This window comes from Panthera leo, chromosome B2 (assembly GCF_018350215.1).
Source record: "Panthera leo isolate Ple1 chromosome B2, P.leo_Ple1_pat1.1, whole genome shotgun sequence".
Taxonomy (NCBI): Eukaryota; Metazoa; Chordata; class Mammalia; order Carnivora; family Felidae; genus Panthera; species Panthera leo.
Window position 1 is genome coordinate 86,224,438 of NC_056683.1, and position 144,179 is coordinate 86,368,616.

Here is a 144,179-nt window from a genome sequence, read left to right on the forward strand (position 1 = left end):
TTGAACTCCATTAAGCCTTCTATGTAAGCTTTAGATTCTGGTGGGTGTATATGCAGATCTACTCATCCTGTGGACACCCAAGACAAGCCTCATATCCAAGTTTCTTTGCTTATTAAAACTGCCATCTACCAACTGGCAGCGGTCTGCCTTTTTATTTGGTCTCTTCTTGCCTTATGTGTATGAGGGCCAGTTTTGAATTTTACCCTGGGAACTCCCTAGGTTGTGAACTAATATTTACCGAGATTTCTGATCTGTTCACCCTTTAGAACTATTGTTTCCCTCAGGTCATTTAACATATTTATAAAATCAAGTTTAAAGTCTTTGTATGCTAATTTTCATATCTGATTCATTTGCTTTTTTTGTCTTGATTATGGGTAACTTTTTTTGTTGTTTCTCAGCATGTCTGGAAATTTGTTGTATATCAGATATTGTGTTTCATTGTAGAAATGCTGGAATCTATTAGCTTCTCTAGAAAAATGTTGGGTTTTGTTCTGGAAAGGAGTTAAATTCCTGGATGATCACCTAAAATTTGTGGAGGCTTAGTGTTATGCTTTGTGAGGGTGGATGGGTGGGTGGAAAACGCATGGAGTTTACCAAGTTCCCTAATTTGAAAGGACTAAATTCCAAACTCTGACTTCTCTGCTTTGAAAAGCATCTAAAATTTCTATTCAGTTTTCCATCCTTTCAGCTATTACTTTTAATGGACTTCATGGCCTCTCCCCCATGCATACATAGTTCAGAAGTTAGCCAAGGATTTGAAGAGAGTTCATCTTCATATTTTTGGTCTCCCTCTCTATAAATTCCTTCTTTGCAGGAGGTTCTTCTACATTTTTAGTCACTCTGACATCCTGGAACTCCAACCTCGCATTTCTCAAACCAGTAGAATTCTGGCTTTCTGTTTCAGTGTAGACTGTGTTAAAAATAAATTATATAAATGTGAATTTTGCCCAGTGTGTATGGGTGTCTCCTTTTAGGGTTAAGTCCTAAGTTCTGCCTGCTTCTGGTCATTTTCAATGCTTTTAAATTCTATATACACAAACACACGTATGCATAGACACATGTATGTGTATTATAATTATTATCTGTGGAAGGATCAGTCCAGTCCTCTGCAATTCCTGGGATTAGAATTCCCTCTTGGCATTCATTTTCAAGTCATCAGCCTGAATTACAGCAAGAGCCTCTAGTTCCCAAGGGCCTTTAACTCTTCTTTGACTCACAATTTTGTACTGTTCAAATATATTCTCCTGGCAGCAGCCAGAGTTATTTTATTAGAAACCTAAAATCAATCATGCCACTCTCTTTAACATCTTTGTATGGCTTCTCATTACACCTAGAATCAATCCAGAATTCTAACTATGTCCTTTAACAATTTATACAATCTGCCCCTCTGTCTATCTCTTCTACTCCATCTTACCTGCTCTATTTGCCCACTGGGTTTTGGTAACACCTCAAATCTTTAAACACCTGCTCAGGGATTTCAGATATGCTACAACCACTACTAAACCAGTGATTTTTCTACTCCCTGTATAAATCACCTGACTTAACCTTCAGGTTCTCACCTAAATGTCATTTCCACAAAGATGATAAAGCTGATTCCACAGATTGTGTTAGTCAAGTACTACATTATAAAGGGTGAAACCCTAATACCCTTCACTTCTTGGCTTGGAGAAAACTGGAAATCCAGGTTCAATAATCCACAACTCAAAAGCAGGAGATTGGAGGATTTCCTCCTTGGGGTGACCATCCCTAAAGGAAAGACCTAACAGATCCTTTATTACTTGTACTCTTCAATGAAACTGTCCAGCTGGATTATGCTACAGAGAAACCCACCAGTTGATACTTCAATCTACACACATGTGGAGAGGGCTTTCTGTCACCTCTTTGTATCTCACTCTGAAATGTGAGCAGTCAGGGACCACCAGTCTGTTGAGGAAAGGTCCCAGGATGAAGGACAGAGAACAACACACCTGGAAAGAAGGAACTTCCAGGAAACAAAATTTAGATTAGAAAAAAAACTTTTAAAAAAATCTCTACCATTAATGTCCTCACAGAACCAAGTTTTGCTTCTAAAAAGGGACAAAATGGGAAATTTTAACTGAAATACCCAGATAGGATGAACACTAGCTATTAAAATGAGATGAAGGACTGCATCCAGTAGAACTTAAACATTTCAAAGTGATGTTGTCAAAAATTAGACAATTCTAAAGCCTACACTGAGAGTATTAAGGGTTAAACAGTGAGATCGGAGAAAAGATTTAGGGTTCTTGTGGGGAGAGCCACTGGGATGCTGTGAGCAAAGAGGGCTACAGAGGATCTTCAGGAAGAGCAGTCAGAGAACTTGATATGTACTCCAGCATTAGGAGGACCATGTGGACTGGTTACTGACTCCTGCCCAGGAACTATAGAGGGCAAGAGCACACTGGCAGGATGCTTTGGAGAGAAGAAGAGGTGCTACTTACCGCTTTGGGGTTAGTGTGCACAAAAGGTGCATGTGGGCAGATGTGTCCACATATTAGAGAGAACAAGCTTGGGAGTTGTCTTTGGTCCTGTCCAAAATTGTCACCTACAAGGAAAAACAGGCCTCAGCAAAGAAGTTGGAGATGGACATCTAAGCTCCTGGGGACTGGCTGCTCTATTTAAGGGGGTTACTGCTCAAATATAGTACATTAGTCTAAGCCAAGAGAGAGAGCCATGCTGAGGAATTTGATCTCCAAAGAATTCCCTAAATCTCTTCCAGGTCCACCAAAACAAAGTCAGCTTAGGACAGAACCAGTAGTAAAATGACTGCCCAAACGCACAGAGAATACAGCCAACCTGTTGATGTAATTAATGTTAACCTGGTTACATGCCATTCTTCCCTTTCACATAGGTTTCTCCAAAGGATGATTAAAGTTCTCCATGTTACTTTATCAGAAAGGATAGGAGACTAAACACTTATCTAGCACTAATGATATTCCAGACACTTTCTAGGAACTTCAAATTAACTCTTGATTTTCCCAACAACCTTCTTACATAGGTAATATTACTACCACCATTTTAAATTCACATAGCTGCTAAGTGGTGTAGCCACAGTTTAAGCACCTTAGTCCGGCTCCAGGGTCTGTGCTCTTAATCAACATATTTTATGGTTAGCTCTCTCATTCTAGGTGAAAGGATTATTCCCTGGCACACATCCTTGATTATAACACATACAAATAATAATATTCTGACAAGTTTTCGAATTCATTTTAAACCACGTTGTAAGAGAATAGATTTCTATTGTTTACAGCTGTCTTTCTATTCATTATCTTTTTTTCAGAAATAGAAGCAAAAGGAATCTACACTACTCAAGGACTATTGCTATCATGGGATTAGTCTGGAGTTCAGAAACACCAGTTTCCTTATGCTGAATTAAGGCAAGAAGTAGCTTGTTACTTTGATCAAAAGTTTCTTAGCTGAGACAATATTTAGGTTGTATGCATCAAAACTTAGAGTTAAATTTGATAAAGTCTGTTTTAGACAAGCAAGACACATTAAAAACATACATATATAGAAGCTTAAAAAATGGTATCAGTTTTCCACATGGAGGTGAATATTTTGAATATAGTTTGTTTTCAATCTAAGTAGTTGCCAATATTCTCAGTTATAAATTCCACATTTTAGGTCATTCAACACAAAGCTAACAGATTGGGGAAAAAAAGGTGAAACATTTTCCATTCCAATTATTTCCAAAAGACAAGACTGTTAGCATCACAGTTGAGATTTTTCATGTCTCACAGGATATATCACACATCTGGGTAATACAAAAGATCTAGATTTCTTGATCACCCTAACTAACTTTCATTTATTCATTAATTCAACAAATATTTATCGTGCTGCTACTATGTGGTAGGCATATGCTAGGCACTAGAAATCCAAAATTGAGTAAGGTAAATATGGTCTCTGCCCTCATGGAGTTTGCAGGTTAGTGGATTTCTCAGGATTATCTAGATCAACCTATTCCAAGTACCATTTGCAAATGGAAAAAAGTAGATAATCAGGTAGCCTCTGGATGAAGATCTGAGGGGATTTCCTATGAAATAAAGCATTAGGGCCTTATGATTTGAAGTTTAAACACCGATATGATTTCTCTTGGACTCTCTAGTTTTATTTTATACCACTATTTTATTGTATTATTACAAAAAAATAATTTTTATATTTAATACATTTGTATTATTTTACAGATGCTATTACTTTTGTCACATCCATAAATAAAAAACTTACTTCTTTTAGCCATATTTTCTGTGAGCATGTTTCTTTTGATTTTCGGTTACTCCACATTAGATGCCTTCTTTTCTCAAGGCAGAAACAGAAGCAGGGAGTTAGATGGACCGAAGCAGCATGCTATCAAGGGAGTAGCATATAACAACTGGGTGGTTTGGAAATAGTTTTCTTGAGCTTCCTAGGCTAAGTCAAAATAATGAGATGTCTGGAGAGATGTTTCTAGGCCCTGATCATATTTTAGTCAGGCCTAAAATATATCTCATTTTAATTCTCACTGTCTTTCTAAACAAACATCACAATGGTAAAATAATAAAAAGAAAATATTGGCAATTTATGAAATTCTTAGTAGCAAAACTGAATATAGAAACTAAGTTAAACAAGGCTCTATCTTACCTAATGTTCTTCATAAACTCCCTCTGAGGGATACTAAGTTGTTAACAGCCTCCAGAGGAGACTCTCTTGCTAAAGAGCTGTGTGAGATGCCAAGAGCACTGGAATCAGACCAACTCCAACTTCCTTTGACAATGGGCAGTTCCCAAGCCTAGCTCTCTCACCAAACCATTATTGGGGATGCCCTTTCTTCTTGGCCTCTGAATTTCATTTCTATTTTTTTAAGTTTATTTATTATTTATTTTGAGAAAGAGAGAGAGTACAAGCAGGGGAGGGCCAGACAGAGAGGGAGAGAGAGGGAGAATCCCAAGCAGGCACAGCACTGACAGCACAGAGCAGGAATGCAATTCACGAACTGTGAGATCATGACCTGAGCCTAAACCAAGAGTCAGATGCTTAACTGATTGAGTCACCCAGGAGCCCCTGAATTTCACAATTCTTAAAAATTATGTCTTACCTTGTTTACTTTTTCAATTCGTTTTACCTTTTATTGTTTCAGATCCCCTCATTTCTCCTTATTCTTCTCTTATTTCAGGATGTCCTGGAACAAAGTTTTGTTTTTTGTTTTTTGTTTTTTGTTTTTTTCATGTGGAACCTGCTGGGAGTTAAATCAACAAGGATCTCTCATCTATACTTAATTTTCCTCACAGCATGTGCTATGGTACAGCAGTAATTCTAGACAGAAGTGTAGTGAGGTTTTGTTGCTGCTGCCATCCTAGTTACCAGAAAATCAATAAATGATTAGAACACCTAACACAGTGAATGATTCCAGTAGCATTGAAATAATGATGTAGGAAATCACTTAAAATTCATACATGCACTTGTTCTTTGGCTGTCAAGGTTTCAAATTTAACATGCATAGTGTCTAACCGGTTTCTGAATATAGTTTAAAAGTTTTAAGGTTGACTTTTTTGTTCCATGCTTTGCAATACACATTTAGAGAAAGAGAAAAAACTATTTAGAATGTTTGGCAACCAATATAATCAGGTAAAAAGTAAAGAAATTCAGTAAGAGTTATTTGTCCAGTATTTGTTCGTGTAAATAAATTTTCTGGATAGCTAATGTTTACTCTTTCTAGCATAAAAACTTTAAAATTTGTAATCACTTCAACTGCAACAAAATCTCTCAAAGCTCCTAAACATAATCCCTTTCTTCTTAAAATAAAAATATTAAATAGAATTTCATATTTTTCTTGATGCAAGAATTAGTCATTTGCCCTTGCTCTTAATATGCCTTTGGTTGTAACTGTTTTTTACAGCTTTTCCATCTTCCCATACCTGACAGAAAATGCCACACTTCATAAGATGAAAATAGCTCAAATTCTCATGTGCACATCCAGGCACTCAACACTGATCATTATTAGTCCTTCTCTTGTTCATCTTCCTCTCCTCTTTGCAAAATCTAAACTTTTACCCATGTCCTCAAGTTTCCAATTCCAATACTCAATCTCACCTCCTTCAGCTTTCCTATTACATTGATAAAATTGAAACACAAATCAGTCAAGGTCTTCTCCCTGCTTAATTCATATTTCAACCTCAGCTTCATTTCCTCAGGGGATGAATGGGCCCTCTTCCTCCAACTTTTCTCTATTCTTCTGGTTTATTTCCCCTGACTCTCCCATCTAAATCTGTTTTTGATATTGACCTATAAACATAATTAAGTCTAGCCCATCTTAACAAAAAAATGAAATGAAACAAAACAAAAACTCCCACTGATGCTCTACCCAATTTCAGATTCTATTGTTCATACGGATTCTCACTCACAATGGCTTGTTTCTTAAATGTTTTCTAATTCTGAATTGTAAATTCACTTAGTCTAAATCTATGGAAATAATGATGGGATCAGAATTAAATGCAGACTTTTCTGGAGAATAGTTTTATTTGTTTCTGCCAGATACCCATGACCACATTATTCTAATTTCTAGGATTGGGATTACATAAATCTGAATAACAATTCCACAAGTGGTCAGTGTTGTATTCAGGAATTCTTAAGAAATTTGTTCTCTTTTGCCCTCCCTTGCCGGAACCAAGAATGAACAAATGACCTTGTCACATATCTTTGCTGATGGGAAGATTTTTTTTTCTAGATTATCTTTTTTACCAAGAAAATATCCCTTTGAAGGAACTGACTACTGGAATCACTGCACAGGAACAAGGTATTAGCCACGAAAACAGAAGCCTCTTTTATCAGAAAATACCTTTATGAGGCCACAAATCCAATGTTGGCTTACCCCACTAGATTCCTGCTTTTTCTTTATTTTTGGACAATGAGGAATTCCCTTATAAACCTTAAAAGGTTTTAAATTACATCTAGCACATTTTGTAGTAGAGCTCTCCATAGCTCTAGAAGCAAAAATTCCCAAGTTTCTCTAGCAGTAAGATTAAAGTCCTATCCATCAAGGTAATGTCAGACTGAATTACTGTGATTACAGGAAGATCCAAAGTAACAAGTTTTCTATACCTACAAAATAAAACATTTATAACTTATTTATAACTTATAACTTTAATTTAGTCCCAATTTCCTTCCCTTTATATTAACCAAACAGACAAAAACAAAAATCGACCTTGCAGAACCAACTATGAGAATTATATTTAACACGATTTCCATTTCAAAAAGATGAAAGAAAATTAGCCTTAAAAATTTAGGCAAACTGCCTAAGGTCATACCGCCATTAAGAGATAAATCTAGCAGGCAAACCCAGAGCTCTCTTTTTTAAAAACCCACAATAAAGAACAAATTATATCCTCCAATAATGTAGTTACTGAGTAGACACTATAAGATAACTGTATTTAGAATAAAAATAAAAGACATATAAAAGGAATCTAAGGCATACCAAAAGAAGTCTCTATAGAAAAGGACAAACTTTAGAAAGAATAAAATAGAACTTATATAACTGAAAAGGCTAGTAATTCCTCCTGACTTTCATTTCTGGTAATTATAGCAAATTAAAACAGATCAAACCTCATGCTAAGAATAACTATTAAAGCTGGCAAAATATTTTTTTAATCTACTTGATTCTATTTGAAATTTAAAGAGGCAAGGATAAATTATAAGACCAAGATCTAGGGGATAAAATTAAGAAGACAGAAGAGCTTTGTATCTGGGGTCACTTTTCCTTAATGTACATGCTTATACCAGAAGAACCATCTGAGAAAATCAGGAACTTAGTAGGATTTTGAACAGATTCATGGTATCAAGGGACAAGAATTGGAGTTCACTGCATACTCAAAATATGGGTCATGGCAAACACCCTGGACTTAGGTTTGGGTCCACACAGAAATACACCCTAAGAATGTGAGTCCATCATTAAAAGACAGGCTTTTAATCAGCACTGGCTCCCAGATAAGAATCATCACAAACTGTTATTGAATTAAGATGATCTGAAAAAAAAAAAAAAAAGATGATCTGGAATTTGTAGCCATGTACCAGAAGAAAATATGAATCCTCTCTGATGGAAAATAACATCATCATACCCTAAATTAGCCGTATTGCATCGGGTTAAATGTGCTGTTTACATTAAAAAAATAAACAAGATACAGGGAGACAAGACAACATGATCACAACAAAGATAAAAACAGGTAACAAAACCAACAAACCCAAAATCCAAATAACAGAATTATTGGAAATGGATTTTAATATTTTTAAGGAAATAAAATATAAAATTGATAATATTGGCAGATAAGTAGAAATTATAAAAAAGAATCAAATGAGATCACATTAAACTAGAACTATAGAGAGGATTAACAGGGCAGGGTCAAGATGGCAGAGCAGCATGGAAATTCTCCGCTTCTTTCATCCCTGAAATGCAGCTAGATCAGCACCAAAGCATTTTGCACACCAAGAAAATTGATGTGAGGACTAACAAAACAATCTGCATAAGCTGAAACACAGAACTTGGCACAAATTCACCCAAAAAGAAAGAACAGAAAGAAATGACAGCCAGGGACTTTATCAACACAGATATAAGCAAGATGTCTGAACCAGAATTTAGAGTCATGACAACAAGAATCATAGCTGGGGTTGAAAAAAGCTATGGACATAAAAGAAGTAAAATCTGTGGACATAAAAGAAGTAAAATCTAGTCAGGATGAAATTAAAAATGCAGTAACTGAGAAGCAATCTCAAATGGATGCTACAGCAACAAGGATGGATGAAGCATAGCAGTGAATCAGCAATATAGAAAACAAACTTAGGGAGAATAATGAAGCAGGAAAAAAAAAGAGGGAAACTAAGGCAACAGAGCATGACATAAGAATTAGAGAACTCAGTGACTCATTCAAAAGGAACAACATCTGAATCATAAAGGTCCCAGAAGATGAAGAGAGGGAAAAAGGGGTAGAAGGTTATGTGAGCAAATCATAGCAGAAAACTTTACTAACCTGGGGAAAGACACAAACATCAAAATCCAGGAAGCACAGAGAACACCAGTCAGATTCAACGAAAACTGATCATCAACAAGGCATATCACAGTCAAATTCACAAAATACACAGACAAGGAAAGAATTATGAAAGCAGCAAGGGAAAAAAAAGTCCTTAACCTATGAGGGAAGAAAGATCAGGTTCACAGCAGACCTATCCACAGAAACTTGGCACACCAGAAGGGAGTGGCAGGATATATTCAATGTGTTGAATCAGAAAAATATGCAGCCAAGAATTCTTTATCCAGCAAGGCTGTCATTCAAAATGGAAGGAGAGATTAAAAGTTTCCCAGACAAACAAAATTAAAGGAGTTCATAACCACTAAATCAGCCCTGCAAGAAATTTTAAGGGGGACTCTCTGAGGGGAGAAAAGATGAAACAAAACAAAAAAAGAACAAAAGCAACAAAAACTAGGAAGGACCAGAGAAACATCACCAGAAACTCCAGCTCTACAGGCAACATAATGGCAATAAATTCATATCTTTCAGTTTTTGTTCTAAATGTCAATGTCAATGGACTAAACCGTCCAATCAAAAGACATAGGGTAACAAAATGGATAAGAAAACAAGATCCATCTATATGCTGTTTGCAAGAAACCCATTTTAGACCTGAAGACAACTTCAGATTGAAAGTAAGGGGATGGAGAACCATCTACCATGCTAATGGTCAACAAAAGAAAGATGGAGTAGCCATACGTATATCAGACAATCTAGATTTTAAAGTAAAGTCTGTAACAAGAGATGAAGAAGGGCATTATATCATAATTAAGGGGTATATCCACCAAGAAGATGTAACAATTGTAAACGTTTATGCCCCCAACATGAAAGAACCTAAATATATAAATCAATTAATCACAAACATAAAGAATCTCACCTCTAGCAATGGACAGATCATCTAAACAGAATATCAACAAGGAAACAATGGCTTTAAATGACACACTGGACTGGAAGGACTTAACAGATACATTCAGGACATTGCATCCTAAAGCAGCAGATTGCACATTCTTCTCAAGTGTATGTGGAACATTCTCCAGAATAGATTACATACTGGGACACAAATCAGCCCTCAGCAAGTACAAAAAGATCGAGATCACACCATGCATATTTTCAGACCACAATGCTACGAAACTCAAAATCAACCACAAGAAAAATCTGGAAAGGCAACAAATACTTGGAGACTAAAGAACATCCTACTAAAGAATGGATAGGTTAACTAAGAAGTTAAAGAGGAAATTAAAAAGCACATGGACACGAATGAAAATGAGAAGATCACAGCCCCAAACCTCTGGGATGCAGTAAAGGTGGTCATAAGAGGGAAGTATATAGCAATCCAGGCCTTCCTATAGAAGGAAGAAAGGTCTCAAATATACAACCTAACCTTACACCTTCAAGAACTGGTAAAAGAACAACAAATAAAACCCAAAACTAGCAGAAGACAGGAAATAATAAAGATTATAGTGGAAATCAATGCTACTGAATGAAAAAAAAATAGTAGAACAGATCAATGAAACCAAAAGCTGCTTCTTTGAAAGAATTAACAAAATCAATAAACCACTAGCCAGTTTGATCAAAAAGAAAAAGGGAAGGACCCAAATAAATAAAATCAAGAATGAAAGGGGAGAGATCACAACCAACACAGCAGAAATACAAACAATAATAAGGGAATATTATGAGCAATTGTATGCCAATAAATTGGGCAATCTGGAAGAAATGAACAAATTCCTAGAAACATATACACTATCAAAACTGAAACAGGAAGAAATAGAATATTTGAACAGATCCATAACAAGTAAAGAAACTGAATTAATAAAAATCTCCCCAAAAAACAGGAGTCCAGGGTAGGATAGCTTTCCACAGGAATTCTATCAAACATCTAAAGAATAGTTAACACCTATTCTTTTGAAGCTATTTCAAAACATAGAAATGGAAGGAAAACTTCCAAACTCATTCTATGAGGCCAGCGTTATCTTGATTCCAAAACCAAAGACCCCACTAAAAAGGAAAACTACAGACCAATTTCCCTTATAAACATGGATGCAAAAATCCTCAACAAGATATTAGGCAACCAGATCCAACAACACATTAAAAAAATTATTCACCATGACCAATTGGGATTTATACCTGGGATGCAGGGCTGGTTCAATATCCGCAAATCAATCAATGTGATACGTCACATTAGTTAAAGGAAGGACAAGAACTATATGATCTTCTCAATGGATGCAGAGAAAGCATCCAACAAAATACAGCATCCTTTCTTGATAAAAACACTCAAGAAAGTAGAGATAGAAGGATCATACCTCAAGATCATAAAAGCCATATATGAGTAATCCACTGCTAATATCATCATCAATAGGGAAAATGAGTGCTTTCCCCCTAAGTTCAGGAACATGGCAGGGATGTCTACTCTTGACACTAATATTCAAATGAATATTCACTGATATTCAATCCAATACTGATAGTATTGGAAGTCCTAGCCTTAGCACTCAGAAAACACAAAGTAATAAAAGGCATTCAAATCAGCAAGGAAGAAGTCAAACTTTCACTCTTCGTAGACAAAATGATACTCTATATGGAAAACCCAAAATATCCCACCAAAATACTGCTAGAACTGATCCAGGAATTCAGCAGAGTCACAGCATATAAAATCAATGCACAGAAATCGGTTGCATTCCTATACACCAGTAATGAAGCAACAGAAAGAGAAATCAAGGAATCTATCCTATTTATACCTATATCAAAAACCATAAAATACCTAGGAATAAACCTAACCAAAGAGGTGAAAAATCTATACACTGAAAACTATAGAAAGCTTATGAAAGAAATTGAAGAAGACACCAAAAAATGGAAAAAGATTCCATGCTCATGGATTAGAAGAACAAATATTGTTAAAATGTCAATGCTACCCAAAGCAATCTACGTATTTAATGCAATCCCTATCAAGATAACACCAGCATTCTTCACAGAACTAGAAGAAAATATCCTCTAACTTGTATGGAACCAGAAAATATCTCCAATAGTAAAAGCAATTCTGAAAAAGAAAACCAGGGGCGCCTGGGTGGCTCAGTTGGTTAAGTGTCCAACTTCGGCTCAGGTCATGATCTCACAGCTCAGCCTGGAGCCTGCTTTAGATTCTGTGTCTCCCTCTTTCTCTGCCCTTCCCCCACTCATGCTCTGTCTATCTCTGTCTCAAAAATAAATAAACATTAAAAAAATCTAAAAATAAATAAAGAAAAGCAAAGCTGAAGCCATGAAAATCCTGGGCTTCAAGATGTATTACAAAGCTGTAATTGTCACGACAGTATGGTACTGGCACAAGAACTCACAGTCAGATCAATGTAACACCATAGAGAACACAGAAATGGACACACAAACGTATGGCCAACTAATCTTTGACAAAGCAAAAAAGAATATACAATGGGGGGGCACCTGGGTGGCTCAGTCGGTTAAGCATCCGACTTCGGCTCAGGTCATGATCTCGCGGTTCGTGGGTTCGAGCCCCACATCAGTCTCTGTGCTGACAGCTCAGAGCCTGGAGACTGTTTCAGATTTAAAAAAAAAGAATATCCAATGGAATAAAAACAGTATCTTCAGCAAATGGTGTTGGGGAAACTGAACAGCGACATGGAGAAGAATGAACCTGGACCACTTTCTTACACCATACACAAAAATAAACTCAAAATGGATAGGGGGTGCCTGGGTGGCTCAGTAGGTTAAGTGCCCAACTTCAGCTTAGGTCATGATCTTATAGTCAATGAGTTCAAGCCCTGTGTCAGGTTCTGTACTGACAGCTCAGAGCCTGGAGCCTGCTTCAGATTCTCTGTCTCCCTCTCTCTTGTCCCCTCCCCCATTCACACTTCTGTCTCTGTCAAAAGTAAAAAACAAAAAAAATAAAATTAAAGTTAAAAAATGGATAAAAGACCTAAAATTAAGACAGGAAGCCATCAAAATCTGAGAGAAGAAAGTACACAAAAACCTCTTTGACCTCAGCCACAGCAACTTCTTACTCAACAGGTCTCCAGGGGCAAGGGAAACAAAAGCAAAAATTAACTATTGGGACATCAAGATAAAAATCTTCTGCACAGTGAAGGAAACCATCAGCAAAACTAAAAGGCAACCAATGGAATGGGAGAAGATATTTTCAAGTGACATATCAGATAAAGGGTTAGTTTCCAAAATCTATAAAGAACTTATCAAACCCAAAACCCAAAAAGCAAATAATCCAGTGAAGAAATGGGCAAAAGCATGAATAGATGCTTTTGCAAAGAAGACATCCAGATGGCTAACAGACAAATGAAAAAATGCTCAACATCACTCATCATCAGGGAAATACAAATCAAAACCACCATGAGATACCACCTCACACCAGTCAGAATGGCTAACATTAACAACTCAGGCATCAACAGATGTTGGCGAGGATGCAGAGAAAGGGGAACTCTTTTGCATTGCTGGTGGGAATGCAAACTGGTACAGCCACTCTGGAAAACAGTATGGAGGGTCCCCAAAAAATGAAAACTAGAATTACCCTAGGACCCAGCAATTGCACTACTAGGTATCTATCCAAAGGATACTGGTATGCTGTGACAAAGGGATACATTCACCCCAATGTTTATAGTAGCGATATCAACAATAGCCAAAGTATGGAAATAACCCAAATGTCCATTGACAGATAAATGGAAAAGAAGATGTGGTATGTATATATGTATGTATGTGTATACACACATAAATACAATGGAGTATTACTTGGTAATCAAAAAGAATGAAATCTTGCCATTTGCAACAATGTGGATGAAACTAGAGGATATTATGCTAAGCGAAATAAGTCAGAGAAAGAAAAATATCATATGACTTCACTCATATGTGGAATTTAAGATACAAAACAGATGAACAGACACTTGTTGAAATGAGCACTGGGTGTTATACACAGGGATGAATCACTCAATTCTACTCCTGAAATCTTTATTGCACTATATGCTAACTAACTTGGATGTAGATTTAAAAATAAAAATAAATAATAATGAAAAAAGAATCAAATGAAAATTCTAGATATGAAAAATGTAATGACTGAATATAAATAACTCAATATATGGGCTTATAGTAAATTAGTCACAGATAAAAAAAGAATAAGTCACCTGGAAAATATGTAGAAGAAAATGTACAGAATTAAGTAGAGAAACAAAAGGAAGGAAAATAAAGAAAATTACAAAGGAGATTCAAAGGGGATACAGCAAAAGTTTGAACAGATGTGTAACCGAAGTCTCAGAAAAAGAAGAGAGAAAAATGGGGCAGAAAAATAGTTGAAGAGAGTATGGCTATGGATTTTTAAAGACTTACAAAAGAGATCAAGCCATAGATTCAGGTAGCATTAGAAAACCCAAAAGTGATAAATACAAAGAAAGCTACACATAAGCACATCATAGTAAAATCAATGAAAAACAAAGAAAAACAACAAAATCATAAAATTGGTTACAAGAAAGGCAAACAGACTAGGTTGATGGGATCCATAATAAAACTCATCATTGACTTCTCAATAAAAGCAATAGCAGCCAGAACACAATAAATTGTATTTTTTAAAGGGCCAAAAGAAACTAACTGTCATCCTAAAATTCTATAATGGAAATATTAAAAGAATGTAACCTTGATCAGGACAGGAGGCTTCTGGGTACTGACAAAACTTACTGACCTACGTGGTAGTTACAGGGTATGTTTGGTATGTTTATTTTGTAATGATTCATTGAGATTTAGCCTTACAATGTATGCACTTTACATAGATGAGTTAAACAGAAAGGATTCATCAAACTTGATATAGAATTAAGCAAACTACTCAGAGAACAGCATAAGGAAATAAAGAGATGGATACAATGAAGTTTAGAGACAGAGAGGATAGAACATCCAGTTGAAGTTACAAAGGAAAGAACTGAAAAATAAGGAGAAGCCAGAAGCCTCTTCAACATGCTGAAGGAAATAACGGTCAACCTACAATTATATACCATGATAATTTATCTATCAAAAAGAATGAAATAAAAACATTTGCATTCATTCATTCACATATTTTTTTCCAACAATTGTTATTGGGCACTTACATTATCTAGACATGGCAACATAGTACTAATGAAAATAAGGTTCCTGCTCTCATACTTCAGAAGTCTGAAATGAAGTGCATGGGAAAAAATAAGGATGTCAGCAGGTCTAGTTCCTTCTGGAGTCTCAAGGGGAATTCTATGCCTTGCCCCTTTAGCTTTCAGAGGCTGCTGGCATTCATTGACTTATAACAGCATCACTCCACTCTTTGCTCTCTCTCTCCCTAAGTCCTCCTGCAACCCTTTTATAAGGACCCTTGCAATTACATCAGGCCTACTCAGGTAATCAAGGATAGTCTCTTCATCTCAATAGCCTTAACTTAATCACACCTGCCTTTATCATACAAGGTAACACATGTTCTGAGGATTAAGATGTGGCCATCATTATGGGGGCACTATTCAGCTTACCACAATATATATTCATTTCTCCTGGATTTTACCTTGGAGTGAAATTGTTGGTGTATAAGCTATTAAGTATGATAAGGATTAGTAGATAAGCCAATCAGTTCTTCTAAATTGTTGTATCTACTTACACATCCACCAGCTGTGTTTCAATACTTGATACTGTCATTCTTCTTAGTTTTAGCTGTTCTGGGGGATGTATATTGTTATTTCATTATCTTAGTTTTCATTATATTTAGTTTTCATTTAATTTCCCTTCCAATTAATGAAGTTGCACATTTCAAATGTTTAATGGTAATTTAGATACTTTCTTTTGTGAGGCACCTATTAGGTCTTTTGCTCATTTTCCTGTTAGATTGTAGTATTTTTCTTACTTGTTTGTAGAAGTCCTTTATATTTCTTGCATATAAAGTCTGTGTCAGATATATATGTCAAAAAATATTTTCTACCACTCTGCATCTTTAATATCTATTGTGATCTTTTGGTGAAAGTTTTTAATTTTAATATATTTCATGTCACGTTTTTCCTTTTTAGTTAGTATTTTTAGGGGTAATGTATAAAAAAATTTTGGCTACTCCAAAAATGCAAAACATTTCTTTATGTTTTCTCTTACAAACCAACATTTTCAAAATATTCCTCTAGCTGCTATGTGGGCAGTAGTCTTAAATTGTATCAATTAGGAGATTGCTAGTATAGACTCTATTCCTCAAAGATATCAGTACCAAAGTCTCAGTAATCCTCCTGGATTTACTTTAGACTCAGTGGCTGCTGAAATTCTTGCTACCACTTTCACATGACAGGCATTAAAATGCAGGAAGAGGCAATAGGAAATGAGTGTTCTTCCCAGATTTATCAGCTCCTTCAAAAGAGAGCTTTCCTCAAGGCTTTACCCAGAGACAATTCTGACATCCCCTCAACCATTTCATTTGCAAGAGAGGTGAGGAATTGTCATTTTTTAGCTCATTACTATGTCATTCTACTATAATAGGATACGATTTTTAACAAAAGAGAAGAGAATGGATCTTTGGGAGGTAATTAGCAATATTTACTGAGAGGACGAGCAGAAGCAGTGTGATCAGGTAGCAAGCTGTTCCCATCACCTGTTTGAAGAAGACTAGAATGATGGTGGTCGAAGTTGTAAAAGCGGTCAGATTCTGCAGCCATTTTGAAGATCTAATGGGATTTTCTGATGAACAAATAAAGACTATAACAGTTTTACTACCGATACCTATTTGCAGAAAGTATTACAAATGGATCTACTTCATAATGAAGGAATTTGAAACAAGAAAGAAGGAACATATGAAAGGTGAAACTCAGAAGAAAAAAAATGTTATACCTTTGACTAATGTGAAGAATAAAATAATGAAATAAAGTTTAAAAATTATATGTGGAAAAAAATTAAAGCTTTCTAAGGTACTTATATTATTCAAGAAGAGGGCAGATCAAGGATATTAGAGCAGAGAGGAAGGAGAAAATTACATTGCCAGGGATAAAGAGAGGAAAGGGTCTTTCAAAAAGACAAACTATTGGGTGCAAATATTCAGAGATCTGCAGTAATCCTGTGGGTTTTGAGAAGGACAACAATGTGGCATGTTGGTGGATCCCAGCCTTCATTAAGGGTGCTGAGGATATCAGGATACAGCTGGGACAGTAAGTTGGGACAGATTGTGTAGGGTTATTTCAGGAGATTTTTAGGAGTCTGTATGTACTTCATTAGTTTGACGAAATCAGAGCCATTAAGTGTTTTTAAAAGCACGTGTGGCCTGAACTACACTTTTAATATAATTATGTTTTTAATATAAATATGTTGTAGAAATGTAAACTGAAATCAGCAAAACAGATAAGTGACTATTGTAATAATCAACATAGGACAATTTAGTATTTTACCTCAAGGCACCGTGCTATATACACATGTGGGTACAAAAATGAATGACATTGTCACTAAACCCAGGAAACTTATAAAACAGGTTGCTGTTGTTCGTAAAGAGAATTGAAACAGGTGAAGGATTAGAGTCAGAGATTAGAGGCGAAGAATCTTTAGAGTTCATTTATTTGTGGAATTTGAGAAACACAACAGATGAACATAGGGGAAGGGAAGGAAAAATAAGATAATAAACAGAGAGGGAGACAAACCATAAGAGACGCTTAAATACAGAGAGCAAATGGATGGTTGCTGGAGGGAAGGGGAGGTATGGGTTAAATGGGTGATGGGCATTAAGAAGGGCACTTTTTGGGATGAGCACTGAGTGTCATATGTAAGAGATGAATTACCAGGTTCTACTCCTGAAGCCAAGACTGTACTCTATGTTAACTAACTTGAATTTAAATTTAAAAAAAGAAAGAAAGAGAACTTCAACTCAAAAAAAAATTTGGGGGGTTCAAGAAATGCTAGAAGATGCCCCCAGTGGTTGGGTTTTCTGCACCTTCTAGCCTCTCCCCAGCACGTGCGCACACACACACAGTGTCCCTTTCCATTGTTTCATTTGTGTGTTGTTGAACAAATGTCCTTAGGAAGAAAAAAACACTTGGGTTTAGAACATGACTTTATGCTGTATGCTTAGAGAATTTCATATTTGTTTAAGATAACATATCAAATTTCTGAAACAAGCTAAATAAATAATTAGTAATACTTTAAGGACTTCTAAACATGTTTCTTTTTCATGTTGTTTTCTCTACCAAATTACTCAAACAGAAGTAAAATGTGTGAAGCCTCCATATGGTTATTGTGGCTTTTCATGATACAGCTATAGGGTTGAATCTCAATTTTGCCTCTAATGTTGGAATCATGGTCTCAAATAGAACCACTTACTGAATCTTTTTGCTCATATCCTAATCTCTTCTGGCACGTATATTTGCTTGAAAGATGAATGTCTCATATTGCAAGGAGCACAGATGTGCCTCTCTTTCTCAGCCATAATGCTAAAAAACTCCAGTAAGCAACTATTTTGTGAATGGGTTTTATGGGATGCCAATTCATAGGTGCAAAACTAATTCATCCTTCTGCTAACAACAAACATTCACCCAAATTTCCCCCCACCTGCCAGAATAAGTATGATAACACATACAAGATTTTAGATAATGCATTTACCAAGTTCTGAAGCAGTGTTCAATCATAGCAATTTTTATAGATTTTCATGAGGAAAATCCATTAGACTTTGCTATGTTGCAGTATATCACAATCTAGAACACTGTACTATTACAGAATTTCAAAGAAGCAATCTTGCTATGAATGTTGTTTTGACCTCAAGAAAAGCAATTGGAAATTTCTTACTTATGAAACATGCATATCTTGAGGAGGTGGGTATTTCATTACTGAACCTGTATTTACTGTCTGATTTTTTTAATCTATAAGTACTTCATGAAGCAAAATAAGCTTTACTGTTTGTTGGTAAAAGATTTTTTAAAATCTGAATGCTTTCTATTATATTTGGGGTTCAGTCTAAAGTCTGGGGTCTCTACCAAATAAAAACATCAGAAAATCTTGTGAGGCATTATTGCTTACAAAATGGACAGTCTTAGGACGCCTGCGTGGCTCAGTCGATTAAACATCTGACTCTTGATTTCAGCTTAGGTCATGATCCCTCAATTGGTGAGTTCAAGCTTCGTGTTGGACTCTCGGCTGATGGTGCAGAGCCTGCTCAGGATTCTCCCTCTCTCCCTCTCTCTCTGCTCCTTCCCTGTTTGCATTCTCTCTCTTTCTCTCTCTCTCTCTCTCTCTCAAAATAAATAAATAAATAAACTTAAAAAATTTTTAAAAATGGATAGTCTTAATTACTTCACCACCTCCAAGATAATTAATGTATAAACATCCCTACTTTTATACTTCATGTCTAAAAGGAAGACATTTTCCTTAGCCCATCTTTATTAGTTTTCTCTGGCTGCTGTAAGAAATTACCACAAACTTGGTGGCTTAAAACATGAGAAATGTATTCTTTCCTCATCCAGCTTCTGGTGGCTAAGGCATTCTTCAGCTTGAGGTTATATCACATTACCTTCTCCCTTTCTGTGTATGTGTCTCAAAATTCTCTCTGCCTCTCTTATAAGGACACACATGATTATGGTTAGGACACACTCAGATAATTCAAGATAAACTGTTCCTCTCAAGAGACTTAACTTTAGAGGTGCCTGGGTGACTCAGTCAGCTAAGCATCTAACTCTTGATTTTGGCTCAATGATCCTAGGGTCATGGGAGCCCAGGGTCATGGGATCCCAGGGTCATGGTATCGAGCCCAGCATCGGGCTCCATACTCAATGAAGAGAATGTCTCTCTCCCCCCGATCTCTTTCTGTCCCTCCCCTGCCAATTAAAAAAGAAAAAGAGAGAGAGAGAGACTTCACTTTATCACATCTTTTGTCATATAAAGTAATATTCATAGTTTCCAGGAAATTGACATGGATATCTTTGGTGCTATTTTTCAAATCACTACATACCATCTATCTGGATTTTACCACATAGTTTTCTGTCACTCTGGGGATTTTCTCCAGAAAATCCTTCTGCCTCCTTCTCCCTTACTCTCCTATCTTTAATTACTTCTCCTTCAATAGTTCTTCTCTTCATCATATACTCATACTGTTAGTTTTCTAGAGCTGCCATAACAAAGTACCACAGAATGGGTGGCTTCAACAACAGAAATTTACTTTCCCGCAATTCCAGAAGCTAGAAATCTGAGATCAAAGTGTGGGCAGGCTTGGTTTCTATGGCTTCTCTCCTTGGCTTGTAGATGGTTGTCTTCTCTCTCTTCTCATATGATCTTCCCTCCATACATTTCTGTGTCCTAATTTTCTTCCTTATAAGGACTCCAGTCATATTGGATTAAGGCCCACCCTAATGACTTCACTGTACTGTGGTTACCTCTTTTAAAACTCTGTCTCCAAATACAGTCACATTCTGAGGTGCTGGGATTAGGACTTCCACATCTAAATTGGTGGGGGGGTGGAATACAATTCACTCCATAACACAGGCCATTCTTTCCCATTCTAGAAAAAACAAAAACAAAAAACCTTCCATCTAAAGAAATACTCCCTCAGCTGTATAATACAGTTCCAGCTCTATCAGACATTTACTTCCCATCAAATAGTCTGGGTTTCTCCACATTTCTTGGTCCCCTTGCTATAAGGTAGAACCTTGGGACTAATTTTTGGTAGGCAGCACTACAGGTCTAATGGACCAGTAGAGGCTGTACTATGAAAATATGGATCTAAAAAACAAAAGTAATTTCATTTTTTTTTTAATTTTTTTTAACATTTATTTATTTTTGAGACAGAGAGAGACAGAGCATGAGCAGGGGAGGGTCAAAGAGAGAGGGAGACACAGAATCCGAAACAGGCTCCAGGCTCTGAGCTGTCAGCCCAGAGCCCGATGCGGGGCTCAAAATCACAGACCGCGAGATAATGACCTGAGCCGAAGTAGGACGCCCAACCGACTGAGCCACCCAGGAGCCCCTAAAAGTAATTTCATTTTAGAGTCACCATCTTATAAGACTGACAACAAATGGATGATAATGCTTGTTTCAAAGAAAGCAGTTTCTGTGATACTCTGAGTTGCATGTTGTTCTCGTCCTCAGCTTTCGTCAATGGAGGCTATGAACAAACAGCTTTAAAAAGTCCATCGTGGCATTTACTGTAGGCAAACTATTTAGTACATCTCCAAAAATCTTTGCTTTCCCTGAGGGTCCCTCTTTACCTTTTGGTGATAATCCTGTAATTGACATATTTGTTTGTTTCATTTTTGTTTTTGTTTTGCTTAAAAGCCATATTTGGGGTGCAAGTTATACAACTAGACTATGATCTCAGATGAAGGTAACAACTAGAGCTGTCTTAGCCATTTATGTATCCCCTCTGCCCAGAATAGGTGTTCAATAAATAAGCATTGAATAAATGAATGAGCCAACTTTACAGAGCTATGTAGCCTGAAAACCTCATTATTTTTCCCCAGATCTTAACTCTCTATTTTTGCTTGTATTTAGGGGTACACTTTCTCTAAATTATGAATGCAAATATTGTAAAAGTTGTGAAAATGTCTTTAATAAATATTTGGTTGAATGAATTATCTTGGCTGATTATAGTGTTTCCACAGGCCTGATTCTTTTAAATGATGCAATGCCAAGGACAGCCCTAGCAGGAGACTTGATACATTCATTCTACACCAAGTCAGCAGTCATCACAGAAAAGGTTGAAGCATCAGTTCTGAAAGTGTCAGTAAGGAACTTCCGGTGTCCCTAAAATCTTTCAGAGGTTATGATGTCAAACTATTGTCAAAGTGGTATTACATCATTATTTGTCTTTTTCACGCTTATTTTTTTTCATGGGCATACAGTGAAGTTTTCCAGCAATTACATGATGTGTGATATCATAACAAACTGAAAAAGTTTCTATTGACCCTGTTAAAAAGAATCCAAAATGAAGGGCACAATCTGAATATACCCCTGGGACCAAACATTTATAGTCACATAACCAAAGTTTAAAACTGTCCTGATTTCCCTGAAATGCCAACTCTAACCTTAAATAAAACTTACATTTCCTTCAAATAAGCATGACTTTACAGCTTCCTAGCCAACCAAGTAAGAAGATATGCAAACAAATCAGCATATAGAGTGCTACTACCATAAAAGGAATGTAAGCTTCTAGTAACAAATCACAAAACAATGCACTTCCTCATTCATGCTTTATAAACTGAGCTGTAACTACTGAAAGCCATGCTTCCACCAGTTTTAGTTTTGAAGTCTCCCAGGTTATGAATAGTTTGTTTCTCTCTCAATAAAATATATCAAGTGAAATTCTCTGAAATTTCTTTTGACAAGCCAAATGTTAAAAAGACTTGGGAAAACCTAAAGCAAATCCACTCCTCTCACTAAATTTTTTGTTCTACAAGATTAATTTTACAAAAAACATATATTATTTACATTAACACTCATTTTACTGCAGTCATTGTTCATAACTATTTTAATTTATTTCCATTTTAACACAATAAATAGATATAACCCATATACATAAGCTCTTTGAGAGATCCTCAAAATGTTTAACACCACAAAAGTTTCCTGAAACCAAACAGTAAGAACCACTAGGGAAAGAATGAACTCCCACTTTTAAGAAGCTCCTTCCTGTATGTTGTGGAAAAACAAAACTAAAAACATATGTGTCCCCTTTCACTACCTCCTGGATCATTAGCTCCAGGAAACATGTATGACATCACAATTAAGCACCATTGTGCAATACAAAAAACTACTCAGTAGAATAAGGGGAATCTGAGTGGTAGCCACACAGATAGACAATTTAGAGATCTACAGATATACCCCCAAAGTATGTTTTCTCTTTTTGTTTCCATGCAACATTTACTCTAAGTCTAAAACAGAATTCTCTTCTGTCAATTCCTGGCTCCTGAGAAATTAGGATCTATATCTGATTCTCCTGGTACAATTCCTCATTCAGAGAAGTATCTGACATACTTCACTGGTGATCCTTATATTTCTGATGCTACTGCCCAGAGGTCTTTTTACATTAGGATATTTCTCAGAAGTATGGCCTTGCTCTGGAATGGGGAATATATTTCATAGTAAGTGCCAACTTTAATATATTGTTAGCAGTGGCTGGAACATTGTTTGAGAAGGATTCTGAGGCATTTCCAGGCTTAGCAAGACAAATGCTATAATTGATTAGTGGTCTACTCTAGGTCCTAAAAGGAAGAGTGTTAGCTTATGTGCTGTGTATTTGCTGACCAAATGAAATCAATTGGAATTGCTATGGTCAAACAGATATAAGGAAGACATTAAGTGTTTAATCCATGTAAAAATTACACAGGGATATAGTTACTATGATGATTAATAACAGATATCAGCAATAGTATTTGTCTCATAAACACAGTCAATCTGCTTAAAACATGAGCACAGATTTTAAGATTCAAAGAAACAAATCAATTTAAGAGAACACAAGAATTGCCGTAAAGATTTGTAATAACATACACTGTGCATCTATATATCTGAAGACATTTTTACCAACTACTCTTGATTGGAGTACCTTTAGGAGCTTGACCAGAACTTACTTTCTGAAACAATCTCAGAATGGAATTTAAAAGGGTGAATATTAGGTATACCAGCTGTGGCTCTTCACAACTTCCATATGTTATCACTGCTGCTACTATAAAGTCTTCAATCTCTTTACAACATATATCTTGTTGGTGTAACTAATAATTAATACATGGAGGAAGAAGAGGAGGAGGAGAAAATTGAGAGAGGAGAAGGAGCAAGAGATAAAGAAGAAAGATATCAGACAGAGAAAGACACATCCTATGTTATTTCACATACATGTGGAATCTAAAATAAAACAAACTCATAGATATAGACAACACATTCGTCAGTTGCCAGAGGTTAGGTGTTAGATGTGGGTGAAGTAGGTGAAAGTGGTGAAAAGGTACCAAGAAGAAGAAGAAAGACACAAATCATTTCTGGAGATTTGAGCCAGTGTGACTTTTTGTTTGGAGGAAACACAGATACTATACATTTCTTTAGAATGTGTCCCTATGACTATTAGCTCTACATACCATTCTACACACCAGTACCTTAGCAGTGATACAAACTGCCAATATAGTCCTTTACATCATATTTTGTTGATAAAATAGAAGAATTTTAGCTTCTTTGAGAACAACGTCCAAGCACTGACAAGAACACTAACTTGTTCCTTTCCAAATTGGACTTTTTGTCATTTTGCCTGGCAGTTATACTGTGGAGAAGTGTACTCAGCAAAGCAACTGATGCCTGGAGCTAATACGTCTGGCTCTAAATACAGCACTGTGAAGAAATGGCGGGAGAGGGGGGGAACAAAACCAGAAAAGACTAATATAGAATTTGTTCCCTTGGAAACAAAAGACTACTTAGTGTTTTTGGGAATAAATATATATATTTGCAGAACAAGTTTCACAAAAATGTGGCTCTAAAATGAAATTCTGACAATATAGTCACAACACTAGTGAGGAGTAAGGGGAGCATAAATAGATAAGTAATTTTATAGTTTATAAAGTACATGCATTTGACTCCATAGGTCAGACTACAAAGGTTATGTACCAATGATAAAGTGATGTGAAGCAGAAGGGATGCCAGTTATTGCTTTACTGATAAAGATGAAGGGTCACAATGAACAAAAACTTGCTCCCCCATCCAACAAAACCTACAAATATCAAAAAAGAATTTTAAATCTCATTTTGGAAGGAGAATAAAAAGAAAAATATAGGAAAGCAAAAAAATATTCTAAAATAAGTTATTAAATAGCTTTGTAGGATTTTGATAAAGAAAATGGTGATTATTATGGAACAGCAAAAGTTCTTTAAGAGTAAGTCTTGAAAAGTTTTTTCCAAGACTGATAAATTTCAATTCTGGAATTCCATAAACAAGTTGGCATTCCACCATCTTCCCCTAAACAAAAGGGGAAATATGGTATTTAAGACAATCATATTCAAAGGTATGTGTTAACTCTATAAAACTAATGAATCAGACTTTCAGATGTCCCTAAAGTTCCCTCTAGCTCTAAAATTTTTTGAATCTAGAATCCTAACATACCAGTGTCACCAACTTATCACAGACTATATCCTTGTTTCTCTCTTAATCAATTTTGCTATTAACTAGAATAAAAAAACTTAATTATATTTTAAAAACTTATAGATGGCAGGTGATGGCAGAAATAACAATGTTGCAGGACACTTAATTTTGGAAATAATTTCAACTAGTTAGAACAGTTTGCTCTTCTTGGTACACCCATGGTAAAAGACTGGCATATAGTAGATCTCAAATACTATTTGTTGAAATAATAAATGAATGAATGGGTCAAAGCTAACAAGGTGAAATTTATCAAATTAAATTTAATTTTTTCAGATACAGAGTTGACTAAACCTAGTTTGATAGCAATTTAGATACAGTTCATTACCAGCTCAATTTAAGCCAAGAGTCCAATTAACAGAAGTATAATATCTAGGGAAATTAATCTGTCATCTGCTCTATTCAGACTGTGTGTAAAATACTAAATTCCTCTGGGCATCACTTTCAAAAGCTAATACTGGCGAACTAGAGTTCAATAAGAGAAGATGGCCAGGATATCTAGAGGTCTGGAAATTCTTTCAGGAGATCTAATGAAGGATCTTAGATGCTAAACTTAGAGAAAGAAAACAAGAGGGACATACTGAATATCTGAGAGTGGTCATGGGAAAGATATATTAGAGTCATTCTGTTGACTCTAGGAAAGAATACGGAAGTTACAAAGAAATAGATCTTGCTTTAGTATAGGGAAGGAATTTCTGTTAAATCTGTCCCAAAATGAATTAACCTACTTTGCAAAGAAGGGAATACTTCATCACTTCAAGTGGTCACACAAAAAGTACATAATCTGCCAGGGCCTTGCAGAGAAATTATTACTGTGGGTGGATACTAGCATGAATGATCTGAAGAGGCTTTCCTGCCCTAATACGCTGTGATTCTATGGTCCCTGCGTAATTGCTGCCTACCTCTTGAACATTATTGTAATCTCTCTTTTCACTGACTTATCTTCTATTCATTTAATACTTGATCAGTTCTTTGTTCTTGCTCCCATTATTCACATTTGTTCCTGAGGTATCCTACAATCTAACTTCCATTGCTATCATAGCAGGAAAAAAAAAAAATCCCCTCTTAAAAGTCATAACCTCTTTGCTTTAATAGTCAATGGGTTTGCATTTATTTTCATTCTCTTTGACCCCGTAGAGGTATTGTTAACTATTCCACCCTCTATACCTTCTTTGCTTCCCTTATTTCTAGTTCTTCAATTTCATCTTCTTTTTTCTGACCTTTTGGCTTTTCTTTCACCCATAAATCATAGTAGCTTCCAAGGGTATTGATGCTTTCTATGTATAAGATTGAACTGCCATCTTTGATGGTGGTATCAAGGTGCTTGTTAAATCCCTAACTACAATAAGGTAATATCAGTGACAATATTAACACAATGTCTTTGTAATTTCTCTGCAATGACTTGGTTAAGAATACACATTTTGCAGTTGCTTGGGTTTATTTTCCTAGTTGAGTTGGAAAAAGTACTTCACATTTTATTGTTTTATTTTCTAGTAAACAAAGAAAAAGTCTTCAAATTTTATTAAAAGTATGGTTTACCTTGGAGGAATTTTACAGGATCACATCTCATATCATCAAAGAAACCATCAATCCATATTACAAATGTTAGAATATTTTATTAGCCTTTGAATTTAAAATGAATCTGAGGATGGTTTCTCAATCATGTACCTAGTGTAGCATCCGTACACAATCATGTACCTAGTGTAGTGAAGGACCATGAGTCCTTCCCACATAATATACGTGTCAAAAATTTGACGTAAGTCTGTAGACACAAGCTGTTAGAAAGGTTTTTTTAGAGAAATGAAGCTTTATTTTCCAATTCTACATACAGTTTGTTCTTAAGAGGAATCTCTCATCTCTTATTCAGTAGCCACTTGTACTGTTTACCATTATCCTATTCATACATTAGATTACTTAAAGCTCCTCTACTCTTTATCATGATGTTAGCCAACATTGAAATAGTCCCCTTTCATTCTTATTCCCCACTCAAAATAACTGACACTGCAGTTAAGGTATAGTTGTTAGGTGCAGATAGTTGTTTTGAGTCTCATGATTTCAGAGTGAACAAATGTGTGCCTTTATCAAAGATTGAAACCAGGACTGTCCAATAGAGCTCTTGTTGAAGATGAAAATGGTTTTCTATACTGTTCCATAAGATAGCCATGAGCCACATATGGCTATTGCACATTTGAAAAGTGGCTATTGTGAATGAAGGACTAACTTTTATATTTTATTTAAAGTTTTAAACTGTTTTTTAAGGGCAGTTTTAGGTTCATAAGAAAATTGCAAGGAAGGTATAAAGATGTCCCCTAGATTCTCTGCACCCACACATATGTAGCCTCTCCACTATCAAAATCCCCTCACCAAAGTGGAACATTTGTTATAAATGATGAACTTACATTAATACATCATAATAACTCAAAGTTAATTGTTTACATTAGGGCTCACTCTTGGTGTCCTACATCCTATTGGGGTGGACAAATGTATGATAACAACACACATCCATCATTATAATATCGTAGTGTTTTCCCTGCCCTAAAAATCCTCCAGGCTCTGCCTATTCATCCCTCCACCTTCCCCAACCCCTGACAATCAATGGTCTTTTTACTGTCTTTATAGTCTTGCCTTTTCATAATGTCATATAGTTGGAATCACACAGTATGTAGCCTTTTCAGATTGGCTTCTTTTATTTAGCAGTATGCACCTAAGGTTCCTCCATGTCTTTTCAGGACTTGATAGCCCATTTCATTTTAGTGCTGAATAATATTCCATTGCCTGGATGTATCATAGTTCATTTATCCATTCACCTACTGAAGGAAATCTTAGCTGCTTCCAAGTTTTGGCAATTATGAATAATGATGCCTTAAATACCTGTGTGTAGGTTTTTATGTGGACATAAGTTTTCAACTTCTTTGGATAAATACTAAGGAGTGCAAGTGTTCAATTGTAGAGTAAGAGTATTTTTATATTTTGTAAGAAAGCACCAAACTTTCAAAGTGGTTGTACCTTTTTGCATTCCCACTAGCAACAAATATGAGTTCCTATTGCTTCACATCCTCATCAGCATTTGGTATTGTCAATATTCCATATTTTGGTCATTCTGATAGTTGTGTAGTGATATCTTATTTCAATTTGTGTTTCTTTGATGACATGATACAGAGCATCCTTTTATAGGTGGCTCTGCCATCTATACATCTTCTTTGGTGAGATGCCTGTTAAGGTCTTTGGCCCATTTTTTAATTGGGCTCCTTGTTTTCTTACTTTTGAGTTTTAAGACTTCTTCGTATATTTTGATAGCAGTCCTTTATCAGAAATGTCTTTTGTAAAGATTTTCTCCCAGTTTATATCTTGTCTTCCATTCTCTTGACTTTGACTTTAGCAGAGCAGTTCTTAATTTTAATCAAGTCCAGCTTATCAGTTCTTGCTTTCATGCTTCGTGCCTTTGGTATTGTATCTGTAAAGTCAGTGATATATCCAAAGTCATCTAAATTTTCTCCTGTTATCTCTATGGGCTTTATAGTAGCATTTTACTTTTAGATCTATGATCCAAATGTAATTTTCTTTTTGAGAGAGAGAGTGCAAACACAAGCAGGGGAGAGGAGCAGAGGGAGAGAGATAGGATTTCAAGCAGGCTCTGTGCTCAGTGCAGAGCCTGATGCGGGGCTCAATCCCATGACCCTCAGATCATGACCTGAGCTGAAATCACAAGTTGGACAGTCAACCCACTGAGCCACGCAGGCACCCCACTCCAAATGTAATTTTTATGAAGGCTTTAAGTTTTGCATCTATAGTCATTTGTGTGTGTGTGTGTGTGTGTGTGTGTGTGTGACTATCCAATTATTCCAGTAACATTTGTCAAAAAGATTGTATTTTCTCCATTGTATTTCTTTTGTTCCTTTCTCAAAAATTAATTGACTATATTTATATTGGTCTATCTCTGGACTCTCTATTCTATTCCATTGATGTATTTGTCTATTCTTTGACAAATACCACATTATCTTGATTAGTGTAGTTTCATAGTAAGTCTTAAAGTCCAGTAATGTCAGTCCTCCAACTTTGTTCTTCCATATTGTGCTGGCTATTCTAGCTATTTTACTTCTTTATATAAACTTCACAATAAGACTGTTAATATCCACCCAACAATTTGTTGGGAAATTGATTGGGATTGTATTGAATCATAGATCAAGTTGAAGAGAACTGACATCTTGAAAATATAAGATTTCCTGGAGTTTTCCTATCCATGAACATGGAATACCTTTCCATTTATTTAGTTCTTCTTTGATTTCACTCATCAAAGTTTGTCATTTTCTTCATATAGATCTTGTACATATTTTGCTAAATTTATGCCTAAGTATTTCATTTTTGGGGGTGCCAATGTAATTTTGGGCATGCTAGTTGTATTGTGTTTTCAATTTCAAATTCCACTTGTTCATTGTTGGTATAATTTTATTTAATTTTAATTAACTTTACTTTAAATAGCTTCATCTTGCTAGTGGCTACCATTTTAGTCTAGGATCTAAAAAATACAATCAGTAATTATTCCTTTTTTTAGGAATTATTGCTTTTTAGGAGTAAATGTAAATGTTATTACTATACCAAAGTAAAATGCTGCACCAAAACAGTTACACTGACTTGTTCATTTAACCTATACGGAGTATACCAGGGTACTATGTACCCGATGTCATACTAATGCTAAGGAGCACCGAGGAGCTCAGACTTAGAGACGTAGTAAGTAAAAATTGCAATGTAGTTTTGCTTGCTATTAGAGACAATAATAGCATTTAGCTACTAGACACCATATATATAATTCCTACAATAATTGTAGGAATTTAAAAAAAGGCTTCATTGAAGAGTTTTATTTAATCTGGGACATCATGGAAAAATAAGTTACAAAATAAATGGGGGCATGGTGCAGTGAGGAATAGGACAGGCATTCCAGAAAACATACTGAAAGGGTTTGGTGTGTCTAGGCCACAATCCACATGTGGTGTGCAGCAGCTGATGCTGCCAAAAAGTAGACTCCAGGCTGACAGAGTCCTATATAGTAAGTAACAAGTTTGGATGCCAAGTGATCACATGGTATGCTATATTTTCCCTATTGTTCTACTTTTTATAGTTTATATTAAGTACTAAAAAAAATCTGCTTCATTAGACTTATAAGTTGTTTATGGCAAGATCATATCTGCCTTACCAACCAATGTAATCCATGGTATCTGACAGAGAATGAGTACTTCAGAGTAAATTACTTCAGAGTAAATACCCACCTTTTACTGATTTCAATGCAGAGTAAAGCAAAATAAAGGTGCCCTTTGCTTCCTCCGTTTCATCGGTAGCTATATATGCATATTATCATATGTTCCTATTTCATTACTTGATAGAGCCAATATTCCCTATAGGAGAAACGGGAAAGAATGACATTCTAAATCTAGAATAACAGGAAAGCAATTCCCAATCTTTAACGGTACCCAAATTAGTCATCTTTGTGCAAAAAAATAGAGTACCTACCTTCAGTACTGTCTCCCATTTGTCACCCAAAAGGTACAATTGCTCTGTGTCCATATAAAAATTAACATAATTCACTACGGACTGCTCCTTAATAGCCAGCGAAGAAGAGATACTAATCGCAGGCACAGGCACATCTCCTCCCCTTTCCTCCCCCAAAAACAAATGAAGGGCACAAGAAAAATAAAAGTAGTTAATTTGATCAACACTGCTCTTAAACACTATTGACAATACAAAAACCTAAAGTAACACTTTACTAACTTGAGCCCCCCTGCATCCCGCCTGCCATATTCCAGGAACCTAGCCACCTGGCTCCCAAACAAGGCCCTTCCGCCTCACAACAAGCAGGACGCTCCCCGCCACGTGAGGTGGGCGGGGCTGAGGCTGTTCCGGCCCGTCCCTGCCGGAGCGGGGCGCGCGCGTTCGGTATCTGCGTCGGGGGAGGAGTCTCTTGTCCCTCCGCGCGGCCCGTTCCGCCTCGGCTCCCGCTTCCTTTAGGCTGACGTGTCGGCAGTTCTTCGGAACCTCTGCGAGTAGGGCCGGGATGGCGGACGCCTGGGAGGAGATCAGGCGGTTGGCGGCTGACTTTCAGCGGGCGCAGTTCGCCGAGGCCACACAGAGGTGCCTGACCCTCCCTTTTCGTTGCAGAATCCAAAATAGCCCCTGGGTAGTCACGCCGAGATCTGAGGCCGCAGATCCCTGGCTCTGGACCCCGCACCTTCCCAGGCCGTGTCACCGATTTCGCCCTCACCTTCCTCCCCGAGCCTGGATTGCAGTTCCAAGTATAGTTCCCAGCTTTGAAACCCGAAAGCTACTACGCCCCGGACCATCCCCCGCCCCCAGCCATGCCCCAGCCAAGTGCTGCCGCGCCCCGCCCTCTTGATGGCTGAAGCTGTTGATTTCTCACTGTCTTAAGAGTGTCCCTCAGATCCTTATTTACCCAACCCCCTATGGCATCATTGATTAGTATGCACTTCCTGACCTAGAATAAGCTGGAAGGGAGAGGCAACAACAAAATGCAGTACTTTGTAAATGCCGTGTTGACCCTTTAAACATTTTGCCTTTTTTGTCCACCAGGAGAGTGTGCCAGGCCAGACCCATGGTCCCATCCGTCATTTTTAAGAACTCCCGGACACTGACATTTCTTGCAAACCCACCAACCTTGGCGGGATTGTGTCCTGGGCACCCTAACTCTGCTTTTTAATATTACAGAACACATAAACAATGTTGATAGAATCCTTTTTTATCCATTGACTATCTCTTACTTCGATGTTTTTGTTCCCAATGGGGCTTGAAGACCTTAATCCCTTAATACTGTATTTTGTAGTACTGAGGACAAACTAGGGCACATACTTAAGAGCTTGGATAACAGTTGTAGTCATGGTTTTCCTAGGCCATATCCCCTGCCTACAGACCAATAGTAGTAGGCAATTATACACTTAAAGAAAATTCCGGTTTGTTTGGTTTTGGTTTTTTTACTGAACTTAAACTGGGAATTGAAGTAAAAGTAGGGCTACCTAATTTATATGTGCTACCTAAATTATATGTGCTAACTTTTCTATTCAGATTTGAAGGGTACAAGCAGGCCTGTAGGAGAGAGCAGACTTGAAATTCTGTAATAGAATGGTTTGTACCAGTTAGGTACATGATTTAAGTTTATGTAAACCTGCTTACTCCCAAGAGGTGTGTGTGCGTGTGTGTGTGTGTGTGTGTTTTAACACATTGAATCAGTATGGTTATACTAATCAAAGGTACAGATTTTGTAATGTAAATCTTAGTGACTCTTTACCCAAACTTTTTTTAAAAGTTCATAAATTGTTAAGTTTGTTAAGCACCAAATGTATCAAGTGCATTTTAAAACTTCTTGTTTTCCTCAGGTTGTCAGAGCGGAACTGCATTGAGATTGTGAATAAATTGATTGCTCAGAAACAGCTAGATGTAGTTCACACACTTGATGGGAAGGAATATATTACTCCAGCCCAAATTAGTAAAGAAATGAGAGATGAGCTACATGTCCGAGGAGGTAAGTAATTCCTTAGTTTTTTTTCTTCTGGTTATTTGGAAGAGGGAAAAAACTTATAAAACATAACTAATAAATTATTTGAAGGATGTGGGACACTCTTCTCAATTGTTAATATGGAAATCAGCGTTAATGTTTTTAATAGCTTCAGGTAAAGATGATCATATAATTTAAATGAAGTCAAATATCGTCACTTTACAAAATAGCATCTTTTATTATTTTGAGTTATGTGTTCTGTGTGTGAATTAATCAACTGTTCCTATTCACAGTTCATGAATTTATTGCATGACGCAGGGGAGGGTACTTAGCTGTCTATTATCAGGTGGTAATTATGAAATGAGAACAGAGATTTTGAAGGATTATAAATTGTTGAAAATCAGAGCTATACTGCCACTTTTTAAAAAAAAAACTTACCTTTAAGTATTTGCAGATTAGGAAACGATATGGTGCTATACCTGTATATCATGGGAAATGCAATTATAAGCATATGAAAAAGTTTTTTTTTCTTTTTTTTAATTTGAACTACTGAGCAAATTTGAACACTTTGATTAAAATATAAGCAACTATGAAAACAGCTCTTCATTAGATGTTATCAGATATACCCTTGGTGTTGGTTCATCTTCCTCCATATTGCTAAGAAAATATTAGCTATAATTTGGAATACTTGACAGACTTCTTTTGCCAATACATGGAAATCTACTCATTCCAAAAATTTTTTAAATGAGTTCATCTGAATTTAATTGTCAGTATCACTTTGGTACAATAGATAAATTCTGCCAGGGAAGTCCATCTTAAATCCATAGATCTGGCCAAATTGTGTATCAATCAATTGATGTTCGTTATTGGCCTAATGTGACAAATGAAACTTCAAAAATAAATTATTGCCTGTGCCTTCAGCCATGAGGATGTATTCAGCTAATGGTTTGCATTTGAAAACGGTAATTATTGTAGCTTTATGTGCTTTCAAGAAGGGGGCCTTCAACTGTCCAAGATGTAAATCTATTGAAATTTACAGTTTTTGTCTGGTGTATACTTACACATGAATTAAAGTCAATGAATGTCTTTTCTTTAAAGGTCGAGTAAACATTGTTGATCTACAACAGGTACATTTTTAATTTATAAATTTTTTTCCTTTCTCAATTTTTTGATACTATGACTTAAGAATTCACTAATACTGGTATCTTATTTTGTGTATCTGTGAAGAAATAGTTTTATATCCCACACTAATATATTTAATTAATAAGTTCTGACATATTGAATTGATTTAATAAGTTCTTCTTTCTTAGTTATTTGCTTATTCTTTACCGAGTAAACTCATAGTTATGATTTTTCATTGTAACAGGGTTTAAGTATTTAGGGAGAAAAATAATGTTCATGTTTACTTTAGTATATGGAGGGAGTAAAGAAATATTTTAAAAAGAAGAAGATATTTTTATAAAATATAAGAGCACATGTCATCAACAAGTTACACTATATCCAAGAAGCTGGAAAATCTTGTGCAAATCCTGCCTATTGTATGACAGTACAGTTTCTTAATGCAAACTTTGCTAACAAGTGAAAATGTAGTTGTTCAGAAATGAAAGTAAATAAGCAATAAACCTCTCATTTTTATTTGACTGAGACTTTTGACAGTATTTCAAATTAATTTGAAATTCATCTAAGAGAAAGTAAGTTTTTAAAAAGATAGGTTGGGGCACTTGGGTGGCTCTGTCGATTCTTGGTTTCAGCTCAGGTCATGACCTCACCAATCATGGGTTCGAGCCCCACGTCAGGCTCTGTGCAGACAGTGCAGAGCCTGCTTGGAATTCTCTCTCTCCCTCTCTTTGCCCCTATCCCCCTCACACTATCTCTTAAAATAAATAAACTAAAAAAATAAAAATAAAAGTCATAGAAAAAAATGTTCTAATATATAGTTTCAAACTTAAGAAACAATATGAACTTATCACTAATAGAATTTTATTTTTTTTCCAGGTAATTAATGTGGATCTGACTCATATTGAAAGTAGAATTGGTGACATTGTAAAATCAGAAAAGCATGTTCAGCTAGTTCTGGGACAACTGATAGATGAGTAAGTACAATATTTAGGAGCACTTTTTTATGTTTCTTTTTTTTTTTTTTTTTTTTCCATAGTGTTTAAATTTAGAACAATTGTGACCAGTTTGGCATTTTATTTAGAACTCAAGTGCTGATTTTCATTTTTAGGATCATTATATTTAAATTGTAAGTGCTTGGGGCACCAGGGTGGCTCAGTCGGTTAAGCGTCCCACTCTTCATTTTTGGCTCAGGTCACAATATCAAGGTCATGAATTTGAGCCTTGCCTCAGCTCCGTGCTGAGCATGGAACCTGCTTAAGATTCTCTCTCTGCCTCTCCCTCTATCCCTCTCCCACTCACTTTCTTTCTCTTTCTCAAAGAAAAAAAAGTAAGTGCTTAATTGTATGGAGTACTTGGGAATAATAAAAACTTTGATTTTTTTTCTATTAAAGCAGCATAAACATAATTCTTACAATCTTTACTCTATGATCTTAATTCCGAAAGCAGATTTGTTCCAAAAATATTAATGAAAAATGCAGAATTTACATAGTTAAAAAAATCCCAGCATTTATCATTTGGTTAACCTTACATTAATTACATTGATAAGAAAAATAATTTTCAGAATATGAATAATGACTTATGTTTACCTAAACATACCCTATTCATTATTTTGTGAGCATACCTTATTGCACATAAAAGAGGAAAATAATTGTAATTTTTTTTTCTTTAACTATTAGCAACTATTTGGATCGGTTAGCAGAAGAGGTAAATGATAAATTGCAAGAAAGTGGTCAGGTCACCATATCAGAACTATGTAAGACCTATGATCTTCCTGGAAACTTTCTGACACAGGTACTTTTTCTTAAGAGCTTAGTGTCTTTTCAGGTAAATAAAGAATTTTAATTGGAAGAAAAAAACTAGACTTTTGTAGCATTAACTTTTTGCAAGTGTTTATTGATGTAGTTGTATATTTTGGGGATGCTTCCAATACATTGATGGCTCTGATGAGACAGACCATTTAGAAATGATTATTTCTTTGTTCTTAAAATAGTTTGCCATTTTAGAATTATAGACATTCATTTTGTATACTGGAAAGTGCATGTGCTTTGGAGTTAAACAGACTTTGATTTTATTCTGCTTATGCCACTGTTTAGTTACTCAATGTTAGGAAAATTATTTCACCTCTTTTGTACTTGAATTTCCATATCTTTAAAATGGGAATAATTGTCCTTTTCATAGACTTCAATAAGGTTATATATATGGTGTATCAGTGAGATGTCTGGCACAATGGAGGTACTCAATAAATGATGGTTTTGTTTTGTATTTACTGGAATAAATAAGGGAAAAGCCAAATCTCTTTTTAGGTATATATCTCTTTAAGAAAATCCAACTTACAAAAATTTACCAAACCATAATTGCATGAGATTAATTTATAATACAAACATATTTACTAACCTATTTTAAGAGAGTGACTTCCTATAATTGCATCTAAAATACAATTTGAATACAGATCTGTTTTACAGAGCATATCAGGAGCCTAAGTTCTATTTTAAGTGAGCATATATATATGTTGATCACAGAAAGTCAAAAAATAAATTTTTAGAACACTGTTTAAAGATATCAGAACAGCCCCAAATGATTTCATATAAAACGGTGCTGTTGACACATTTTGGAAATACATATGGTTTCTTAACATTTTTCAGTTCTAGTTTTTCTGAATATTACAGGCAGTATTCTAAAAAGTCATTAAGAAATGGTTTGAAATGCATTTTTTTATACCAGAAAACTATCAGCCAGGCTGCCTTGAGTAGTTTTAACTTATCTTGGGATGTGAAATATGTCCAGACTTATTTCAGATGTACCTGACCCCAGTCATAATGTAGCTATGGAGAAATACTCTCTTGGGGTTACCAGGAAATCATGTCTGCTAGTATAGATCTCTGGGCACAAGTAACTTACTGATAATTGCGTCCAAGAAGGTAACTTTTTAGTTATTACGTTTCCCTAGGTTTCAGCATCTTGGAATAACATTTATTTTACTCAGTGTTTGAAGCTCCAGATAGAGTCTTCAAGACCCATGTATATGTCTTACTGTCTATGTTTCAGGCTGCCTATATCTAGAAAAATTGGTTAATCATTCAATTTTATTTTACATTAGAAAAAGCCCTTCTTACCATGTAGCTAAGCCTTTTAACATATCTATTTGACTCATTCGGTTCTTTGCCCGGCTGTGAGATTTTGAAGTTTCCTAGATCCTAAATCTTCATTTTAGCTTATACATCCTATAAATTTGTGCTTGTTGAAATTTCTCAATCATGTGGTTAATACAACAACAGCATGCATTGTACCTTTAATAAGGCTATACAAATGTATATTTAGAATTTTGTTCTTTCAAATTAATAAAAATTCGCATTTTACCCTCAGGCACTAACACAGCGACTAGGTAAAATTATTAATGGACACATTGATCTTGATAACAGAGGAGTAATATTTACTGAAGCTTTTGTAGCTCGACATAAAGCACGCATCCGTGGACTGTTCAGTGCTATTACCCGGTAAGCCTGTTTTAAAGTATGTGTATTTTGGGGCACCCGGGTGGCTTAGTTGGTTTAAGCATCCAAGTTTTGACTTCAGCTCAGATCATGATCTCATGGTTCATGAGTTTGAGCCCCACGGTGGGCTCTGTGCTGACAGCATGGAACCTGCTTCGGATTCTCTCTCTCTCTCTCTCTCTCTCTCTCTGCCCCTTCCCTGCTCATGTTCTCTTTTTCAAAGTAAATAATAATAATAATAAATTATGTATGTTTTTATATTTCATTGATCATGGTTTGCTTTTTCTGTTCTATCAGGTTTTTTTCTTTTCTTTTTTTCTTTTTCTTTTTTTTTTTTTTTTATTAAAATTTCATTCAGGACTCTAGGATTTTAGACATATAGAAGGGTAGGTAGCTTCTGGGAGTGAAGATTCCAGAGCCCCAGAATGTAGCCAAACTCTCTTCAACCCACATCTCCTCCCACTCCCTACCTTAATCATCCTCATGACCCCAGATGCAGGTCTGCAGAATACCCAAATCAGTATATAGACTCATCCTGGGATAAGGAAAGAGCTTGCGGTTTAAAGTAAGAAGTCCTCATTCTATTGCATAATAACCATGTGAGCTGCAGCAGATAAGTCAGTCACATAAGTAAGTCCTTCGAGCCTCAGATGGGGCTAGATGATTTTAGAACCCTTTTTACTAAATATTTAACATTCTACAATTCAAATGAATAACAGTGTTAATTTCAAAATCACTTTAACTTTTCTAAAGTGAGAATTTCTGAAATGTTTGGAGCCTGAGTGACACTCTAATATAGAATTAAGAAAACCTACATTCTTAATTATCTCCTCTCTCCGGTGTCATTAACTTTACCTCAGTGGTTTTTGGATCCCATCAGTATTTAAGTATGTCCAGATTTCTCCCATTTTAAAACAGTCAAACCTCTCTCAACCCCGTATTCTACTCCATCTACCATCTTGTTTTGTTTGTTTCCATAAAGTGAACCTTCTCAAGAGTTGATGTCTACATTTACTATCTCGATTTTCTTCTGTCACTTCTCAACTCGTCCATCTGGCTTCTACCAACTTACAAAGCAATAATGTCAATGTCATGAACTCTAGTGGATACTTTCTGCCCTTGTTTTACTTGACTTTGCAGCACCATTTAATTCCAGTTACCTCTTCCTTCTTTCTTTCTTGAAATGTTGTCATTCCTTTTGTTGTTGTTGTTTTAATACTGCACTTTACTGCTTTCTTCTTACTCCTTTGGTTGTGCCTTATATGGCACGTTTTTCTGTCTCTTTCAAAACCCTTTAAAGTTTTGTTTCAGGCCATGTTTTCTTCTTAGTCCATTACTGTCTTCCTAGGTGACTTTACCTTTCTGTTTTTAAGTTATTTATTTATTTTGAGAGAGAGAGAGAGAGTATCTGTGTGTGGGAGGGGCAGAGAGAAAGGGAGAGACAGAATCCCAAGCAGGCTCTGCACTATCAGAGTAGCATTGGGCTTGAACTCACTAGCCATGAGATCATGACCTGAGTCAAAATCAAGAGTTGGATGCTTAACCTACTGAGCCACCCAGGTGCCCTACCTTTCTTTTAAATTTCAGACTTCTATTACCCACCCTACATCTGTATTGAAATATTTTAGAAGTCCCTCTAATTCAGCATATTTAAAATAACTCACTATCACTGAGCTACCCCACCCCACACCACCTGAATGTATTCTTCCACTTTTGTTTCCATTTTACTAGTAAATGTTATTATCAGTTGGTTTTCCCACAATCCTGGGAGTCCTCCTTTACATCATCCTTTTTTCATCGCCCCCTTTTTCAGAACACAAAGGTTTTTGAATTCTGTATTCTAAATATTTATATACTTTCCCTATTTATGACCATTCCCCCCACTTTAGTCCATTTTTTAACTGGACTATTTTAGTAGCTTTCTAATCAGTCTCCCTTCTTCTCTCATTACCTTCCAGCACATTTTTTGTTACATGGCAGTCACAGTGATTTATTTTTGTCATTCAGCAAATCACAGCATTTTTTGAGTACTTAATACATTTAAGGCACTGGTATAAAAGACTAGGTTAGAGGACAGAGCTTGCAATTTAATGCAACCATTTTTTTTTTTTTAAATCATCTCACAATTACAGAAAAGTTACAAGAGAACCTTTTTTTTCTGTCCTGTTTGACAGGAAGTTCCTGACAGAGTGTCCCAACACCACAAATACTCTAGTCTGTGTGTCCTAAAATAAGGGCATTGTCCTGTACAATCGCATAACTGTAATACAAACATCAAAATATTGATATTGGTACATTACTACCATCCACTCCTTGGATCTCATTCATGTTTTACCAGTTTTCCGATAATAGCCTTTATAGTGAAGGATCCAGTTCAGAATCACACATTGCATTTGATTGTCATGTCTCCTTAGTCACCTTCAATCTGGAACACTTACTTGGTCTTTTTTTTTAACTTTGGTGACCTTGACAATTTGAAGACCACAGGCCACTTATTTTGTAAAATGTTCAGTTTTGTTTGCTATTTTTTCATTCTGATATTCAGGTTATGCATCTTTGACAGGAGTATAACTGAAGTAATTGTGTGTTCTTGTCATTGAATCCTATCAGGTGGTAAACAGTCTAGATTTTGTAGTTACTGATGATGTACATTATAACTTCTTAATAAGCAGATATCTGTTAGGCTTTTCATAAAAATACTTGTTTTTCCCTTATAATTAAGTATTTTTGGGGAGGGCAGTTTGAGATCATGTAAGTTATCCTCTTTTTTATCAAACTTTCAGTTTATTTCTATAAATCACTATGGACTCCTGGCTCCCTGTTTTATTCATTGGATTAAAATTTATAATTATCATTACTTAGATATTTTTTAATGGGCTCTGATTTAGCTATTGGCCCATGCTTCAGGCTGCACTCTGTGTCCTTTAATATGTCTCCATCATTCTTGGAGCATTTCTTTCTGGTACAACAAAAAGTTCTAGGCTCAGTTCATATTTTCCTTGTCCCATCCCTGGAATCAGCCATTTCCCCAAAGAACCCTAGGTCTTTTTAGTGTACTATTTACAGACCGAGATCTGGACACTAAATTGCTTATTGCTGTTTGTTTGTTACTACTCCCAAGCCCTCTCAGCAGACAAGTTAAGGGATGCACATGCACATGTGTATACACCCCTCTCTATATCTATATGTTTATCAAAAACCATGAGTTCACACTGATACTCCCAGTTCCCTTCCAAACCTCCATTAGTTTTGTTCTAGTTGTCTCCTTTTCCATATTTGCAACTCCCTTCTTTGACCATGAAAAATGTAGCTCCCATTATTCTTAATATACAGTCGATCCTTGAACAATGCAGACATTAGGGGCATCTACCCCCCACCCACATTGCAGTTGAAAATCTGCAAATAACTTTTGACCCCCCCCCCAAGCTTAACTATTAACAGCCTACTGTTTACCAGAAACCGTACCAATGCAATGACAAATAGTTGAGTAATGCATCTTTTGTATGTTTTATGTATTATATACCATATTCTTATGGTGAAGTAAGCTAGAGAAAACAAAATATTAAGAAAATCATAAGAGAAAATACACTTATAGTACTGTCATATATATGTGTGTGTGTGTGTATATAAAATCACGTATAAGATGGACCCATGCAGATCAAATCCACATTGTTCAAGGGTCAGATATGTTTACTTATTTAATTAATTCCCCTTTATGTGATTGAGCTCCCACTGCTGCTACACCTCTCTTCCTTATGTGGATGCTCTCCTTTCTCCATACAGGCTATGACAGCTTGCACCAAATCACCCTCCTAACACAAGAAACTGGTAACAGTAGTTGTTTCTGGGAAAAGAACTGGGTAGCTGAGTGATAAAAATGGAGGGGGCTTCAGTTTTGTAACTTTTGTGCTCTTTATATATATTACTTGGTCAGAAAATTAAAAAATTAAAAATATAGGGACACCTGGGTAGCTCAGTTGGTTAAGCGTCTGACTCTTGATTTCAGCTCAGGGTCATGACCTTGTGATTTGTGAGATCAAGACCCACGCTGGGGGAGGGGGCTATGCTGACAACACAGAGCCTCCTTGGGATGCATTCTCTCTCTCTCTCTCTCTCTCTCTCTCTCTCTCCCTCTCCCTCTCCCTCTCCCTCTCCCTCTCTCCCCCCCCGCCCCTCCCCTGCTTGTGTGCATGTGCATGCTCTCTTTCTCTCTCAAATAAATAACTAAACATTTTTAAAAATACTAAAATTATATTTTCTTATTGACAAACATTTATCTTTTTTCTTTGGCTAAGTATTGTGGTGAGTGTAGTTATCATCAGGTTCAGCAAATAATATTTTTTCTGACTCGTACTAGCCCTGAGTTTCTCTGTGTAGAGGCATTATCAAACCATGAGAGAAAAATAAATTCTGAGCCTTAAAAGATGTTGCTAGGCTCTGTGGCTTCCAGATAGTTCCACTTAAGGTACCATATTGTCATATTTGTCTCCCAAATATAAGGAACTACCCCACTTTCCTGGTCTAACTTCAGAGAAAACATCTCCATCTCTGATTTAAAAAAGGTTTTTGTTGTTGTTATAGATAGCCAGAAAGAAGAGTAGGAAATAATTATAAGAGCGAGATATGTAGGTATACCAAACTACATTGTATTCCAAATTGAAATAGAAATTCAACAGCTAAGTTTTAGTGTACAAAAAAAAGCTAGCAATTATGTGAAATTTGATTAAACATTTACTGAACACCCACAATATGTTATGAGCCCAGAAATTTTAAGATAAAGTCCTTCCAGGAGCCCTCTACATTTTTGTAGGGATGTGTTCAGGTGGAAGGGAACAGAAGACACACAAAAAAACAAAACATGAGAAAGTTGTAATGATTATAAACAGAGGAGAGCAAACTTCACTGAGCACCTAAATGGACCTAATTGGTTTAGGGATTCTAGATAATTTAGCTGAAAAAGTAGGGTAAAGCAATTTAATGAAAAACAAATTAGCCTACATAAGAATTTGGTAAAAATAATGATTTAGTCAAAAACTCCCAAACATAGGGGTTTTAAATATCAATTCAATATTCAGACAAATGTTTTTGCTCTCCCAGTTTGTCATAGAGAAAATTTATAACATCTTGAATAATCAACAATAGATGATTGAGTTACTTGGAATAACTTAAAAGTCTCTTAATTATATGCATAAAAATAAAAACATAGACTAAACCCAAACCAGAACACAGGCATAATTGACTTAAACAGGGAAAATATATAAAGTCAGAAAAAGAAAGTCTAGGTCATTTTCTTTATATTTTCCCTTATTTAAAAGGTAATTACTATAAAAGAAAAGGACTCACAGGGACCTACCCAAAAGAAATGAACAGATATGTCCACACAAAGACATGAACACAAACGTTCATAGTGGCATTATTCATAATAGCCCCAAACTGGAAATAATCCAAATGTCCATCAACTGATGGATGGATAAACAAAATGTGGTATCTCCATACAGTGGAATGCTACTCATCATTAAAAAGGAATGAATACTGATTCATGCTCCATAATGTACAAACCTCAAAACCATGCTCAGTGAAAGAAACCAGACATAAAAGACCACATATAGATTCCATCTATGTGAAATTTCTACAAAGGCAAATTTTTAGAGGCCAAAAGCAGATCAGTTTCTCTAAGGCTAGGGGTGAAAGCAGGAATTAACTACAGATATCTATAATGAAACTTTTTGGGTGATGGAAACATTTTAAGACTCGAGAACTATTAGTGATTGTTCCTCAACTTTATAAATTTCTTAAAATGATTTAATTGTGTAAAATTGATGGGATTTATGATACATAAATTATACCTCATTAAATGTTTTTTTTTTCTTTAAAAAGACATATGTAGTCATTATAGAAAATAGTGACAAGCAAAAAGGATCATTTTAAGTGGATCCCTCCTAGTCATCCACCTAATCTAGGAGTATTTCATTCCAAATTCCTTTCATTACATACAAGATTTCATTTTTCTTCAAAAGCAGAATCCTGTAACATTCACTTGACTATTCCCAGGTGGGGAAAGAGCCTCCCAGAGAGAAAGAATAGAATGAAGAAAACAAAGTAAAGGCAGATCAAGTATCACTAAATCAGAGGTGGAAAGTTGGTAAGAAAGTAAATTGATCCTGAATTATGGAGACAGATCAGTTCCCCCTGGAACTTCAGTAGTGTAATTCTGATTAAGGATGTAAAATGTGGTGTTATTTTTGTCTTTCATATTAATCGGGGTGCCTGGGTGGCTCAGTTGGCTAAGCGTCTGACTTCAGCTTAGGTCATGATTTCATGGTTCATGAGTTCAAGCCCTGCGTCAGGCTCGGTGCTGACAGCTTGGAAACTGAAGCCTGCTTTGGATTCTGTGTCTCCCTCTCTCTCTGCCTCTCCCCTGCTCATCCTCTTGTCTCTCTCTCTCAAAAATAAATAAACATTAAAAATATTTATATTAATTGGTGTTATTCATAAACTCGTTATCCTAGTTATTTTTTTAATTCATAAATATGTGTAACTGTATAATGAGTAAGAAGTTCTTTTTCTTTCTTTTCTTAAAGGCCTACAGCAGTGAATTCTCTCATTTCAAAATATGGATTTCAAGAGCAGCTGCTTTACTGTGAGTTTACTTTAAATTATATGTCACTTAATTAGCTGCTTATTAGACTATTATTGTAAAACTTACTGATTTTTCATATTTTTACTTCCACTAATGTTAAAACTTACATAACTGAAATATTTCTAGTTGAAATATACCAATTTTCATGTACATACCTATCTGTTATATCCATCAAACATTTAGTGTTGGCTTACCTCCAGAGGAGTAGAATGAGAAAAAAAAAGTGTGTGTGTGTGTAGAATACTGCTACGCATATACATTCATAGAGATTTAAAATTGTAGGATTAAGAATAATTTTCACTTCGTTTCTTACAGATTTTTACTATATTTTCTAACATGAAAGTAAATAATATTTGTCTAAAAAATTTTTATAGAGGTGCCAGGCTGCCTTAGTCATTAGAACATGTGACTCTTGATCTCAGGGTCATGAGTTCAAGCCCCACATTGGGCATAGAACTTACCAAAAAATGAATGAATGAATGAATGAATGAATGAATTATTTTTAAAATAAAAAGTAAACAATTTTTACAAAGATAATAATACCAATAAAAATAAATTTTTAGCATTCAGACAGCATTGTAATATCTCCAAAATAGTCTTGGTTCATTACCTGTATTATTTGTGTGTTTGTGAAGCTCTTATCAGAAGGGGTGTTTTTAAACCTTTGCTGGAATAATTTTTAAAAACAATGACATAATCTTTCAGCTCAGATATCTGTGCAAATAGAAGAATTAAAATGAAGAATGGAAAAGAAATTCATGTATAAAACCAAAACACAATTTTCATTCACTATGTTTTTCAGCATATGGAGTTAAATATTTTAAGAGAAATTTAAAATGTAACATATATTGGAATCTACTAATTGGAGATTGGTGGGGTTTCATTATCATGTATAGTTCTTCAAATAATTGATAACTTGCTGACTTTGGTCTTTAACACACATTTGTGTTGTATAGTCACAGAATTTAAAATTATGTGTGCAGTCTGTTGAAAAATCTACTTTTCTAATGTACCCTAATTTACTCAGCATTGCAGTCCTGAAATTCATATGTAAACTAATTTTTATTTCTGGGAAAGGCTAATTTTCATAAACATTTCTTTGCCAGACATCTTTTGACTGTGCTTGCTGATTCACTTAGAAGTAACTCCTTATCTGCTTGTTTTTTTTCAGGGGATTTTGATATTTTAACAACATGTTTAGTTAAATATTCTCGTTTAAATAAAAAGCATCTATTTTATGTTAATGGCAGTGCTATCCAGTTCTCAGACTGGCATCAGTCCTTTGATGATGATGATTGATGACAGTGGTGTTTGTGATGATACTTAGTTGACATTTACTGAGTAGTTATTATATGCCAGCTACTGTTCTAAACACTTAATTTGAATACAATAACTCCATGAGCCTGTTATTATATCCCTGTTTCATGGCTGAGAAAATTGAGGCATAACTAAATGACTTGCATGGTTTTTGTCAGTAAGTGACAGAGTTGAGGTTTAGACTTAGGGTGTTTAGATCCAGATTGATCCTCTTAACCATGGCATTATACTTCTACATGTGTTGCTTCAATTTAAACAGTCGAAATGTAATAATTTATAAAAATTGTCATGACTTTATTTCACACAGTTTATTCTAATGTGATCCATGTATCCTGAGTTTTCTAAATATGAGAAAATTAAACTTAGTAACACCAGTGATTGCATATTAATTATTCTCAAAGCATTTAGTCATCCACTTTCAAACATATTATAAGATAAATAATAGCATGATTTTTCCCCAAAATTACTCTAACTAAAAAATTCAACGTTAGTATTAACTAGTTCAAGTTCAGCACCTTTAGCTAGCTGCCAGAATGTCCTGAATTTATGACCTCAGTATATTCTTGTAAATGGCAGGAAAGTTTTGTCTAAAATATAATGTCTTCATTTATGCAATTTAAACTTTAAGTTGCTTTTTTTTTAAGGTAAGAGTAACTAACTTGTGAAATAGTATTTTACTTTTTGACATTTATATCTGCTCTGATTTATTTCTATTTGTTTGGTTTTGTTAAGCTGTGCTTGAGGAACTTGTTAATAGTGGACGTTTACGAGGTACTGTGGTTGGTGGGAGACAGGATAAGGCGGTGTTTGTTCCTGACATTTACTCCAGAACACAGAGTACTTGGGTGGATTCCTTTTTCAGGCAGAATGGCTATCTAGGTAACTGTTTCTTTTTTCCTTTGAAACTAAAACTAATACGACACACATTCTTAGTATTGTATTAGTCCTGGGAGTACACACTTTACTGTTTCCAGCAAATTATAAAGTTTTTCTTTGAATATAAAAGTAGTCACACACAGGTTTTTGTTGATTTTGGAATTGAGTTTAATTTCATAGTTATTGAACAGTTATAACATAGAAAGGCCAAAAGCTTCTATTGATTGCTCCCAATGTTCCAGTGATATAATACTGTTACAACTTCAAATATATTTTATGAAGTTGCCCAGTTGTTTAATTACATAATCTTGGCTATCAGCTTGGCTTATTGGCTATCAACTTTACAGTGTTCATTTTTATTAGACATCCACTCCTTCAGAAAACCTGAAATTATTCTTAATTCTGTTTCTAGGGTTCTGTCATTTGGATAAAGTAGATTGAATTTAGTCATTAAAACAGTTAGCAAATATATATACACACACATATTACACACACTCATACACACACACACACACACACACACATAAATATGTAGCTCACTTATACATAGATAGATGTTGCTCAGTTAGTTTGATCAGTTTCATAGTCCAACTCAAATCATGTAAGAGTTCAGTTCCTTTCTCAGTGAGAAACCTATAAGACATTAATGTTCAAGCGATTTAAATGTATGCTAGAATACTAGGCTGCACTTATGTTTTCTTGGCTTTCTGTAATGTACTTTTGTTTCTTCAACCATGAACTTGGGTTAGAACTTCGTTATAATTAATTTACTGAAATATGATTATTTGGGGATAAAGAGAACAGTAGCTATCTCCAATAACTTTAATGGCTGTAAACTGAAGTCTTTTTTTTTTTTAACTTTTGTTTTATGTGCTAAATCCCTTACTAGTTTAGAATAGAGAATTACTTTGTCCTAAATTGTCTGATTCCTTTAGTTAGTGCAATAAGCAAAATAAATTGCTTTTTTGTTTCTTTACTTAAATTATTACATTTCTCTTAAGCCCCATTTCTACTTTATTGCTCTGTAGTTCTCATGTTTCCTTTTGACCCCTCAGTTGGAGAGGGAGTGACATAGCTGGGATGGAGGAAGTATTTGAACTAATTTTTCTACAGATATGTTTAGTAATAAAAATTTGGGAAGGTAGCCTAACCAGGGAATAGACTGTGGTACATTTCTATGCTTTATTCTTTAAAAAAAGAAAAATAGAATATAGTGCATTCACAAAGAATAGGTGTTGGAAGAACTTAATTCGTTCTAAGATTTCTAAAAGGTGTGAATGACAGTTATATTCCAATGAATTCTTTTCTAATTCTATTTGTGATTTATATCTAGAATTTGATGCTTTGTCCAGACTTGGAATCCCAGATGCTGTGAGCTACATAAAGAAAAGATACAAGACTACACAACTCTTGTTTTTGAAAGCAGCTTGTGTTGGTCAAGGACTTGTAGATCAAGTGGAAGCATCAGTAGAGGAAGCCATCAGCTCTGGAACATGGGTTGATATTGCAGTACGTTTTATCATTTTCTTGTTAATTTTTCTTTAAACCAGGGACAACTGATATTCACTAGTATGTGGCCATTTTAAGTATTAGGATACATAAAAGTAGTCTTGGCTTTATAGCCAAATTCTAGCAATCATTGTTATAGCAAAAACTACCTCAATCTTGCTTAAAGACTTTATAGCTTTTGAGGTAGAATGACCTTTTATATATGGATAGACAACATCCAGAATTCCATAAATCTCAAAACAAACAAGCAAACAATATGACACTCATATCAGTCTTGCCATACAGAAATTGTTGAGATTTCTCACAGTCTTATCTAAGCATTTACAGCTTTACTGGCACCAGGCATTAATGTAGCATTTGTTGTATCTTTTATCCATTCATTAACCTTTGCTCATGTATTAACATGAGCTGCTTTAGCCCTGATACTGTTTTACTTCAGTGTTTAGTATTGACCTGCCTTTATTATGCCAAAAAGATAAGAGTGGGTGAAGAGAAAGAAATGAGGCCAATCCATTATTTACTCGTCAGCGCCCAGATTCTCTTACAAAGCAGAAAATTCCTTGTTTTGAATATACAAGTTTCCAAAGATTCCAGATATAAGTGTTCGTTTATTCATTCAAAAGATTTTCGTAAGTACTATTTATGTACCAGAAACCATTTTACCTGCTGGGAATGTGGTGTCCAGAAAAGTTTCCTAGAGGGAGATAGTTAATGAAAATGATAATTTTAGACCATCAAAGAGCTAAGAAGAAACCTGTTTTGGAGGTAAAGATATCAGGACTTGATGGTGAATTGTTTGTGGGTTTATGAGAGGAGCTGAGTGTGACATGAAAGTTTGGGGCCTGATCACCTGAGTGGAGAACAGTACCATTAATTGAGAGGGGGAGATGATGGAGAAAGGTGGATAGGAGCTGGGAGTCTAAGGGTGGCAGCTGCAATCAGTGTTGTTCTGGATATGTGACATTTGAGATGCCTATTAGACCTATGAGCGGAGAGGTTAGGGAAGTTGTAGGACATAGACCTCCAGAGCTCAGAGGGATGATGAAAGCAGAAATATAATTTGGGAGGTTATCAGCATAGAGATGGTTCTGAAGGCCACTGGACTTGAAGTCACCTAGGGAGAGCATATATGTAACAAATGGTTTATATGTATGATATTATATTTATATTTGTTTTCATTCTTTTTCTTACTCTAGCCTCTGTTACCCAGTTCTCTATCAGTTGAAGATGCTGCAATGTTGCTTCAACAGGTGATGAGAGCATTCAGCAAGCAGGCTTCAGCTGTAGTCTTTAGCGACACTGTTGTAGTCAGCGAAAAATTCATAAATAGCTGCGCAGAACTGTTCAGTGAACTGATGCACCAAAAAGCTGAAAAGGTATGCCAGATTTCCTTTCCCCTGCTAATCTTAATGGTACTTTCACATTAGACTCATCTGACATCTTCTGAAAAATGGGGTAAGCAGTATATACCCAGGAATGAACACTGTTCATTTCCCTTTAATGTATTACTCCTTTGTATCTCTTCTCCTCGATTTGTTTTCCCCTTCTTCATTCCCATCAGGACATGTATGTTGGAACTTAGGGAGCTGATTTTATAAATTGAAATCATCTAAATCATACACTTCACAATTAAGTCACCTAAGGGTATTGATTCAACGTTACAATCCACAAAAATGTTATCTGTGGATTAAATGCGCAAGTATACAGTGTATCCATCAATCACTACACTATATATTTACTAAATCTAGCAGAGCCTTATTAATTTTACCTATTCAGGATGCACAAATGGGGTAACTTACTGAGGAAAGAAATTGTTGCTATCAAAATTGATTAGTTCTTCAGAGCAAGTGCTGTCAAGAAGCAGAGGTCCTGCCAGGTCTGCTTTAACGAATATTCAGGTCGTGTTTCTAGTTAGCAATACCATCAACTTATAAAGCCTGCTCACGGACAGGTAGAACAAGCCCATTTATCTTAGACTGTTAATAGATTCATGAGAGCTTATTAAATATATAAATAATTTGTATTCATCTGTATTCCTTTTAAGCTCTTTAATAGTTTTAATTTTTTTAAATATTTATTTATTTTTGCGAGAGAGAGAGAGAGAGAATGAGTGGGGGAGGGCAGAGAGAGAGGGAGACACAGAATCCAAAGCAGGCTGCAGGCTCTGCGCTGTCAGCACAGAGCCCAACGTGGGGCTCGAACTCACAAACCGTGAGATCATAACCTGAGCTGAAGTCGGACACTTAACCAACTGAGCCACCCAGGCACCCCAGTAGTTGTAAAAAACGATAATTTTCTATGACTTGCCCGCTACTAAAGCAGCATTGAAGAGTAAAAGTACATAGGATTGACAACAGTAAACCTGAATTCCAATCTCAACTTGTTTACTCTCTGTTTGACTTTGGACAAATAGACCTTCTGCTTCCATATCTTCAAAAAAAAGGATGATGGTGGTTCATTTCTTAAAGATAAATGTAAATAAAGGAGGGATGTATACAAAATTTCTGGTATATATTAGCTACCGGTTGCTAGATGGCTACATTATTATTTATGATCTTTTATTAAAATAAAAACAGGGTCATCAGTTTTTCTTTCTTCCTGCTCCTCCCTCCAACTACAAAAATAACTTCAGGAAAAGAAGGTGATTCTGTTGTTTGAACTGTAACATCCTAAACATTTTTCTTCAGGAAACCAAAAGGGAAATACCATTTTTCACATGAAAATAAATGTACTTTTGTCGCTACAAATTTAGAGCCCTGTCCCATAATGAAAAACAGTTTCTGAACTTGGAAATAAATAGTTCATTATTCTGAACATATTTTTTAAAAAAGCAGAGGTAAAGAATGAGTCCAGAGGAAAAAACAGTTTAAATGACTAAATGTGCAACTCATACATGGTCATTATGTTAGGGTTGGGAGTGTAGATTTTGTTAATCTTTGTAGTAAACTTAGGTATCCAAGTGGCATTGGAGTTGGGAAACTCAAAAAGAAAAAGAGCAAGGGCCACCTATGAAGCATTGGTTAAAAAAAATAAAAAAGCGGGGCGCCTGGGTAGCTCAGTCAGTTGAGTGTCTGACTTCGGCTCAGGTCATGATCTCACAGTTTGTGGGTTTGAGCCCCGCATCAGGCTCTGTGCTGATAGCCTGGACTGCTTCGGATTCTGTGTCTCCTTCTCTCTCTGCCCCTCCCCCACTCACGCTTTGTCTCACTCTGTTTCTCAAAAATAAATAAATGTAAAAAAAAATTTTTTTTAAATAAATAAAAATAAAAAAGCCAAATCGGCTGAACAAGCCAAATTGCATCTGATGTTACGAGATCAATTCTTCAGTGACCAGATAGGATTTCTCATTAGCTGATGACACATTCAAAGAGCCAGGAACTGCAAGGGAAGAGACTGATCTTTGGCAAGGAGGGACCACCTCAGAGTGTCAGCTGTTGGACAGAGCTCTATAGTTCTTAGCAATGAAATCAAACAAGAATAATCAGGATGAGTAATAATGATTGACTATATAAATAACTTTTATGTTTTTGGTAATACCATATATTTTTGCTTACCAAGAAAAGCATGTTTTATTTCAGGAAATGAAAAATAATCCTGTTCATTTAATCACTGAAGAAGATCTGAAACAAGTCTCCATTTTAGAAAGCATTAACACAAGTAAAAAGGATAAAAAAGATGAACGAAGGAGAAAAGCAACAGGTAATAAATTATTATTAATCAAGAAGATTCAAAGATGAGTTTTTTACAAGTTGGAGTGAACTCTGCATTTATTAGACCCTTTGAAAGCTCTTTCATTTGGTTGATTTACCTTTAACTGCTAAATTAACCAAATCTTTTGCTAATGAATTAAATTTTGATGATGAAAATGGAAATATTAGTGATTACTTACTCTTTCTTATTTTGTCAGAACTAAATGAATTTCATGACCTGGCCATCTTCCATTGTTCACTCCCTCACCCTTTATGTTCTACCCTGGTAGCCTTTTTTCTTGAATCTCAAAATTTGGCAAGTTTGTGGTTACCACTAGCTCTTCCTTCCACCTGAATGTTCTCTCCCTAATCAGGGAACTGATTTCTCATCATTCAGAACTCCACTTCAAATGTCAGTTCCTCAGAGAGGCCTCCCTAACCACCTGGAATAGTAGACATGGTCACTCTCCATCATATTATCTCCTGGTTTTTTTGCATCACTTTCATCACTGTAATGCGTTTTGTTGTTTGGAAGCCTTGTCCATCTCATATATTGTTATTTCCCTAGTCTTTAGAACACTTGTTGGTGTATTTTAGGTGCTCATAAAATATTGAATGAATAAATTTCCCAAGGAGATACTATTTCTTTCATTTTTTTAATTAAAAGCCAATGGAAATTATTCTAGGTGCACATGTATTTTCTATACTTTATATAGTAGGAATAATTTTACTAGCACTGTATCAAGGTTAATGAAATTAGATATTCAACATGTTTCATTAATAAATACCAACTATAATGAAGATGTGTTATAAAAACTTCAATTTTTATTTGTGAGAACTCACTTCTATTTCTTTGAGATTGTTTCTTTTCAAAAACCTTTTACTATAAAATCTTTCAATTTGATACTTTGAAATTTCTCTGTATTCTTCTGGGGGAAATAGACAAGTAAATTACTCCAATAAATCATAGTAGTATCACAGCCATGCATATTTTATCATATTATTTGAAGATATACTTATAAATTTACCTTAATCAGTTAATTGTACTTATGTCAGAATAGCTAGTCTGTTTTATTTCCTTCTAAAAATTCAGAGTTATCTGATCTTCATCTCAGTGATAGTACTATCCTGTTGTAATAGTTTAGGTATAGTGCATGGAACAATGTCAAATATATAAGTCTTCCCTAATAAGAAATTTATTACCAAATGTAAAAATTACATTCACCTTAGACTTGTGTTTTGAAAATTATATTTTTCTATCCCAAAAGCAAGGGAAAATAATAGAACTTACAATTAGAGGACTTGATGAAATTTAAAGGAATTCTACTTAGGATTTAGAAAAAGATCTGTAGTTTATATGTCATTTTACTTTATTGAAAAATCAATCTTTTATGAAGAAACATATTTTCAATATTTTTCAGTATTTCAATCCCATTATTAGAAAGTATTCTATTTTTTTGAATAAATACTTTAAATGTAAATATGTAATGGTAGAGAAATACCTCACTAAGATTACTTTTATTTACAGTGTTTTGGTTTGTCTCATAATTTGTATTTTTTAGTCTTTATTTGGCCAATGGGTGATGGATAACTCTGTTTTTCCACTTACCCAATTTAATATTCATGGTCAAAATTTATCAAGCACCTGTTAATGTGTCAAGCATTGCTTTAACCCCAAGGATACAAACATTAGTGAGACATGCTTCCTATCTGAAGGAGTTCATTGTCTCGTTCAGTGGTGGAAGACTCAGGATGTCTCCTATAAACATGAGTAATAATCTTTCGACCAAGAAGACAAAACCAAGGGTAATTAAATTTGTGAAATACTGTAATGGAGATATTAATGAGGCTGTGGTAACAGAAATGAGCAAATGAGGGCACATTTCTTTTGGGGAAGGTAGAAGACGAGGTAAAGGAATGGGTTTGGTCAAGAAAAAGCCAGACAAAGCTACAGAAAAGAGATGTCTTTGGAGAAGGAAGGAGAGACTGTATTTAGAGCAGGTAAGCTCTCTGAATTGCTCAAGTTCAACAGATTTCGTACTTTATTAATTTTTTATTGACTGAATTACAAAACTTCGTAATAAAGAAACTCTAACCTTAAGTAGCACCTAAAAGTTAATTACTTGGCTTTTCTTGTTCTGCTGTAAAGTTAAATATGACAATGTAGTGTCATCATTCTAAAAATGGTAATTCAGTTAGGGAAGACTAATGAGTATCCTCTTCCACCAGAGGGCAGTGGAAGTGTGAGAGGAGGTGGTGGTGGCAATGCCAGAGAGTACAAAATTAAAAAAATCAAGAAGAAAGGAAGAAAAGAAGAGGATAGTGATGATGAGTCATCTCATACTGGTATGTAGCTTTATTACTCTTCCTTTGTGCATGATTTTAAACATTTTCTTACGATGCGTACTGTTACGTGTATACGCTTATACAAGAAGTCCTCGCTTTGCATAGTTTCTGTGGACACAGATTTCAGTTACACAGTTTAGTTGATGACACCAGCCCCCCAACAACATGGTTCATGTTTTGAGTTACCAGCGTGTATCAGCTGTGAGTAATCGCATAAAGTACAAATTTGCTGCTGGCTCCTCAGTCCACAGATGAGCACATAAATAACCCAGGTACATCATGAGCTGTGATAGTCACATCACTGATTTCAGAGTTTGTCAGTGATGGATCCCTGTGCCTCTCTTCCTCACTTTATGCTCAGACAACACCCCACGTAGTTGTGTTGCTTCCTTGTCTCCCAGTGATGAATCCATACATTTTAAAAAATGGATAATCGGGCGCCTGGGTGGCTCAGTCGGTTGAGCGTCCGATTTCGGCTCAGGTCATGATCTCACAGCTCGTGAGTTCGAGCCCCACGTCGGGCTCTGTGCTGACAGCTCAGAGCCTGGAGCCTGCTTCTGCTTCTGTGTCTCCTTCTCTCTCTGCCCTAAGCCACTCACAGTCTGTCTCTGTCAAAAATAAATAAACATTAAAAAAAAATTAAAAAAAAAAATGGATAATCAAAAGGGAACCGGCCAACACAGACAAAAATGCAGCAAAGAAATAAAAAGTGATAACATTGGAAATAAAATATGAATCAGGAATAAATGGAGTTAAGGAAGAAGTAGCTGACTGTGGGAACGTTGGTATTGCCCTGTTCAAGAGACCAAGTATGCAGCCTGAGGAGCTTGGTAGAAGCGCACTTAACTGACGTAAATGGGGAAAGTGATCATGACAGAAAGGATGAAAATGTTTTAGAGGGGGTGAGGTTGGCAGAAAACCTCCAATAAAGGAATTCTCACGAGATGTTTCACAACATTGAAAGGGCAAAGGATAAAATGCAGTAAGCTGATCCGGAGTTAAAAAAGGAGTATGACAACTTGCCGAGCCACAGAAAAATGCTTGCTCTGGAATATAAGTCACAGGATGAGAAGAAGCAAGCACCACTGAGATTATTTTTGATAAGTTTTTTACAAAGAAATCAAACACTTTCATGCTCAGGGTTTCTAATGAGCTAAATTATAGTATGCTAAATTATTAGTTTTCTTTTTCATTTCCCTTTATATTCATAACCAGCAGAACTTCTAATGTTTTCACAAACATTTTTTAAAGGGTCACAGAACAATCAAATTTTCCCATTGTTTATTAAGAACACCTTGCACAGTTGCAGCTTGCATAGTCACTTTTATGGTTTCCCGCTGCCATGCAAAACAAATTATAATATTTTACAAAAGTGGATTTCTGCATATTCAAGTAGGAAACACTAATATTATGCATGTTTAAGTTTTATGGTAACACTTAAGTGATTGGTTGCTTCTATTTAAGGAAGAGAATTAGTATATGCATCTTCCTTTTCCAAGACTTGTTATTATTCAGTATTGTTAAGTTAGCAAGAGACGTGTTAGTTTTTCTAAGTAAAGTTATGATTCTTCTATGTTTGTGTTGTAAATAAATTTACTTAATGCAAATGTGATACCTCCCTCTTCCTTTTCCCCAGTAAACACAGAAAAAACATTGAAATGATAATAATCTGAAATTTTTATTTTACTTCTTCCACAGAGCTCATTTTGTATGGGCTAGAGCCAGGAGGCGTAGAAATCAGTTGACATGGGCTTCAGTTATTAGTGTGCCACTACTAGTGATAATGTATTTGCCTAAGATCTGTCTTTAAAGTATTCTAAGATAGATAAAAATAGCTACTGTTCTCAGCATGCATAAAACAATATTAATTAAAACTGTCTTCATAAAGGAGCGCCTGGGTGGCTCGGTCGGTTAAGCATCCGACTTCAGCTCAGGTCATGATCTCATGGCTCGTGGGTTCGAGCCCTGCATCATGCTCTGTGCTCACAGCTCAGAGCCTGGAGCCTGCTTCAGATTCTGTCTCCGTCTCTCTCTCTGCCCTTGCCCAACTTGTGTTCGTTCTCTCTCTCTCTCTCTCTCTCTCTAATATAACATTTAAAAAACTTTTTAAAAAACCTATCTTCATAGAAACTAGTAGCCCTGTTCCTATTTTAACTAGTATTAAGACTGACCTATGTGGGTTTTAATTTTTCATTAGTAAATGAATTTCTCTATTCCCCAGATGTACTAGGGGTGGGAGAGAAGGGATATTTAATAAAATATTTTTCTATTATCTGTAGCCTTAAGTAATTATTAAATGAGGCATGTGTTACTTCTTTTGTGCACAGGTTATAGAGAGGGGCTATAAAGGTAGCAAAACCATTCTACCTAAAAAAATATAATTTCAGTGCTTTTGAAAAGGGGTTGTGTTATAATCTCGCAATGGGGGATGGAATCAGGTTCTCAGCTAAAATACAGCATCAACTCAGTGTGAAAGATTACTATATGGAAATATAATGTAATAACTTATAACATGCATGCAGAAAGCAAACAAAGCAGAAACTATTTGATGTGGAAGATCAGGAATGGATAGCAAATCACAAAAAGAAAGGATAGTCTATCTCTTCTAATGGGTGTATCTGTTCTAAAGCTATAATGTCAACTACTTAGATTGTGATGCATAGTGAAGATTGATTTTTGAGCTATTATTTATTTTATTATTTTTTATTTTTATTTCTAAGGTTTTACAATAACCAAATTTAGCTGGAAATAATCACTTTTATATTTTTACAATTAATAACGGAAATATTGTTAGCTTTCTTTTGTCTGCAACCTGTACTTCTCCAAGTCGGTGAGTAGGCATGCACAGTTAACAATTATTTCCATTACACTAGCTGCATACAAGCTTTCCTTGGTATGGAATTATTTTTGTAAGAAGAAGAATAAATTATGAGTGTAAAATTACAAGGATTCTTTTCATCTGTGCCTTTCCCAAAGACAATTTTTAGCTTAATTCTACCAGAGTTGTAGTTCACATGATTATAAAGACTTTTCCTGAAGATCCTGTGTAGCTTACAAGGATGATTTGATTTTTAGTGCCTATTCATTTTTATAAAGACAGAAATTCTGCTCATTATATATTGTTCAACAGCGAAGTTATCTTTTCTTAAAAGATTTTTTTCCTTGATTTTCAACTATTTGTACCATCCAAGTTAGACTGGGGAGAAAACATCTTTATGATTTTCTAATTGACTCAGAAAACAGTCACAAAATGAAGTTAGGAAATTATTACTCAAAAGAGATGCCACTATCTCTTATTTTTAAAATTATTTTCATTGGTTATTGCTATTTGACATTGGCAATATCAGAGTCTTTGTGGTATGAAGTGAATGAATTACCATCTTATTAAATATGTTGAACCTTATTTGCTTTTAGGTTGCTTTATGGTTTTGTTGTTTTTCACATTGCTCATTTCTACTATAGGAAAGAAGAAGCCAGAGATCACTTTTATGTTCCAGGATGAGATTGAAGATTTTTTAAGAAAACACGTACAAGATGCCCCTGAGGAGTTTATTTCTGAACTTGCCGAGTACTTAATAAAGTAAGTATAAAAACATATTTTTTTCTGTTTTATGATAGAGATTCAGAGGTTTTAAATAAAAATTTTTACCAAGATCATAGAAAACATATACTCTAGGTCTTTTCTTTTCAAAGCTTAGAACTTAATCTAGCCACCAAATTGCAGATTTTGTTTGCCTGTAGAGGCTGTTCAATTCAACAAACATGTAAGTGCTCTGGGGAAGGCAATATAGGAAAGAAAAGGCGAGAGTGTGGAGGCATCCTCATTCACTGATGTTACAGTACTAGTTGGGAGAAAAACACCAACATAATAGCTGGCTGCTCTCTAACATAGCGTGAAAAGGAACATCTAAAAGAAAGAAAAGACCATTTTCTATCTGGACTTGACAGAGAGTAAACAGTGCACTTTTAAAAAAAGGGGAGAAATAAAGTAACGAACTGTCTTCAAAGAGAATAAATTTAGACAGCACTAGCTTGTAATTGAGCCAAGCTAAATTTATTTTACAGAAGTGAAAAACATTGTGTATAACTTGACCATTACTAACTAACATGATTTTCCCTCAAGGTAGTTCCAGTGTGTAAGCTATAAATGCAGTCCAGGAGCCCAGTGCATCTAACACTGAATTTAGAATATAGCTTTTGTAGTGAGATTTTTTCATTTCACTGAATGTTTTTGTACATGAATATATTAAATAATCATATTTTTCATATGTAAACAGATGGAGTAGTTACTTCTAATCATTTGCCATTACTTTGTAAAAAATCTTTTCTGGGGGTGCCTGAGTGGCTCAGTCAGTTGAGCGTCCAACTTCGGCTCAGGTCATGATCTCGTGGTTCATGAGTTCAAGCTCCATGTCAGGCTCTGTGCTGACAGCTCAGAGCCTGGAACCTGCTTCAGATTCTGTGCCTTCCTCTCCTTCTCTCTGCCCCTCCCCTGCTCATATTCTGTCTCTCTCTCAAAAATAACCATTAAAAAAATTTTTTTATAAAAATAAAATAATCTATTCTGAGTTGTTGAGCATAAAGTTTTTAATGTGTTATCTTTTATAGTATTTAGAAATTGAAAATTTGTTATTCCCAAGGATGGGAAACAGATTTATAGTCTATTCTCCAAATTAACTTTTAAAAACTACTTTGAATTGAATTTGAATTTGAATTGAAACTTCTGTTACTGCTATTCTTACTGTCTTTAGTGCAATAATTTTGAGTACTGTAAGACGGAGAAAAGTAAATGTATTTAAGTGATAAGTCCTAGGCTTAGAGGACAAATTCTTGGGAACTAGTCTCCAAATTAATCTTGTTTGTTTAAAAAATATAGAGGTCTTCCCTTAAGGCCTATTTCCATAGAAGCAAAATTTCTTAGATGCATAAATCCAGTACTTTTTAATAAACTAAATATATTTATCTTATGCACAGACCTCTTAATAAAACTTACCTCGAGGTGGTGCGTTCAGTGTTCATGTCTTCAACTTCTTCTGCCTCTGGAACTGGTCGAAAGCGCACTATCAAGGACTTGCAAGAAGAGGTTTCAAACCTGTATAATAACATTCGGCTTTTTGAAAAGGGGGTGAAGTTCTTCACAGGTATACTTGGTGCTGTTTTTTTCATTGATTCTCATAATTGTTCTTGGACATTCATTTTAATAAAACACCTTTATTTTCCAGATGATACGCAAGCTACTCTTACAAAGCATTTGCTGAAGACAGTGTGTACGGATATCACTAACCTCATTTTCAACTTCTTAGCTTCGGATTTAATGATGGCAGTAGACGATCCTGCAACCATCACAAATGAAGTATGATAGTGATTTGTTTGCCATTCTTGATGTGTTTAGTTTTAAAATAAAAGCATGCTTTATTTTCTCACACCAGGAATAGTCTAAAGGAGAGTAAAATATAAGAAAGGGTTTTTAGGGAAAACATCCGTCAGATTTTTAGTTCAAATTGGTAATATAACCGGTCTTTTGAAAGTAATGATGGTTAATTACTTTAGAATCAACACTTCTTTTTTTTCCTAATTATTATGGTGTCACATCCCTTTCTCCTGCTGAGTTGCAAATCCCTTAACAGTGCTATGGCCTGATTGCATAACTCTGCAGTCATTTTCACTTACTGGCACCATCTCTGTTCAATATTTAAATAAATTGCAGTTTATTTGTTAAAATTCTAATCTCAAACTAAATTCAAAGTTAATTCCTTCCCTTCTTGAAATGTAAGGTATGGCAGTGGCTCCTAGTTGCCTATAGAAGGAAAAGTGTGATCTGTCCCTAACTCTCCTCCTCTACTTCTTCTCTGTCCTTCTTCTCTGATCCACTTAATGTTTGAGATTTAGAAAAAATGAAAGAGTCAAAAAGTGCCTCATAAGAATGACTGCATATCACTGATTATGACCTAGGTCCAATGCTGTGGTCTCTCGTGATGTGGCCATTGCCACATAGATGGCATAGGTTGTTTGGGGGAAGTTTTTTAGCATGTGACACCCTCTCATGGCAAGGACCACCCCCTAAACTTCCAAACGGGTTATTTCTCCTGTCTACCCCAGCAAAGTACTGTCCCCCTTCCTCCTTTAGCTTGACAGTGAATCTCCAGATGCTTGGGCAGTTCATGTATCCTGCCTCTGTGCCAACTTCTGCTGTGAGAAATACATGGGGTCCTGTCCTGTGCCCTTTGGGGGCTACGGAAGGATTTAGTGTGCCATGTGACGGGGAGTCAGTAGGTTGCCCTAGTCTTCCAAGACTCACTGTAACTTTCAGGGCCTACTGGCCAAGCCATTCCAGTAGGCCTCCACCAGAAATTTCATACTAGGTAGGGCCATCAGATGGGTCAAGAATGCCACCAAATTTCTTGAGACACATCTGTGTGGACGGGGTGCTGAAAAGACCACACACCCCATAACAACTGTCCATCCATAGAGCAAGTTCTCTAGTTTATAGGCATTCTTAAACTTTATTCAAGAGTGAGACCCCCTTCACTTGGCATTAGGAAGAATATTCTTCCCACCCCAATGAAAAAGAGAGGGAGTATCCTCTTGCCCCAAATTCTCTTTTACCCACAAGGTAAATGGTTCTCTCTCCCTCCTCCCTCGGCCCACCCCCTGCCACTCCCCTGCCCCATCTTCCTCTTACATTGCTGGGCCAGAAGGGAGGAGCAGAGCTATATCTAGCTTCATTGGCTGACTGGTTGTTAGCTAGCTTTCAGATATTAGAATGCTTTTGGCATGTTTTTATCCCTAGTTTGAGAGCTAAAACTCAAAAACAAAGATAAATTCTATTCAGTATTCTATTATAGCAACAAATATACTTTGTTTTGTTTTGTTTGATCTTATATCCACCACATGTTAAAGTCACAATCCCAAAAGAATTTTTTTCCCCTTATAGGTAAGAAAAAAAATTTTAAGTAAATTATCAGAAGAAACCAAAGTAGCTCTCACAAAACTACATAGCTCTCTGAATGAAAAGGTAAGTTGGATTCTGTTTAGATAATGGGGCTAGAATTTATGACCTTTGAGTACATTTTTATAAGAATAATTGTAAACTAAATCTCTTTGGGAGGTGAAGGGGGAGAACAGGCTGGGGACATTTTATCCTCTTTAGTCCTAAATCACAATGTCAAGTTTAATAACAAAATGACCTTTTTAAAAATTGTATTTAGGGTGTAATATTATAGAACAGTATTAAATGACTGTATTTCTTTAGGAAACCTGTTAATAAAAGTAAATTATGGCATTAAATACCTTTTCAGAGCATAGAAGACTTTCTTTCTTGTCTGGATTCTGCAGCAGAGGCTTGTGATATTATGGTGAAAAGGGGAGACAAAAAAAGGGAAAGGTAACAACATTCAATTAATCTACATTATTAACAGATTCTTCGATGTATGATATTTCATGTCTGAAGTTGATGACTGTGTGGATCTTGCACAGAGAACTCTTGGATCCAAATGGCTGCATACCTTTAATCGTATTCAATACATAGGTCTCCCTCTCTGACCCATTTTGATAGGGTAGCAAGGTTCCCTAATCCCCTAGTAGATCAAGCCTGGGAACTTTATGTTGGCTTTGAGACCTGCTATAGAAAGCTTAAGTGCATTAGTGCACTTCTGTCTGATTCCCAACAACTTAAAATAAAAGTATACCTTGAGTATCCCTGCTATCTAGTTTTCTGTATCATTCTCTAGCATATTAGTTTATCCATACCATTTAGGGTCAAGTGTATCTATACTTCCTATTTAAAATATCCCTTAAGTTGTTTATGGAGCTAGATAACTAAACTGGAGAAGCTAAAAATGAATACAGAAGGGAAGAAGTGAAATTGGTGAGAGCTGGTGAAAATATGATAATGTGTTTTGTGATTTTATTTTTGTTTAGGCAGATATTGTTCCAGCATCGACAAGCACTGGCTGAACAGCTAAAAGTCACAGAAGACCCTGCTCTTATTCTGCACCTCACATCAGTCCTTCTGTTTCAGTTCTCAACCCACAGCATGCTCCATGCACCTGGAAGATGTGTCCCACAGATCATCGCCTTTCTCAGTAGTAAAATTCCAGAGGTATCATCTTGTCAGTGCACTCGAAACTTTTAAAGCTTTTAGATTCTGAAGATTTTGAATGGATAGGTTTGAATCATCATAAACAGTAAGACACAAAACATGTTAATATGATTTCCCGTTGAAGAATGTGAACAGTGATAGAAGATTGATTTTAAAAACTCAGCATAGCTCAAGAATCTTTTGGGATCCTACAGGATCTATAGTAAAAAAAAATATTCTGAATTTGGAAATTTAAGCTTTCACAAAAGATGTAATAATGTCCAGTCTTCCAATTCAGCTTATGTAAATTTAACCTATTGTTCAAGGACCAGTTCAAAAAGTCTTACCCTGCACAGATTCTTCTGAGAAACTTCTCAGCTAAAAGTAATTGGGCTTCTTTGAACTTCCATATAACTTTGACTAAATGTCTGGTGATAGAACCTAGCCAAGTCGGTTTGCATTAAATTGATCTGTATTCATGTTTTATCACCCCTAACCTGTCAACTTGCCAACAAGGACCTTACTTGATTCAGTTTTCTACTTAGGATCATTATACTGATTTATAAAGATCGGTGTTGGTTGAACAAATCATGCTTGTTCCACAGAAAATTAATTTAATGTTTGTTAACTTTTCTTCTCCTTTCTCTTTTCACAGGATCAGCATACTCTTTTGGTAAAGTATCAAGGTTTAGTTGTAAAGCATTTAGTTAGTCAAAATAAGAAGACTGGCCAGGGAGATGATCCTTTGAGTGATGAATTAGACAAAGAACAAGAAGATATCACCAATACTACTCGTAAAGAGCTTCAAGAACTTTCTTCATCCATTAAAGACCTTGTTCTCAAATCCAGGAAGTCATCTATGACAGAAGAGTAATGATCTTAATTTACTTTTATCATATAGTATACATTTTTCCCAAAGTTTAATATGGTGAGTGGTTACCACAAAGTGTTCATTTCACAGTCCTCAGTTCCTCCCAGTAATGCCCCCATGCATACACCCACACACACGCAATTCAGTCTAAACAGTAGTGTTGTATTCAATGTAAACCTTATAAAAATGTGAATTTTATAAATTGGGTTCAACCATGGAAGATTTCTTTTTCACAATATAATTCTAAAAATTAACCATTTCAGTTTTATTTTCAGATGCTAAATGAAGAATAAATTTTCTATATCTTTCATCTCTAGAAAAGGACTCATTCGTTGTGTTAGATTTCAAGTGACATTATTATATTTATACCCATATTAGGTGGAAACTTAAAATGTGGCCATGTGTTTTTTAAAAAGGAAAAAAAAAACCCTTTGGTGTCAACAATAAAAATCGTGTATTTGAAAATTAATAGACAATGCTTCAAACCTAAAATACAGAAATTTGCAGAAGAACTTTTTATTACTAAGCCCCTGCTTTTATTTCTGGCAGATAGAGGGCCTCCCATTGCCCCCACAGGAGTGAACTTTTATGTGGTTGACAGTTTCAGGGATGCCTTTACAGCTGCAGAAAAACACCAGAGGGGCCCATTTATTGCTATGGTCTATTGTAAAACAAGACACTAACAAGAGTGAGAGAAAAAATAAAAATTACTTCTTAATAGATATAAATCACATTAGAATAACTAAAAATGTAATACAAGTATTTTTTCTTTAACCCAATTTGCATTTCTAAATGTTATTTTTTATATCAGTAGTCACTCTGGCTCCTAATGCTTTGTTGTAGGAGGATCTATAAGTGCATTGAAGTCATTGAAACTTTTTTTTTTCCAAAAATGGAAATCCATGTAAGAAAATAGGTATTCTTGTTTTCTAAAGACTACTAGTAGTTAAAAGTAACTAAAATAGTTCCTTGGTGTAATAATTTCAAGCAAGTGAGTCTTAAGCAACAATTTATTATTATCAAAAAGAAACTTATTTTGAATATAATAGTAAGTTAAATTTCAAATATTAAAATACTATTTTATATAATTCCTCATATGGCATTTAAAACTTCCTGTTTCAAAATGTTTGAATACAAATATCAGTCTACCTCTACTCTAATTCAGACAGAGTGTTAATATTGAGTGAAAGAAATTGATACAATTGCTAACTAAACATTATTATTAAAGTTGATAGGAATGTAACCTAAATTTAAAAATGTTTTTCCACTGGTAATTTTCTATTAATGTATTTTCATATGGGCAAAGGAAGAAAATGACAAATCCTCTGTGACCACAAACTCCAGGTAGTTTTTTTTATTCAGCTTTCAAAATATTAAAAACCAAACCTAAGGTTTTATCCAGTCTTTAAGAACTTATCATTTATGTTTCAGCAGATACCAGAGTAATCCACATTTGATTCAAACTAGGTCATAAACAATGAAGCAAATAAAATCATTCTGGCCTTCCTAATTTGTAGGAATAAAAATAGGAGAGACGACCAAGCAAATAAAAAGAAAAGGATTGTCTTGATTACATTAATTTTTTTTCATTTATCAAAATGGTTCATATTTTTCACAGTAAATAAGAACAATTTTTATTGTTTTTGAAAACAAAGTGGTATAGCTGATTTTGTATGTAAAAATCTAATCTCACTGATAAATAAAAATTCTTAAATGGTTATCTACTATGATCTTGATGGGAAGATTTAAGAGTGTTATTAAAAATAAAGTTGCCTATTTCTGTTAAATTTTGTGGTACTTTGGAGCTTCCATTATTTTAATTACTACTAGGATTAATTGATGCATATGTTACATGTAACGTATTCACATTTTAAAATTCTTTTCCTGAATATATTTAAAGATTTTATTATATTTTCTTGCACAAAAATAGTTCTATAGTCCTCAGTGTTTCATTCCATGAAAGTTTGCCAGTCATGAACCATTTTACCTGAGTAAATCATCTTCAGTTAGCTACATGTCAGCAAATGTACAGCTATACTCTTATCTGCCACTTCCTACTATTGCAGATACAATAAAGCTTTCTGAATAATGTGTTCGTGTGTTCCATTCTCCAGACCACATGTTTCTGAAGAGTCAAGGGAAACCCACTTCTAGCCATCAGAATGATTCAGTGAACCATGGCCTATCTTATCAAAATCAGTGAATTTTCAGAAAAGATACTGATATGAAATCAGAATAATAAATGTATAAGTTGCTTAATTTGAATATAGAACCATCTTGAACTTTTTAGGGAGTGTGTTTTAGTCAGACCATAAAGCACCAAAGATGAGGTCAGAGTGCAACAGTGATTGTTCGTGAAGAAGGAGCATGGGGCAAGCAGAGGGCAAAATGCAAGCTGGCACCACCCCCCTGTTTGAATATGAGTGATACTCCTTGGACACTTCTGGCTACCCAAGAACAAAGGAAAAGAGTTTAAGTGCTTGCCATGGTAATGTGGGAATCTAAGGCAAATGAAAAATTAAATTCCCTTACTGCCTACAGCCCATTGACAAGTCCTTGAAACAGGCAGAGTGACCTCCTTCTAGGAGCTTAGCTGTCTCAAGGATGACTCTTTAGGGCAAAAGGAGAACCTTAGCTTAACATTATCCCGACCTCCAGGATCCTGTAAGTTTACTTCCTTTATCTTAACTGCCCCAAGATACATGCTGGCAATCATACTCCAAGCTTATGGCCCCTCAGTATACATCTAAAGGCTCTTATGACTAAGGTTTTATTAAATGGTAATAAATGTTTCCTTAGCAACAGCTAGCCCCTCAAGTTACTGGAAACCTTGCTTCCAAAATTCCTTAGAGACATACTATATCCTTGATCCTCTCGCAACCTGAAGGTATGTAAGGAGTTACCCATCATGACCCCATGCAGTTCTTCCTGCCTACGGGTCTTGCCCTGTACTTTAATAAATCACCTTTTGCACCAAAGATGTCAAGAATTCTTTGGCCTTTGGCTCCGGACCACCCCACCATCACACCAAAACTTCATCCCTGCAGCGTATGAGAACAAAGAGTTCATTGCTTCCCCAGAAATGCTACTCATCCCAGGGCCAACGGGACATTTTTTTTCTATCAAGAATTAACATGTTAGTTGGGTAGAGGTTGGAGACCATGGAAGGTTTGCTTTCTTTGACTAATACCAATGAAGCCTTTACCCCAGTATATATGGGAGATGAAGGAAAAACATAAACTCAGATGCACATTTTCCACAGAAATCTAGGACCACATTAAAGTGGCCATTAAAATGGCCTAGATTCACACAAGTTGCTCTACTTTGAAGACGACACTGAACAAAAAATTAAATAGAACCTGGGAAAAATTTGTTCCAAACCATCTGACAAAGAAACCTTGACTTTCAGGCTTTTAGAAACAGAATACACAGAAACACAAATAAAAAGTGTTTATTCAATTTACATCACCAAAAAAGAAGGAATAACTACTTTGAATATGTATTAAATTTTTATAAGTTCCCAGTGTTTTATTATTTGTTTTACCAGGTTTGCCTCTATTTGCACCTCTATTTCTCTTCAGTGATTAGTAATATGACTAATCCACATCGTGGATGTGTGTTTACAGAGCAGGAGGAAAGAGATTGTGTTGTGGTGCGATGAAGAAAGGGAGACATGGTGAATTTCAATCCTGAGCTCAACAATCTCCTGGATCCCGTATGACTACGAAGAACTAGGAATACAAATGTAAATCTTAAAAATACACTTTGACTTAGCATAATACACTCTAGTTACATCCACGTTGTTGCAAATGGCAACATTTCCTTCTTCTTGATCACTGAGTAGTCAGAGAAAGACAAATAAATAGATGACTTCACTTACATGTGGAATTTAAGAAGACAACAGATGAACATGGTGCGGGGGGAGGAAAAATAAGATAAAAACAGAAGTAAACCATAAGAGACTCTTAAATACAGAGAACATACTGAGTGTTGCTAGATGGGGGAGGTAGGGGAGGTATGGGCTAAATGGGTGATGGGCATTAAGAAGGGCACTTGTTGGGCACTGGGTTCTATCCCGAAACCAATACTACACTGTATGTTAACCAACTTGAATTTAAATAAATAATTTAAAAATACATATGTTAGTTGAATATGTAAAAGTATGAAAAATAAATACACCTTGTTTCAAGGAGATGGCAAGAATCAACGAGCAGAGGATGCTATGGGGGAAGAAATGAAAGTCCACTGTCTTGCACAGTGGGGAGGGGAACTGAACAGGCTGGAGATGACCTCCTGAACTGAGTCCTGACAGAAAAGTAGGACAAGCCCAGTGAAATCAGGCATTTCTGAGAGAGAGGAGGAGATCGGGAAGTACTAAGACATGAACTAATATGAAATAATGAGACATTTGGGAAACCCTAAGTATGAGAAATGTGAAAAATGATCTGGGGAAGCATTGTAAGCTGAAGCTGGAGAGACCAGAGGGAGATCATGAACTACCTTATATGTACACTAAGCGAAAAAGTTTAGCCATCATCCTGAAAACGGGGAGTTTTACAAGGTTAACCAGGAAAATAAGGTAATTAGATTTGTCTCTTAGAAAGACTGCCCATTCTAAAAGGCAGTTTGAGAACATATCAAAATCCTTTAAAATTACTATTATTTATGAAATCAATGTCTCTCCTGTCTGAAAAGTAAAATGTGGACTTGATATGTACAAGTCTTTTTCCCCAGCTTCTAGTCGAAGAGGAGCATGGACAGACTGCCTTGCCCAGAAAGGAGGCAGTCTCCTTGGCTCTGAAGTACTCTTTTTTATTCAGATGCTAGTCTGCCCCCCAAAAAACCTATATCTGACTAGTCAAGCTAAGACAAAGGTTCTATGGGGTTTCTCATATGTTTCTTGTCATTCAATGTGAAGAAGAAAAAGCACTTGATCAAATTGCTTTCCTACTGATCTTGTCTACTCACCTAAAATATACCTTTCACCTAACTCTACCATGCAGACTTACAGACTGGGTTAATTGCTTGAAGACATGACACATGGTAAGTATAGAAAATACAGTTGTTTAAATAGTATCTAATAAATGTAAATGAACTTAAAGTGAGTGTTTTATATTTTTCTCCTTCCCCCCTTTCTCACCAAAATCTAAGTCCTTGTGACTCATACATGATAAACGCTCAGGGTAAGTTTTGGTGTTGAAGAAAACAAATCAGAAAGCAAGAGAGACAGAAAGAAGAGAGACCACTAGTCCATAATATACTTCGTGTGTTTCATTATATTGCAGCCTTTATTCACAACCACCTTAAAGATACTCTATTTGGAAAATTGTTCATGGTATATTAGGTTAAAAAAAAAGGATGCAGAACTCTATATAATGTGGTCTTGGTTTTCTAATTAAATATACCGTATAAACATTTGTATAAATGTCCTTGTATAGTTTTCTGCATGTACATACCTAATATTCTAAAGAGATTTGGGCTAAGATTTGACTTGTGGCTGTCTCTTCGATTGCAAGTCATTTTAAATTTTCTTTATTTTTTTCAATTCTTATTCCACGTTTTCTGCAAGAAGCATGTATTTTCTTTTTCTTTTTTCTTTTTAACATTTATTTATTTTTTGAGAGACACAGCACAAGCAGGGAAGGGGCAGAGAGACAGAGACAGAGACACAGAATCTGAAGCAGGCTCCAGGCTCTGAACTGTCAGCACAGAGCCCAACATGGGGCTTGAACCCACGAACTGTGAGATCATTACCTGAGCCGAAGCTGGGGGGTCAACCGACTAAGCCACCCAGGTGCTCCAGAAGCAGGTATTTTCTAATTTGATAAACTGATTTTAAAATACTGTTTTATAGTGATGTAGAGAAATGATAGAAGGGGACTGGACTGAGGCAGCTACTGGTCGTTCTACGACTGATCGAGTAATCCAAGTGGGAAAGGTGAGAACCAGAGTGCAGGGAGGATGACAAATTTGAGGGAGAGCTAACAAAGTAGAACCAGCAGAAGTTGGTGATGGGGATGACTGATGGGGATGGTGGAGAATAAGTGAGGACAGTCTAAGGTGACGGCTTGGATGATTGTGCCCATGCCCTTAGAGAGGATTTGAAGTGAGGAGAAGATGAGGAGCTTTATTAGGGACCGTTCAGTTTGAGATGCCTGGGGACCTGTAGAAAAAGATGGCCAACAGGCAACAGGTAACAGGTCTGGAGGCTCAGAGAGTGATAACAATTGAAAACACAGGTTTGGTAGTCGTATAATTGCTAATGGTTTCCATAGCTCTAGGGAAGGCTGAGATGAATAACGGGAGAGGAGGCTGATGGTGCTAAAAAAGGAGGAAATCAAGAGAATGTAACTTAGTGAAACCAAATTTAATGAAAGCAAATTTCAAAAAGAAATAGACATGGAAAGAGATGAGAAATCTCAAGTAAGGTTAAAGACGGTGCCCTTTGGAGGGCTAATTAAGACCTTTTATGAGTTTACTGAAGCTTTTTTGGTGGAGTGGTTCAAGTGGAAGACAGATTGCAACTGTGGGAGGATAAAGCAGGAGGGTCAGAAGCTGTATCAGAGAATGTAGACTACCCTCTCAGGAAGCATGGGTGTAAACAAAGACGGTGATGGCCCCATAATTAGAGGGGAACATATGCAATTTATATCTCCGAGACTCTACGTCCTCACCTATAAAAGGATAAAAATAATGCCTGGCTAGCAGTAGGGTCATGCGGATTACAATCTATTACTAGTTGAATGTACTTGTGTCCTTTCACTGAATCGATTTGTTGCTGCTGCTCACCATGTTTTCATTTTCATATCTATCTTTTAAGTTTATTTATTTTAAGGCAGATAGAGAGAGCATGAGCAGGGAAGGGGGCAGAGAGAGAGGGAGAGAAAAGTTCAAGCAGGCTCTGCTCTGTCAGTGCAGAACCTGACCCAGGCTCAGTCTCATGAACCTTGAGATCATGACGTGAGCCAAAATCAAGAGTCGGACACTAAACCATCTGAACCACCCAAGTGCCCCTCATTCTCATCTTAAATCATCAAATTCAGGTGAATAGCAATGCACACATTTCCCCAACTCAACTTTTTTTGGGTTTTTTTGTTTGTTGTGTGTGTGTGTGTGTGTGTGTGTGTGTGTACCTGAGTTCAATCTCAGAAAATATTAACATATAATTTCTTTAGCACTTAGAACAAGAACAGTTTTTGTCTGGGAACAAATGAAGTTCAGAGAGAACATTTCTTCTCTCGCCCCACTTTATAAAGTGAAGAAATGGCCTCAAGTAGAAATTCTAGGAGCAAATGTCCCCTAGTCCATCTGGTCCACGGAGAATTCCTGTTCTGGATTACGATATTCAAATACAGTTTTAGATCCAACTCTCGAAATCTCTACCCACTTTTCATTTTTGAATTGAAGATTTCAAAAGACCAGATGAGTCTATGTTTAAGTGAAGTCATATAGCCAGGACTGTGACATAACAATTGATGCCAGCTCATAGGGCAACAGGCAGAAAGAAGCAGGGAGTGGTAAGTCCTCAGTGCGCGTGCAGGAAGCAGGTAGCTACCTGGAGTTATTCTAGTCAAATCCAAGGCTCAAAGTTCCCAAGTTTCCCAAGAAGGCAGTGATAGAAGCCACAACCCAGGGTTTATCTCTCAAGCTACCAAAAATTCTTCAGGTAAGAACATGGGGCTTCATCTCTTTCCAGATAGTTCGACAGAAAAGCTCTGTAGTGCAGCCATCTCTAACCTAAGAGACAGGTTCAGATAGTCACCAGAAAGCAAGAAAACGAAACAAAATCAAACAAACAAAACAGATTAATCAAGGAAAAGGAAAATACATCATCCTTTTAGAGATTGTTAAAAATTTAAATATGCCCTTAATTTAGCCTAGGCAGTGGAAATTTCTTGAGTGTGCATGTGAGTTGTCTGTGTATACACATTGTACTTTAAAATTCTGGAGCTTATCCAGATATTTCAAATACTAATTTTGGCAGAATTTCCCTTTAAGGATATCCTGCAGACAATTTGTTACTCCCAATTTTAAGTAAAAATTGACAAGGAGTGCTTTTTCAGCCCAGTAGGAGTCAGCTACGTACACATCACAAGACTTGGAGGAAACCCACTCACCCTCCTATTTTCTTCTACAAAGTTGAAAAAGCTGCAATTGGGGGGACCCTCAGATAGCTCTGGTGGTTCATTCTATTCCTCTTGGAGTTGACATTTGGATGTGTTGGAGGAAAAAAAATCATCATATATTCTTCTTTCCTACTCTTTAAATCACAGGAAGAAGCAACTTAAGAAAAAGTAAGTTCTGTTTTCTTTTCCATGTTTCCTTTGTGGTTTTTATGTGGTATTTCGGCGTTCATTTCTTTTTAAGTATAAGCGATTCTTATAAAATTTCTAGTAACCTCTTATGAGAACACTTTTACTTGGCAAGTAAGTGTATATCTTGAAGTTTCTTAGAAACTTTAAAAAGCTATTTGAGCCAAAAGTTATCAAATGTTATAAGCTGAGATTTTCAGATTTCTCACTTCAATAATATGTGTGCGGGGGCCACATAGTGGACAGATAACTCTTCAGAGTTGCCTCCTGAGTTGTGAAAATGGCTTTTATACACGTTATAGCTTCATTGCCATAAAACAACAGCAACAACAACAAAAAAAAGGTGGCAGGATTCTGGGGATTTATTTGGCTTCGTTTATTTGAATGACTAACTTTATCACTGCGGTTATTTTATGGCTGGGTTTATGTATCCGGAGCACAATTTGAAGTCATTTACAGATTTGAAGTGAGTTAGTGAGATTCCTGCTATTTTCAAGGAAAATCTGCCTGCTTGTTCCAGAAGCAGGCTTAGAGACCATTCCTTTAATTTTTTAAAAATTTTTTAACGTTTATTCATTTTTGAGAGACAGAGTGCAAGCGGGAGAGGGGCAGAGAGAGAGGGAGTCAGAGAATCTGAACCAGGTTCCAGGCTCTGAGCTGCCAGCACAGGGCCCGATGGGGCTCGAACCCATGAACCACAAGATCATGACCTGAGCCAAAGTCGGATGCTTAACTGACTGAGCCACCCAGTCGCCCCAAGATCATTCCTAGTGTTAGGTTTTCTGAGATTGAATTGAAATGTCTGTATGTCTGGCCCACACAAATATATAATCTATTACAGGAATCTTAAGCATTGCTTCTTGAAACAAACAGCGTTTCTTAAGCAAAAGCATACATTCCATATGTGTTTACACTTTCTCCCTCACTAGTTTAGTCAGACCCTCTGTGGTATCTGTCAGCCATTTGAAAACTAAGCTGTTAGTTTGGGTTTCAAACATGTGGAAACTGAAAAGAATCATGAATAAAACGTGTAATCCTTATAAATAAAATGTAAGAAAGTCCTCACATCATTTTAACTGTCATTTCACATTCACAATATCATCATGTATAAATTCTAGCATTTTCATCAGCAAAGCCTATAGATTAATATTTAATGCAAATATTGCAAGCATGTATCATACAAGATATTTCTTAACATATTTGTTATGATACATGCCTGAAGCCATAATCCAAATTGTTTGATGGGGAAGGTAAACTCTGATGTCTGTTTTCTACACTTCCTTGATTTCCACATGTTACCATTAGTTGCCAATTCTAAGCAAGAGCAGCAGATTTGTGTTTTAATGTCATATCACCTCACTGACAAGTTTACCTCTGATTTTTATTATACTTGCCAACAACATTTTGAATAAAGGTAGATTCATTTGGGTTCCTTAGGCAAGCCTAGTAACTTTCAACTATAATATTGAAAATAAATGTTCATCTAGAACATGTTGGAAAAGCTTTGATTTGTTTTTAATGTTTTCAATCTAGGAAACATGATTTCTTTAGAATTGAAAACCAAATACTTGGGTTCACATGGGAAATTCTGAGTCAGATGACAGTTAAACAAACTTGTATTTCCATGTTCTTATAATTGTCTTTTTTCCTCTCTGATTGTCATCATTAGTATTGGTTACTTTTTGGTACCCTGGAAATTATCAGCTTGAGCATTTATCTATCTCCACAGACTACAGATGCCCTTAAGACTCTGATAGAATCAATGGATCCTCTTCTCAAAAAAAAAAAAAAAAGCCCATTGCAAATAGATTTTTCAATTACATATCTGGGGTTGATAGATACCTGAAATCTGCCCTTGAGTATTCTCTGGGGTCCTGATTACGAGCCACTGGTTTCTGTGAAACCAGAGACCTCAGCTTCAGACATATTTTGGTACCAGTGGGTTCACCAAATCTTTAAAGGGTTTTGGACAGAAGTATGCCTAAACTGTCTCTCTAAACTGTCCTCACCTGAAGACAGGTAAGGCTAAGGCAAGGATTTTAGTTTAAGGGTTAATTTTTTTTTTTTTTTAGAGAGAGAGCAAGAGCACACACAGGTTGGGGAGGAACAGAGGGGGAAAGAGTGAAAGAGAGAGGGAGGGAGAATCCCAAGCAGGCTCCACACTCAGCACAGAGCCCAATACAGGTCTTGATTGCACAACTCTGGGATCATAACCTGAGCAGAAATCAAGAATCAGATGTTCAACTTGACTGAGCCACCCAGGGGCCCCAAGTTTAAAGTTTAAATTTTAAAGCAGGTGCTTAGTTAATTCATGGCCATACTTGTCCTGAGCAGTGTGTAATGGAAATAAAAGTGGAGTTTTCAAGGAGCAGAACAGTTCCTTTTGTGGAGAGCAAGGCTTAGGATGGAATGCTGGTAGGATTAACTCACTAAAGACCCCAGAATGTGGAACAGATGACTCTTCCACTCCAGCAGAGGAGTCTTCCCATTTCTCTGACCATCCTCCCATATCTCCATACCTACCTACTGGTACACTGGAACATAAAAGGAAGAGCTATACAAGTGTCCATTACCCTTTCAAGCATCACAGTCTTTAATCTTCCCTTCTTTATGGGCTCCTTTTATCAGCACTCAAACATGCTCAAATTTCCCATCTTAAAACGTTTCTCCTTCATTACTGAGCTCCTCCAGTTCCCCTCTTCCTCAGCTTCATAGATCAATCTCTTGAAAAGTTGTCTACACTCTATTAATCTCCGCTTCCCGAGCCCCACTTCTCAGTCTATTGTAATCTGGCTTTAGTCCTCATCAGGTTTTCCCAGCTCTCATGGAGGTTGTCAATCACTAGTGTATTGCTAAATCCAGCAGACATTTCTCATTATCTATTCAGTGTCTAGAATCAATTTTACCCTATTCTCCATTTCCCCCACTTTGAGACACGCTTTACCCAGGGCTTCCATGATATCAAACTCTTACTTCTCTCCCACAAAGACCACTCTTTTTGGTCTGCTTTGCAGATTTCTCTTCTTCTCCCCTGTATCCTGGACTCCTTTTCTCTTTCTGGGAAATCTCACTGCCTCAGTTATCATCTGTTCTATAGGCTTATGAATCCAAAATCTGTATCTCTAGCTTAAGTATCTTTTCTGAGCCATAGACCTGTATGTTTAATTGTCTGCTGAATACAAAACTGCTCGGAGTAGGCTTGGACCCCAATGAATTAAATGGTAGAGGAGGAAGGGATATCAGGGACAAACCAGGACTTGCACAAAGACCCCTTCCAACATACCCAAGTAATTTATATGATTTCCCTGCCATTTATACGTGGTTTCCGGGGCTTTCTTTGGCCCTGGCTAAACAGCTATACTTGGCTGCCCCAAAGTCTTCCCAAATCTCATCATTTAATCTAAAAGCAAATTATCGTTTCCGACTCCCCACCCAATTTCTCTCAGGTATACTCTTACATAGTAAATGACACCATGGTGAAAGCAGTTGCTCAAGCCATAAACTTGGGGGAACTAACTCCTCCCCTCCCTCAATTCAAATACCCAAAGAATCTCTAAGTTCTGGCAAGGTTGTCCTGTGCATTCGCCTACACCTCTCCTTTGTTACTGCCACCACCCAATTTCAGGCTGCCATCTTCTTGTACTTGGCGAACAGTAGGCCTTTCACTGGTCTCTCTGCCTACAGGATTGCCCTCTGCTACTGCAGGCTCCATACTGAAGCCAGAGCGATTGACCTAAAACAATTGGTGTAAAAACACATTTGACTTTGCCAACCTCTTACTTCAAACTTTTCCTTTTCCACTGGCCTTAAGGTAATGTCCAGATTCCTTCTCAAAGTTAAAGAGAAACAATAATAGATTATAAGGGATTACAACAGATCTCTTCAAACTTTGAAGTGCTCAGGTAGGACCTGGTCTTTGTTAAAATGCAGATTCTGGTTCTGTAGGTCTGGGTTGATTTTACATTTCTAACAAGCTTCCAGGTGAAGCTGATAATACTAGTCCAAGGACCATGCTTCTCATGCTAGATTGGCTGGAACTCAAGTTCCAGTTGTGTTGCTCCCTAGGTCTGGAAACCTGAAGTTGTCACTCAACTTCTGTGTGTCTCCTTTTCCTTGTATATAAAATGGAGATCATGATGGTGTACCTTTTTCTTGGGTTTTTTATGACAAATAAACATGTGATATTAAAATTACTTGCAAGAGTGCCTGGCCCAGAGTAAGTGTTAAATGGCCTTATTATTATCACCAGTCAATAGTTTGAATAACTTAGCCTCTACATTCTTCTACTGTGGCACTGGTGGGCACACATGCACACACACGCACACACACTACTGCTCAGACATGCCGAATGACCTTCAGCACATTAAGAACAGAGCAAATGCCTGCTTTCTGCCAAACTTCCAAAGGCACTTCTTGGCAGAGCCTCTGCCTACAAAGTTAACTCAACTCAGTCACCCTCATATTTTGGATCTCAGCTCAGGTTTGCATCCTCTGGGAAGTATTTACAGAATACCCTCCACCCAAGTCCACATTTCATACCACTTTGAGTATTCTCATATTACCAATGTGCCTTCTGGTCTCACATAATAATCTCATTTATTTATCTGTATCGCCTATAAGACTATCTGCCCCTTTAGAGTGAAGGACTGTGGCAATACTAAATTTCTAATACCTCAAACACTCTTTTGCAGATTGCAGGTGATCAGTAAAGAGTGAATGCATTTTATAGACACATTTCCAAAGACCTGTAAAATGAGAAATGGAGACAGGGAACAGAAAGCTTTAAGATCTGGTTTGAGTAAAAGGAAATATTAGATGTAGTCCTCCAAATGCTGCTTCTGAGTTGGACTGTTAACACACTAGAAAGGGACAAAGATCTTCAAATTCATTAAATAAATAAACAAGGCTAAAAAGTCAATGCAATGGTGATAGTGTGACACAGAGAAGAGAATCAAGGCTTTGAAGTCTGGTCCATGTTGAGTCTTCTGCAACCTCAGGCAAATTAGTTTGCCTCCCTGTCTTAAAGATGGAATAAAAATACCCATTTTGTAGAATTTTGTATTAGCGTAATAGTAACATTTCTATTTTTATTTTTATTTCTTTTGTTTCAAATTTTTATTTAAATTCTAGTTGGTTAACATACACTACACTATTGGTTTCAGGAGTAGAATTTAGTGATTCATCACTTACCTATAACACGCAGTGCTCATCATAGCAAGTGCCGTCCTTAATACCCATCACTCATCTAGCCTATCACCCACCCACCTCCCTCCATCAACCCTTAGTTTGTTCTCTATTGCTGAGTCTCTTATGGTTATTTTTATTTCTTCTCAAATTCTTCTGTTATAATACTGTTGCTGCTAACATAGATTTGAGATATTCTTTTGTTTGTTCATTTTGCCAGAGCAGTAACCACCAAATGGATTCTGAGTTTTACTTTTCAGTAGATCATTTTGATACATCAGATTCTCCCCTCACATTATTTAAGAATACACCTTTTTGTTTTATTCACAATTTAATCACAATTACAGCACTGAAGACAGTGGGGAATGGGCTTCTGGGCTCCTTGTATCCCAGCTTGATTTTATTCTCTTCAATGATTTCTCACAACTCTTCATAAGACAATTTAATTAATGTGGTCATGTTATCCCTAATATGTTTTAAGAGTATTAAGAGTTGTCCTGATCAAGATATCAAACTATGTATTTTTTCCAGAGCCAGAAAGTCATACAAGGTAATTTATTCATTTATATATTCATTCAAATGTTCACCAAGTAGATAAAGCCAGTATAGTAGCTACAGAAAAAAAATGGTCAAATTGTTTAATTTTCTTTACATCATGAATCTATGCATTATGTTGATGACCATTTCATGAGTCTCCTATGAACAAGGAATAATCTATCATAAATTTTGACCAAATGCCTCTCAGTATAGAACTAACAATGCTTCAGTTTTGTGGAAAATTGTTTCTTAACACAAAGATCAACATTTCTTTAGCAGATTCATGGATATAAATTTGCATTCAGGAAAGAAAAGAAAAAGCATCTGATACCAAGCTGTCATGCTACCTAAATGAAGTAAAATTTAATTTTTCAAAATGATTTCTGGTCCTATAATTACATTCAGTCTATCAACTCATTCTCTTGAACATATTTATAGTTATACTACCACAGAAGATTCTAATCTTTGAGAGTTTAACTGAACAACTGTACTCTAATTTAGTTCAATATTTTGTTTTTCCTTATTGTCAAAGAGATACATTGTATAATATATGAAGTCCTGAATAGTAAACATGTTTTTAAAAATCCATAACTTCAATCAAGAGGTCTATCATTTGAGCATATTTTCTTCTAAACTTGATTTCTACTCTTTAATAGTATTTATGTAGTTGAGATCACACTGATTGTTCACTTCAGACTCCTTTTTTCCCTTAAAGCAATATCAGAACCATTTTGCCATGCCCTTATATTCCAAATACCACATTAATGATTTCTAGCATTATTTTACAAGTCATTTAGTCAATAATTTTATATTCTTTTAAGCAGTGTGTAGAGGTCCCTTTCAAATCCTAAACTTAAGCATAATTAAACAAATACTCAACATAATATAACTAAAAACCATAAAATATACTCTGAAACTTTAGATCAGGGATCAGTAAACATTTTTTGTAAAGGGCCAGATAGTAAATATTTTAGGCCTGGAAACTACTCAACTCTGCCATGATAGTTCAAAGGCAGCCACAAGGGCACCTAGCTGGCTCAGGCAGTGGAGCATGTGATTCTTGATCTCAGGGTTGTGAGTTTGAGTCCCATGTTGGATGTAGCGCCTACTTAAAAATAAATTGTTTAAAAAAAAAAAAAGCAGCCACAGACCATATGTAAATTAAAGAGTATGGCCATGTTCCAATAAAACTTTATTTAAGGACACGAAATTTAAATTTTATATCATTTCACATGTTGAAATATTGTATTCTTCATTTGTGTGTGTGTGTGTGTGTGTGTGTGTGTGTGTGTTTTGATCATTTAAAAATGTAAAACCTATGTTTAGGTCTCAGGCCAAATAGGCTGTGGCTAGGTTTTGGCCCTTGGGCTAGAGTTGGCAACCTCTAATCTAAAGCCTGGTTCCAAGAATCCTGGTTTCCTTAGTTTTGAGAAGTATCTGTGAACACATGCATATGTATATATTCTTAAGTGATAGTTTTCATTAGATGCTAAATAAATTCTTAAACTAAAATGTTTAAAAATCACTGTTTCAGATAATATACATGAAAGTACTTTGTAAACCATAAATCATTATTAAAACACATATTGGTACTTTACTTTTGATGTTAGTTAAACCGCAAATGATCTGAAACAAATTAATAGAAATGAACGTATGCCATTATGAAAATTGCACCTGGGAAACTAATATTTGAAATCCAAAAACCTTACACGCTATAACCTAAAGAGAAAACAGTTAAGTCAAATTCCAAAAATCTTTAAAATAAGAATTAACAGCTATTGTGATCAAGATAATTAGAATATTTATTGTTTTGCTTGTTTTCTAAGAGCTTACAAATAATGCTATTCACTCCTTCATTTTGTTTTTAATGTTAAACTACAAAGCTAGCATAATCAGAGAATCCTAATTTAACATCCTGGTTAATAAAAGCTGGTATGTATATTACTCACTCACCTCCTCTTTCCCCACATATCCATTCACATAATACAACAAACAATACCTAAGAATAAACCACCTTTATTGTAACATATGTATGGATTAGAAAGTTCCACTTAATCACGTATCTCTACTTTCAGAGTTCTAAGAATTGCAAAGTAGACGCAGGTGTCATATGTGAATCAACTTATTTTCAATTTTATTATTACTGAAACGGAATTGGAAAACAAGGTTTTTCAAAAGACTGCCCCTTCCAGCCTGAATTGAGTTCACTCCCAGAAGAGAGAGAATGTGGGCCCTGCAGGTGACAGTGCTCCTTCCTGAGGCTAGGTGGCTGCAGTGAATTCCCTCGAGGGAGAGGAGCAGAGTTGCAGCCTGTGAGCATGCAATTTCCACCTGAGTGTTGAGGGAGAATGGGTTACACTAGAGAGGACCCTTTTGCCCAGTTATTTATCGGTTAAGTCATCCCACAAGTATAAGAGAATCAAAGAGCCAAGGGAGGAACGTTTTATCCCCAATAATTTCAAAAGAGAAATGACAAGTATAGAAACTTGGGGAAATGAGAGCTTCTCTTATATGATTTTTAATTCAAGAAACCATTCCTGGTTTCTTATAAATTTAAGTCATCGATGTAAATTGCAGAAATGTCAATTAAGATTTTTAGTTAACAGCGTATGTCAGCGTATGTCACACGTATGACCTGCTTTTATAGTGTGGTCTTCCATTGACCAAGAAGCAAACAGTAGGCTAAATATATTTGCAGCAATGTATAGCTGGGTTTTTAAAGCTCTGACATGTAAAAATATTTAGTTTCATAAGTGACGTTTCTTTTGCTCAACTATGGATGAAATGCTGCCTTCCAGGTCTGGTCCTTCGAGCAGCTCTTATTGTGCTCACTGGCTTGTCGTCCACATCCCTTGGCATGCTAGGTCACCACCTCCACAACCATGTGGACTCCCCACTGCTTAGGAACTTTCCCCTGCTTTTCCTACAGACTAGCTTTATTCAAACTTTAGGACACTGCTCTAGAAGAGGCTTCACTTGAAGCTTTCTAGAAACTTCCTGAAATCTCCAGAGGGCCCCACACATTTATCCCAAGTATCTCCGCATGTCCTCTCTCCTTTCTGCCCTCATTCCTTCCATCCACAATGTTTACTGAGTACTCAACATATGCTGGTGATACTGCTAGACATCAGAATTCTGGTGGGAATGTAGCGTCTGTCCCACCACAAGCTTACTGTTGAGCAGTAAACATGACTAACTAGAGCCAAGATGAACTGTGTGTGGGGAAGTACCGAGAGCTGTGCATGAGAACTTAGAGCCAAAGTCCTCATCTGGTAGAAGAGTTATGGAGTAAAGAATTATTTGTGAGTCTCTCTCCCAGCATGGAAGCTTTTCAAAGGAGAAACCTGGTTTCACCTTCACTGCCAAGCACTGTGGATGGCCCGGAGTTGGCACTCCAGAGCTCTTTGTGAAACCCATAGAACTAAAAGTACACTGTTGGATAATGTTGGGTTGAAAGAGCCAGATCATGAAAGGTCTGAAATGCTATGCTAAAGAGCTTAGATTATGAAGGTCGCAGAAAGTGTGATTCAAACACAAGTCATCTAAAGACTCTGGGTTGGCTTCTATTTATAAAACGGGAGAAGAGTGTCTATTTGGCTCTAAACCTTTAAGATTCTGTGGCCAAACATCTGACTTCTTTCTTCCTGCATTCATTTAACACATATTTGTGCCAAGTTCTGCTTTAGGTGCCAGGGACACAGCCCTGAGCAAGGCAAGGAGAGATCTCTGCTCCTGTGTGTGTGACACATCCGCATGACTTAAAAATTCACACACTGAGTGATGCTTCGGGTAAAAATGAAAACAACACTAGCTCGTAACCAGTATTTGTCAGCTAATACTGTGAACATTTGGTTTCCAAGGGAATGAACACAGATTTTGCCGTTTACTCTCAAAATTAGCATGAACAACCTGAGATCAACACATTGTGTTTCCAAAGGTGTAAACCACAACTGATGAGTGAGGCTGTGAGCACTTTGACCACAAGCATTTTCCTTCAACAGATGCTGAGAACCAACCTTGTCTACAACTCAAAGACCAAGAATAGATAAAAATTAAAATAAAGCTGGTTTTCAATATCACCATGCAGCCATTCAAATGGTCACCCCCTCCATCACCAAGAAATTTTAAAGTGTCAAGGGAATTATTGAATTTATTGATTAATGCTATCACCAAAGCACAGGATACAGTCCTGCCTGGTATCTTTGTAAATCACATTCGGGTAGGAAGATTATTTTGCTTCAGGCAGAAATACTGGAAAAACTAGTTAACATCAACTTCCAGCACTCACCACACATCCCCAGCCCCAACACCCCCCACCCCCACCCCCCCCACACACACCACAGCACACATATTCACATGCACACAAACATACAAACCACATATACACACATGCATCACTTCCTCATATTTTTGGTGAGGATTCAGAAAATCAAACCGAATGTGATTTGGGTTTTTCTTCCCAACCAGTAACAACTATAATAAATGAAAACCAATAGAAATTGAATTGGCCTTGAATGTTGGAGGGGACATGTACTTGCTGTTGAAGATAATTGGTTTGTTTTGTATAGCTAGTGGTGGCTTGGCTTCAGCTCCAGGATGAACCTCTCTATGCATGTGAGGTTGTTACCTGGTCAGTAATTCAAACCTGGAGAGCCAGGTACAAATACGTTTTTTTCTCTTTTGGAAAAAAATCACAGCAGTAACCAAAGCTGTCACTCCATACAAGCTTTTTGCCCATCTATATATGAAAACAATGACAAATGGCTTCCATGAGAAGTTGGAGATCTGGACTCTGGTGGAAACCTTTGCACTAACCACTTTTTCAGCTTTAAAAAACAATTTGCCTTCCTGGCCTTCAGTTTTTCTCATTTGTTAGATGAGAGGCACAAACTAGAGAATTTCAAAAATCCCTCCCTGCTCCTAGATTTAGTGGTTCCATAAAAATGGAATTGGATCAGAAGCATGCTTTTATAGGGAAGGAAAAACATCAAAATGACTGCAGCACTAAGAGGCTTTATCTCTAAATATCTTACTATTCCCAGAGGGGTTCCTCTTCCTGAGTTTCCGAAATTTCTCTTCTGGGTTTCCTCTCCTCCCTACTTCCTCCTTCTCCTTATTTCTCTTCCTCCTCACCCTCCTAGATCTAATGGTAGACATTTTTTTTTAAACTATTGCAGAAAACTATTGCAGAGAAGACTGGTTGTGCAGCTAATTTGTTGGAAAATGGAAGTTAATTCTTTCTTTCTCTTTGAGAAAACAAGGTCACACAGAGCAGAGCTGAGAAACAAATTGTGAAAAATTACCAAAATTGTGGTAAATGTAAGATTCTTTAAGTGGGTCACTAACTTGGCATCCAGTTTTGGACAATCTTAAAGAAAATCATTCATGCTTGTTTAACAACCTGGTCACTCATTACAAAGTAGTAATCTAGTCTAAAAAGAAGCTTGTTAAAATTCATGCAAATGACAGATGTGGTAATAAAGCAAAGTAATGAGTGATATTTTAAAATTTCATGTTGATTAGCAATTTGGGTATTTTCTATTAAGTGTTTACACAGTTTTATTTGGAAGATATATTCCATTTTTCCTAATCTTTCTGGAAAGTAACTATGAATACTATCTTCAGAATTTAGTTTTCATATCTGTAAAATGAGTTGAAACTGATCTATCTCGTCTAGTTCTTACATTTTATGATCAGGAACAAGAGAGTCAAGTGAAATAAACTTAATCTTTTGATTTGTGTTAAGATTTTATTTAAGATAGTCCATGCATGCATTTGGAACAAAATTCAAAAAGTACAAAAGGCTACCCAGTGAAAAGTAAATCCCTCTACCTTCCCTGTCTATTCCATCACATTGTATCTTGTGGTTTCCTCAAGGGTTACTCTAAGTATTTTTAAGTGAAATGTCAGTTGATGAGATGCCAAGATTGGTTTTGATCAGTATCAAGTATTACAACACTATTAGCATAACAAGTTGTAAATGTTCTTAAAATTTTGTCATTTTCCATCTATAATTACTCTAATTCCTACATACTTTCCTTCTCAGCAATGTTTATACTTGCATAACTCATAATTTTTAAGGTATTTTGATACATATTATCTCATTTGCTCTAAAGCACCACTTACGGATACCATTTACAATTTTCTACCTTGCAAGGAAGAATATAAATGCCATTTTTTTAAACCACATAAATATTTAGGTGTTGACAAAATGCCAAATAGGATACTGATAACTGAGTGGTTTTATAAATAATACTACTGTTACCTGTCCCAAAAAATCAACTGAAAGTTAAGAATTTGGTGATAGATTGTAAATGTCATGTATATGACAAGGGGTACATATGCCTTATGACCAGCCCTTAGTAGCAGGCTGCTGGGCTTCAACAAGTGCCTGGCATTGCATCCTCCCCATGTCTGTGAAGGGCCAGGAAGAGCTCCTCCCATCAAAGGTCCAGCCCTTCCCTCCCCACCCAGCCTTCAACAGGCTTAATAATAGCCTAAAGCTGCAGGAACCACCACCTTTGAAAACAGAATAGAAAGATCCAAAGAGCAAATACCTGCTCGATGCATACAATCATCTGGAAAACTGCTGGTAGACTTGCAAAGATATAGGACACTTTGTTATCCTCTGATTAGGCCTATTAGTTCAGAGGAAGAGAAAGAGTATCTGGAGCCTCCGCCCCAGAAATCAAGAAGAGAATGCTGCTTGAAGAGTGCTTCTAGTCACTAGGGAATCATATGATGCCCCAGCAGAAAATTCCAAGACTGGAGGAGCCACAGCTTATTTTCCTGGTCTTGAGCCATCATCACTTTTAATGAAATAGAAATCATTTTTAATTACCAACAGTTTTATCCAAGACATTTTTGAAGATCACCCACAAAATATGCGGCACTGCTCATCTTCCAGTAGAGCACAGAAATGAGTAAGACACGGTAGCTGCTCTCAGTGAGTCTACATGATGGTTATAAGAAATACAACAAAGCTCCAAATCATTTATAATACAGGGTAGAATATAAATAATATCTAAGAAAAACACAAAGGGCATTCATTAAACATATCACAATACATAATACATAATATCATAATACAATTTATAAATGTGCCTTCATAACCTTAAAATTCAGTAATGGCTGAAGCTTTAAGTCCAAGGTGAAGTAGAACTTGTTGACAGGCTCTCCTAATTTCAGAAGGTCCAAAACTGGACTCTTCTTCCATCATTGTGTTTTATGAATTTGAAGATCATAAACCAACAGAAGCTGTAATACACATTAATGCCAGGATATATGAAAGCCAATATATTGTATGGTTAGACTTGGCATATTCTCAGGAAGGAATTATGTGATCAATGGTGAAATCTTATTTATTGCTCTTAGTTGAATGGCTGAAAGTTCTTCCTAACTAATTTGTTTGACTGGAGTTGTCATTTAGGTAAGTCGGGGATTTAAAAAATTACCTTGTAGGATCTATTAGTTAAAGAATACATCTATCATTTTATATTGGCCACCTTCCAAATGAAGAGCAATTCATTTTCTTGGACAGTTTCTAATACTATTTTATCAGAATAGAAATGGTTTATTTCTTATACTTAAAAACATATTTGTTTAAAAGAAAATCATAGAAAGTATTTTTTGCTTGATTCTCCTATATTATAAAGGAGCATGTACTTTTAGTTTTTCAAGATTGTATAGGGTTCAGATGAACCGACTGTCTTGTGATTGGACCACTTGGCATAGTGCCTGGATCCACAATTATTAACCTGACCTGCTCTCAAGCCATTGTTTAAATTGAATATGTTTGTCGCCCTTTAAAGGTGAGTTAATTGAGCAAGGTTTGAGCTTTCTCATCACTAGTTATGGAAGGATATTAGAATTTATTTAAAAACATTCAGGAAAATAAAATAGCCATCTTGGCTTTACAGTGATCAGTTCACAATCTCTTTATAACACATGATATTGAACTCAAAAATGGAAAGATGAAAAAGGTACAAAAGATATTGTATTTCCTCTCTGGTTCAGTATATTCCCCAGATCATAGCAAATTTTTCATGCAATCTTGTGCAAATACCTGGCCCTGTGGGGGTGATGGAGCTGATTAGTGTGTGTTACACACATGGTCATGGTTACAGATTCAGTCTTTCCTCAGTGGACTTAGGTAGACTTCGTTTTTACAACGACACGTCATGCTTATTGCCAAGTAAGTTTGTATTTGTCATGAGATGCAAGGGGAAGCAGGTAGAAAGTGTTAAATAGATGAATCAATGGAGCTCCCTCCTCAGTGCTCAGAAAACAGCTACTAGTGTTTACATACTGTTAGTAATTAATGAGTGTGATGAAGGCGATCTTGAAATAAAAGGAAGACCAACAAAACAAAACAAAACAAACTGATACAATTACTACCCTTAAGGAATTCCATAGAAGATTTGTTGAGTTTTCCAAAAAGCATAGAGAGGAAGCAGGAAAAATACTTTCTAATATTTACATTAGATCTGCAGTGTCCTCATAGATTCCATGTGTAGGAAATAAGGTTGATCCAGGGGAATTCATATACAAGAAACACTCACTCTGCCCCTCTACCACGTGTTGGCCCTATGCTAAATACTTTTAGATAAATCGTCTCTTTTAATTCAGTATTTACGTTTATTAAACCCTGCACTTAATCAGCACTTCAAAACAAGGCTTGCAAGAGAGACCCTAAGTCAACCCAGGAACCAGATCTGTTCTTCCAGAAGACTTTTTACAGAAATAGCAGCAATTTTGCAGGAAGGAGAAGAGAAAACTCAACTTATACATAATTTGAATGCTTGTGGTTCCTTTGTGATCAAAATTGTACAGGCAAACTTAATGACAAATTTAAAAGCAGAAAAGTGGGATCCGAATAGACAGAGATTTAGATAATACAGTTTCATCTTTTGGTCTTGAAAATTTCCCAGTGAGAAAAATCTCAAGGATGGTATTAAACCTACATATTTTATAAGAGTTCTACTTCTTTTATTTTTAAAGAATATAATGTTTGATAAAATATAGTTGTGTATTACCATGATATATTTTACCATTTCAATAATAGCTGCTATAATTACATGATTCTGTAAATCTCCAAGAAAATCATCACTTTTTTTTTCTTTGTTAGTATCCACAGAACAAATTAACCAGATGGAAAGCTCTAGTCAGCTGTTTTGTTTCATGGGAGAGTAGTTCATCAGCTCTCAGGAGAATTACTATTTGACCTCTCTACACAAGACATTCAGCTTCCAACAAACTGGACTTGCAAATATGTCCCTAGAGACTAATATCAAACATTCCACCACCATTCTATGATGCTTGTTTTAGGTTATTTTTGATTGATGGCCTGAAGTTATGGCTTTAGTTATTTTTAAATTGTTTGTTGAGTTTTTAAAAAGTAGTGCATGAGGGGGGAAGAAAATAGCCTCCTTCTTCAAAATGGGAGCTACAGTTATAACTGCACATTTTCCACCAAGTCAAGTACACCTACAGATGACTTAGCCATGACTTTTCCACTCCTACATCCCACTCGATTCTTGAGTGGGATCATGGATAGCTATTACTGTTCTCATTTACAGCTAAGGAACGTAAGGGCCAGAAAGGTTAAATGGTTTCCACAACAGCGGATAAGTTATATGCTAGTGCTAAAGCAACAGGTGCCACAATCTCCAGCTTCTGATTTCTAACCTAATTCTTCTCAATATGCCTTGTCTTGGGTGACAAGCAAAAACAGATAAGGAAGTACACACAGGCCTGCTGAACTCAACCCTCAGAACCAAGAAAAGAAAAAAAAAAAACTAAAAGAACTTTTTTTTACTAGTTATCCTAACTCCTTCATATTTTTAAATATGTACATTTTAATTTCTTCTGCTGCAGAACATATATTTATCCCATCTGGCCTAGTTTACCCAGACTTTGGAAGATTTATTTTTTCATATAGCTCATTTAACTCCCCTAAACTTCGTCAAATTCAGTCACTTGATCAAACAACATTTCAGCTAACATCATAGATCTCAGAAGACAAAGATCTTATGAACTGGTTAAGGACATGGTTCATCTCAAAATGTTATGTGCACATATCCAAAAAGTCTGGTGTAACGTCCAACAGAGAATTGAAGAATCTGAGCCAACACCTCCAAAACTGTTAATAGAAGCATATCAGTCCCCCTAGTTGAGAGGAAAAAAAAAGCCTTTATTAATATCCACGGATAAACCACCTACTTCTGCTGCTTCTCTGACACATTCCTCAGTTGGTAATGAAGGAACCCACCAGGTGTCTTCCTCAGCTGCCCTCACAGGGAAAGTGAAAGAACTCTCCTTGCCACAGACAGGTCCTTAGGGCTTTACCTTCTGTTCCCTAACCTTCATTTTCAGTCCTTGGACATATTTGCCACAGATGTAATAGATACAATTAATTCACTAGTCAAGTGGATATACAAATTCTTAACTCTTTACTAATTGAAACTTTATCCCTTATTCTGTTGATAGAAGCCTCTTTGCATATATGTTTTCATCAATACTTGCCTTGGACTCCACGCCCTTAGAGAACAGGAAGTTTCCCAGTCATTTCTTTAGTCATAAACGATGTTCTGAGGTCCTGCTATACTCGGACTTGATATACACAAATGAAGTAAGCAACATTCTTCCTCTCTGAGGAGCTCACAAGTGAGACACACATGGACAGAAAAAACTGTTACAAAATGTGGCAAAAGAAAAATAGACATATGTATGAACTAATGAGAGCAGCTACTCTTTCCTGAGGGATATGAGAAAGCTACTGAGAAAAGGAGTTTTAACTGGACCTTGATGGATGAGGAGAATCATCAGGCAGACAAGGTCAGTGAGACGAGAAAGAGGGTATTAGATTTAGAAGAAAAGCCACAGGTGAAGACTCAATGCCATTAAAGGATGTAGCATGTGTGAAGAATAGGCAGTCACTGGAAGTGGCTAAAAGCATACGTGGGAGATGTGTGTATGTTGGGCGGTGCTGAGTCTGGAAAGGGCTAGAGGAGGGGAAAGCAGACAGGATAGTAAAGGGTCTCTATGCTAATGCAGTTTAGACTTTCTTTCAGAGTCAAAAATAAGCTGTTGGAGATTTTTCCAGTGAAGGGAGATGATCAGATGAGTCTGAGAAAAGATTCTTCTTGAGCACATGGAGGATATTCTGGAACTTCCTGGGGGAAATTGAGCTTATGATTACAGAACAAAAGTCATGTAGTAGCAATGTGTTTGGTTCCACTCAATAGAGGAAGAAATCTTGAATAATATCCCCAGATAGATGTAAACCACTATGGCCCATCAGAGATAGGAAGAGGGCCTAAAATAAGATTTAAGGGATGCTTCTGAAATAGAATCAATGGGATATAGTACCCAATAAACATATGTAGGGAGTGCATGCAGGGAGGGAGGAGAGAATGATGGAAACAGTTGCCTCAAGAGACTAGGTGATTATACAACTATGCACTATAGATTGTTTCTATAACCATAGAGCACAGAGAAATATACTTTGTTCGGTGAGGTTTCCAAAATGCTCCTGCCTGGCCATCAGAGAAACAATTCAAAATAAAATCCTAAATGGAAAAAGGACCACAGGTAAATTAAGTTAAATATAGTGTGAATTAGGATTCTTCATCCAGTTTCTGTTTCCATTCAAGTCTGGTATATCAATCACACACTTCAAAGACTTAAACATTTTGCACTAACACTTCCCAAGAGGATTTTAATATTCCTTACACCATTTAGATTTGAATTCTCCCCAAGTTCTTCCCTAAAAAAAAGCAGAAACAAATCTACTTTACTGAATCAATGAAAGCCTGAACGGGCAGTCGAAATAGTCCTGCAGGACTCTCATAAGAACACAGATATATTTACACAGGCTGAGTGAAGGTGCTTTGAATAACCAGATGGAAATTAGGCCAGGTATCCCAGCAAACTTTGAATTAAAGAACAGTGCACTTTGACTTATGTGCAAAAGTAGTGGGTATGGCATTATTTGCATCTATTTAGAAAAATTTACACATCATGTATTAGAGACAGAAGTAACCATATATACCATTTATTGTATGTCCTCTACTTTAGGAAACATAATGTGTTGATTTATATAGTATTACCTGTCTCTATGGGGAACAAAAAGCTGTAATCAAAACTATGTAAGTTATAATTGCTATTTAGAATAAAATATTGACAGTAATTCAACTGCCTCAAGTAAGTAAAATTCCTCAAAAACACATCGGCAATAGAGACATTATTGGAAACCAGAAGGCTCAAATTGTATCCTTGTATATTTCAAGTCCACCATAAGAAGGAAAAGCCCTCTCAGTTTTCAAAAGTGTAATCCATGACAGGAAAGTAATAAGACATAGACAGGTTGTCCTTGATTTGCACAATGTTCATGCACAAAGCTCATGCATATTGCAACCATGTTCCCACTTTGCACACTTCCATGGTACTGTGAGAGAGACAGAGAGAGAGAGAGAGAGAGAGAGAGAGAGAGAGAGAGAGAGAGAGATTTATTGCTTCCCTCTCCTCTCTTGCATCTAAAATGGTCCTGCTCAGTTCCCTTTGATTCAGCCCACATGCATCCCAGATCTTCCCAGTTTGGACAACTTCCATGACCATCATTAGCAGTCAAACCCTTCTTAGATATTGCTACCCCCATCTAGATTATATCTAGATTATGAATCTAGATTATGTCTCTTTTGACAAACATAAGAAAAAATAATTTAATACATACCACTCTACTTATCATCTACTCATTTTTTGAAATCTTTAAAAAATAAAGCATTTCATATATAGGAAAGAATATTTCTAATATATCTGCAAAGTAAAGAAATAGCAATTTAGTAAAGAAATCAAAACATTCCCTAAATACTTTTTTTGTAGTTTCAAGTTTTTATTTAAATTGCAGTTAGTTAATATACAATGTAATATTAATTTCATGAGTAGAATTCAGTGATTCATCACTTACACATAACACTCAGTGCTCATCACAAGTGCCCTCCTTAATACCCATCATCCACTTAACCCATCTCCCTGCCCACCTTCCCTCCAGCAACCCTCAGTTTTTTCTCTATAGTTGAGTCTGTTTCTTGGTTTGCCTCTCTCCTTTTCCTCCCCAAGTTCATTGTTTCATAAATTCTGCATATGAGTGAAATCATATGGTATTTGTCTCTCTCTGACTGGCTAATTTCACTTGTCATACACTCAAGTTCCATCCATGTCATTACAAATGGTAAAATTTCATTCTTTTTAATGGCCGAGTAATATTCCATTGTATATATATACCACATCTTCTTTATCCATTCATCAGTTGATAGACATTTGGGCTCTTTCCAAAATTTGGCTATTGTTGATAATGCTGCTATAAACATCAGGGTGCATGTATCCCTTTGGATTAGTATTTTTGTATCATTTGGGTAAATACCTAGATCCTATATATTTGAAATCCTCTTTGCAACTTCTCAATACCCCGTCTAATTCCAGAAGTTAGGTAACTTTAATTGCATCCTGATTTTTGTGTTTATAATCATCATTTTTAAAATAGCTTGACTAAAATTTATTGTGTTTAATAACATGTTAACTAACATACTAACATATTTTAACATGTTAATAACCTATCTATTATAATTCATAATAATCCATTTTGAATGTTTTTGAACTTTATAAAAGTGTATTTACTTTTACAGCCTAATTGCTTCATTCAATATTGTGAAGTTCATCTATACTGAGGATGAATTACCTGTAATTCATCTGTTTTTATTGCCATATGTTAGTATGTTGTATGACCACACACCTACTTATGTATCCATTTTTCCCTTCGAGAGATATTCAGTTTCCTATTATGGCTACTATAAACTATGCTGCTGTGAGCGTTCTTGCACATGATCTCTGCAAGATTTTCTGACTTACACACTTAACGGGTGCAATTGCTGAGTCATACAAAAGGTTCTTGTTCAACTTTACAATATTATGAAATATTGTTTTTCAGAGCAGTTTTATCCTTTGCATCTTTTACTTTTATTTTTAGTGAGTGAGTTTCCATTGGTCCTTATCCTCAACAATATTTGATATTGTCAGACTTGTTCATTTTTTCTGACTCTGTGAATGTAAATATATAGTTTATTATGGTTTGCTAAACAGATCAATTCAAATTCCATGGAATAGATTGAGCTTTCTTTAAAATATCTGTCATTTAGAAAAGAAACATGTGTTTGTATCTTTTTCCCATTTTTCTGTTAATTTTTAATTCTTATTTACTCATGGGAGTGTTTTATATATTCTGTACTCTAATCCTTTGTCAGTTATATGTGTGGCAAATATCATCTGTTAACCTGTTATTCTGTGATTGTCTTTTCATTTAATAGTGTCTTTCAATGACCAATTTTTTTGATTGCCAATCTGCTCATTTATGGTTTGTGTTTTGCATATTTTCAAAAAACTTTTACTAACATGAAAGCATAGACATTTACTCCTATATTTCAAATTTTGCTTTTCATATTGATGATTGAATTATTTTGAGTATAGTATAAGGTAGGGATCCAACTTAGTTTTTTGCCATGTAAGTAACCAATTATTCCAGGACCACTTATTGAATAATTTCTTACTCTTTCTAAACTTAAATTTCATTCTTTATATAATAGATCAATATTTATAATGTAAATATATCAAAAATAGATATATAATTTCTGTCTGATATTATTTGGTTCTGATTTGATTCATACTTGATTTGGTGTTCTCCATGCTGTTCCACTGGTCTCTTAGTTTATCCAGTTCTAATACTATATTTCCTTAATGACTTTAAGTTTTGAGATTTCATATGACAAGGCTTCCCAATATCATAAGGTTTAGATATACTGTGTTACATTTAATACAAGTATTATTTTTATTGCTTTCAAACATGATAGTTTTTAACATTATATTTCTGTTGTATAGGAATTCTGTTGATTTTTGTATATTGATTTTGTATCAAGAAACTTGCTAACCTCTCTTTGACTGATAATGAGCTTGAGCACAATCTCATGTTTATTAGTATTTGGACATCCTCTTTTGTGTAATGTCTATTCAAGCCCTTTGTCCCTTTATTGTATTGTCCATTTTTTTCTTATTGACTTTTAGAATTTCTTTATGTATTCTGGATATGATTCCTTTGTTGGTTCATGAGTTACAATATTTTCTTTGACTCTGTGGTTTTTATTTTCATGCTCTTATCTAGAATCTTTTGATAAATCTTTTGATAAATTGGACTACATTAAAATTAAGGCCACTGTTTTAAAAACAGTGGCCTTAATTTTAATGTAGTCCAATTTATCAAATTCTCCCTATATGGCTGCATTGCTTAAGAAATTTTTCCCTATTACAAGTTAATGAAGACATTTTCTTATATTCTAAAAGGATTAGAAGAGAAATAGCACCTTCAAAATAGTGAGTCTCCAAGTCTATGAACATGGTCTATCTTTCTACTTATGTATTTGTGTTTTCTTTATATTCTTTCAAAGTGTTCTGTGTAGGGGTTTCATACATGCTTATTATATTTATTACAAGGTATATGAGGGTTTGGTAAGGGTATACAGCTTTTATTTCATTTTGTTTGCTGTTATGTAAGAATACAATAGATTTTTGTATATAAACATTTTATCTAGCAACTCTGTTAACTCACTTACAAATTCTAATTGTTTATTATAGAATCATTTAGATTCTCTTCACACAAAATCAGCCATCAGAAAATAATGACAGTTATTTGTTCTCTTTTAATTCTGATATTTTTCTTTTTCTCATCTTAGTGCACAGGCTATGACTTCTGGTATAGAACTGAATAAACGTGATCACGGGCATTCTTTTTCTGTTTCTGATCTCAGCGTAAAAGCTATCAGCATTCACCATTATATATGTTTGCTATATATTTTTAAATTACATTGAGGAAATTCCTTTTATTCTTAGTTTGCTAAGTTTTTGATTTTGAATTGAAGTCAAATTTCATCAAAAGTCTTTTCTGCATCTGCTGAGATAATTATATGGCTTTCTCTTTTATTTGATAAATGTGGTGAAATACAGTGATTCTCTTTTTAATTTTAAACCAAAACTGCATTCTTGGGATAAATGCAATTTATCATGACATGATTAACATTTTTATATATTACTAGAGATAATTGGTTATTATTTGAGTAAAGATTGTATGTACTGCAAAATGTATTATTTATTATAAGTGTAATTGGCCTATAAATTTTTTCTCTAATGTTTTCAGATTTTGGTATCAGCTTAATGGGTTCAAAACTAACATGTTTCCTGCTTATAATATTTGGCATAATTTATTAAGATTAGTATTATCTCTTGAGGCTTGGTAAGATTCACAAGTGAAGCCATTTTGGGCTTGCATTTTACTGTGTAAATAGGCTTTTAATAATAAATTTAGTTTCTCTGATAGTTACCAACTAGTTGAAATGTTATATTCTTGTACCAGTTTTAATATTTACTTATTTTAGAAGTTTCCTGTTTTATCCAATTTTTCTAATTCCTTAGCTAAAGTTATTCCATATAGTCAATATTTATTTAGATACACCTATTTATAGTTTTTATTGTTTTTCACTACTTGCTTCCTCTCTGAGCTTCAATCTGAGATCAATGCTTTTTTCCCTGAAAAACAGTCTTTGGTATTTATTTTAATGAGTGTGCTATTGATATATTCAGTTTCTGATTGTCTGAAAAATATCTTTTTTCGCCTTCATTATTGAAAGCTATTTTATCTGAGTATAGATTTCTAGGTTGGCTTCTAATTTCTTTCAGCAATTTTACCTTGTCTTTCTATTGTCCAGCTTCCATTTTTTTCTGTTGAGAAGTAGGTAACTTCTTTATTTGTTGTTACACCAAAAGTAATACTTTTACCCCATGTGTTAGATGTCATTTGTCTTTGGTTTTTAGTGGTTTTACCCCGAGATGACTCAGTGGGTGTGTTTTTAGGCTGGTTGAGGTTCTTGGTTTTTGCTTTCTTTTTTTAAATTTGTAGCATGATGTCATTTGTCAGTTTTGGAGGACTTGCCATTATTTTTTCAATAAGAATTCTCCTCATATTCCCCCATAAAACGTGTAAAACACACTTTTTTACATAGGAAGAAAAATAATATTTCTTGACCAAATGGCATATTGAAAAATGGAATCCAGGGGCACCTGGGTGGCTCAGTCAGTTGGGTGTCCGACTTCAGCTCAGGTCATGATCTCACAGTCTGTGAGTTCGAGCCCCACTTCAGGCTCTGTGCTTACAGCTCAGAGCCTGGAGCCTGCTTCAGATTCTGTATCTCCCTCTCTTTCTCTGCCCCTCCCACACTCATGCTCTGTCTCTCTCTGTCTCAGAAATAAATAAACATTAAAAAATTTAAAAAAAAGAAAAATGGAATCCTAATTGATTTGCCTATTTGTGGTATGTCTATCATGCAATCCTTTCTATCGTTATTTTTAAATTAATTTTTATAAGTCTCAGCTCAAAACATTTCACGTACCTATTTCCAGTCATCAGTGGTCATTTCCTTTTCTATAGAAAAAAAAATATATATGTTCAACTCCTGCTTGAAACTTAAACCACTGATGATCTCTCCCAGTCTACCTTTCTAATTTGCCCTCCAATATTTGCCTCCTTGTGCCCTGAAAGCCACTGAATAAATTACTTGCTGCTTCCCGTGCCTACCTCGCATATCCAAGTATGAATGTCTATCCTAATTCTGCTGCTCTATCTTAATGCCCTTCCCCACATCTCCAGGGAAAGAGAGGTCTGCACAGGCTAAGATCCTAGGCTTCAGTTTCTGACAAGTGTCGTTTTGAATCTAGCATTGATCTTGCATTTTTATGAGTCAGGTGATCTTGGCCTCACTAAGCTTTGGTTTCTTCTTTAAGGGGATAATATTATTCATGAGGATAATAATAGACTTCACCTAGAGGGCCATTGTGAGGACTAGAGGAAACAGTCCACATAAAGTGGTTAATACAGTACTTGACGCTCAGAAACAGGAATATGAGAGATCACTGGTAGTATTTTTCTTATAAAAGACCAAGGGATAGGAGAGACTGCTCTTTTCCCACCTCTACATCGATTCTGCTCTGTAATACAGAGCCTGCTGCAGCTGCCACAATGATATGATTACCACAATATCTCATAGACAAAAATCTAGTCACTGAACCCTGGACAACCTGAGCCCAGGCATTTCAAAATAGTAGAAAGCACCCACATAGGTCTGACACAGTCTGCCAGCAGCAGCAGCAGCAGCAGGAACATGTCTTCCGTTTCCCTTCCATCTTCCAGTTTATACACATGGTTTGTGTTAGCAGAGCCAAATCTGCATCCTGAACACTTCTGTAGAGGGGCCAGGAATTATTTTTAGCTTCCTGACCTCTCCAATTAGAAGGGTAAAGCCAAGGTTGAGAGAAGAAATCCATAACATCTTCTGCATGATTCATTTAAAGGCCACCTTCTCCAACTTGTTCCCAGATTTTTCCTAGCTAAAAGTAACTGTGTGTCCGCTTCCTATGAATTGGTAGTTTTCAAACCTCACTGGACATTAGAACCACCCAGGAAATGAAAAATACTTATTCTTATCCGTTATTTCCAGAAATTTCTGATTTAATTGGTTTGGGGTAGGGGTGCACTTTGGAAAATTTTAAACTCTAATGTGCACTCTGTGTTTAGGACTGCTCTAAATTCTTAAAACCTTTCATTTCTCCTCATCACTTCTTAACTTTTGTTTATTTATAAAATATCCTTACTTTTCCTACTATATTATAAATTCTCTGAGGATAGGATTTGAATCTACTATTTTATGTCTTTTACAACTTCTGGCAGATTACTTTGGAAGTAGAAAGATACTTTATGTTTATTGACTGCATGATTAAATGAATGATGTATTATGCCTTGCAAACAAAAGCATATTAATGATACCAGGCATGGTATCAGGTCCCTGCCTTGCTCTTGTTTGACATTCTCTCAAGTACGCTTCTTGTGAATCTATTAATTGTGCTCAGCATAGTAAAAATATAAGTGGATATATTGCACACAGCATTAGCCATCTAATCAATAATTCACCATAAAATATAACTTGACACAAAATTATTCCTGGTTTAAAAAATAACATCTAAGAGACCTCATTCTCAGCTATGGAAACTATTGCCAATGAACACACATCCTTTTAGGTAGAAATCTAAAATAAAGGTGGGAACTGGAAAATGAAAGCCAAGTCCATTCAAGGCATTGGATTTCTGAGGTATTTATTTTTATAGGTTCTTTGATATATCAGTGTATCTCTAAATCAATCTTCTAAAACCCCCAGTATGCAATGATAAAAATTCTTCACTTAAACTATTGTATAATTGCAGAATGACTTTGAAATAAGTTTGATTAGAATATATTTAATTGATATATACAACCTCTTTGAAAGAAGTTTGACAAGAATGTGTAATTGATATTGATACTAGCATTTCTGAGTTTGTATCTAAAAAAGTCAAATGCTATCTAATTGGGTCACATTGTTAGTATTAAGATTTCTTATGCTTCATAATTATAGATGAGCTTTGCTCAATGATTTTAAATATTTATTTGAAAGAAAAACTTTTCCCAATATCTCTGCCAAATTAATCCTCAGATGAGGGCTCCTGAAGTAAGAATCGCATGGTTCTCATCCTCTTTCCTACAGCTTTACCTATTCGGGAATGATTAAAAAAGCAAGTTGTTTGGTCTGCTCTCCTAGACACAGAGTTATTCCCCGAGTATTTAAAAATATTAATGTTAGGGATAAAGAAAAGGAAAAGGACAGAATGATGTTTAGAATGGAATAATGTTAGATAAAAGGTGATATGACTGGAGAATTTTTTTGCCTCTTTTGCCTGCCCCCACCCCATCTAGCACTGCTTCTATTAAAAGTAAAAATAGTTTTAGGGTCACCTGGGCGGCTCAGTCGGTTAAGCGTCTGACTTTGGCTCAGGTCATGATCTCGGGGTCTGTGAGTTCAGGCCTCACATAAGGCTCTGTGCTGACAGCTTGGAGCCTGCTTTGGATTCTGTGTCTCCCTCCCTCTCTCTCTCTGCCCCTCCCCTGCTTGTGCTCTGCCTCTCTCTCTCTCTCTCCCTCTCTCCCTCTCTCTCTTCTCTATCTGTCTCTCAAAAATAAATAAACATTAAACAATTAAAAAAAATTCAAATAGCTTTAAAAAGCTTTAGCTTCAAAGTCTTCTTTAATCCTGAATGTACCAAGGTGAAAATCTGTTCACAAGACTCACCATTTCCCAACATCAGAAGAGAACCCATACCATTCCCCCATTTGTCTTTCCCTCTTACTTTCCTGCCAAATTGAGATCAATCCTCCCTCCCTCCCTTCCTTCCCTCCTTCCTTCTTTTCTGTGTTCCAACAGCTTAACTTCCTTAAAGTCTTTCTGAGAAGGTTTCCTGATACTATAGCTCCTCACCCTCTTTCTATTAGTTCCCTAAGAACTCCGTGGTTCTAGTAGAATATGCATCATTTATATGGTTATAACACCTGTATTTAAGAAACTCTATTTGGATGTGTTCATACATCCATAGTTAAATGAGAGACTTCATGAAAATGAGGGCTGAATTTCTCAGTGTATCTTTCCCAACCAAGAATAAGAAAGTGAACATTTAGTTTGTTCTCTTACCTCAAATTATATTCACCATTACCAAGTAAGAGTTAAGCTAGAAGAATCCAGACTTCAGGAGGACAGGGAGTTCAAATGTTACTGAGTATATATTCAATACATATTGACCTAGACTAAATCTCACTGTATAGTTCTATAAAATGCAAAATCACAAGGTTTTGAGGTGTTGAAATGACTGTTCTCACCCTACCCAACCCTCTGATGTCGCCATAAAGAAAAGATGAGGTAAGAAGTAAGTTTTCTTCTTTAAAAAAAATTTTAAGTATGGTTCATTTTGTTAAGAATTCTCTATGGAGTAAGGCCTATTATGTGGTTAGGATGGGGATACTTATTTAGAGAAATATTTATATTTATTGATATACATGGTGGTATCAATATTTATATATTTATAAAATATATAAAATGATATTGTGATGAAAGTTAAAGGTATATAACTTATTTCACTATTAAGAGATAAACACATGATCATTGTAAATGTGATTAAAACTCGCATTTGAAAATCTTCCAAGGGAATCACATCTATTTTCCTCCTGTTTCCAAGTCCTCACTAACTCTCTGAGTGTGTTTGTACTCACTTGGAAGGGACAGTTCTGTGGAATTAATCAAATAGGGAATTCAATGTTCCTTGCAGATAATTTTGGCATGTTCCATTGGGAACTTTCTAGTAGGAGTTTTCAGCTTTCCTGGGAAAAACTCCACATGTTCCAAATCCTCAGTCTCTTCTCTGTTAGTGAGGAACAATATAACAAAACTGCTACATATAGAATTAATGACAATATATATTCAGCAAGACAGTCTGCTGGAAAAAACCATTAAAATAGAAGAAGGCAAAAACGTATGGGAATACAATTTAAATGTATTAAATAAAAACTAGCATTAAAAATGCTGTAAAAAGCATCACACTAACTAATTTTCTGATTTTGCTAAAATTAAAAAAACACATTTCTGAGGTGGAGAATTAGAAAATATTCATAGCTCCTAATATATTCTAGTAAATCCAGAGGTAACGAGTCTCATTTTCCAAGAAAATCAGTGGTACTACCTTGGGGGACAATGAAACATTCGTGTTCAATGCCCAGTTAAACTTTTTGAAATCCATATGTTTTGTTCTTTCATGCTTTCCTATTATAGAATAACTCAAGTTCTTATCCTTGCTTTGGCTTTATGTTTCACACCAGGTTTTTGTTCTGTAAGATGCTGCTATTATTAACCATTCTATATCCATATTAGTTTAGTCCTAAACCTTGAAGAAGCCTGGAGTTCTTTTCTACCACTGATGGTTTGGCTGCACTTTTACATCTGGGCAATGGCTCAACAACAGTCATAAAGACCTAGCACTTGGACCAAATCCTACTGGCTCAGAAATTTTATTTGTCAACTTAGTGTGGGCCATCTAAATGGAGATGCCCAGGAGGCAAGTGTAGCTTTAGCTACAGATTTTGGAGTCAACATCATATTTGGGGAGGTTGAAGCCACAAGTAACGAGGATGTCCCAACAGAAAGCATGTAGCACGGAATATCTTAGGACTAACGCGCAGAAACCTCAGTAGGTGCCCAATAAAGATTTGAGAAATAAAAGAATGGCCCAGAAAATGACAATGTACTTGATTATCAACTTCCATTGCAGTTAGAGTAAAAGAGCCTGTTGTGATTTCCAAGGAACTCTCCTCCAGAACTCTCCAGCAAGTTAGTAAGTGATGGCAGTTAGTGAAAGCCCTATCAACAGTTCATATTTATATCCTTGGGGTGAAACCATCCTCTTTCAACACCTATCACATTCTTATTGAAGTTCACATTAGTGAATGATGAATAAAAGATGTTTTTCACAATCTGGCTGCAGGCTCAATGCATTTTGTTAACAAAACACACAGGAACTGCCAAAATAGGAGAGTAGCCTTTCCTAAATCACTCCCAAATGTCATCATGACTACAGCATATTTTCCTAATTGGTGGGGTTTTTTTGTTTGTTTGTTTGTTTGTTTTGTGTAAGACACAAATCCATTCAAGTGCTTGACTCCTATTGAGGCTTTATAATTTATCTTAGAAAAAAATTGTTTTTATGAACATGAATCATTTTCTTATTCACAGGACTGAACCAAAATGACAACTGGTCAATTCGATTGTCAATACTGCGCAGCATCACTTCTTGGGAAGAAGTACATACTGAAGAATGACAATCCATACTGTGTTTCCTGTTACGATCGTATTTTTTCTAACTATTGTGAGGAATGCAAAGAACCAATTGAATCAGATTCCAAGGTAGGTCTCACTTCAATTCCCAGAATTATTGCATGCAAACAAGGAGACAAATGCTTTGGAATGCCTTGTTTCCTTTAGTACTGACTATTAATACCACATTGCTCTATTGCTGGGTATAAGCATCTTCAAAGTTACCATCGGTCGCCAGATGCTATGCTCAGCACTATGAAATATGACATATACTTTAATCTTCACAGTGATCTTAGAAGATAGTTTAAGATGCTAAAGATTAAAGAGGTTCAGTTATTTGCCCAAAGCTACACAGCTAAAATGTTGATTTATTTCTGGAATGACAAGAGTATAAATGAATAAATACATAAATAATTGAAAATTTAAAGTTTCAAAAAACTATATCTTCTGACTTCAAATCAGCCTCATCTCCACTAAGTCCATTGTGCCCTGACACGGTCCATTCCTCTCACAATGCACATTATTGTATTTTTTTCCTTTTTCTTTTTTGTCTTTGTTGTGGTGTTGGCATTTTGTTTAATCTCAGACAATAATAGAATATCACAACGTAAAAATAAGAATCATTCCATGAAAAGCCCCTCTTATAGCTTATGAAAAGGAGTGAGAGGAAATTTGAAGAAATAGGAAAAGGTTCACTTATTTTCTATCTGTCTTTACTGACCAACTAAGAAAGCCCAGGCTCTAGCTCTTAATTGCCCCAGAGAGTCTCCTCTCTATGGGTAATACTATCAATGACAACTTTTCCTCAAGCTACCAGCACAAACTACGGGTACCAGAGTCCCAGGAGTGTTCAGTTTAGTCTTATAAAATGACCTGTTTTGTCACAAGCACATTTAATTAACTCGTATTTACTGTCTCGAAGGATCTTTGTTACAAAGGCCGACACTGGCATGAACGATGCTTCAGTTGCGCCAAATGCAATCACTCTCTGGTGGAAAAGCCTTTTGCTGCCAAGGATGAGCGACTGCTGTGCTCAGAATGTTATTCTAACGAGTGCTCCTCCAAGTGCTTCCACTGCAAGAAGACCATCATGCCTGGTGAGATCACAAGGGAGTTCAGGTCTCTAATGGAAGCTGTAACACTTTGAATTATGCCCAAGTATAGGAAGAGTATAGTCGCTAATAAAACCCTACTTTTGAGAAAGACATCTATCTTGCTATCTCTTGATTTCACTTAGTGTATTTTAGAAATAAAAAGACCATTTCGTTCTGTTTTGAATGGGTAAAATACAGCATTCTATGTATTTTTGTAAAGCTAATTCATACAGGCATTTTCAACCACAACCTGAGCCATAAAGATGAAATCTAAACCAATAACACTAACAGTGCATTAAGCACCGGTTCCTAGGCATAAACAATGGCATCAGGAAGCATAATCCATCATAGGAGAATGGGGCCAACCATCATTTTGTAGCAGGACAAAATATAGTTTGAGGGTCAGTCATCTTTATTCCTTCTAGGGAAGACAAGGATTCATGTACATGATTATACTTTCAGGCAAGCACTTTTGCTGTTTTGATTCTCTACTAAATCCCTCTGGACATCAGCATAACAACACAGTTCTCTCTCATTTTCTTATTATGAATTCAAAAGAGTTTCTAGAAGACCATAACTGCACAACATCCTTCTTGAGAGTTGGTGCCCCAGGCATTCCTAATATCCCAATACTGATAATTATGGCCCAATCTATCTAACCCACATGCAGCCTTTCAGAGTCTCCACTAGTTGTACTTTCAAATCTCAAAATTGTAGCTTACACAGCATAAGAGTTTTCAGTAAAAGAGCGATTCATCATCATCATGGCTGAACTCTACCTTTTCTTTTTCTTTTTCAGATAAATGTTTTAGAAACCAACAAAACACTATTTTTCTATAAAGACAATTAGCTTATCATCTTAACATTAAAATATATATTCTAAATAACTTGACATATCTTTACTTAAAAAGATGATGTTTCATTTGTACTAACAGGTTCTTATTTGTGGGGTACAGGTTCCCGCAAAATGGAATTTAAGGGAAACTACTGGCATGAAACCTGCTTTGTGTGTGAGCATTGCCGACAGCCAATAGGAACTAAACCTTTGATTTCCAAAGAGAGTGGCAATTACTGTGTACCGTGTTTTGAGAAGGAGTTTGCTCACTACTGCAGCTTTTGTAAGAAGGTAATTATCTACAGGGGATGAAGCTTGTGGATCCTTCCGGACCATTGCTTTTTAACTTCATTCTATATTTGGAATGAACTGATACTATCATATTATGTCTGTCTTTACACATTCATGTTACTTTTAAATTCCAGCATGTCCAAGAGCACACTGCCTGCCACAGTGAAGATGGCCACCTATTTTTATCATCATAAAATTCTACCCAGAACATGACTTTAGTTCCAAAAGCTATAGATAGTCCAATTCCATTTGCTGCTGTTACATAAGATTTCATGTATTCTGGTAGAGGACACACATCTCTTGTTGAATACAAGATACTTCTTAGAAAATAATTTTTGATCCCTTTCCTTTCAGAGGAATATGAATTTGTCTCACAGAATCATTAAGGGAACCAATTTAAACAGAATGTTTAACTTCTCACATTATGTCCCAGCAACACAAATGTCTTCTTGGCTTGAAGCTTTTATATTTCTAATGAGTAGACAGGTAGACTCAAGAGAGTGACAAGACCACTAGAGAAATTCATTAGACATACAGACAGAAAAAGGAATAAGGGTAGCAAGTGGTTTCCTTTGCTTCCAGTTCCAGAGTGTCATTTACAGCCTTTTGACTTGGATACCCATTGAAAACATATCATCCAATAAGAAAAAAAGTCGAGCTTTTCAAGTAAACTTTCTCCAATTCTTTTTTTTATGTGAAAAAGTCACTCCTCTCTATCACTTTGATAAAACCTGTTTGTATTTCATAAAATAGATATTGATGTACTTGAAGAAATCCTTGACCCATGAGACATCATAAGTTTAAAATAACACTATAAATTGTGATGAGCATGCAGCGTTGTCTAAACATTTTTGATCTATGAGCTGCTTTGGCAGATCTCAAGACTATTTGTATAATTGCATCTGGACAGCTAGAAGTCTCATTACCTCTTTCTATGGGAACATATGCACACAGTAACTTTTTACATATGTTTAAAATACGAGTACCGCATTTGCAGAGGCATCAATAAACTCCTAAATTATAATCATCGGATTATAATCTTGATTATACTATGATGATGGCCGAAATTACAATTGATAGTAACATAATGTAAAACCATCTTAAACCCGGAGACTTCCATCACTCTACCAGAAACACTGACTTTAAAAATGGCTTTATAAGCAACCCTCAGATGCTATGAACCTGCGATATATGAAACTCAGAAGACTCACCAGAGTCAATGGCAAGCATTTTAGGAACAGATTCTTGTAATAAAATGGTAGGTTGATCTCACTGTTTTGAGGGACAATAAATTGGCCATGTTCAGGTTATTTTTCTTAAATACTTAAGCTGAAATATTAGTGCAACCTGTTGGAATTACCTCAAAACCATTTATTGGGAATGCAATATAAACTTTCTTTCAATTGTATAAAGATTCAGAGGGGAATTTCTCCAGTACATCAGTGCTAAGTACTATTAGAGAGTAAAGCACTGGCATTTCCCAGGTTATAGGAGCCTGTCCTATATTTAGGACATGATCTGAAGTCATGAAAACTTTGTGAAATATTTATATTGGGTAGTAGACAGACCACAACATGCCAGATTGTTTTCTATTTAATTTTTAAAACCACAAGCCATTCAAGGAAAGCTGGATATAAATGTTTCTGATCAAGATGACCCAAGCTGAAGAAAAACAATTTGTTTCAACTCAAACCAGAGACCAAATATAAAACAAACAAAATAGGCAAAAAATACTTAAAAATCAGGCCCTTAGAACTTTTTTCATAGATTTTATTTTGTGAAACTAAAACTTGTTTTCTACCAAAAACAAGTAACCTCAAACTACAAGTGTTTTAAATTCAAACTCCTCGAGCTTCCCAGAGTGTCCTGTGATTCATTGGCTCTTGTCTACTGAGCACAAAACCAATACTGCGTCCACTTTGCCAGAGAAGAAACTTGTTCCAAATCCTGGGATCAATCAGTGGCAAACACCAAACCTAGATGTTAGACTTCATCTTAGCCCGCATGCCTCTTCAAAAGGAACATAATCACAAGCAAACTATTTTTAATGTTCCAGAGTTTCTTCTTCCTAATTAAATAGTCTATATATCAAGTTTTATTTTGCTGTGAATACATTTTTCAAGTGTTGAGTCTTTTAAGCATTGCCTGCTAATAATTTGACTGAACAAATGAAAGGAATCTTCAATTCTGCTGTGCCTGCGGTAAGGCATTTGAAATCAGTAGGGGGTATTTTAAATTGCTTCAGTTCACACATGCCATTATGTTTCCCATTTACTTATTTAGAATAGTATACATTTTTTTCCTTTAGGAAAAATAACTTTTCTATTAAATATCTTTAATTTTTAAGAGATTTGTTGTAAGGCTTAAAATATCTTTAGCATAATCTTTTCTTTTTTTAAATATTTTTTAACCTTTATTTAATATTGAAAGATAGAGAGAGACAGAGTGTAAGCAGGGGAGGGGCAGAGAGAGAGGGAGACAGAATCTGAAGCAGGCTCCAGGCTCTGAGCTGTCAGCACAGAGCCCGACGCAGGGCCCGAACTCACAAACCGCGAGATCATGACCTGAGCCGAAGCTGGACGCTTAACCGACTGAGCCACCCAGGCGCCCCTAGAATAATCTTTTCAAAAGCTTGTGTCATAGACAACATTTTTAAATTTTTTCAGCAATGAGATGGTTTTGCATAGGTTCCACATTTTCTATATCTAGTGAATTTGGATACAACGATCACAGGAATCATTTCAGATACCACATGAGCACATTCCAGTTTCCACAGCTACTCCAGGAGCTCAATAGCCATGGATTCAAAAGATGCTAGGACTACAAAACTGCTATCCAAGAAGAGTTGTTCAATATTTACCCATCTGATTCTGAATAAAGATATCTCAGCCTTTTAAAAAGTACTATTTGTGGATTAAAAAGACTTATATAAGCCAGTTTAATCCATGGGGATATATATACATACACACACACACACACACACACACACACGCGCGCGCGTGTGTGTGTATGTATGTATGTATGTTATAGAGGAATAATAAGCTTCTCTGACACAACCCTAGCACATCACACATTAAGGTTCAACATACAAGCTGTGTTCATTACTTAGAATTCTAAAGCTGAAAACCCACGCAGTTGCCACAGCACCCCATTTGTACTAGAGATAATACTGGAACTGCTATCCAAATGTTTTTCCCTTTGGTGTTTATTCATTAATTCAGCAAGGACTAACCAACTGCCATTAGTGGAAAGTAACCTTGTCTCAATATTATATTACTGGTTAAGTATACAGGCTATGGAGTCAGCTTAGGTTTGCATGCTAGTTGTGTGTGACCTGGCAAGTGACCTGACCACTGTAACCCTCAATAGTTTCTCACCTTTTAAAGGAGGAAAAAATAAGAGTCTTGGTTATGTCGGGATGTTAGGAACATAAGAAAAGGCCATCCCTTTTCTTTCTTTTAAAATAAATAAATATTTTAAAAATAAATAAATAAACGTAATGGTAATGACTTTAAGTAATAGTTCAGGGAAAGAGGAGAACAGGATACGCTGAGAGGTCAGAGAAGAACTTCACAAGGAGGCCTGACAGTTAAAGGCCTGACAGGACTAAGGACTGAAAACACACTTCAGAAATATTAATCATTATTAGTGGATGATGGTGCTTATCAATAATAGTCAGGGTTGCTTCTGCTGGAAGAAAGGTTTCAGGGAAAAGTAGCTTTTTTCAATATCCTTTAAAGCTAGACATGGAAGTAAGAACACAGTATAGAAAACATCTTCGTTCTAATGGTAGACCTTTGAAGACCAACATGAAAGTTAAAGATGAGAAAAGGAATCAGGGCTCTACTTCTTTTTCATTTTCCTGAGTCTGTTATGGCCCTAATTCTTTTCTATTCCACAATAGGAGAAAAATTAGGAGATATATATACATATATATATATATTTTTTTTTTTGCCAGTTCTACTTAATCCTTATAGCCTTTTGATTCTCATATTGATTCAAAAAAAAAAAAAAAAAAACCACAGGGAAAGGACATCCTGACACAAGGGGATGGAGTAACCCAAAGTACACTCATGGGCACAGAAGAGGATCATGACAGGTCTGAACTGTAATAGCTTCCATGGTCACTGCCTTTGTGGTCCTTTGGCAGGTGGTGACTTCAGGTGGGATAACATTTCGTGACCAGCCATGGCATAAAGAGTGTTTTCTGTGCAGTGGCTGTAGGAAAGAGCTCTGTGAAGAGGAGTTTATGTCCAGAGATGATTATCCATTCTGTGTGGACTGCTACAATCATCTTTATGCCAAAAGGTGTGAAGCCTGCACCAAACCCATTACTGGTGAGTTCTTCAGTTTAATATGGTCTGTTAATGGGACAGCTGTGGCTATCTAGATACTTTATAGTTAATTTAGAAAAGGCAAGTAAAAAATATATATAATCTTATATATATATATATATATATATATATAATCTTTCATATATATATATAATCTTTCCCTTATATATATTATCTTTAATATATATATATATATATACACATACATATATATATGTGTATATATATATATATAATCTTTCCCTTATGTTTCTTTTTGATACACACACACATGGATATCCATATATAAATAGAAACATTACACAGACCCCTCAAGACAAATGTATAGCATAATTAGGGTAGCCATGTTCTATAGAGGGTAATTAATACTAAACCTTATGGAGGAGCGCCTGGGTGGCTCAATCAGTTAAGCATCTGACTTTGGTTCAGATTATGATCTCAAAGTTAGTGCCTTCGAGCCCTGGTTAATGAGTTCAAGCATCAGGCTCTCTGCTGTCAGCACAGAGCCTGCTTGGACACTCTGTCTCCCTCTCTCTGCCTCTCCCCTACTCACTCCCTCTCTCTCTCTCTCTCTCTTTCTCAAAAATAAATAAATATTTTAAAAATAAATAAATAAACATAATGGTAATGACTTTAAGTAATAGTTCAGTGAAAGAGGAGAACAGGATACGCTGAGAGGTCAGAGAAGAACTTCACAAGGAGGCCTGACATTTAAAGATTTGAATGGGAGGAAGGGATGCTTATAAATACAAATCCTACTTAATTTCCAACAAGGGCAAAGGAACCCTAAAATAGAAAAGGTTTTAATTAAATGCAAGGATTGTACAAATCTGAAGCTGTAATAATTAGGGTAGCCAAGGTCAGGAATTAATTAAACTTCATTTTAAGATGCTTCTAACAAGTGTATCATTCTGTTTTCTCTCTATTCACTTGTGAGACATTTCAATTATGAATAGATGAAATAAAACAAGATAGCATTCTGATGAAAGAACAGAACACATGTGACATGATTTGAAAATATCACAAATGATAAATTGATCCAATTACATAGATTTTTCAAGGTAAAATAGTGCATTATATTTTCCTCAGAGATACTTCTGAAGAATGCTAATCCTATAGTAAAATTTGAAGTTGGCATAACCTGAGAAAACCAGCAGCTTTTCTTTTAGGCATTTATAGTCACCTAATAATGTGGCAGAACTGTACTTCTCTTCCCCATTCCTTGTATTCTTAGATCATATTTCATTTCTTTTAGTTCAGTTTGTGTAACACAGTATTAAAGATTATTTTATCCTTTTCCTCCTCCTCCATCTTCAAATATATCACAAAATAAAAGTTAACTCTTCAAAGAAAGAAAAAGTGTTTCACTGCAAACCCAGCTTGGCAGGTTTTCACTGACTTACAAGGGGAAGGAGAGAGTTACCCAGACAAACAGACAAGGTCCCGTTTGCCTGCACAAGGCACCATGTTTTCCAGAATCTCACATGGTTCATGGCTATATCTGGCTGGCAGGTGTGTTTTGTTTGGCCTGCACATGTTTGGAAACAACTCATGTAAAACTCCTCTCTGAGGTTAAAAGTAAATGAAGAGCCTGCCAGGGATGAGCAGACTACCCTCCCATTCCCCTGCCAGGTCTCTGTCATAGGCTCAGCGGCTGCCCCATTGCTCTGTTCCTCACACCTTGTCCCCATCACTCAGCCATGTCACCTTCCCAGTCCTTGCATTGGATTGCATTGGCAATCCCAGACTATCAGGCTCTAAAGCTTGAACTCTTAACCACTCTGCTCTCCTGCCTCTACACATCTGGCAATCCCTTAGTCAAAAGACTAAGCCACTATATCCACCAGTTTTGGTTAGAAAATGGGGCTTCCAGAAATGTATCAGTACTGAGAGCTCAAAAACCTCCTTAGTAGAATCTGCGATTACTGCCCAATGGATGCATTTGATTTATTCCATGACACTTTTCTTGAACTACCCAGAAAAAAGGGGGGACTTCCATGAGGAAATGAGAAAATTAAATAATTCAAAATGGGTTGAAATTTTCCTGGGTACTCAGTGGCTAATGCTGACCTGCAAAGAGCCTACCATGAGCCCTGAACTTGAGTTTCAATTCTGATCTATCACAGATTCACGTATCTAAGTGATTTTTTTTCTGTTGGATTGTTTCATATCAGTATCTGAGCCTAGCTCTTTCAGGCTCAGACCAAAAAAAAAACCACATTGCTCTGCATGTAACATAAGGATGATCAGGAACCACAGATTTGACCCAAAAGTAATCCAAATACAGGATTATGTATTTAATTTAGAATAATCAGTCTTATGATAATTATCTTAATCATAAGCTTTGCAATAAGTAGTGTTTCTTGAAAATTGAGCATTTGAATTAATGTACCATAGGGAGTTCTTATACGGCCATAAATTTATCTGTTGGAAGTTGCACATTCATGCAAACAATGTGCCAACCTAAGAAACTGTATTAGAATATTTCAAAATACATTTTTTTCAAAATACTTTTTTATATTAACTAAATCTATCTGTGAGTCTCCAGATGTGATTTTTTTTAAATCCCATCAGAATAAATTCAATTCATTTGAACAAACCCAAGGTATAACTACAAACCTTTCTTTTTTTTTCTCTCGCCCTCTAAGATAGGATTAACCTTTCAAAGTTTCTGGGTTAAGTGAAGCAGTTTGATGTAGTGGGAAGTGCTCTGGACTAGGGAGTAAAAGACTTGGTCCTGCCTCTGGCCCTGACTACTGTGTGGCCATGGGTAAGTGACTCACCACTGAGGTTCTCATTTGCCTTACTTGCAAATGAGGAGTTGAAGAGGATCATGTCTTACCCTTCTTCCATGTTTATTTTGAGTAAAAGGAGTTTCAAATGTTATTTCTTGAGAAAAGAATGCTAATGTTCCTGGTTATGGTCTTTACAATAGATAAATTCAGACTTAATCTGGTGAAGTTAAGAGCATAGGCTCTGAAGCCAGATGGCCTAGGATTGAATCCCAGATCGGCCATATACCAGCTGGCTGATTTGGGCAAGTGCTTGAACCTTTCTGTTCATCAATTTTTCTCTGCCAAATAGGGTTGATGATAATATCTTTTCATAAAGGTAAGGTCAGAGTTGTGAAGCAATATAAGTAAAGGGCTTAGAATAGTGACTGACTCGTGGGGCACCTGGGTGGCTCAGTCGGTTGAGCTTCTGACTTCGGCTCAGGTCGTGATCTCACGGTCTGTGAGTTCAAGCCCTGCGTCAGGCTCTGTGCTGACAGCTCAGAGCATGGAGCCTGCTTCCAGTTCTGTGTCTCCCTCTCTCTCTGCCCCTCCCCCACTCATGCTCTGTCTCTCTCTGTCTCAGAAATAAACATTAAAGAAAAAAAAACAATAGTGACTGACTCGTTTTCAAGTGTTCAACAAATGCTAGCTCTTATTCTACAAAATCTTCAGTAATAAATGAAGTCAAATAAAACAGGTGCCAGAGACTTATTTCCTGGGGGACTTCCTTACTGCAAATGACCCTCATGACCTGAGGGAGTAAATGCATCCAAAGTTGAAACAGTTTGTAAACATCTTACATACTGAGTCAGGCCTTCCTTAAATTCCTACTACCAGACGCTTCTATTTCTCTCTTTGTAAAATTCTAGAAGAATTATTTTTACATTTACCACTTGTACAGGCTTACCTAATAAAATCAAGAAAAACTCATGAGCATCAAAATTCAAGACGTGTAATAATTAGTTTCATGAACAAAGATGATTCATGCATATATAGAACATGATTCTTGCAGTCAGCTTATTAATGTTTTGAATAATATTCAGGGAATTAATTGGTTCATTACTGATTTACTCTTATTAGCAAGTAATGATAGCATCATAAATAAGTGAGCAATAAATTTAATCAAGGAAAGTAGAGAAATTTGATGTACGTTTATTTATGAACTAGTAAATTATATGTAAAGACATCAAATAACACTTCTAGTATGAAAATAAAAGTTCGTTATCATATTTAAGGAGAGTTTATCTGAAATAGAATGCTTATTCACCTTTTTTGCTTCCCCAAATGTAATATTTGGAAACTGTATGTGCATAAACACATGAACTATTTTAGCCTCACTCTATGGGTAAGGAGCAAATCACAGGAAGTTCATAGCACTATGATCACTTGGAAAAACCTTGGCAAATAAAGAAAGGCCCAAGGCATCCCAACTCCTTCCCAATCCCTACACCTTTTCTCCTTTTCAACGCCTCAAAATCAATTCTTTAAATTGTAACCTGGATCCATATTAGGGGTATACAAAGAGATTCTCACTGAAGACTCAAATTCTTCTACCTCTCGTAGAAATGTTACAGCTAAAGTGAAGCCCAGATTGAAATGGTGGAGGCTGATAAAGTACTTCTTAGAGACTAACCATTGGATAGCATGGCCTCAGTGGCCAGAGTGATCAGATTCACAGATCTTTGTTGCAAGCCTGGGCTAAAGTTGTCTCTGGGCAAGGTAGTAAGGTTGTCATGTTAGGTTAACTCCATGATAGTCTGGATGAAATTTTCTATTTGGGGCTTTTGGAAAATTGTGCCCCACACCACAATATGACCATGGAACTTTATCTGAAGCAAAACTGAGCATAGGAATAGAGGTAACAGAACTAAAAGTCATTGAAACATCAGGCACTAGGCTAGAAAGTATACATTTATTTTATTTTATCTTCACTTTGCTTCTAAGAAAGCAGAAAGAAGATATTCATACTTAGGTATCTCTGACTTCGAAATCCATTCCCTCTTCCCATGGCATTCTACTGTGTTTCCTTATCTGTCTTAGGCAATCTTCATCTGTTTCCAAAAATACCTGGTTTGTATATTCAGATTCTACCTACTTGTGTAGATTACAGAAAAATTTGGGAATCAGGCTGGATCTCAAGGGGGACCTTGCCCACGGCGACATTCCCAGATGGACACAGGGTCATGGGAAGCAGCATTCTCTTCTAGGTTACTTGCCTCTACATAGACTTGCTCACTGCTGTTATCTCCAGTTCCTAGAAGAGTACCTGATGGAATGCTTAATCTCTTCATTGAAAGAATATTCTTTTCCGCAATTCCTTTACAGGTCTCAAAGGTGCCAAGTTTATCTGCTTTCAAGACCGGCAGTGGCACAGCGAATGCTTCAACTGTGGGAAGTGCTCAGTCTCCTTGGTGGGGGAAGGCTTCCTGACCCAGAACAAGGAAATCTTTTGCCGCAAGTGTGGTTCTGGAATGGACACTGACATCTAGAGGGAGACAGTCTGTCCTCACCTGAAATCCACCTTGCTTTTGTTCTCACTAAATCCAGAACTTGCTTGAAGTTGCATTTATGACTTATGTTTTACCAATATTAACATACAGTTTATAGCAGAAGGGGTTTTGCACACATTCTGATTGAACTGTGTCATAAAAGCTCAGAAAAAGCATAGTCTAACAGAAATGAATATATCTATCCTAACTCACAAAGGCATCTCTCCTTGCAAAATACTGCACTCTGCTGTTAAAAACATAAGAAAATATCTCTTTATTGTAGCCAACAATATGACCTATACCTAGAAGTCATGGATGTTATTACTGAAGACTGCTGTTTTTAAAACCGCAGGGGGAAAAAGGAAATTGAGATCAAAGTGAAAGGCATACATGAGGCTAATGTTTGCATTCTTAGATAGCTAGCTATAAATAATATGATAGCTTGGCTATTAATGGTGGAAGAACAAAACTGATCAGGGAAAACTGATTAACAATCATCCTACTTGAGAACTGTGTCATTTTATCATTCTTTTATTCACACACACTGACTTTGGAGTTGCAAAGCTGCAAATTTGCCCTCATCCACACTGCTTCCACAGCTGGTTGGTTTCATGCTTAACAAATGGAATTGAGAATTTGGACACTATGGCTCTCATACTCTGCATGGATATAAAGGGGTCCCCTCTCCCTAGGGATAGTCAAAGCATAGGTTTCAACACATTTTGTATCAATTGCATTTTCAAAGCTCCCAATGATTTTTCTAAATACTTACAGATTCCATGAAAGAGAAGTCTATTCTTTCAAATGAGCTAACCAGGAAAATCATTGTCCCCCAAAGGCAAACCTTTAAAGTAAATAGATCATTAAGTCATCACTCGTGGAAATGAGTTTTAGGGAAGGGATTGAGCGTCGGAACATGACTTTCATCCAGATATCTAAAGGCATAATAGAATGCATAATTAGCTCTGAGCTTCATGCATTTTGCCTTCCAAAATTACATAGATGACTAATGGGAAGACATAAAAGTGGGCTTTAACAAAATCTAGTAATAATAAGAACTGAAAAAGATTAATTCACTGCTGATAATTCAGGACCTGCAAAGCAGTACAATAGAGTAATATGGGTTGTAGATGAGCCCTCCTCACCGTTCCTCCACACCTATGCCATCCACCTCACCCCATGCCAACCATGCCCCAGAGTTCCAATCTTCTGCATGGCCCAGAGGTACACTCCCAACCTTAGCGGCCATTCTACAAATAAGTCAGTGTTTATCGGTCACAAGAGAAGCAACAGCCTTAGTGAAAAGCCTGTCACTATATGTGTATCTTTCTACTAGACATCGACTGATCATGGCCCTACCTACCTGTTCCTGGGCAATATTTTCCACATTATGTGGGACAAATGGAAAGCAAACTTTTTTCTCCATGGTCAATTGTTATAGTGCCACATGGTTGGGGTAGGAGGAGGTCAGGAGAAGAAACCCACACAGACATAACATTTTTATAAGTGTCTACTCTCAGATTACTGTTAAAGGTCCTGATTAAAATCTAATTATATGATGTGGCTGATTACAATGATTAAAATAGTTTCACAGGAGATTCCATTAAAATTTTAATGGAAACACAATTTTGAAATAGCTTAAAATGCAAGGACATTTGGAGATGCTAACAATTTAGAGCCACTAATAAAAGGTCAGGCTACAAAGGCTATTTGAAAGATATAATTGTCTTTGTTTTGTAGTAACAATGCCAAGATAACCGATTATAGATAAGCATGCAAAATGTACTGCTTTCTGACTCAAACAATTAGTAATGTTTAAGCATTTTGCCTTGTGTGTGGGCTGAGCTTGCATATGATCAGGCTTGCATTGTATCTGTACAACTAAAATTCACAGAATCATTTCTGAGACAGAGATTCTGTTATCCTTTGATACGTATACTTAAGTATATATTTTTCACATATAAATAATTCCATATATAGAATAAAGCTTCGTTATCACATATGTATTAAACACATACTGTGCTCAGTTAAGAGTTTGAGCTGTTGTGGTTCTGGGGTGGTGGGTGGGTAGACCAGGGTATGGAAATGAAAAATTGCCAGATGTAGAGATCTTTCCCCAAAGCTGATAAACAGCGCCACTGTGGACATAATATACATATACAAAACAATTAAGAAAGAAGACCTCATTAGACTGCCATACACACAAAGATAAAAATGAAAACCTTATACTGTATACTGTAATTGATTTGGGGTCAGTAAAGAGAAAAGCTCTCTAACTGACCTATCCAAAGATAGAACGGACTGCCTCAGTTAGCAGTGGGCACCCAGTGATTCAAGGAGTGACATCTGCACAGGCAGGAAAGCAGTTAGAAGCAAATCCTGTGTGCTAATAACAACCAGATGGCTTGGAAGTAGCAGAGAGACTGTGCCAAAGAGCAAGAAGAAATGAGATAGCTCAAAGAGAAAAGGTCAGATGAAGACAGATATTAACTCTTAGCATAAAAGCTTTATATTTGATATAACAGGCAATAGAAAGTTACTAACTGCTCTTAAATAGAGGGAGAAAAGCATTATGACAGTGTTTGAGGAACATTATACTAATGATTCTGTGTGGCCTAGAACTGAAGAGGGCAAGGTTCCAAAGGCTAAGTCTCTTAATGCAGTAACACATTTGGTTCCTGGCTACAGAAAAGAGAGAAGAAGCAATAGCTAATGGAGGCAAAGAGCTATATTTGTTGATACAGCTGAAAATACAAGTCAACAAATCAAAATGTTTTATGTTGTCATGTTAGGATTAAACATGACAAAGAAAAAGGCAGAAAGGAATTTCTGTTTCTATAACAGATGGGGTGGCCAAGGTTTCAATTTTCACTTAACAAAATCATAAACATGTTATATTGGAAAAATCTAGGTCCATTGGTTACCTAAAATATGATAGGGGTACCATGATAGATTCAAAACTTACAGTCACTATAACTTTAAAAGAAACATTAAGAAAAAAAAGAAACATTAAGTTGTACATTGGAGTGAAAGATTGGTCAACCATTGTGAAAATGTATAACATTGTCACAAATGGCCTTGGTTAAAAATCGTTGCAAAATATAGAACCACAAATGAAAAATTAACTCAAAAACATTTGCCTGATGTTAGTAATACCACTTTTGAATTTAATAAAAAAGTATTTTTAATCTGTTTGATGTATTGATAATTCATATTTTAAATAAAATGATTGTTACACTATGTTTTAGATCTAGTTATTGAGCACATAAATTATTATCATATACATTTATAGATAGATGTTTGTTATTGGGATAATACAGTTTTTACTTGTTTTACAAATTGTCATTTTCAGAAGTTTCTTATACTGAATAAATTTGCATAGTACAAATTTCTCAAATTGTTTTTAGAGACTTATTTTTTACATTAACTGTACCAATATGGAGTAGCTTTGTGGTGCTTCTACTTCTATTACATAAGGTAGCATGATGACTTTTACCTTCTTGTCCCAACCATTTTTACAACACTCAAATTAACTATATAGTGATATCATTTCAGGGCATTAATATAAAAATAGCATAACTGAATTCTGTCTGATCCAAACAGTAATGCCTCTCCTGTTAAACTAAGGGAAACACATCTGTGCTCTTTTTTACAGTGATAAAATTTTCAAATATTTAAACTAAGAGTTATTTTATTTCTAATTATCATTTCTGTGATTCTAAAAATATTCTATCAGAAAAAGTTCATTTTAATTTGATTTTCCTGTTTTGACTAAGATACTCTTTAGCTAATTTCTTATTATTTTTATATTGGAGGAAATGCTGGTATTCTTAGTAGTTTTAAAACTCCTAGGTACCCAAAGGATACAAAACTACTGGTCCCAAGGGAAACATGCACTCTGATGTTTGTAGCAGCATTATCTACAATAGTTAAATTATGGAAAGAGCCCAAGTGCCCATCAACTGATGAATGGATAAAGAGAAAGGGGTGTGTGTGTGTGTGTGTGTGTGTGTGTGTATACATATATATATACATATATATATACATATATATATACATATACATATATGTACACATATACATATATACATATACATATGTATATATATATATACACACACACACACACACACACACACACACACATTGGAATATTATTTGGCCATGAAAAAGAATGAAATCTTGTCAATTGCAATGACATGGATGGAGTTAAAGAGTATAATGCTAAGTGAAATAAGTCTGTCAGAGAAAGACAAATACCATATTATTTCACTCATATGTGGAATTTAAGAAACAAAACAAATTTGTGGAGGGAGAAAAAAGAGAGGCAAACCAAGAAACAGACTCTTAACTATAGTGAACAAACTGAAGGTTACTGGAAGGGAGGAGGTGGGGGAAGGAGTTAAATAGGTGATGGGTATTAAGTAGAGCACTTGTGATGAGCACTGGGTGTTGTATATAAGTGATGAATTACTAAATCTTATAGGTGAAACTAATATTACACTGTATGTTAACTTACTGGAACTTAAATAAAAATTTGGAGAAGAAAAATTAATAAAGTTCATGGGTACAAAGAACAGACTGCTTGTTGCCAGGGATGGGGGTGGGGGAGTGTAAAATTGGTGAAGGGGGTCAAAGGTACAAACTTCCAGTTACAAATAAGTCCTGGGATGTAATGTACAGAACGATGACTATAGTTAAATATATAGTATTGCATATTTGAAGTATATAGTTAAATATATAGTATTGCATATTTGAAAGTTGCTAAGAGCAGATCTTAAGTCTCATCCCATAACTATGCGTGATGACTTGTGGGTGATCATTTTGCAATACATACAAATACTGAATCGTTATGTTATACACCCAAAACTAATATAATATTATATGTCAATTAGACTTCAAAAAAAATCATAGTGGTTTCAAACTCTTATTTTATCTAAAGCAAAGTTTGTGTCTATAACACAAGCCCTTAAGAAACTAGCTAATTCACACTATTAGCATTAGTTAGGTTCTCTTCAGAATTTTGTCAGATTATGAGTTCTTCTAATGTCAAAGTGTGTTCCACAAAGAAATATTTGGAAAAACATCTCTTACCAAACATTTTTTTAAAATTCAAGTTAGTTAACATATAGTGTAGTATTGGTTTCAGGAGTAGAATGTAGTGATTCATCACTTAATGTAAAACACCCAGTGCTCATCCCAACAAGTGCCGTCCTTAATGCCCATTACCCATTTAGCCCATCCCCCTACCCTTCCAGGAACCCTCAGTTTGCTCTCTATATTTAAGAGTTTCTTATTCTTACCAAACATTTCTAATTCATTTTTGAAAATCACGTGGCCTTCAAATATAATGAACTTTGGATGGGTACACAAAAGACAAACTGTATGCCTTAGAATAGTGTTTCTTCAACAAAAGAGTCAAAATATCACTAGAAATTATAATTGGTAGGATATTACTTTTATCCTGAACCTCTTTCCCCAAAGCATCAAACCTTTAGATCTTCATTATTTGACCAGAAACATTTTAAGAGTTAGCTGGGATAACTGTAAAGAAATGATTGGGGAATGTGATGACCTCTTTTTAGAGAGAGGCAAAGAATATCTATCAAAACTTGGGAAAATATGTCATAATATAGTTTGACCTTCCAACTTCTCAGAAATTACTGTATCTGGATTTTTTCTTTATGCCAACATAACAAAGGGACACCAAGGAGCAAGGATACCAAAAGTCTTCCCTTAAACCACTCAACTCAAGAGGAATTAGAAATGAGTCCATTCACTGAGACATCTGCATAGCTTCCCAGATGGTACTAAATATGAATCATCCAGAGAGAATCAGAGAAGTTCTTTTCAGAATTCTGACCATTCTGAATTTTCCCAAATGACCAGCTTTAGGACCAGCTACCTTGTTGAATATGAAGGTGGGGGAGATATTTCTCAAACTGGGAACCAGAAAGGAGTGAAAAATGAGATTTGTGCTCAAGATTGAGTCTATAAAAGAAATAACAGGATTTATGTGTATCTGGAATGACTGGATTGTATATCTCTGGGTTGGAAAGGAAACAGCTCACTGTGATAGAATTATGATCCATGTCACAGAGGAGCACAGAGTATTTGGGTCAAATATTTTCCCACAAATGGTAATAAACTTATGGAGTGGATGTCCATAAAGGGTTCTCTGAACAAGAAACAGTGATGAGCTCAACAGACATCCATTCAATGACTCAAACAGTGACATTAAATGCTATTCCCATACACACAAAAGCAAAAATCAAGTTTGATATTTATGGTAGTCCACATACTGAATCCCAAGGGCTTATTCTTTCTTTATACAAATGACAGCCTCTCCCTGGTTTGTCTCTTCATGGATGAAGCTGTTGATCTGAGAATCCCAACCCAAGTCCTCAAAGAGGAAATTGATGGAATACGGATAAAGGAAAAAATGGAGAAAAAAGAGTGGTGATAAAAGTTGACAGTCCTGAAAAAATAGAAAATTAATTTGAATTTTTAAACTGTTTTTCCCTATCATATAATAAAAAATTTCCAAAACTACAAGGCATTCATAGGAAACAAAATTAATGGACCAAAAATTGCAATAAAATTTTGTTCTTGAGAACTGCAATATGGTGTGTGTCTCCTCCCTGCAAGGGAAATTACTCTCTCAGATGCCACCAATGGTTATGTAGTCGCCAAAGTCAATAATCATTTTCTCTTCAGCTTTCTATGCTGTTGTGAGGTATTTGCTATTGTTGGCCTTTCCTTGTTTTTTTCAAAATCTGATTATAGTCCTCACTTCACAATGTATATGTATAACAAATGATCATGGTGTATGTGTTAAATATATATAATTTTTATTTTTAAAAAATTAAATAATTTCAAAAACTTTAAAAAAACCCACAAATGCTCGGAGGCAGTCCCATCAGTAGATGCTCATAGCAGTCTTGGAAACAGATCTTCTAAAATTATAATGATATTAAATATTCTCCTTACATTTATGAGATATTTTTTCACGTTCAATACATTTGTCTCATTACTTTCATACACTGCTGAGGAGAGAAAAACACTTTTGGAAAACAATTTGGCAATGCATCTAAAAAAGAGCCTTTAAAATGTTTTCAATAAGCTTTGACCAGGATATTCTGAAACCTAGGAACTTATGCTGGGGAAGTCACATAAGAGCCATAGAAATATTTCTACACTAGAATGTTTATTGCAGCGTTGTTAAAATAGCCTCCCCTCCCAAGAAAACAAACTAAAAGTCCAAATAAAGGGGATTTTTAAATATGTACTATAAAAGGGAAAAATTAATTATGGTACATAACTGCAATGAAATGCTTTTAAAACAGCGATTAAAAAATAACTTTAAGACTACTTAATGACATGGGAAAATGTTCATGACGTAGGGTTAGGTGGAAAAAGAATGTTATAACAGGTATGATATGATCCAATGTTATTTATTTATGTGTGAAGGAAAAGTCTGCAAAGAAGAAAAATAAAATGTTAATATTAGCAAAAAACACTTTTATTCCAATGGCATTTATGGCACCAGTTTTCCTATGTCTCCTAAAACTTTGCACACCATTCATCTCTTCCTTAAAAACAGATATTTCTACATATTCTCTCCTCAAGCTCCTTGAGCTCATTTTCTATGCTGATGAACTCCTCTGAACTCCTCATGATGAACTCCTCATGATTTCAACTGCCTTTTCTGTGCAGCTGAGTCCCAAGTCTATGTCCTTGGCCTTAAATTCTGAGTTCCACTCAAATTTTTCGCTGTCTTCTGGGATAGATGGAACTCAGTGTTGTGCAGATAGTTCACTACAACTCTATTATCCTTCCTGCAAATTCCACCTAACCTTATATCATGAGACAGTGTGCCTCTCTCAATTGGCATTCATTTGGGTGTCTTGAGACACTTATTTTTCAGGTGCTCTGAAGAAGAACTGCATCTGAAGTTTTCCTTTATGGCATCTGAAGTAGATTCTGTATACACTGCACAGCTTCAGGTTAAGCCAGACCATCCCATGCCTGCCAACTTTGGAGTCAATCTGTCCCCCAAGTTTTGTATCATGTACTTACAGACAGAAATGTAATTGCACTTGCTTCGCTTAAACTGCAAAATGCATTCTCTGTGTCTCTCAAAAGTACAGAGGATTTTACTTTAACTGATTGCTGACTATGTGTAGCTTTGGGCATTTGAAATTCTCTTATCATGCCAGAACAGCATGCATGGGCTGCCTCAGTCCTATCAGGGTACAGCATTCCTCTTGTTTCTCCTTATTAAGCTTCCCCTTTTCTTGACAGATTCACTTCCCCTGTTTCAGTGTCCTCTTTCTCTTAATGTGCATTAATTCCCTCCAGACTTAGATTCCAACTATTCACAGAATTATTTTGGGTGGAAACCCAGAAAATAAGCACCTAGGCACTTTTGGGATCTGCATTGCCTGGTCTTTTTTTTTAACCTTCTTTTTAATGTTTATTTATTTTTGAGAGACAGAGCATGAGTGGGGGAGGGGCAGAGAGAGAGAGGGAGAGAGAAAGCAGCAGAGGGGCAGTGAGAGAGGGAGATACAGAATCCTAGCAGGCTCCAGGCTCTGAGCTGTCAGCACAGAGCCCAACGCAGGGCTTGAACTCACCAACTGCGAGATCATGACCTGAGCTGAAGTTGGCACCCAACTGACTGAGCCACCCAGGCACCCCTGTATTGCCTGATCTTTAACCAGCACCCACACTTCTGCTGCCTCATGCTTCTATATTAAGCTTTGTGTGTAGCTTCGAAGGATGGGATAATAGAGGTCTGCAGCCAACAAGTGTTCAGAGACAGGCCCTGAGGTTGGGGAGAAGAAAACATTCTGGGGATTGAAACTTTAGTCTCATTCTCACTCAGATTTTTCATGAAATATCTATTTGTCCCTCATGTTTACAGCTACTGAAATGAGCAGAATAATATCAAAACTCACAACTATTTTGATTCCCAAAGGCAAAATAAGATCCTTTGATTTGTGGTTCATTTTCTAATGTGGAGTAATTGTGAAAAATTTTCAGCTAATTATCTTCTTTGTGAATAACTGTAATATCAAGGTGAGAGCAAATACCCCTTCAAATACATCTGATGCCAATGCAAGCAGGTGTAGGTGGCTCTGTGTTACTTCTTTACTCCCCCAGTTCCAGACTCCAGGGTCAAGTGTTCACCGTATCCCCAGTAATGTGGAAGTAGTTGTCGTTGTTTTCCACAACGATCTGATAAAATGATACTTTTAATTATTCCTACTGTACAGATGAGGACACTGAGGTTTAAATAGATAAAATAATTTCCTTGACTGATTGCAACACAGGCAGGTCTGCCTCCAGAGTCTACACTGCCAGATCTGCAAATGGTACACTGGATACATGGTTTAGGCTGCCTCCCCTCTGCAACAAACCTAGAATCGTCATTTCACGTCATTGAGCACATGCCCACTTCCTGCTGGTACCAATCTTCCACCTGCCGGATATCTTTGTAGTTTGTCCTTTTCACTTCAGTGGTGCACAGCTTCTTTAAATCTCACCTGGACTCTTCAAATTGCCTCCTATTGAGTTATCTTTCTGGGGCACCTGGGTGGCTCAGGAGATTAAGCATCTGACTTTGGCTCAGGTAATGATTTCACAGCTCGTGAGTTTTTGACCCACATAGGGTTCTCTGCTGTCATCTCAGATCCTGCTTGGGAACCTCTGTCACCCTCTCTTTCTGCCCTACCCCCACTCACGTGCACTCTCCCTCAAAAATAAATAAACATTTAAAAAAAAAGAAATATGTTTCCGTGCCTTGATGGCCTCATTCTTTTGTCTATCTTACACATTGCCTCCAACAGATAAATATTTCTTAAGTAATGCTTGATCATGGTTTCATCTTGCTTAGTAGCCTTTGTTGGCTCTCCATTAGATCCCCTCCAAAATCTAGCCCCCCCACCTCTTCTCAGGTTTCTGTCCCAGTATATCTTCCACACTAGAATACACATGCTTGAAGATGGAGTCTTTTTCTATTCTATTCACAAACATATATGTACCATTTAGAACAGAGCCTGGCAGAGTAGGAGCTCAAATAAGAATGAAGAAATCTTGCGGTTTAGCCAGATCATATTACTCATTGCTCCCAAAATAAATAAATCCTAGATTTTTTCCAACTTGGTTCCTTTGCTTAAAATAGTCTCCTACCTAGGGAGTCTTCCCTACCATTCCTATTTACACAATTTAATTTCCATTACAATTTACCCATTACTTAAGTTATAGCTCATAAGTCAAGTTCTCCAGCTGGAAACATCCTCCCTCTCCCCCATACTTTGGTTATGATAACTCTGGTCTCACACTCACTGCATTTGCTTTGAATTATAGTTAAGTCTCCTCCATTAGCTTATGAAAACATTGACTCACGAACAGGGCAATGTCTTATTCAGCTTTGCATCCCCCATAATGTTGAATATAATATAAGCCTAAACAAATGTTTGTTGATTATTTAAATTGAATTGAGTCTCAGTACAAGCCAGTTCTGAACTTCTTCCTCATATTAGTAAATATGGGTACACATGTAAACAAATAACAATGGTAAAAACAGTAATGACATTGAACACTAAGCGCTTTGCATGGATTTAATCCCTCTAGCAGCCCTATGAGTCAGGTACTATCATTATCAGATAGGAAAGCTGGGGAACAAATAGATTAAGTTCTCCAAATTCCCATAGTTAGGCCAAGGGAGATCCTCAATTTTAAATCAGGAGGTTTGACTTTAGAGCACATGCTTTTAACCTTGGATATGACTGCCTCTTCCAATATTGGAGAAAGGAGAAATTTTAAGAGTCAAATATAGGTATTTTTTAAAAGAGCCAAATATGGAGCCACATTTATCTATGCCACAGGCCTGTAACTATTCAAACACTTAGAAATTCAGCATACAGTAGCCACCATCCCCCCTTATCTGCAGAGGACACATCCAAGACCCCCAGTGGAGGCCGCAGATAATACCAAACCCTGTATATACTATGTTTTTCTCCTTTACATAAATACCTGTGATAAAGTTTAATTTATAAATTAGTCGAACTAAGAGGTTAACAATGATATTAATAATATCATAGAATAATTGTGACAATATACTGCAATAATAGTTATGTGGATGTGGTGCATCTCTCAAAATATCTAACCGTACTGTATTCACCCTTACTCTTGTAAGGTATGATAAAATGGGATCATACCTTATGATCCACAATTATGTTTAGCAACAGTAAAAGAAGTAACAAGACATCATGCATTTTTTACATTAAAAAAAAGAAGTCAACAAATCAATAAAAATGCAAGAATAGATTTGAGGTGAAATTTGTGGAGAACTGTTTTTGTTGACACGAAAATATTCCTTTCCAGCATCAGGAGGCTTGGAATTCATAGCTTTGTGATCTTAAAATAAAGACATACTTTATTCTTTGAACTATCCACTAGATGGCAGAAAACTGTCACTGTCTAAAGCAACTTTACTGGCTGAGTCCCAACTCCTTTCTTAGCTTCAGATTTATGCCAAATGCTTTTACCTCTACCCCTAGCAATGCTGGCCTTTTCACATATGGCATTTTAAAGCAAACAACTATTTTTAAGCTGGGAAAAATCAGAGGTTTTCACAGGAATAAATATTAGGCATGAGCATGCTAATTATATGTTTGTGTTGCTCTGCTTTAACATAGTATGAACAGATGCAGAGACTTGTGGAAAAAAGGCTGGTATCCCACATAAAATGTTCCATCCAGATGTTAGATATTAAAGTTGAGCAGAAAGCCTCCAGTAGGATGGTTTTCTGTAACTTTCAAGCCCAAGTTCTCATCCCTGTTACATGGTAGACTCACCCTAGGGGCCCTATCCCAGACCCCAAATCTCTGATGATGGAGCCTGGGCATTGGTATTTTTTACAGCCTCCTCATATACAATAAGAGGATACAAGTAGACATTCCAGTCTTTTTTCCAGCATTAAATTCTAGAATTGATGCCTAACAACACACTCCATGAGTGCGAGAGCTACTTCTGCTCTAGATCCTTCACGATTATTAACTTGGTCGATTCACACAACTATGACAAAGCTGGGGAAAAGTGAGACAGAAAAGTTTCACAATGTGCCCAACACCACATGAGATATGACCAGGCAGCCTGGTTCTAGAGTCTGATCATATAATGTCATGTCATAATTCCCTCATAAATAGTTGATTAATGAATAAACTATATCCATCTCTATTTTTCTACCTATTGTACCTGCACTAACAATTATGGTTCCTACATTGTTATTTAAGCCATAACTGCCATAATATACCTGGGAACTGTGCATGGCAAAGGCCAACTGTAAAAAAAATCAGTATATTTGAAAGTGTTGTTTTTCTGGATTAAATTGTAACTGAACTCAGTAATCTCTGGCATTTTGCAAAAGATGAGCATTTGAAATGCACTTATTGAAATTTTCTAGAAAATTCTACTTAAATTAATCATATAAACATTTATTGACAGGGGTTTCACTCCAGGACTCATAAGAGATTAATAAAACTAAATTCTGTCCACATTCTGTGCTCCTTTTTTAGAATCTCACTTTTTTGGAGCATTGAACATGTAAGTCTCTTGACCCAGCAGGGAGAACTTCCTTAGAAGCACAAGTGAACGTGGTATAGATTCTTCCCCACTTGACTTAACAAGGTGAATTCCCTGGAGCCTTGAAAAGAAAATACGTTTTGTCAACATTGCTTGCTAAATGAAGACCTAGGAGACAGAGGTAAGTAGTAAATATGATGTACAGTTGCTATGAACTTTTGGATGATCTTTGAGGAGAATAATGATGTTCACAAGAACTAAATGGTCCTAAGTGTGACCATCATGTGATATTATTTTTTTTTACTTTTTATAATGGAAAAAATATGAAAAAGTAGAATGAGTGATGTAATAAATACTCATGTACCCATCACCTAAATTCAACAATTATTAACACCCTGTCAATTCCTTATCTGTACCTCTATTCCCTTGCCCTCACACATGGGTTATTTTGAAGCCAACCCCAGACATGATATTATTTCATCTGTAAGAATTTTAGGATCACATTCCAAAAGAAAAGGGCTCTTCTTAAGAGACCATAATCATTACATGATACTTAAATTAATAATTACATTTTTAGGGGCGCCTGGGTGGCTCAGTCAGTTAAACATCCAACTTTGGCTCAGGTCATGATCTCGTGGTTTGTGGGTTGGAGCCCTATGTCAGGCTTGTGCTGACAGCTCAGAGCCTGGAGCCTGCTTCAGATTCTGTGTCTCCCTCTCTCTCTGCCCCTTCCCCACTCATGCTCTGCCTCTCCTTCAAAAATAAATAAACATTTTTAAAAATTTAAACAAAAAATAATAATTACATTTTTAGAACCCATTTATCTAGATCCCATTCATTATTGGAGGCCCTGGCCCTGAGGAATGTAGGTTAGCATTGAGTATCTGATTTTTAATTTCAGTAAGTGTTTTATCTGATGAGTTTTAACCAGGAAGAATATAAACTTCCTCAGTACTGCACCAAAGTTTACCTTATTCTCTCCTACCACTTTGTTTAAACTTTAGACTATGTCTGATTCTTGCTAAGTAGTCGTAATCTCCGTAGTAACCATTTCGCTATAGAAAAAAATTTTAATTTTTTAATTTTATTTAAATCCAAGTTATTTAACAGATAGTATTATAATGATTTCAGGAGTAGAATTTAATGATTCATCACTTACATGTAACACCCAGTGCTCATCCCAATGAGTGCCCTCCTTAATGTCCACTATCCATTTAGCCCATCCCCCCACCCAACACCCTTTTAGCAACCCTCAGTTTGTTATCTATATTTAAAAGTCTCTTATATTTTGCCTCCCTCTCTCTTTTTATCTTATTTTTCCTTCCCTTCCCTATGTTCATCTGTTCTGTTTCTTAAATTCCACATGAGCGAGGTCGTATATTTATTTTCCTCTAGCTGACTTATTTCGTTTAGCATAATACACTTTAGTTCCATCCACATTGTTGCAAATGGCAAGATTTCATTCTTTTTATGGCTGAGTAATATTCCATTACCACATCTTCTTTATCCATTTGTCAGTCAGTAGACATTTGGGCTCCTTCTATAATTTGGCTATTGTTGATAGTGCTGCTATAAACAATGGGGTGTATGTGACCCTTCAAATTAGCATTTTTGTATCCTTTGGATAAACTGAGGAACCTCCACACTGTTTTCCAGAGTGGTAGCATAAGTTTGTATTCGCACCAGCCGTGCAAAGTGTTCCCCTGTCTCCACATCTTCACCAAAATCTGTGTTTTCTGAGTTAATTTTAGCTATTCTAACAGGTGTGAGGTGGTATCTCATTGTGGTTTTGATTTGTATTTCCCTGATGATGAGTGATGCTGAGCATCTTTTCATGTGTCTGTTAGCAATCTGGGTGTCATGTTTCTTCTGGGTTAAATATCAGTGGCATACATTGTGCTAGATACTGGAACACAGTGATTTAACATATCACAGAAGTCTACTATACATCCCCCAAACTGTAGATTGGGTGATAATTTTTAAGTCATGAAGAGACTTTCATTGCAATCAGACAGTGCAATGAGGGATGCTGACTTTGGAGGAAGGACTCTCAACAAGGAGATGACCTTGACAACAGCCTTTTGGGCTCAGAATTTCTCTCTTGAAGACATAGGATTAACATGGAGGCTGTCTCCCCAGGCAGAGCTCCCTTGTGTGCAGTTAGTTACTTGGTCCATTAAGTCCCGGAGGTGTGGACCACAGCAAGGGGTATTTCTCCCTTGTTTTGTGCAAATTCCCCAAGGTCAACGAGAGGCTTTTTCTAAACCATTGTCCCAGTCAGGTCTGGCAGCCACCCAAGATTTATCTGGGAAAGCCAGGCATTAATTCTGGCTTCATAAAGTGAAGAGGTGTGGAAAGGAAAGGAGACAATTTATAACTGAAGACTATCTTTGAGGTTCCCAAAAGGCCATGATGGCCAATTTTAGAGTTGGAATGGGACTTGGCACGGTGTTATGGCTCTGGTCCCTGAGTGCACTTTCAGTGGCAGAAACCCAAACATGAGAAGTGAGATACAGCAGGCTACATGAAAGTGATGTTTCTATCAGCCTAAAACTAACTGAAGATTATGCATGGATATAATTCAGCACAGTGAACCATCCTATCTTAAACAGTTATACAAAAACACATCTGATAGTTCCTTTCAAAGACCTATTTCAATTTTCTCAAGCTGTCATTGAACTGATTCATAGTCAACTCTCTCTTTCCTCCTCTGTTTCTCTAGGAGTCTGCTTTTCTTAATCTTCATTCTGGCACTGTTCTTTTCTTTCCAAGTATGCTATTTAAACAAGTTCAGCCATTCTAATCATCTTAATCACCTTCCACATATACTTTACATCACCAGCCTCTCCCTTTCTGTCATGTAGCCACTCCTCGTATCTTCCTCATTCTCTATCTGGACAAGATCCTAACACACCTAGCAGAACCAGGCAATAGAAGTATCTCTCTTTTTCCCTTCTCTCTCTCTCTCTCTCTCTCTCATTAACCAAGATACCTCTACTACAAATTACCCCTAGTAAGAGTCGCAACCATGTCTTTCACCCCAATGCAGAACCTCAAACCCTTTGTTCTTTTTTCTCACATTCAATTTTTTTTACATAATGGTTTTCATTATTTCTATCAAGAATGCATTTCCTTCATGATGACCCAAGCATTTATGATAACCCAGGCACTTCACATACAGACTACTCTAATCTGGTCAGTGTATTACCCATTTCTCACCTTTCTCCAGATGAAGTCTTCAGGAGATGTGTTACGTGTCATTTGTCAAGGCATCACCTCTATTTTCCGAAAGTTCATGCAATAACCCCTCTGTTGGATAAGCAGAACAGCAAAGAGCATACACTTTGGTGTCAGAAACATTTGAATTTAAATCCTTGTTCCATCCCATATAGCTAGATGACATTGGGAAAGTTGTTTACCCCACTTAGCTTTATTTTACTCATCCATAAAATGGGTATGACAATAAAAAACAACTTTCTTCATAGCACTGTTACAAGAATTAGGTTAACTAATGTTTAAAGTACTTACATGGTGACCAGCATGTAAGTGTTTAATATATGTGGGCTTTTGGGATGGAAAGTGAATTGAGAAATGACTAGAAACCCAAAAACTAAACTGTAGGATATGCCATTTCTCCTTATCCCTTACTCCCCTTTCACCTAATACACACACACACACACACACACACACACACACACACACACCACGCATAACAAGAGATAAAGTTGAATCAATGAAGTAGGCAGATGAAATCGACACTGATCAAGAGTTGGGAAGTTTTGTGACCCAACAGGCAGAGCCAACAAAAGAGAGTTTCTAGGATGTTAATATCAAATGAAGAAAAAGAGGATGGAAAAAATTAATTTAAATTAGATAAGAGTTCACAAGTATGTTTATTTCTCATATTTCTTACTACATTCTATGTTACCACTCAAATTCCAGCTTTATTTAATCCATTCTCCATGTTCTGAATTTTGTTCAACTAGATTTGTCCTCTTGGCAAATCTTCTCACATTTATAAACCAGTTAGCAAGCATTAAACAAATTGTTACATAACTAGTTGCATGGAGACCTGTGCAGGTCTGTGTCAAAAGAATATCTATATAGATAGATGATAGATGATAGATAGATAGATAGATAGCCTACCTGAGATTATCACCTAAAACAGAAACATACACAAATTGGAAAATTAAAAGAGTATAAATGAAGTCTCCTTTCTATTCTTGTCCCCATTTCCCCTCCCTCCCTTCCTCCATTGGTGACAAGATTTTTAAGGTTCTTAGTGGGTCTTTCTAGCATTCCATTATTCACTTAAAACAAAATGAGTACAGATTGTTCCTCCCAATTTTTACATATAATGTAGCATATCAGACAGATTATTCTGCATATTGACTTTTTTAAATTACACTTTTTATTTTGAGATAATTCACATGCAGTTGTAAGAAATAATGCAGAGCAAACCCTGCATCCTTTACCCATTTTCCCCAAATGGTAACATCCTTCAAAACTATAGTACAATATCACAATCCAGATACTGAGATTGATGCAGTCTAGACACAGAACAGTTCCGTCATCACAAAGATCCTTCCCCCGTCCTTTGGATAGCCACACCCACTTCCTACCACAAATCAGTTCTTCATTTCTATAATTTTTTCATTTCAAGAACATTATATAAATGAGGGGCACCAGGGTGGCTCAGTGGGTTAGGCGCATCCAACTCTTGGTTTCAGCTCAGGTCATGATCTCACCATTTCGTGGGTTCGAGCCCTGCTTTGGGCTCTGCACTGACAGCATGGAGCCTACTTGGGATTCTCTCTCTCCCTCTCTTTGCCCCTCCCCGGCTCACACTGTCTCTGTGTCTCTCAAAAATAAATAAAATTTTAAAAAAGAACATTATATAAATGAAATTATGTAGTATGTAACCTCTAGGAATTTAATTTCTTCATGCAACACAATTCTGTAAAGATTCTTTCAGGTTGTTGCATATATCAATAGTTCATTCCTTTTTCTCACAGAGTAGTATTCCATGGTAAAGGTAAACCACAGTTTCTTTAAGTTTTCACTCATTGGGATATTTCTAACTTTTGTCTGTTATAAATAAAACCAATATAAGCATTCATGTACAGGTTTCTGTGTGAACATAAGTTTGCATTTCTTTAAAATTTTTTAATGTTTTATTTTTTATTTTTGAGAAAGAGACACAGCACAAGTAGGGGAGGGCCAGAGAGAGAGGGAGACACAGAATCTGAAGCAGGCTCCATGCTCTGAGCTGTCAGCACAGAGCCTGATGCAGGGTTCAAACTCAGGAACTGTGAGATTATGACCTGAGCCGAAGTCAGATGTTCAACCAGCTGAGTAACCCAGGTGCCCTGAATTTTAATTTCTTTGGAATAAATTCCCAGGAGTAAAACTTAGGGATGACAAAGTAATTGCATGTTTAGTTTTATGAGAGACTATCAAACTGTTTTCCAGAATGGCTGTACCATTTAACATTCCCTCCAGCAAAACATGAGTGATCCAGTTTCTCCAAATCCTCACCAGCATTTGGTATTGTCACTAGTTTTTATTTTGGTAATTTTGGAAGGTGGGTAGTAACATCTCATTATGGCTTTAATTTGCATTGCCCTGGTGGCTAATGATGTTGAACATATTTTTATGTGTTTATTTGCCATATGTATATCCTCTTCAGTAAAAGGATTCACGTTTTGCCTGTTTTGTATTTGAAATTTTTTTTACTGTTGAGTTTTAAGAGTTCTTCATATATTTTACTTATTAGTCCTTTGTTGGATATGTGGTTTGCAAATATTTTCTCCCAATCTAGGCTTGTCTTTTCATCCTCCAATGGTGTCATTCAAAAACAAATTTAATTTTTTATTAAGTCAAATTTATCCCCAGCATAGATGAAAGTTCAGGCTCCCTGCTTGCTACACATTCTCTGACACCACCCTGACAAAAGGGGTGTGAAGAAAGTGGGATGGAAATCTTGTTTCCCTACTCAGCCTTTGCTTGTATGTCTGGGGGTGGGGCCATAGTTTTTTTCTGTGGGGTTTGACTGGAGTAGTTATTCTTTAAAAGTTTTCTGTTCTGCTAGCCTTCCCATTTCCTAATCTTTTGGCTAGAGAGAGTAAGCTTTTTTTGAGGCATTTTTGTCTTCTCCCATTAGCATTTCCAAGTTGCCACTTTTTCAGCAGCAAGTCTGGAATATATGAGGCAAAAAGGAAACCCAGGGCACTCACCACCGTGGTTTTCTTGGGTTCTGAGATTCCTATCTCTTGTGCCTTCTCTCCATCTTTCAGAGTTTTCTTATGTTTTTGTTTCTTTGTTTACACATATAATGTCCAGAATTTTTATTTGTGCTTAGGGAAAGGAAAAGGGAAGATTGCATCCACTCTATCTTCCTGGAAAGTGTAACTTGTCATTTCACTTCATTATTAAGAGTTATCTGTACCAGAACATAAAGACTGTCTCATTTTTATGGCTACACATATTTCATTGCATGGATAAGCCATACATAACTCACTTAGCCAGTCCCCTATTTTGGAACATTTGAACCATCATCTGAAATTATTAACAATTCTACAAGTAATGTGTTATACATATGTTATTTTTCATGAATGCAATTATACCTGTTGGACAAGTTCCCCCAAAATGAAATGATTGGTTCAAAAGTTATATGCACTCACAATTTTGTGAGTTAATGCCAAACTACCCTCCATAGGAATGGTACCAATCTATACTTCAACCAGTTAAGTATGAGAGTGTCTATTTTTCTGCACTGTGTGTTTGCTATCAATAATTTCCCCCAAACTTACAGGTGAAAAAGAATATTTCATGTTATTTTCATTTGTTTTTCCTTTGAGAGGATTATAGCCTCAACATATACTTTCCAATTTGTATTTCCTTTTCTGTGAATTGATAGCTCATATACTTTGAAGAACATTCTATCAGTTAGTCTGGCTTTACATTAACGTCTAAAATTGCTTTATAAACTAGAAGCAAGGTATGATTTAAATACATTAAAATTCATCCACTTTCAATATGTAGTTTGATGTGTTTTGACAAATGTATTCACTCATGTAGCCACAAGCACAATCAACATGGGACATTTCCATCATCCAAAAAGTTCCCTTGGGCGCACTTGTAATCAATTACCCCTCCCCAAAACATTCTCAAATATCTTCTACTGAACCAACAGCTGACTTAATTAAGAATGTCTAGAGAAGGTATTGTTTCACTCACAGACTAATTGCTACTCTCCTTTGGAACTAATGGGTAAGTAAGGCAGAAGGGTGAATATATGACTATCTTATTATCTTAGATAATGAGCCGTTAGATGACAGGAAACATGGCTTTCATATGTTTTATGCTACATTTAGTACTGGCAAGCATTTAATAAATATTATCATCAATCAACATTTGCTTCTAACTTGCAACTAGTCATCAGTTGGTCATAAAAATGAGGAAATAATCAACTCACAGTCTAAAATATAAAAACAGTCCCCCACTTAACTGACTAAATGATGGTAAATACATTCTTGTAAGAAAAAGGAAAACAGCAATAGCATACAGGCAAAGGCCCTCTCATTAAAATGAGTGTGAGCAATACTCTGTTGAATTTGGGTGGATTCATCACCCTCATGTTGAAGCTCTCTGCTGCAGAGCTGATGTGCAATCACTGAGCCGCAGCCAGCTTTGCAAGGCTGAACTGGAAAGCCACTGTGCACCCACACAATAGAGTGGCAGCGTTCAGTCTCTGCAACTGGACTTATTTTTTAGGTTGTTTGAATCAGTGTGGGAAGAATGGAAGCCGTACCATCTGGAGATAGATAGAGGTCATCTGAACTCATTTTCTATATACTACTGCAGGCAGCATGGAGATATTTAACTTTTTTATCATCTATTCCAGCAAATAAATGTAAACCTACTATAGAGTGCTGTGTTTCCAGCACCAACAACATTTCAGAGAGGTTGAGTTGAGGCCATTGTGAAACACATAGCATTTCCCTAAAATTAAATGCAAACAAACAGAAACTCTTTCTCCATGAAAGTATCTAAATATGATTAAGAGTAGGCGCCACTTAAGACCATATTTATGGTGAAGTTTTACATCAGTGTGGTTTTCACCTTGTAAAATAACAACTTGCAAACTCAAGTAAACCTCCCTCTAATGGAGAACCAAGGCTGTTTTCTAAAAATACCACAGAACATAATAAGGACTTAGAGTATCTTAGGGAAAATACTTCCCCAAGCAACAGAATGCCTTATTTGGGCTGGGCACAAAACCAGCACAAGCCCTAAATAACCTGCCGAATGGATGGTCAATCTTATTTCAATGCCTTTGCCCCAGTAGATTCCTTCCTTCACTCCTAATAACCCCACCTGTTTTCCTAAGTCCAAAAAGAGGCCTGTCAAAAAGGCACAATATGTATGTTTTCCTTACTTCTGATCTATATTTGAAATCTTTCCAAACTAATTTTCCTCCAAGAAATTTTCCCCTAGGAAGTTTCACAATTCATAGATTCCTTGTTCTTTAGCCTTTGAACTACCATACAGAGTTTTGTGGGTACAATATCAATGAAATATATCCATGCCTCCCTTGTTCAATGACAATATGAAAAGCAATGGTAATCAATAGGTTCACACTGAAGTTTATTCCCACAGTTTTACTTTGGGGTCCAAGACTATAGATTTATATCTAGGCAAATAAAGTCCAATTATGGAAACACTACTATGTAGGGTTTTCAAAGAGAAAGTGACCAGAAGGTATCCCAAACAAAACAGACCTATTAAAAGCCAGAATGAATAACACTTACTGAATTAAACCACACAGAAGAAATGAATCAATAATAATTAAATAATTAGGAGCAATTATTTATTATTAATATATTTCAATCCATTCCTGACCTTTGTTCTTTGAGGTGATGAGGGTGTACAAGTAAACAGGAAAAACTTACAGGAGGTTTGATTAATGTGACTGTACAAGCACCTAAAATCTAAAAGATAAAATCATGCCACTGATGGTTGTGAGCCTCATACCATATTTTTTTTAAAAAAAAGAAATAGTAGATTATTAAGGAAGTTGCAGGCTAATTAAAACAAAACTAGCACTCTTCAAAATCATTAATTATTGTATATATTAAGTAAAGTCAAATTCCATGGTCTGAGAATGTACTTTTCCAGCTTTACTGATGTATCATTGACAAATAAAATTGTAAGATATCTAAAGTGTATGTGGTGATTTCACACACATGTACATTGTGAAGGGGTTTCCCCCATGGAGTTCCTTAATACATCCATTACCTCACATAATGATAATAAAATATTGTACCCTTTGACTACAATAAAAATCCACAAATCCAAATTATGAAAATAAATACATAAATAAATACATAATGGGAGAGAAAAAGTTCTTTGATATAGAAGGAGTTAGAAAAATTACCATTTTGCAACATCATGGTAGTAAATGATTCAGATAAAAATCATCAATGAATGCCACCTTAAGCTATTTATTAATTACAAAGAAAAAAATGGTTACTTTACAGAGGAGAATCTCGGTAGAAGCACTTAAACTGACTGGTGAAAGTTAAGATCACTAGTAATGGGAGTAAGCTAATCTTTGTGCTACCTGCTATGAAGCACCAAGGAGGATACATCATCATTCCTTTGTATTCTCACGAAAGATACATGATCTAATGTCTAATCATGAGTTAATATCAAACACACCCAAACGGAGGGGCATTCTGTCAAATAACAAGCCTGTACATTTTTAAAATGTCAAGATCATGAATGACCAAAGAAAGACAGGAATAGTTCCAGAATAAAGAGACATGATAACTACATCAAAGCACACACTTGGGTTAAAACTTGGACTAGAAAAAAAAAATAACTATAAAAAACACCCTGAAAAATTGATAAAATTTGACTATGAACCATGGATTACATAATAGTAATATATCAATGTTAAGTTTGTTTTTTTTATGCTTGCAGTTATGCAGATTATGTAAGAGAATATCTTTTGTTCCTAGTAAATACACACTGAAGTCATCAAGACAAAGGGGAATGATGTCTAAGACTTACACTCAAGTGTTTCAGAAAAAAAACACAAATAAATATTTAGCAAGAGTAAAGAAAATGATAGAGCAATGGGGTGAAATGTAAGCAAATGTTGTGTCTGGGTAAGGGTTGTACTTTGTACTATTCGTCTCACATCACTATACGTTTAAAATAACATAACAATAACAAGCAAGAAATAAAGGAGCACAAGGTAATACTTTCTTTTTTTTTTTTTTTTTAATTTTTTTTTTTTTTCAACGTTTTTTATTTATTTTTGGGACAGAGAGAGACAGAGCATGAATGGGGGAGGGGCAGAGAGAGAGGGAGACACAGAATCGGAAACAGGCTCCAGGCTCCGAGCCATCAGCCCAGAGCCTGACGCGGGGCTCGAACTCACGGACCGCGAGATCGTGACCTGGCTGAAGTCGGTCGCTTAACCGACTGCGCCACCCAGGCGCCCCCAAGGTAATACTTTCTTAGGAGACTACAGGAAACTTACAAAAATATTCTATAACAGATTTGTGACTATGGAAACATAGAAAGAATCATACACATCTATGCTAGATGACCCTTAGAGGGCATGATATTGTGTGCCACTAGGCTATACATAATCCCAGGCCCAATCTGGTTCAGTCCTCTTGGTGGAGAGTGGCTCCATCTCTAGTGGCCACCATGTGCCATGATACTCAATTTACAACAAGTCCATATCTTAGCTACATGATGTGAAGCATTCAGATCCCCATGTGTGCAGCTAGTTAGAAAGTGTCCTTATTTGGAAGATAATCATGTATATTGTTTAATAATATACAACTATTCTTTACCCAGTGTCCACAGCAGGACCCCTTTCAAACTGAGCTGTAGACATTTAGAAGAGAAAGAGAGAGAGAGAAAAGAAGAAGAAGAAGAAGAAGAAGAAGAAGAAGAAGAAGAAGAAGAAGAAAGAAAGAAAGAAAGAAAGAAAGAAAGAAAGAAAGAAAGAAAAGAAAAGAAAAGAATGAGGGAAGAAAAGAATGAGGGAAGAAATAAAGGAAAAGAAAAGAGGGAGAGAGGGAGGGAGGGATGAAGGAAGGAAGGAAGGAAAAGGAAAGATAAAAGAAAAGAAAAGAAAAAGAAAGAAATAGGGAGAAAGGGAAGGAAGGAAGGAAAAGATAAAAGAAAAGAGAAAGAGGGAGAAAGAGAGGTAAGGAAGAGAAAGAAAGAAAGAAAGAAAGGAAGGAAGAAAGAAAGAAAGAAACTCATAATTTTTGAGGAGTACACCAATTCCATAAAATAAGGGACCCTGAAAAGTAGCAATAGATTTTAGTCATATAACATATATGAACACAGGACTGAATATACCAATCAGAAGAATAGGACTTTGCAGAGTTTTTCAGGTAAGCTGAAAATTTCTTAGGGCTCCAGGGTGACTCAGATAAGCATCAGACTTCAGCTCAGGTCATGATCTGAGTTCATGAGTTTAAGCCCCGCCTCGGGCTCTCTGCCATTAGCACAGAGCCCACTTTGGATCCTCTGTCCCCCTTCTCTCCACCCTTTCCCCACTTACGTGGCTCTCTCTCTCTCTCTCTCTCTCTCTCTCTCTCTCTCTCCCTCCCTCCCTCTCAAAAATAAATAAACATTAAAAAGAAAAGGAAAAGTTCTTAGACATAAAGACTCTCTTTTGATAAATGGCTGGTGCCCCTAAATAAGGATAATGTCTTCATATCTTAGTTGTATAGCCCCAAAAATACTACTGCTGGGAAGACTGGCCTCCCTGCTAATAGCTTTAAATCTCACACACCAAATCTCAAACTGTAGGAAAGTCTTTTGAGTCTCAAATTCATCTTCTGCTACATTAGGTACTACTGGTGTTTATGACCTAGGATTGTAATTAGTACAATTTTTAATTGCTTTTCAAGTATGTAGCACAGTGCCTGGCAAACAATCAGGCCTCACACGAGGAACACAAATCACGGTATTTTTGCCTAGAAGGACATGTGCGTGGCAATCATGAAGGCCATTTCTTATGGAACTTTCATCAGCTCTCTCAAAATGATACGTGTAAATAACCTTTCCCTTACAAGTCAAGCAGCATATGCATTGAAAGCCTAGTCAGAATAGCAAACATCCAGTTCTTCAACTTTAAGAGTAGTTCATTTCCTGGGTCAATCCAATGCTTGTGCAGAAGAGTTTACCTATTCCTGTTTATGGCGACTCTAAAACAGCTGCGGGAGCACAGAGCTCAGCACCGGAGCCACCCTCCAGAGGCTGCATGCATGTACTGCTTGTTACCGGAAATGCGTTTGTCACACCCTGAGATCAAATACATTTTATTCTGTTTGTCATTGTTTTCATTGAACGGTTTAAAAATATCTCTTTAATTATATTAAGAGTTCTATTTCAACTCCGAAGTCTCTTTTAAATACACACACACACACAAACACACACACACACACACACACACACACACACACACACACATACCTGCTACCATTATAGACAGATCAGTCAGTTACCTTTTTGGAGAAGTTGAAAGAGAAAAGTTTAGGCACAGAGATAATCCCTAGACATGTGACGTCATTTAGGATTGATTCCCCTCTCAGTGTTCCTTTGCATATATTGTTATTTATTTTAAGAAAACATACAGAGAAAGGATATACAACAGGAAAAACACACTCTCCCATGAGGGCTTTAAAACAGCTCTTATGTAAGAAAGTTCCAAGAACAATAATTCATCTTTTTTGTATTTACAAATCTCACTTATCTAAGAAGGCAAAATAGAAAAATCAGAAGAGAACAGATCCTCAGGGACCCTACCACTCATGTGCAGTCTTTCTCCTGTTTTCTCTCTCCCTTGTTCTGAAGTCTTAACCTTCATGTGTAAACATCCTCAAATCTCTCCCGGTTCTCTATTTCCCAGACAGACTTCTAGAAATAACAGTCCTCAACCAGGGGCTCCATTTGGTTCTCTCATGTTTGCAGCACCTCTGCCCTCTGGCTCCTGTGCTCCATGGACCACCAAGTTTGGCATCAGTCCCTTAGGTGCTGAGCCAATGGACATGTCTAACAACCTCATCATGTTTAAAAACTCCAAGGCACTCTGAAATCATTTCTCATTGTTCCCCACTAGTCCTCCACCCATATCTCTGATTTCTCATTCTTCATTTCTTTGAAGTCTCCCTTTCCCTTCAGTGTTGGTGCTCCTGCTATCTTCCTCCCCTCCTCGCTCTTCGATGCAGAACTAATTTTTCCCAGAGCTGCAAATTCCACCCAGATACCCGTGACTCCTATGTAAGCCTAACTTCTCTCCTATAAATCCTCTTTACCGGATGAGTCGCTTGGATATCTAGTACCTCAAACCCCACATTCCAGAATAGAGTTTAAAGTCTTCCCACTCTGTGGTCTGAACCTTCTGCTGTACTTCTCTCCATGGATGTATCAACTATAGGAGTTAACATATACTATGTATGTTATATTACTATATAAAATATAACATATAACTCTAGCAGTTAACATATACTTAGTGCTCAGTCTGCACTAAGCAGTTTGCTAGGTTTCTCATCTGCACACTTGCATGTCATGTTCACCACAACCCTAAGAAGGATACCACTATTATACCCATTTTACAGATGAGGAAAGGGAAGCACAGCATCATTACAGAAGCTTGCCCAACCAAACAGGGAGTGACCGACTGAGACAGAAGGACTTCAGAGACAGGGGCTTCACTATTTGTACAACCCCTTCTCTTTCCCCACCTTCTTCTCATGGTTGATAATGTAGCTCTGTCAATTCTAGCTCTCTCTGATATTGCTTGACCTGGCCCCCTCTACAGTAGCCTTGGTTTAATCTGGATGATGTCACGCAGTTATATAAAAACTTCTTTCTTTATTGTTTAGTATAGCTACCGACTCTTGCCCCTTCAGCTCTATTCTCCGTATTACTTGCGGGAGTCATCAATCTGATGACTCCCAAAACACCAGTCCGATCACATCCAAACTGCAGACTGCTTACCATGATATACAAGATTAGACTCCTGTCTATTTTCCCAGACTCATCTTTCTGTTTCTGTGCTTACAAGTGTTTTTATTATACCAGCACATGCACCTGGCTTTCAAAAAAAATCTATTGGATTGAACTGATTTTTAAAGTAGTATTCTGGGTTTTTTTAATAGCTGTAACATATTCTTGCTCATCTTAAAATATGAGAGTCATAAAATTTTATTTGGGAGAAGTTAATTCTGACATTTGTATTGTTTCTGTTTCTTCTGGGTATTTTTTTCTGAATGTTTATTTTGTCTCTCTTTCCCTTGGGGCTTTTGCCTAGGCATAATCTCTTATACCTAGAGATATTTGGTTGATAATATATATTAAAGATAAAGGTTTAAAAAGCTAACTGGCAGCTTTCTGTGTATGGAAGAGTTGGGTCAACAACTAAGCCTGTTTCACTTTGGGGTGACTAAGTGGGAGCCATATTTGCACTGGAGAATTCTTTGACTTCCTGTTGGATCAGCTCAATATGTGCAGAACTTTTCTCTGGAGGCATTCTGTTCTCCAGAGAAGATTCTCCAATATTCTGTCTGCAGTGTAGCCTGGATGGGGACAAGGGAATAGAAATCGGTCATCCTCTGATGAAGCCTTTTACTTAACACTCCTGCATTTGCCTGAAATCCCAAGTATTTCTTTTTCAATTTCTACAGAGAAATAACCTACAATTCCTTGTCCGAGGGCCATACATCTTGGGATGGAAATAGTATTTGAGGTTTAAATTTCATATACAGACATCATCAGTGCTTCTGTTTGCACCGCTTTCAGTTCTGGACTTCTCTTCCGGTACTTTCACATTTACACTATCCTTAGGTTTTGACTATTTCTGCATTTGAGGGGGGCAAACAAGCCCTCCCCCACCTCTCCTGTATAACTTCTACTCTGCTAAGTACATAACCTTTACTCTATCCAGGGCTTCTACTCAGCTGGAATTCACCAGTTTAGCCATGCCAGCTTTTGAAAGAGAAATACTCTTGTACCTGTTGGCCATCAGCCTCCACCCCAAACCCCTATGCACCCTCCTGTCACATAGCATCTCCTGGGAACCCCCCACTCCACACATACACACACACACACACACACACACACACACACACCTCTTCACAGGAAACAGATAGTACCCCGAAATGGGATTGTTGAAGGGTTTAATGAAGATGTCATTGACAAAGATGTGGACAGAGTTAAGGGAAATCAACAAACAATGAGACAGGATCCAAGAATCATCAAGACTTTAAAGCTCTCAACTCCTCTAGGCCTGAAGGGACAAGGAAAGAGAAGAGTTGTCACAACTAAGCACAGCTATAGCTACAGAATGAGTGATCACCCTGCCGGAGCTGTGGTCACAAGTGGAGCTTAACGGGAATCGCCAAACTTTGGCCCAGGAAGGAAGAAGCCTGTGGAATAAAGACCTTGACACCACCACTCCCATCCCCCCCTCATCCCCTTCCTGCCATGCCTGTATTAGCTGAAGAACAGGAAGCCAAGCCAAAGAGCAAAGGAGCCCTCTCAGCCCGAAGGGTCAGGTGGAGAGCAGACCATGACAGAGATCATGCAGCACACAAGTGTGTCAGCAGAGGGTCCCCAGAAAACTCCAGCATTTCATCTGACAGTTCTTATGTTGCTTGGACCCTGTGCCGTTATTATTTTCAAATATGTTAAAAATTATCTCTACTCTTATTAACTTGGTTAATTCACGACATGCAATAAATTTTATCCACTAATATCCCCTCTCTCATTCTCTTTTTCCCTGTGGATTTATACATATTGTTTGGGTTCAGGTGGGGTAACTAAAAGGAAGTCTAGATTTGACTTTAATGACTCTTTCTTTTGATTCAACCTCCCGAACCATTTGCAGATCTTCAAGCGTGCTATGCTGGCTCGTACCTCCATAGCAGGGTTCATCCGCCTGGAAAGATGTCCATTCATCTGGATGGCTCCACTTTTCTTCAAGTCAGCTCAGAAACCCCCTCCTCTGGGAATCCCTGCCTGTCAGCCCCTCTGTCTGTGTTAAGTGTCCTCCTTCTTGCTTTTATAGCAGCACTGTGTGCTTGTCCCTCTCAGCGCTTTTCCCTCTTTGCTGTGATTGTTTATTTCTACCTCTCCAATGACACTATTAGCTACCTAAGGACAGAAATAGTGCATTTCTGTTTGGTGGTTTTCAATCTTACCAGATCAAATCCTTCTATTTAGAAGCCTATTTAGTCCTTTCACTATCCTGAAATGAAATCCATCCAAAGCCTGATGGCCTTGCAGCAGCCTGTGGTGTTTCCTGCTGCACAGGAGTGAAGCACTGACTTTTGGAGCCCGCCTGTTGGGACACAGAGCCAGAGCCAGAACCCAAGTGGCACCCATGTAGCCAGCTTCAGTACCCTAGAAGACTTAACACAGTCTCACTGTGGTCATATCAGCACCATCTGCATCCAGTGTGCAAGCGCCATTCAGCCTGAGAGAACAGTTTCCCTTGTTGGCAACCAAATGTGTGCCCTGAGAGGATATTCTGGAGGGTTTACTATGGTGTATCAAGGCATCCACACACACTTAAGAACCATCTCCCAAGGAAGTGAAAATCAGATGCCAGTGGATCCAGAAACCTTTCTGGGCAGTCTAAGATTCCCAACAGAAGAAGGGGACTGGGAACCACCTTTTCAGTAGAGGTGTGGGGACAGAATGCAAAGTGATGAATTCAGATTATTCAAGGAGACAACCAACTGCCATCAGTTGCTGACACAGTCAAAGTCAACCCCGTGACAAAAGAATCATCAAGTGTGCTTAAAATCTACAAAAATGTCCCTTTGACGTTGCTCGTGGCATCCCAGTTGTCGGTCCTACAGTGAACTTTACTAGGGAACAGGAGACATGGGTCCCCTAGGGGCCTTTCTGCATCACCTACATGATCCCACACATCACAGACCTGAAGCCAAGTGACTGTGCACAAAGTTTGTGCACAGATCTGTGATTATTTAAATCACAACAAACCATTGATAATAAGACCTTTCCTCAAGCTCACAATCTTCAAAAAGTTGAGATAATTAAAAACTTCAAAGCTGAAGATTTTCAGATTAAAGGCTACAGTCTTCATCTGACTATAAAAATGGAAATGGCTGTCTGAAATGAGTTCTGTTTCAAGGATATTGTCAGTCTTTAGGAGGCAGTCTGAATGCTTAGGTGCAAGTTTTTGGTTTTGTTCTAAATGGGAAGAACTAGGCAAAAACCCATCAGTATCCTACCAGTTACTATGTATCATTAAGAACAGCTTCTCTAGGAGATAATTGTTTTAGTAAAAAAAAAAGCCAGTTCTTTTGGGAAAAAAAATCCTTGAGCTTAGTTAACTCAAGAATGTGTGAAAATTCTAAGACTCTGAATAAGATCAGATTAGATGTTTGCATACCTTAGAAAAACATGTGCGTGCATTTCAAATACATCTGTATGAAGAATGTCAGTGAATTTCAAGTATTATACAAACACTATTGTGATATCAGTATATAAATACTATTGACCATATAATACACAATGTCATTCCAATCATTTGAAATGATATTTGTTTTCCATATTGGTATAAATATAATAAAGCATCATTCTATCTTCAAAAGAAGTCAACGAAATGCCCTCAACTATAGTGTTGCATCCACACGACTCCTGAAACAGAATGCTACGGGCACCAGTGACAGTCACAACAAAGTTTATTACAATGAGAGGCAAGGCTGACCGATCGGGACCAACACTCTTGATAAGAGTCCGGCCCCGAACAGCCGGGGTACAGAGTTTTTATAACCGATCACATCGTTTTATCATCACCTGGGAACAGAACAAAGAAACAGGTTCCAGATGAGTTAGAAACAGTTGCCTAATGAGGTGTTTACTTTAGACTTTCTGCCTCTAAGTTGCAACCAGTGGATCTCCTTGACCCTGCCTCTGATGCTCTTTTCTTTGAACTTTTGTTTCCTTAATTGGTGAAGCCTAATTTACAAGGGTATGAGGTGTAGTTTACCAGAGCAAAGCAAGGCTGTTATCTCTTCACGTTCATCGTCAACACAAAGCTGTTATTTTTCAAGCTAAGCATTAGCCCTACACTACAATTTAACCCTTACAATAGTATGAGGGAGTAACAAAAGGAAATTATTTATACTTAAGGAGGCTGTATGTCAACATGTAAATCCTCAAAACAGAACAAAATTTTAATTAGTCTGATATCTTCAACTATATGAAGAATTACATAGTAGCTCATAATGCAGACAGTTATAGGTGTGAGGCTTGTACTGTAAGAGACTCAGACACCACAAATACCTTTTCCATTAGCATCTCAACTTTCCAAAATGATGAACAACTCAGTATGTTCTGGACAAAGTGAAGCACAACCTTCTTGTGATTTACACAACATTTGCATTCTTGGGAAAGTCACCATACATAAATAAAATGGGGTTGGGCTCTGGATTCGGATAATTACAAAAGCAAAATTCTCCCCTATTGTCACTGAGTACACTATTTCCTCACATTTCCCCCCTCTCTCAAATTAGGAAATTCATCTTACAGTCGATAGCTACTTACAGTCTCTTTCTACTAGATGGCAGTCAAGATCAGCAAACTTTGTCAGCTGCTCAGTGTCACTTCCAGTTATCTGCTTTGAGTTTAATTACTATAGAAAATGCCATTTTAAAGGATTATGCTGTGACTGAGCATTGAAATAAATAGCTATTCACAAACATGGAAACAGAAATGGGACATGATTTTGAAATTTTAAAATATTCATCTTTGGAAGAATGACCATCTTTCAATATTTTTTTTTCCAAAGGAACATTTAATTGCTTCCTCCTTTAGGAACAAAGAGCACATTTGTTCCTTAAGAAATGAAGGTACCAAAAGAAAAAAAAAATGAAGGTACCATAAATACCTAGTGGCTTACATTTTTTCTTAATAAAACATACGCAAGGACTGTTTATCATATGTCATTCAGTGCAACAGATGGCAGGAGAATTTGTAGATCCCTCAGAGAAGGTAAAAGAAAGTTAACAAGACCTGTGGAGGCTGATCTGATTGTCATGTGGAACTGTAGTAGAGGTACCATGTCACGGTTTAACCTGCAGTATTTCTTCCTTCTCAGTTACATAAAATAATGGTACATCTTAACCAATAGTTTAAGTGAAATGAAATATGATACACAAATGTCTTGTGAAATACTTTGAAATCCTGTGGAATCTGGATCAATTCTTCATTGTGAAGGACTGTCCTACAAATTGAAAGATATCTAGAATTATTGGTCCCTAATGGCTAAATACTATGATTGTGATAAGAAAAAATATCCTATAAACTGCAAAACACCACCAGGAAGGGAGGCGGGAGTTGCATATTGCTCCTGTTGGGAATTGCCACCCTAAAGCTTTTTCCAGGAACCAGTACATAACAGGTGCTCCATACATGATTTTCAAAGAATGATTAATGAATGGCTAAACTTTAGAATTTCCCAGTAGGTTGAATATTACTGGCTCAGCCACTGATGCTTGGTCAAGGATGAATCATTTGATTATTCCTACTCTGGGTTTTAGTTCACTTATGTAAAAATTTTGCTCTCTATTTAGTGGCGCATGTTTTAGCAATGAGATCATAGCATTATTCATTTGTTTATTCTATAGACACACATTCAATAAATACTTATTAAACAATTTACCATGAGCCAGACATTGCATGAAGTACTGTGACAACAGGGTAAAACAATCTAACTAGATCTAATACAGATTGTTTTGCAATATAGGGTATGTAAATTATGCTCTTACTTAGCTTACACTGTCATAGGCAGGAAATTAAACAATAATAATAAAATGAAATAAGCACCTTGAAGAGGGTGAGGGGGTATAAATAAGATTTATTTGAGTTTAGTCGTACCAATTCATTTCGGCAGTGACAGATATCTTCTGATCCTGGATACAGATATCACTGTCACTTTGGTATCTCTGGAAGCTTCTATAAAACTTCCATTTCTGTGGGATTCTTGTGGCTTACTGCAGAAAATTATTAAGGAATATGAAGTGGGCATGGTATTTTTATTTTTCATTGGTAAGCATAAGAGATGCTTCAATGACAAATATTGAAACGAGAAGTCTCTACACCAAGCTTTTACTCCCCATTTATTTTTCCAGGTGCTGTACAATCTAAGTCTCCAAATGAAACCAGTAATGCCCAGTAGTATACCTCTACAGGCTGGCTGTCTAGCTGAAGAGGGACCTGATCACTCTTCACACTGAACATAGAAAGACAATTTACACATGTCATCCATTTTGTCAAACATAGTATGAAGTGGAAGACTGA

At 36.3% G+C, this 144,179-nt stretch overlaps 2 protein-coding genes and 1 long non-coding RNA gene across 5 annotated transcripts; 2 read left to right on the forward strand and 1 right to left on the reverse strand.

Annotated features, from left to right (window-relative positions):
• Positions 1–28,329: 28,329 nt before the first annotated feature.
• LOC122219108 lies at positions 28,330–30,912 on the reverse strand. Its single transcript, XR_006202265.1, has 3 exons — positions 30,618–30,912; positions 30,377–30,502; positions 28,330–28,566 (listed from the first exon to the last, which is right to left on the reverse strand). It is a non-coding gene; the product is annotated as an uncharacterized LOC122219108 (long non-coding RNA).
• Positions 30,913–31,093: 181 nt separating this feature from the next.
• UFL1 (UFM1 specific ligase 1) lies at positions 31,094–64,335 on the forward strand. The gene is made up of 19 exons (XM_042939383.1): positions 31,094–31,235; positions 32,492–32,637; positions 33,709–33,737; positions 34,606–34,703; positions 35,406–35,520; positions 37,093–37,223; positions 43,802–43,860; positions 45,910–46,056; positions 47,387–47,562; positions 48,759–48,938; positions 51,141–51,261; positions 53,481–53,597; positions 57,060–57,177; positions 58,572–58,738; positions 58,820–58,950; positions 60,532–60,612; positions 60,896–60,981; positions 61,518–61,698; positions 62,333–64,335. Exons 1-19 carry the CDS (start codon positions 31,159–31,161, stop codon positions 62,549–62,551), a joined length of 2,379 nt encoding a protein of 792 aa, XP_042795317.1. The 5' UTR covers positions 31,094–31,158; the 3' UTR covers positions 62,552–64,335.
• Positions 64,336–70,040: 5,705 nt separating this feature from the next.
• Positions 70,041–111,285, forward strand: FHL5 (four and a half LIM domains 5). 3 transcript variants are annotated; one of them, XM_042939385.1, is made up of 7 exons: positions 70,041–70,214; positions 70,822–70,842; positions 99,318–99,488; positions 100,321–100,495; positions 101,449–101,618; positions 105,769–105,955; positions 111,052–111,285. In XM_042939385.1, exons 3-7 carry the CDS (start codon positions 99,330–99,332, stop codon positions 111,213–111,215), a joined length of 855 nt encoding a protein of 284 aa, XP_042795319.1. In that variant the 5' UTR covers positions 70,041–70,214; positions 70,822–70,842; positions 99,318–99,329; the 3' UTR covers positions 111,216–111,285. The 3 variants fall into 3 exon arrangements, with proteins under 3 accessions (XP_042795319.1, XP_042795318.1, XP_042795320.1); XM_042939384.1 differs by lacking the exon at positions 70,822–70,842; XM_042939386.1 differs by lacking the exons at positions 70,041–70,214; positions 70,822–70,842 and adding an exon at positions 87,398–87,417.
• Positions 111,286–144,179: the final 32,894 nt, after the last annotated feature.

Bases quoted from the DNA above. Each gene is read 5' to 3' on its own strand.
- UFL1 (XM_042939383.1), top strand. From the start codon at position 31,159: ATGGCGGACGCCTGGGAGGAGATCAGGCGGTTGGCGGCTGACTTTCAG. The intron at 34,704-35,405 runs GTAAGTACAATA...TTTAACTATTAG, and splicing joins CTGGGACAACTGATAGATGA to CAACTATTTGGATCGGTTAG. The intron at 60,982-61,517 runs GTAACAACATTC...ATTTTTGTTTAG, and splicing joins GGAGACAAAAAAAGGGAAAG to GCAGATATTGTTCCAGCATC.
- FHL5 (XM_042939385.1), top strand. From the start codon at position 99,330: ATGACAACTGGTCAATTCGATTGTCAATACTGCGCAGCATCACTTCTT. The intron at 101,619-105,768 runs GTAATTATCTAC...GTCCTTTGGCAG, and splicing joins ACTGCAGCTTTTGTAAGAAG to GTGGTGACTTCAGGTGGGAT. The intron at 105,956-111,051 runs GTGAGTTCTTCA...ATTCCTTTACAG, and splicing joins CTGCACCAAACCCATTACTG to GTCTCAAAGGTGCCAAGTTT.